The following is a 143,303-nucleotide window of genomic DNA, read 5'->3' as shown; positions in this document are numbered from 1 at the left end:
TACGGGCTTAACCTTTTGCTTTGATAACTGGTGTTAAAGAAGAACAACGGAGTCCCAGTTTGCCAGTCAAAAAAGGATAAATAAGAAGTGGATAACTGGAAAGAAAATTTTGCAAGTCTGCAGTAAATCTACATCACAACTAACCCCTGTTCATTCTGTTTCTTATCTGATTGCAATAGTTCAGTCATAGGCCGGCTGATTCAGTCAGTGCCATGCATATACATATATATATATATAATGCATATGTGTGTGTATATATATGTACACAGATAGATATGGGAGCAGGTGTATATGCACGTTCATGAACATGCATGTGTCCTTTCTAGGCCATCTTTGAATGGTTAGGTTCAGTCTTGCAATCTCAAAACAGTTTATATTCTGATTACAGCTGAGACAGGAGTGACATTTTTGAGCTAGAAACAGTTAATAGGTTTCCTTTCTAGATACAGCTGTGCACTTTCCGGGAAGAAGATGGTCGGCTGTTATATGTGCTAAAATAGCAGGATTCTAACTTCAAAAGCATTTATGTTGAGATATGTAGCCACTAAGCTTTTTTTTTCCTCCTTAGGTCAGGTCAGTTAAGCTTAGAATCAGGGTTGTGCACTCCTGATAAATGCAAGATTAAAAAAAGCCTTTAAATAAGAAGAAAACAAAGTAGCTGAAATAGCTATTAAAAGCTGACAGGTTTAAATGTGTTTTAGGAAGTAAGTAGAGTGAATATGTGTAGAATAACATAGCCAGTGAAGACAGATCACTTGTACTGACTCTGACAGTGACATTTCGTTTCTGTGATAGATATCGGTTAATGAATTTGTCTAGAGCATTTTGTCTTTATGTGATGTTGGTTGTACATGGAATGTGATCAGCGGCAGAGGAGGATTGTGACTGGATCGTCCTGGGCAGCTATCAGAACTGAATGGAAACAGGATGTGAAAGAATCAGACACGAAAATGGTAGTAAGATGTTTGTGCACATGAAATACCCTGTTTCTTTTTCTCTGCAGGAGGTTCCAGGCATCATAGAAAAAACTACTGGGATATAGGCCAAGGTTAGCAAGGTCCATGTTATCAGCAAGCAGATGTATTTTGAATGGCAATTTTACAAACAATCTAGTAGCTGCCGTTCATTTTCCTTACGTGTGACTTCATTAGCAAAGCATTACAGCCACCTCTGAGTAAAACACAGTAGGCAACTTCAATAGCCCCTTAGAGCAAGAATCAAAAAAAAAATTATTCTTCCAATTAAAACAATGCAAAGTCTATTGTGGAGGCAGATTCTAGTGAAGCCAATGTGAATTCGGTCAGGGCTGAGGCCCAAGTAAGTTATGTGGCTAAGTCCCATTTTCAAGAATGATTTATGCCATTGTTATCTGAATCTAATTGTCTTTTGAGAGATGTGGGCTTATTCCAACTGCCTTAGTCCTTTTTTTTTGGAGGGAATCTGCTATCTGCTCATGTAGGTAGTGACTCAGGCCTTGCAGTGCTGGGTAGAGCTATGCTGAGATGCCTTTAAAGATCTGCCAAATGTCCACATGGCTGTGGAGGTCTGGGGAAGCCACATTGCATGAGTGGACATGTGTGCTTGTAGCCACAGGAAAGTCTAAATAAACAACTGGTTACTTCTTTGTGTCCTCATTCTGCCATGAACGTTAATCCATTACTACTTTGCAAGCCCACAAATGAAACACAAATAGTAATGATAAGAAACCTTCCATCCATGGCAATACATTTTTCATAAGGTAGGAAGTGTGCAGTGAAGAGCAGAACAAATGATCTACTTTGTTTAGAAAGAGGTAAATATTGAAATGTTTAATAATACCTTTTTTTTCTTACTCCTTTTTTAATAACTGGTAGCGATCCATCTTTTGAAACAAGACTAGTTACTTTTTTAGGTAAAATTGTCTGAACTAAAATTTATTTCTATTAATTACAATGTTTGCATTCATATTAAAAAGTAAATGGTTTCATTTCTTATTTGGTAAATAGTCATATACTGGTCTGTTTGTTTTTTGATGTTGCTCTTTATTTGCCCTTAAAAGATACATTAATAAATTACAAGCCCCTAGAAATAGCAGAAATAGTAAGACGTAAACCCACAAATACAATGCAACACAATTCTAACAAGGTAAGAAAGTGTGTCCCCAGACAAAGCGGAAAGTGTTATAAATCAAGCTTTTTGAATCAACAAGCGACCAAGGAACAGTATATCTGGGACAGATCATTTGTCCTGTTGTTTTTAAGGAGATACTTCAGCCTCATGAATAATAGCATCTTGTCTTCATGTTTGTTATGTCCTGCTGACCAAGGCAAGAAAAGTTCCTATCTTGCAAAGTGCAGGACATGTTACTCTTTTTCAGTGCCTGTGAATTTAATGATCATACCCAGAGGAGTTTTGTAGGCCTGCCTAAACTGAGAAGTCACAAAGGAAACTGAATTGCTGTTTTCAGAAGTAACTTTGAGCACTTCCCATTGGATTTAGACTCTTGTGTCACATAAAGTTCTCTGAAAATGACGTGCTGAGAAACTGAAAGTAGCAGTCAGAAGCTGTCAGAAGTTGAGCAGGATTTCTGTTGCAAATGTAGCTACAGTTTGTGAGATGAGAATTGCTCGTATACTTCGATATCTCTGCTCAAAGCTATCACCTGGGGTAACTAAACTCACGGAAAATAAGATAGACATCAACTGTCTATCTTCCTGCCCCTCCCAAAAGTAGTAGGATTACTTAGGTTGATTCGTGCCTGCGCAGAAGTCATGACAAGATTATTAGACTAAAGAAAACTATTTCATTAAACTACAGAGATAGCCCAAAACCTCAAACACCTCAGTGGTTAATATGAGAGTAGTTGTATAGTAACTGTATAGTCTGATGAACAGCAGCAGCAGACCTATAATCAGAACCCTTGCAGAAAAATTAGTCAACAGCTGTAACTATTCACTCTGCAGTGGAAATATAATAAGTACTTTTCTTTTTATTCATGTACTTCACAAAACAAAAATTGTCTGACTGAATCTCCATTCAGTTATTGGATCAGGACCTCAGCTCTGTAGATCACTGTGGCATCAAGGTGTCATGACAGGTTACGTTAATGAAATGTCTGCTTTTATGCCTGTATATTAATTTTAGTGAAGGAAGATTAATAAATAGAATATTCAGAATTGATCATTTTGCATGTCAAAAGCATGCTATAGACATTATGAAATTCATTGACTGTTTCATTAATATGGGAATAACTGGTTTAAAAATTAATTGATTAGAATGTTTCCAGCTGGGATTTTCAAAAGAGCCTAAGGGAGTTCAATCTGCAAATCACACTGAGATTCAGGGAGAGACTTTGATATTCGGATTCCTGAGACTTCTTTGGAAATCCCAGCCTCAGGAGTTCATAGAGGCAAAAGGAGTCAGCAGCGGAAGAGGCCAATAATGAATATACGTTGATAGGAAAACTGTACGGTAAGTTTATCAGGAATGTAAGGGCAGCTGCCACTCCAAACTGACTTTACTTCTCAACTTTTAGCACTTGGCCTTGTGCTTCCAAGAACTTCTTTCTGCTAAGTGTGCAAGTGCAGGAGCCATAGGGAGTTTCCACTGGAACCAGAACCTGAGAAGAACAAGCAGGAACATGGATGTCATTCCTGAGGCAAGGATGTGCCAGCACCATCAGAGGAGCGTGGTACTACAGTAGCTGTCCAGCAGAAACTGCAGCTATTCACTTCCTCTGAAAATTATTCCCCTTTCCTTCCCTTAGGGACATTAATGGTAGGTTTTGCTTTTATCTCAAGTGAAAGTGCATCTGTAATGTCCACCCAAAAGAGAACAAGGAGCATTGTAGGAGAATCACAAGCATTAGGGAGGGAGACTAGAGAACAAACAAACTATAGACCATTGATCAATCAAAATCACAAATGCAAAACTGAATAACCCAGTTTCTGTCCGATATTCACGTGAGGATAACATTTGGACAGAGTTTCATTTTGGACCATCAGCTGGAGCAGCTGTGGAGGAAGGAGTAAATCTTCATGTTTTCTACATCTCTAACCCTCAAACCAAGGCTCATGCCTTGTCCGCTGTTGGGCCAATCTGCTTTGGCTCCTGATGGCTACAGGAACAGTTTGTCCCTTCACCACTCTAGGAGAGTGCTTGTCTTCTGTCACCTAGAGATTTAGCCTACGGACCTAGTTAACCTAGTTGTTACGCTGCTGCAGCAAGGAGAAATGACAGATCCTCACTGGCCTCGGTGGTACTGCCAAATAAGAATTATGTTAGAAAGAATAGCCATACTGGGGTAGCATTTCAAATTGTCTGGCTATGTGAATGGACAATCTGACATGTTCTGCTTGATTACAAGTGCACAGGTTGACGTTATCGCTAAAAGTCAAATTCAGTAGAGGAAACAGAAACGATTTCTCAGATGGCTTCTGTAACTGTAGTTACAGACCCTTTTGATCTCTAAAGCATTCTGCCCTGCTCCTTGAGCTTTTATCAATAACACAAGAAAGCAGTTAGCTTTCTCCTGTAATCAGTGTAAATTTCTTTTAGAATTAGTGTTCTCTTTGGCGGGGGTGGAAAGTTTGCTCCCTTTAACTCTGTTCTATGCAGAACTGCTGCTGTGGTTTAAAGCTGAGTATTTTTTCTAAAAAGCCCTGGCAAGTGTTTTGAATATTTACTTACTTCTTTGTCATTGGTCAAGCCTAGATTCTTCATGTCTACAACATTGTAAAAATTGTTGTTCAAGATGACTTCAATGACCTGTACCTGAAACCATGCAAATAGGTGGGACAATGAATTAGTGCACCTTCTTAGCCAATGCCCTGGCAATATTTGCACTCACTGGAAAGAAAAACAATTGAAATCCCCAAAGGAAAATCTGTAATGTTGATAAAATCCAATCTATTGAACATGTGAAAGATTTTTTTATATCATCCCTTTCATTTTAGTCTGGTCCTGCCAAGCATTGACTTTTTCTCTTGTTTCTTTCACAGCTAGTGTTCGACACCTCTCAGGTCTGAATTTCTGGGTGCATTCATGTTTGTTCAGACCATCGAGCTGTACCATCAAACAGTTTACAATCTGAGAACTGCCAGCAAAATAGGCTCGTTCTGGTCTGCTGAGTCCGATTAGTATTCAATATTGTTTAAGTAAAATGTCGACAGGAGGAAAGACGATACCTCTGGCACTTTAGAAAGGATGCACATCTGGATACAGTTGACAGTCTTCTGGTAAGAGGGCGAATACTCCCCACAGTCAGGTGGCCCAGAGAACGCCTCAAGGACACACTCCCGGACTTTGTTCCTAGAAGTAACACAGGCCATTACAAAATCTTGTATCACCTGTCTGTGTTCTATACCCATAATATTTTACTGTGTTGTTTTATTTTTTTAAATTTTCTGTGTCTTTTCATACCAATACATAGCACATGAGATTTCATGAAAGAACAATTTCTTTGTCCTGTCACCTCCAAATTACCCGCCAACTCTATAATTTGCAAACAAGTATTTTGTTTAAAGTATTTAACAAATTAGGTGTAAGTGCATTCTCCTGAAGTGTTGTGTACTGAACTACAAGCTGTCCATTTAAATACTGTCCATTGGTGCACCATCAGAGAGATAAGTTGATTTACCCCAGAGGTTTACTTTGGGCAGAGGATTGCCTTACACCCCCAGGCATCAAGTGGTTAGAACTTCCTCCAAGATCCATGAGAGTGGCTGGTGCTCAGCAGATCAGGCCCTTATGCCTGCTGTGTTGTTTAGAGGGACTTTGGGGTCATAAATTAGATGATAAATATATTCAATTTGACATATACCATATGCAATCAAAGTCAAAATCTCTGCATTCGCCATATGACCATTTGCAGAAGAGCTCTGCACATAAAATCCTGTCATTCCTTTCAGGAAGTGTGGTGTGTTCATTCTTATAGAAGCCTTCGAATCCGGACTGTGTTGTCTTCATAAGTTTCAGATCTTTAATTCCAGCAAAAACAACCAGAGGACCTGTGATCCAAAAATACAAGACAGTATGAGCTCCTTTTCAGTCAGAGTGAAGGGAACTCTCTGGATGTGTACGTTTGCAATAGCAGCTCCAGAACCATTAAGGATTCTCTCTGAGATACACTTGTGCTTCTGGTGCAAGCCTCATTACTTTTTAAAATTATTTTCTGGACTGATGCTAGTGGGAAGATGAGAAACAAGATAGAAACCTTTGAAATTAGAGTTCAATCTAGAGAGCAGAAAATCCCATCAAATGACCTGTAATGTCAGTCAATGAGAGTGGAGGACATCCTTTTTCTCACCTCCTTGGGACTGGACCGTACAGTGGGGTCGGCTGTCACATCAATTCAGGGACTCCTATTTACATTAAAGGGAAATGAAATAGGCTACTAGTGCTGTGGTGTAGAGGAGTGGTGACATGAACTTTCTACACTGATGTGGAAACACTGTACAAAGACTTAAAGCCTGAGTCAGAAATTCACTTTACACATCCATCCTGTTGTGAGTTTTGCATCCGTAAGAGCCAGAAGGTGAACAGCCAATGCAAATGCTTGCAGTTCAGCTCCCTCACAAGTCCTGGCACTGGTACTCACAGATGCCACCCACAGGTTTGAACTGACAGTGTTTCTGCTTTTAGCCACTATTTATAAAATGTGCTGTTGCAGATCACTGCTGCATGGGTGGATTATTGTTTTCTAAAGACCAAACAGTTGTGTCCTGAACTTTTTCTTCTAACAGACATGTTAGATCGAGGATGACTGCTAAAAAATTTCAGGTGGTCAGTCCTTTAGATCACACCAAACCGATAACTGAAAATTTCACTAACCAGAGCTGATTAAAAAAAAAAAAAGATTCAGAAAAGAAAACTACTGTGCCACACGTGTCTATCCAGAGCCTGAGTTAGTGATTGAAGTGCATGCTGCTGTTTCTGTGCTGCTCTTGGTGCTCACTCTAGCTAGTTCAAAACTAATCCTCAAATATGTCTGACACATGGTAATCATGCCTTTGACTTGACAAACTTTGTTATATTAAATCTGTCTTTACAGGAATGTATACTGGAACTAATTTTACCATGACGGCTATTTTTAAATGATGCAATTGCTTAGAATTTTTTAAATCCTCTGTCATTGGAAATGTTCAGAACTACATTTTACATAAGTATTTCTCTTCTTGTTTACATTCATCATTGTTTTTGAATTCGGTCCAAAGAGGCGTATCTCTTTGAACCTAATTCAAAAAACAGCAATGCTGCGCTTCTCCCTGTTATTTACTAGAGCTTTACAAAATCTAAAGAAGAGGCTGTCTTTGGGCAGGATATTCTGGGTTTCATTCAGATCTTGATGACTTCCTTGCTCAGGTATAAGACAGGAATATGCAGGTATTAATGTAGTGCAGATACTATCAATGATGCTTGAGGTCTATTTATCTCATATTCAAATGCATAGCCTTGTTTTAAGGAGTTCCTTGCAGCTAATGACTTACATAAATGCTGACTGCCTGGTTGGCTATGTAGCTGTCTACCTGAAACTCACACCAAAGTGTCTAGCATCTAGGCAGTCAGCCTTGTGTTTTCATTATGTTTTGTGGTTGTGCTGTCTTTTTGGTTTTCAAATTTTGACTCTGATAAATTACTTATGATGTTTTCAGTTCACAGAAAACTCTGAGCCTTTTATCACCTGATATAATGGCAAAATAATAAGCCTATAATTACTGTTAAGTCTCACCAAGTTCCTTTTAATGACAGAGTAAAGTGTTAAAACATAGGATTACTTAAGAAATAAATTTCAATGTCTGGTTGATAGATGCATAGGAGGATGCTAAAGGTGGAGAAGGTTCTTTTATAAGAAAAATAAAAGGGGGTTGAAAACCTTCTCTTTGATTATTGTTCACCCTAGCAGGGAATCCTCAAGAAACAACGAAAGGGCTACATGAAGGGAAGATTAAGAAGGAAAGGCAATTTCTTCAGTAAGCCTTGATAAAGGCCTTCTGTTTGCAGAGAACCTGAAGTTGCAAAATTTGATGGTGAATTTTCAGGATGATGAAAGATTTAGATCCTATCTGTACCTTAAGAGCAGCAGCTTTTCAAGAAAATGTACGGTCTTGTTTTTCTCTTTTCTTTTCTTTTCTTTTCTTTTCTTTTCTTTTCTTTTCTTTTCGATTTCTTTCTTAACACTTTCCAGAAACCAAAGTCAATAGTATGGAGGCTGCCAAAAATATGGCAGTAGTTAACATTACAAGGAACATTAAAAAAGAGTAGGCCAGGAGGCACTGGAAACTTGTACCGAATCTCTCTTTTCTTTCACTAGGAATATAGGGACAATGCTCAAATGAGTCTTTCAGAACTGTGTCCTATCTGCAAGTGAAACTGGTCCCACCACAGACTTGCATGTTAGGAAAATAGGGACAGAGGACAGGATGGGAAATATTTCTAAGTTACATAACTGATTTATCTTAGGATAGTAATAAATACTGAAGTAAAGCCTAAAACACTAAACCCATTGTATGAAACAATGTAGTGATTTCAGCTCAGTTCCCAGTAGTCTGATACACCAATACAGTGAGACTGAACTGACACTCTTGTTAAGAGTCATATCAACCAGAAAATTTTTACATTCGTATTGGAATGGCAGGTCATCTAACTGCCTAATTTACAGCTGGACATTTTAGCTTTAAAGCCTATGTCTTTTCAGGATCATGAAACTCTTAGTGAAGTCAAATGGAACTTTGTTTATGCGGGGCATGCAAAAATAGTAAGCACACTCTGAAATACTTATATGTGAAAAATCGTTTGCATATAGACTTCAGTGCTCACAGTGTTCAAGTTAGCCTGATTTGCAGCAATGAAATTGCATCTTAGAAATAAAACTAAGGCATGCTGACAGGTAACTGCAAACTAGGCAACTGGCCTATGGCAGTAAGGTTTTGTGGTATATTCTCTGTAGGGCAATGTTAATAGTGAAAATGTAGGCTATAGTATAATGCAAAACTGTAAGCAAACTGTTTACAGCAGGCTGTTAAATCCTGTGGCAATATGTAACAGTTATGTTGTATGTATAATTGTAACTAGTATGTGTTTAGGATACACACATAAATGTAAGGCTAGATTTCTTCTTCAGCCATGTCTAAGGGGTCAAGGACTACAAAATTCAACTTTAAATGTATTCTTTGTTTTAGACCTCTGGAGAAGCCCTTTAACACCTTTAGCTATCTCTAAAGCCATCTTCATCTGTCATCAGTGGAAATATTTATAGAGAAGTCGGGAAAGTTAAAAATTCTCACCGTTTCGACACTGCTCAGCTTCACAAAAGCGAATCCCATCAGGAACACATATAAATGAATGGATATGAGGAACGCCATTCTACAAATGTAGAGCAGACATGTAAGTAAAAGTGCAGTGAATTGTATCTGAACTTGAAAAGAAGAACTAAAAAAGCAACAAATGGCTCGAGCATGAACAAAATCAGTGTATTAGTATTTTAAATACCTCCTGTAGACGTTGCCATGGTACTTCTTGAACATAGGTTTTGACGTACGCCACTTGGCTAAAAGTTGTCATGAAGTGTTTGCAGATATCAACAGTAAATTGTTCTAAAGTTTGGATCTAAGACAACAAACAATACAGTTAGAACTCAGCAATTACCTCATGTGCAGGAGTAGATTGTTCTAATTGTTCTAAATGTTTGGGAAGGATCAGTTTGGTTAAAATACAGATTTTTTTTCAATTCTGGTTTTGCACACTGTATGCCTAGACATTTGATCAGCTCACAGCATAAGCTGCAAATAGCAGCTACAGATTCACATCAAAAATCTCCCATTCCATGGTGTAGTGAGCTGAAGTCTTTGGACTGAGAGAAACTGCTAAGCAAGCCTGATCCGTTGAGGATATAATGTTAAAAAAATCATAGTGATACTCTGGTTCAGCTGTACAGGCTAAAGATGAGATTTCATTACTGAGACTGAGAATTTGATCCACAGATTGTCATTATGATAGATGGAACTGAGGGAGTTAACACTGTGCATAGTTAACAGAACTAAGAGGAGTCTTATAATGCAGTATTGTGTGCTATTCCATTAAAAAAATTTTTTTTTTGATCTTATATTAGAAAGCTACCCCAAAATACTTCTACCTTTGTGAGAAAAAAGGCTTTGGAAAGCTAAGGAGGTGTCCATGTTTCTGTGCTCAGATACAGAGGTGGGCACATAACATTTTCAAAATTAAGGTTACTCAGATTTGAAAGGTTTGTCTGTTCAAATGCAAAATAAATTACGAGAGGGCAAGTTAACCAACTCTGAAATTGCCAGAATAGGAAAGAGTGCTTCAGTTACTCAGGATAATTACTGGGGGAAGAAAAATCTCTTCCAAATCTTTGAAGGTGACTTAGTGCCAATCTAACATGCAGATGCAGAAAAGAGAAGATTGTTTTGATGCATTTTGGAAAAAAAAAGTAACAAATACTTCCAAATAAAGTCATAAGTAACAGCAAGGCTAGTTAAAAAAAAATGAAGAATACCCCATCTTTTTTGGCCAGCACAAGGACGATATTCTTTATGGTGTCTGTGGGTATCACAGCAGAGTTGTCTCCCTCCAGGTACTCCTGGGCAGAAGTCAGCCGGAGATGTGTGCACACTTCCACTTCTTTAATGAAGTGCTTCTTCCCTTCTCTTCTAACACGAAGCAACTTAATGGTGTTCTTGCCATATTCGCAGTTGAGGACTTCTACATCCTTAATCTGCAATGAAAGCACATGATGGTGGTGGATGAACTGAATGGAAGAGTGAGTTTCCTGAACCAATCAAACATAAATGATGTTTATCATTTTATTTCTGTAGGTACCTGTGATAATGGAAATATTTCCATTATAAATCGCAAAGTCCTGATAGGAAGAAAAAATGCTTTAAGAAGATATTATTACTTTAGTAGCAGCTGTGATAGAATTTAAAACTTTGAGGGGGGGGCAGATGATTCAGCATGAGTAATAGTGAACAATTATGTCTGATTTCTCTTCTTTGGATTAATCCTGACTATATATACCTTTATTCAGTCTTCCCTCTACCATTTCTTTTTGAAGGGGGTCCCAGTCCAGTCAGTCACTTCAGTTACATCCTTGCAGAGGGTGGGCAGTATTTATCCCAGCACCCTCTGCAGTCACTTCATCAGTGCTAACTGTGCGTGGCTGGGCTGGGCTGGGCTGGGCTGGGCTTCTCTCGGTGCAATTTCTGACTTTGCTTGGCAACGAGAACAGAGTTTCACCACTTCCTACTCTTCCAGCTCCTAGCTTCCACAACTGCTGTAGAGTTTCACACGTGCAAGGCGCTGAGCGCTCTCCGTGCCCGCTCCGAAGCTGGCAAAGCCCGTTCGCGTGCTAGCAGACCGAGCGGCGCGCCGGCGCGCGGAGCGGGGCGAGCCCTGGCACGGCCGCGGGAGCTGCGGCCGCCGCGGGCCCCAGCGCTGGCGCTCTCCGCGCGCGCAGGGGCGGGCGCCGACTTACTGCTTGGAGGCCGAGTGGAAGCGGTGAGTACCAAAGCGATCCTTTAGAAAGGGGCGGGAAGGTTGTTTTGTAAGTGGGCAGAGCTTTCCAACAGAAAATGAAAATAGCTGTCGGGTTCTTGGCAGTTTTTGTGTTTTATTACCCCATTTATGTGTGTTGTGATTCCCAAGAGAGGGAAGAAATAAAGACCAAGCTGGACTGGTTGAAAATGTTTTGTCACAATTTTTTTGCAGTGCTGATCTCTCACAAAAGGAATTGAAGGTGAGTCTGAGCAGCAAAATTCAGGTCAGGATCTACACCGCCAAAATTCTGGATTTCTGGGATCGTTCGTTTGGTTTGCATTAAGCCCTGTTCGGTTTTACCCTGCTTCAGTCAAACACAGCCCGATTTATACATCTGTTACAGCATTGGGAAAGGAGACAAAAATACTGTGAAAGTTGTGAGGATTTCTATTATGCTAAAACACCCAGAGCTTATCGCACTAAACTTTCCCTGAGGTTGAAATATCCCATACTTGATATCAACATCTTTTAATTTAAGCATAATGGAGAAGGAGAAAGAATTTTTCAGCACTAAAAAATAAATTGAAGCTTTTTATTTGTATGCTGCTGAAACCATCAGATGTAAAATTGCTCAGTTCAGACATGTTTATTTCTAAGAGAAATGCTGCTGCATTTAAAAGTGAATTTTTAGAAATAGTTAAGTAATTGTAAGTAAATTACTGTGCTCAGAGAGTTTTCTCTTACTGTCTGTAGGCTCGGTCCCTGCAGACAAATTAAGGATCCCCTCATTGACAAAATCAGGATCTGGGAGAGTTCAACGCTTTGCAAGAAACCCTGTTCTCTTTGCAGGAATGGCACAAATGCTGTGCTCAGTACAAGGACTGGATGGAAAAGTGAGATCAAAATAAACTGCTTTTGTTTCACTTGTCTGAAAACTAAAGTTTTTTGGATAGTTGTAAAAAATTCATACTTCATTCATATAGCAGTAAAAAGAAAAACAAGGATTTCAGTATCTACAGCTTCTTTGAAAGCAGAATACATTAAATATTTTAAATATTCAAAATAATAACTTCTAAAATATAAAAGTACATTTCTCAGAAATATCATTTGTCAAATGTCATTTTGCCATTTTGTTGCCAAAAAAAAAACCATGCAAAGTTTCCAGCCATTCTGCAGAGCACCTCAGCCCCTTTGCCAAGTGATGTCATTCTAACAAGAGTATGTTTTCTCACATTTGCTCGGCAGTCTCAGGCAGCTGGCTGTGGCATGTTTACTACATCGTGGCAAGAGCTGACAGTTAATGAAACACGAATCAACTTCTCCTTTTAGAATCTGCCCTGTGCTCTCTCTGTGCAGTTGACAAACCAAAATGACTGCGGGAACTGTATGGTGTCACTTTGTTTTGCTATTACTTCTTTCCATCGCATCCCTGTGGGCAGCTGAAATTTCCTGCAGAAATGAAGATGGAGAGACAGTTGATTGGTGAGTAAATGAAAGAAATTTTGGAAGAGTAAAAAATGCTTAAGATTAAACTGCGTGAAGTTGGTGGATCACTGAGAAGTAATGCATAATAATTGCTGTTTTAATCCTGTCTGCCTGTGAGTAGTATTTGAATTTTGCGTTTGGAAAATCTAGGATAAGTTACTGAAAGCTGATTTCACTACACTACAACTAACCACACTATTGCATCGTGACTAACTGCAAAATAATCACTGGTTTACAAAGCGTTCATTTCTCATGATCAGCTGAGGGTGACCTGTGCTCTAATGCCTAAGCTCCACATCTCCTGTAGTAGTTCTCTCAGCACCCAGGTTTTGGCAAGGGCAAGGGCATGTGGCTTGTCTTGCTGAACAAACTGATCTGAGTGGGGAAAATTGTCACCATCTTAGCCATAACCTCATTGCTTGTACCCAAACAGCAGCTCGGTGTGGTTTGTCCCTTTCCTGCAGTTGTTGCAGTGGCCAAGAGCCGATGGAAAAATGAAGCTGAACCATCTCCTGGATAGATCAGGGTGAGGCACAAGGAATGCAGAGAGACGTGACAGTGTGGGAAAACACCCTTTGTGGTTTGTGACTAAGAAGGAGATGTCATTCTCCTGCCTCCAGAGCTGCCAGCACTTTAGAACTGCTAGCTGTCACACTGGCAGCAGTGAGCATGAATTTGGGCATTAAATGATTAATTAGATTAATGCACTTTGAAGATGAAAGATGCAAAGTGTAATTACTATATGTAATAACCAACCTGGGTTTAAAAAGTGAAACAAGTGCTCTTAAAAAAAAACCAGTTGCAGCCTCCCAAAGATAAGCATCGACTAATTTAAAAAGCAGAGAGTTTCTCTCACAGAAAGAAAGCCAAAAGAAAATACTTTACCATCCATTTCTTAAATAAACACAATTTTTATATCCAAATTCTCTGAGAAATTCTTTGAAAGCTGTAGCTAGGAGTAATTGACCTTTGCCTCTGTGTGAACACCACTGATGTCAGGCCAGTTCCAGATGGGAAATAGGGTTCTTCTGCACAGGGCTGTGTGTGAAACAGTGCTCCCATCTGACAAGTTTAGGGAGGAAGGGAGGAATTGTCTTTTAAATGTGCCATGAGCAAATGAAAGAGAAACTTATCTATTTCCAAGCCAATTATTACGAAATAGGCAACTTTTGCTGGATTCTGGATTCAGTTGCTGTGAAGCTGATAGGAGAAGCAGAAGTGAAACTGCTGAGAAAAGCTTCCTCTTACCCAGATGTTGATGCCCTTTCAAACAAATATAGCACTGCAGTTATTATATTCAGTTAGCAGGAGTAAGGACTCATTTATGTGAGTCCTTACTATTCAGTGGTTTCATCCTGCAATATTCCATAATTCATTATGCAAAATTCCATAATTGCTCATTATTAGTATTCATGCATCCTTGCATTTGACACTGAACTGAAGGAATCACTTGGCTTTATGTGATCTGATAACATCTGAGTTCCCAAAATTTGCTTGAAATTTCTACCTAAGGAAGTGTAGGGGCTATCAAAATTCTCCAGGTGTTTTCATGTCATTTAGGAGCTCATCTCACAATCTTTACTGCACCTCATATAGGTATTATCAGCACAAATGATCATAGGATCAGCTCTGTCCTAAGGAGGACAGAATGTCTTTATTCATCCGAAAGTCACTGTATTCAGTGAGAATCTTATCACACAAGTAAAAGCTAAAAATCTGCTCTCTGAGAAGTGCTGAGTCCATCATTAAAACCAGGGATACATTTTAATTCCACTTAGGGCAATGGAAGTTGTGTCCTTAGCGCACTGCATTTGGTAGTCTGGGAGCAAAATTAGATAACTACTTGATAATTTTGCAACAGAGCCACTGTCTGCATTTCATCTTCACTTCATAAGTTATTGGTTTTTAGTGAAAAAAGAGATGATTAGTTCTAGTAACTTAGTGTTCAGGCACAAGCAATACATGTGACAAGTCTAATCAGGCCATTTATGCCTTTGCTTTTCCTTGGTTCTCAGAATAATAACTGCTACTCTGCTCCCGCAAATACTTAAGCTCTTGAGAAACTTCCTGTGCACAAATAGCAGTGAAGATATTTATGTAACTTAAATTGCTTATGCGCTCAACTGACTTTCTGTAAAGGGCCAAAACATGTATCACCTGGGAATTGGCAAGCAATTTATTGATAGCTCAACTACTAACATTTCCAGAAGCCTATGTACAAACATTGTCATGCTTGCCTGGTGCAAGGCTGTAAACACCAGAACATAATATGTTCCAATATATTCCAAAGCAGCTTGGAAGGACTTCGTATACTAATTCTTGGATTAACTCTTACTATTGTAACTACTACTATTCATCTCCTTTCCAAATCTTGATTTCAAATAAAGGGATTTTCATGACTCCTCATGCATCTAATGCTCTCATCAAGCTTATTATACAAATCACTTCCTTGTTCTTCCTTGTTGTCTGTCATCATCAACAATTTCTCCTGAGATATTTAAAGAACATCACTTTGTGGCAATGCAGGTGGATTATCAAGATCGCTGAAATGGGTTTTATTTTTCTTCTGCCTGTACGTGTACCCTTCCCATGTATTAAATGTTCCTCTATCAAATGCTTTCCCATCACTTTTTATCTGCTTTTCTGTTTCTCTAGGATGTATTTTATCCCAACTTTAGACGGTATATTATCTGGGCAAGGCTTACTCCTTCTGATATACTCAAAGTATCAAGCACAGTCAGGATGCATTTTTGTTAGGTACTCTAGGATTGAAAATAATGCCACTCAGTTCTTATATTGACATAAGTAACAAATTGCTTAAATGAACACTCAAAGAAAGTGGCTCAGTTAATTATGGTGCAATTAATCCCATGGACTTGTGTACTGGCAAAACCTGTTTACTTCATCACATACATTAGTGTGCACTGAACCATTAACTGAGAAGACTGAGGACTCTAAATTTTTGAAAAAAATATCTGTTTCTGGCTAATGGCTTGTAAATATGAAGCTTACAATAGTTCAGCAGAGTGTATTTGTTATGAAGAGTGTAATAACATTATCACATAGCTTCATGTTTATTTACACACATAAATATATGTATACATATACAGATATAAATTTATTGGTAAAAGGTGTCCTTGTTGACCATGAGAATTTCAGACCGAGTTTGGGACCTGAGGTTCAGGCTCAATCTTTCATTCTCCTCCAGAAGTAGGAGTAATAGTGGTTTGGTGGCTAAATGTGATTCCAAAGGATGTCCCTGCAATCTCAGTCCCTGGGCAGGTTTCTATGGGTGTAACTCTCCGAAGCTTAGCTGGCAATTAGGGTGCTGAAGTACAAAGCAGAATAGATTGAACCTTGTTCTTTCAGCAGTGTTGGTTCCAAAGGTTTGAAAAACATAATCATGCAGCATAAAGGTCTGTGGAAAAAGGCACTTATCCACATTTTAACCCCAGCAAGGGCTTCAATACAGTGTGGCAAACCAGGACTAGGTCAAAACAAGCTCTTTTGGGATATCAACAGCAGCCTGGCTGCAGCAATGGGAGTTTGGTGCAGGATCAGCCTCCCTTGCCTGCTAACGAGCAGAACGAATTTGGCTGCAGCAAGTACCATGCCACTAAACTGCTACTGGTTCCTGAGCTAGGTCATCTGCTCAAAGCTGAGATGTCGACACCACATGCTGCTGACACTGGTACCCGTCCAACATAGACGTCCTTGGAGTCATCCTTGTCTTTAAATTCTCAGGTGGGAAGGAGGTACTGATTCATGCATCGAAACAGGACAGCTTGTAAAAAATATTACCCTTTGCCATTCCAGGTTTCTTCTTTACAAGTTACCAAAACATACAGAAGGAGAGAGTGCTGGGCTGGGACTGGAATACATGTACATGGATTCCCTGACTCACGCGTGGCAACTCAGTAAATATCTAGTCAATATGACACAGGGTGCCCTGGGGCAAACACTGAAACAACTTTATGAAACTTATGAACCCAAGGCAAGTGACATTTAATTATCATTTTGTTAGTATATTTACTTGATGCTACATGCAAATGAGATGAAATCGGCCAAAATAAGCATGCAGGAGCATGGCCAGACCTGACTGACTAGATCTGCTAAAATGCGCCAAGGGGAGTATGTTGACAACTAGGCAGATTGTTTGTTTTGTTTTATTATTTATTTATAATTTTATTTATTATTAATAATAATATTGTTTTTTATTATTTTTGTACTATTTGTTTTAGTTTTGGCTAGAATTAGAAATTATCCTAGAACTTCTGATTTCTAGTCAAGCCTTTCACAAACTTAAGGTGTTGCCCATTAAAAAAATGAACATTAATACATAATCCCTGTGGCTCCTTTTCTGCCATTAGTGCTGAGCAATGTCTGTAGCTGTGAACTGACTAGGCACTCGGACCAGGCCCAGTGGTCACTATTACAGAGATTCATCCTAAGTCCTCCCATGTGTATGTGTTTAAAGTGCCATCTCACATCAACTTTGAGTTTCACTGTTCCCCCTGAAATCACTGTGACTTTTCAGCAATAATACACTGCTTGTTAGGCCTGTTTTCCTCCCCTCCCCTCACTGTCTGGCACCTAATTTATATTTGTGCAAAGTGATTATAAAATACCACAAGATCTGCCTATAGTTATTTTTTACCATCTACATAATATTCTTAGGAGTCTGGGTGTGTCTTTGCATTTTTGCCATAGGTTAGTGGTAGGTTGTCATTAAATTTGTATGTAGGAAAGATTCTCAGAAGTCAGTCAAATGCCGGCAAGCCAGTCAACTCTCCTGTTCCATGACACACTGTAATTGTAATAGAGTTTACAAACTCGTATTGTTGAGCCCACGCTGGTGCCAGTCTTCCTACATTGTTAGCATTTGCAAACTCTATGTCTGGAGAGGAAATATGTCCCAACTCTTTTGAAGTTCTCTATTCAGGGAGAATAAGGTGTGACTGTATGCAAATATTTTGCAAAAAAGTATTAATTGCTCTTCCTTCATAAAAACAGTTGTCATGTCTACATTTCCTGAACAAACATTTTCACAGGATCTGGTTGCTAAATTAGAAACAGGCACCAAAAAAGGAGAAATTTCTTTGCAAGTGATTGCCCAATAAAACCTTTGTAAGTTGTCTTACTAAGCATATTTGACCTTGTTAGGGAAGGGCTCTCAAAATGCTCAAGAGAACTTCCACTTTATATTAACTGGGACCCTTGTGCTGAGTTCTTTTCAGGTTTATTTTACTGTAACTTCCATAGAGACTGTGTCAGATGAAGTGGGAGAAGTATTAGGCTCATGATATTCCTATGCTGAAGTTCTGAATTCTTTCTTCTGCTCCCAATAAAAGATGTTCTTTTAAATGCCTTTCTTTTATTGAATGTGATGTCTCATAATTATGTGTTTTCTTGCAGAATAACAGCATTGCCTATGCAATATATAATGATGAGATCCCTCATTCAAAGTCCTCCAACTGGAAAAAAGGACATACCAAAGGTAAAGTGGGAGTCCTGAGTTGTTTTCTCCTTTTTAAAGTTGTAGATAACATCTATTTGTCTGTTTGTCAGCCTGTCTATCTAAAATTCCTGCCCAAAGCAAAACTGGAGAATGATTTGCATGGTATGTTTTGATATAGTTACGCATGCTGTAGCTTCTGTTTTGGTTTTGCTATGCCTGTATTGTGTTGAAGAACTGTAAGGGTTTATGGACTTTTTATCTTGTATCAGCTGAAACTCATACATCTTCTAGCAAGTACAGACCACACTGTCCTGAGCCCAATGGCAACAGCAATACCAGATGTGAAGGGAAAGGCAACCTAAATGACAGAATTAAGCATTAACCTCCAAACTCCCTCTGTCTCTCTCTGGCAAGAAACTGCTGCCAAGATCATGTGCCCTTGAGGAAACAGATTGGGTTTGCCCAGCCTGACTCTGGAATCAACATTTTTTGCAGGCCTGTATTTTCAGGCTGCAGAAATGGGGACAGCTCAGGAGCTGTGCTCCTTCCTGGAGCACTTAGCTGCAGTGGGAGGCATATTCCATCTCTCTGCTGCTTTCCCCTGGAGAAGAATTTGCTCTGGGGAAAAAGACACAATGTTGACAGAGCCCATTTCCTCTTATGCAGTGAATCTAGAAGGGGGAAGGAAAAAGAGCAGCAGAGGGTCACAGCCATTAAATCATCAGATTTTTCAAAGACAATATTTGAGTACAGAAAGAAAAAAAGGTTTTTAAAAGGAATTTTTTAAAAAGAACAGAGGTGACAGTTTGAGTTAGGTTATGCAGTACAGAATTAATGCAATTTGAATAAAATATTACTGTTTAATATAATCTATTAATATGGTCTAGAACCAGTTTACTGTAGAGACTAATGCATTGAAGTGTGGCATCTGCAGTACTAAAACTAAAGTGAAACACTGCTGTATTGTCTCATAGCTTTTTTCCCCCCTTAATTCATCTACAGTAACTTTCCTTTGACAGGATTTCTGCTCTTGGACAAATCACAAGGCTTCTGGGGAATTCACAGTGTGCCTCTGTTCCCTCCCTTTCTTGAGGATGGTTATGCATATCCACCTAGTGGGAAGCCATATGGACAGGCAGCCATCTGTATAACCTTCAAGTATGACCAGTTTACAGAAATAGGTATGAAAATCTTTTTCCCAAGAAAGCCTTTGAACCACTGCACCTCTTTGACCCCTTTTCTTGATGCTGTGCCTCAAAAATGGCTTGTTCTTGTCCTTAAGTTTCATTGTCAAATCAGTAAACCAAATGGGGCCTGGAAACAGCATTCTTGGCTTTCAGTTATGTTTATGCAGTGATTTCCTGTGTGAATGTGGGAAACTCACTCTCCCACTCTATGTCTCCATCTCCCCATGAGGGCTATTGGGATAATAATAGTTGCAAGTGCGTTTTGAGGGTAGAGTCAGTCCATGCATACAGAGAGCTTTGGAAATATAAAGTAGGACAGTTTATCATTTTTAACAGTAATAGCTCATTCAGCTGCAGTAGTCTACAGCTCTAAAAATGTAATGCAATCACTGCTTGAGCTGGAGTAGTCACCCTGACACATCAGAACTATGAAATGTGGAATAAATATTCCCCAGAATTTTCCCAGATACTTTTTGCCTCATAAAATACCTATATTAAACATAAAAAAGTAAACCTATAGCCATAAGATTCAACTATCTGATACAGGAATCCTGGAAAGGGACCATCAAAAGGCATTGTAACAAGTCATACTGATATATTTGTTAAAAATTTTCATGCTGTATTTGCTCAGTTATGAGCCCATAATTATACTAATGAACTATGTAAGACTATAAAAATGGCCAGGTTGGGCCATACCACAAAACTATCTAAACAAGTTTCTTGTTTATGGAGGTGCATCCTAGCAGATGCTTAGGGAAAGAGGACAAGAAAATGAGAAGCATACAGTAATACTTCCTGCTCTGTCCTCCCAGCTTCTGGTAATCTGTGGTTTAGGGATTTCCTGAACTGGAAAGACTGGAAAATTCCTGATGGACTGGTCTTCCATGAATTCATCTAATCACTTTTGGAACCCATTTGTTCTTTTGCTCTTTACAGCATCCCACGGCAATGAGTTCCACAGTTAAACTGGCCCTATATAGAAAAGTACTCTTCCTCTGTAAATTCAGTCTAGACTCTGAAAGTCAAGCTTTGTTCTTCCTAAAACCAAACTAGACCCTTTGTCAGCTCTTTGGTTTGGATTTGGCTTGCCAAATCTAACCGACTGGTTATGGACGGGCTTGAATTTATACATGCTACCTGAGTGACATGTGACTGTTTAGAGGCTTGAAGATAAGCGTGGATGTGACAGTGGACTGAGACCATGGATTAACAGTTCTGCTAATAATAATAATGTGTAAATGGAAAAAATCCAGCATACTCTCCCAGCTAGTCTATATGATGCAGGGCCAATCAGAATACAAAGCAATTAAACTTAGTTTTTGTTGCTAAAATAATCTACTTTGACACTGAACTCCTCCAGGAGACAGGATGTGAAGGTTCAGGTTTCCTTTCCAAGACTACACTTAACCTTCTTGATTGCTTTGCTTAACTCATTTTAATTTTGCATGTATTCATTTCTTTGATTTTGTTCAGACCAGCAGTTGCTGAGTTATAATCCAAGCATCTACAACTGTTCCATCCCTAACATCTTCCAAGCTGACCTCCCAAATCTGCAAAAGCTCTGTGCGGGGTCTGAGCTGCCCTCAGTCACCCAGCGTCACCTCTCCAAACTCCAGTCAGCTCACGGGGAAACCTTTCTTCATTTTGCTAAGTCACACTTGTTTGTGGATGGTAAGAGAAACTGTTGTTATCTATCAACAAGCAATTAATAGGCAATTAATATATTATTGGGCAATGAACATTTTCTTTTTGAGAAAAGAGAAAGTTCAGCTTCAGAAAAAAATGTAACAGGGCAGGGAATGGTATTCCATCATAATATTCTCTCAGCTCACAAAGTGAAAAGCTGTCTGGTCCTTCAGATGTCCTAAGGTGTTTGATAATGGGGTTTTAAGACAATTTCTTTCCTAATATTCAAAAATGACAACATGGAATCATCTGCTTTTGTTATGAAGAAGCCTTGACATTTTTTTTTCTTTCCTTTTTTTCCCTGCTGATTATTTGTAACAGGCTTTCCAGGAAAAGAAGGAAAAGTAGAAATGCAATTCTGAAATAAAAGTCAAAATAAGGGGAGAAATCCCTTTTTCAAACATTTCTGGCCTCCTTTATGCATTGAGATGAAGCAAGCCCAGTTTATGTAATGCTTTTCAGTCCCCTCTTAAATGAAGTAAAATAAGAGACTAATTTCTCACATCTTCTGTTATTCCATAGATATCTATGTGGCATGGATAGCTCAAGAACTGAAAACAGATTTGTTGGTTGAATCCTGGCAGCATTCCGGTCACAGACTTCCCTCAAATTGCTCTCTCCAGTACCACGTCTACAACATAAACCTAATAGGGACACCGTTGAATTCAACTTTTTATTCCATTAATGATCATTCCAAATGGTGTGTTTCAAGGATCTATGAAGATCAGTGGACCTGCATCGGAGACCTTAACCGTGCTGCTGAGCAAGCTTGGAGAAGTGGTGGGTTCATTTGTACGCAGAACAAATACATTTACAAAGCTTTCAGACACTTGGTAATCCGCTATGAAAGTTGTCATGATTCTCCCACATGGATATGAATGAACCATTCCTCCTAAATAGCATAGCCCTTCATTACATAAAGAGTGCAGGAAATGTCTGCTTTAAACTAAGTTTTCACTCTGAAAAATGTCCCAGTGAGTTGCCAGATGGATTAGGCCTTTACCTTCTTAGCTACAAAAACAGTTGCTTTACAGGTGAAATACTGTTTTTCCCTCATTGCCAGATCAGCAAGCTCTGCCTGAGCTCTGAGTCATGCTCTGTTCTTTCCTTGTCTCCTCTCACCATCAGTAACTGAGATTGTGCTGCACAGACTGGGTCCGCAGTGACACTGTGACAAAGCGCATTGCTTTGAATGATTGTGCACAGATGTCCTCAAGTGGAACTTGGTAAATGGTGTTGGACATGGGATGTGAGGAAGAAAAAAAATCTGTCTTGTTAGCTAGGTTGTTTGGGGCGTTTGGGCAAAAAAATACCCCCAAATGCTTTCAGAATTGCTACGTGGCCCAGGTGCTACTGAGATCAGTCATTGCATTTCTACTGAGTTTGGGGGGAAACTGGACTGAATCTCTTAGAGAACAGACGTAACTGAATATCGACAGGAAAACAAGCAGGTCTGTGGACAGAATTAATTTTTATATGATTATTTTTTAGGGAAGAAATGAGCTTTAAATCATGTGTAACCAATAGCTTGGTGTATTTCTAGTGCTTTTATTCATGTATAGTAACCATATCAACAAATAAATATGTCCAAAATATGAATGACCAAAGTAAATTGAGAGGGAAATGGTCTGTTTACAGTCTCTCTCTTTTATCTTTAGTTATTTACGGTTGGTTAAAACGTCTTATAGCTGCCAAAGGAAAAAATTGAGAAAATTAGAAAAAAATTAAAAAGAAAAAAAAGAAAATATTTGAAAGAAGATACTATTTCACGTACAATTTCACAATACAACAAATGTGGCTGTTAATTTTCAGTACTTCTGATCTCAGGTTTAGGATTTGAAGTTTGGATGCACTTCCTATAAAGATAAAGTTGCAAAATGCTGATAACTTTTGAATTCAGATTTCAAAAGTGTATCTGTGCTTAAATATGTCCCTAAATATATTTATAGGTTTTTTTTTTCCTGTGTTGCTACTATAAATTCCTGTCTGAAGGGTCTGCTGCTCCTAATATTTCTGTTTTGCTATGTTTGTATTCCATACAACTGATTCTCTACCAGAATGTCTGAAAAGGAAGTTAGATATAAAGAAATGCCCCCCCAACCACAAGAAATTGTCAAAGATTTCCTTCCCTTTTCCTCCTCAAATATCAACCAAACAACAAAGCATATGAAGTATCAAACAAATCAGTTTTAGAAAAAACATTTGTGTGTACTTCTTCTTGAAGAAATAAAACTAACGTACCTAGCCTGCTTAATAAGGAGAATTGTGAAGGAATGGGTTTTATATTTAGTAAATTGATCTGGATCATAGGTAAACCTTAGGCAAAACTAACTCAGTGCAAATAATGTAGATAGGTTAGATATTCTTCATTAAATAGACCCTTTTTTTGGCCCTACACATGACTGAATAACATTTGACAAATAATTTGGTTGATAATGTTTTTCCTCTGATGATTGTCAAATTATTTTACATATATACTTTCCGTTCTTTTACTAGCATGGTCAAGCAACAACTATTTGTGACAGTGAAAACTGCCAGTGATACAGAATGATGAGTAGTGGGGTGTTATGACATGGCTCAGATAAGCCAAGATAAAATTCGTTTCTCTTGTCCACCTTTGCAAGGCAGACACTAACCTAACCTGTCTAAACTCTTATGTCTTGCCCACAGCTGTGCATATGCATGACCTTATGGTAGAGGAATGGCAAGAAATCCATTCTTAGAGACAGCTTTGCTGAAGTTCATGTTGGTATATCAAAGATCTGGGCTTGTGGATCTACATGCACAACCTGTATCTCTTACGTTAGGTGCTCATACATGGCATTTGGGTCACAGAGTTCAATAGCAAAGAAAGTCTCCATCCGCAGGTTATCGCAATAGTGTTGTCAGACAGTCCTGCTCCCCAAGCTAAAAGTCAGTTGTCTGTCACTTGACTTTCGAGTGCTAACTTTTATTCTTAATTATTTGATCATTAGATAGTTGCCATAAATCTTCACAAGAAAATTTACAACATTCCTCTTCCATTAAATTGAAGATAGGTAGCCTCCATTTTAGCTATGACTGTAGAGGCATAAACAGTAGTGAGAAGATGGAGAGACGCAGCTGTACTTTACAGCAATACAGTCACCTAAATAGTCAAGTTGTGCTCATTTCAGTGGTGTAGCAATAAAAAGGCTGCAGTTCTGGTTCTCTCTCTTTTTTTTTTTTTTACCGTAAACAGTTTTAATTCAGTTTTGCTTTCATTATGTAACCTCCATATTTGCATATCCCAAAATTTCTATTACAAACACTATGACACACAGGCAGTCTCTTTGTTTCCCAGAAGAGACTGATGATCAGCAAGATAAGCTTCTGGGTTTTTAAATGGTTTGTAACTCTCAGGCTATCTGTGTAAAGTCAAGACCATACGTCACTTACTCACCTGAATGTATGCCTTCGTACCATGCACTCTGATCAATCATCGGTGTGAAATATTAATTTTTACATATATATATATTTATATATATTCACACGAGTTTTTAATTTTACAATGTGCTGTTCTTTTGTCAAAATGTCAGACACTTGACAAATTGTACCAGTGACTCCCTGTGCTCTATTTGCTGCCCACTGCAACCCTTTTGACTGGACAGAGTTTCTCTTGCTGAAAGGGACATCCAGTAGCTGCCCCTCTCTGTGATCTCAGGGGCGAACCTGCTGAACAAAACTGATACTGCAAAAGAACAGGATCCTTGAACCATGGCATGGCGAGGGGAAAAAGCTGTTCTCTTTTGGGGAACTCGAGAGTCTTTGCTCCTCAGCGTGCAGGTATGGCTATTCTGACCCTTGGGCTCTGTTCCAGTTAAACAAAATGAGAACATTGTAATAAATGAAAATTGCTTGCCAAGGGAGTGGGAGAGGCCAAAAGTACACATTATTAATCCACTAAACATTATTGTAATGCAGCCAAGTTTGCAACAAACACAACAGGAGAGATTATTGTTTGGTGTAAATTACCTTGTGATAATTTACACAAGATGGGAATCTGTCCCAGCATGTCTAACAACTTACAAATGTCAGGAAATGCAAATATGAGCCCCTCAAAGCACCTAACTGCCACTCATTCACCCATCAGAACAGCTCCTACCCTAACCACAACTAATGTCATCCCAGAGCAAGCAGCATAACTCCATCTCCCTTTGACCTGTCAAAGAGAAACTTCATTCCTGATGATTTTTCCATAACGCTGGTAATTGTGGATGTTTGGGGCAGTGGTCTGCTGTGTTCAAAAGGGCCATTTTACACAGACTTATATGCAAGAGGCCATTTACAGGATTAGACACTAGCATCCTTAAGAGAAAAACTACAAAATATTTGAAAGCATGAAAATTTAAACCGTGAGATTTCACTCCACTTGGCCATCTACTATTATGGAAAACAGACACGTACATCACAGTCTGAGTCAATTTTACAAGGTAGCCTTTATGGTGGGATTGCTTGAGGTGTCTCCACAATGACTGAAAATATACTGACATTTAAGTATGAAAGTGATGAGCAATGTATTGGAGAATTTCTCAAGGACACCTGAGGCTCCATGCTAGCAGTCTGCTAGCAAGTGAAGGGAAGCTTTGGGAGAAATTTCTTTGCTTTAGCTGGGAAGCTTCCCTTCTTCAAGACGTGCTAACTTAGCCTGTCACTTAGACTCGTCACTGAGGTTCATAGAAGTATTTCTGAGATACAGAAAAGTCAGCTTTAAAGTGTGCTATACTGTACAAAAATCCTGAGAAACCTGGGAGGTCCTGATTGTTTAGCTGTCAGTAATGCCCATTCTTCAACTATCCTTGCAGATCTTGGCCCCTCTCTCTCTTCCCCAACTCAATTCACACAAGCTGCTCTACTATCAACACACTTCATGTAGTTTTCAGACCCCCAAATTAGAAATTACCAGTTAGTACATCTAATGTAAGTTTGTCTGTCAAACAGTACTTCCTCAGCTTGCCTATGGTGTGAAGAGAGAGGGTTATTTTTGAGAAGACATATGGGCCTCTTTTGTCTCTCTCCTCTATTTAAATATATACACCCTGACTCCTGAAGGTAATGAAAAGCTAAAGAACAACTTTGTGAGAGGTTTTTTTTTTTAATGTAGCAAGGCATCCTTTGAGTTATTAGCATAGTCACATAATTATCCCCAGAGAAACTTACACCCATATGTTAACACCCATAAATTACTGTGTGGATCTCTTTTATACCCTCATTTTCAGCTTCTGGGAAAGCTACATCACTGGGTACTTAGTATAGCAATTGTTTTAAAACACGTAAGCTCTCTATGCCCTGGGTAAAATGTCCAGGAGAGAGTATTGCTGGCAGCCTCTGAAAAGCTCAGTGTAAGCCAAAGCCTAACTGTGCTCAGAATATGATGCAAGAATATGATGCACCTCTTTTATTTCCCAAAGGATTTCTGAAAAAGACAGGGATATTCAATGTGATAGACAGAAAAGGAAAAGAATGGGAATGAAGAGAAATAGCAATAACAAATGTTAGGCAAAAGATGGAAAAAAATTAATAGCAGGTAGCAGGGAATAAATTCTTCACAGTACAAGGCACTAACAGCTGATCTATGATTTCAGGCTAGTGTTTTAGTGTTTTATAGCTACCCTGATACCCTGAGTAGACTAGTTATAGCTGACACTTTTCTATTTAGATTGGAGATACCAGATTAAAGGCCTATTCTGCTGAATTTTCTCAGAATTCTTCAGAAATTGGCATGAACATGTTATTAAAACATGCTATGCATTGACTCAGAAATCAGCTGTAGCTATTTCAGATTTTGACCTCAAACAGGAGCTACCTTGCGTATATACTTCTTTATATAACTTTTTTTTTAAAAGAGGTTCATCATATTCTTATCTTCATGGTTTTTAATTGATTTATCTCAATATAAAGTGTATGCTATCCTATAACTAATTTTTATATATATTTGATATGTTAATAATTTTACTCCAGCTGTTAAATACTAAACATAAAGATTTGAAATATACATTTTGCCTCTTATAGACAGCTGTGTCACATTTTTACTCAAGTGATTTTAGTAAATCCTCTTGATTTAATTTGATTTTTTTTTCAGTTGAGTTCATTTTAGATTTCTACAGAAGGTGTACAGTGACTATTCTGAATCTCCTGTAAGGTGGCTAAAAGTAGAGACTACTTTTCCATTCCATTAATTACTTTGTAGCTTGGGAACTGCAAACTAGTATTCAAGTACTCAAACTGGTCAGGTTTCCCAGAGCAGAGCACAATATTTAACATTGCCTGCTAGGGTGCTGGCTGTTCTGCAAGCGGTTCACTGCAGTACACTTGTACTAGCATTGCTCAATTTATTAACCATAGAAACTATGCATGCAAATTAGCCACACAATTATGCATCATAATACACTAACCCCCAAATCTGTCTTTACATGTAGTAGTGCTCTCAAATAAGCATGTCACATTATAGCAATACATGTTTTAGCCATTACATTACAAAAACTGCCAAAAGGTCACTAAAAGCCTTATCAAGTTATAAAATTAGTTCCTATATTTCTGACTCTTCAAAGTTTGGGATTATTTAGCTTCAGGGTCTTTTTGTGTCTGTCTCTTTTTAGGTTTCCTTTTTGGGCTAAGTTTCTGTCAGCCAGAAATCAGTTTTAGAAATGTGTTTCTGCACTGGTCTGATTATGCTTAGCATTGCTGACCTGTACTTCACGTTGATGGTTAAAAATGCCTAGCTTAGTACACGTTTCAAGAACTGCTTCCTTCCTCGCTCTGGAACCTGTTCCATTTGTCATACAAGCCTTGTGAATCCCAGGCATGCAAATGAAATCTGCATCTTCTCCTCTCTCACTTTCTAACTCTTCCAAATATTTGTCTTGTAAAAGTAAGATTTGCAAGGTAAAAATGAGGAAACCAACAATTTTGCAAGACATATTTTGCAGGGAACGAACATGGAAGAAATGCTGCACAGCAAACGGAGACAATTACTACAATTGTGTTCCTAGCTGCCCACCAACTTGACTTCCCCTTCACTGTCAAAAGAAGTGAAGGACTGGAGAAACAGGAGCAAAGAGGGCTGGCAGGAGAAACAAAGAAGAAAACTCAGAAGAGGGAACAAGAGAACTGGAGGTAAGCAGAAGAGAAAAAGCAAGGGAAAAGCAGAATGAATGCTAGGATGGAAGACAATAGGTGAGGTCAATGACCGTGAACCATTCAAAGTTAATCGTGCAGAAAATCAGTTAAATAGGCTGTTTCATTGACTATGATGGTTACTTAATATTTATCCATTTTACAGATATGGAGGCTATGCCACAGATAAATAAAAATGGGAGGCATAAACTGAAGTGACTTAGACAATTACAAAAAAAAAACAACAAAAAAACCTACCAGAAGGTCCCTACCTATCACCAAACCTACAAGAGGTGGGGCAAACCAAAATCAAAAGTATTAAGTATGGAGAAGTTGGAGGGAGAAATTTGTAAAGTAAACTAAACAGTTTGAACCATATATATTTGAACTACATGATATTTGAACCACATGCTAAATCTCTCTCTCTCTCTCTCTCTCTCTCTCTCTCTCTCAAAAAAAAAAAGAAGCTACTATTAAGATTAAAAGCCAGTACAAAAATATAATGAAAACAAGACATCTGAAATAAACTTTTACAAGAGTAACTGCAGATGATTTCAATATGGATCATTACACTAAAGCTAGCTTCATTCATTTTTGTGGCATTGAGACAACTGTAAAAACGAATGAAATATGAATTACAAATACAAAAGAATGCAAATAGTGTTAAGCAAAATTATGCCTTTGCCATTTTGCTCTTGGCATTATTATTAAAGATATCTCTACAACATATGGACTCTTATTCTTGAATAAAAATCAAAGTTAGTTCAGAAAACTCCTCAATTTTATATTTTCATTGCTTTCATCTCCTTCTACATTCCGCTTTATTCTTGGGTACTACATAAATCACCATCAGTCTGATACAGTTGTTTCACACTGCACTGAGTCAAAATCAACAAGCATTCCTGGATGTTACTTACTGTCACTTGGCTCATGGTGGCCCGTTGTTTTGTAACCTCCCAGTCTTGAATCTCACAGAGGAATAATGGCAGTGTAGAAGCTGTGGCTCTATAAAAAGTGTCACCTTAATTTCAGGGGAGGAGCTAAGCATAAGGGGTTGGCTTCACAAATGTAAATATTTCACAATTTATTTAGTAACATAGGTTTTTTGTTTTTTTTTTTGCCTTAGGCGAAAGCTTTAATAAAGGAATAGCTCCTCTGCAACAAAGGAAACAGCAGCAAAAAATGAGAGGAGGACACATCGTAACCCCATTAATGTCAGTGGGAGTTTACCTTCATCTTCAGTGGGACCAGAACTTCAAAGACACAGGAATCACTCATAAAAGCTGAAGGATAAAATCTGAACCTTCCGCGGTCTATGACACAAACTGTGTTCAGAGAGTGGTAGTGCAGTCCCAACATGGTAGAAATGTCCCCAGCAGGAGTTTCCCATCATGGCTTGACCACAGCCTCGTCCACAGCGCTGCTAAGGTGGCTGTTAGGAATGACGTCAGAGAGGCCACATGCACGGGCAGTTTCTTGGGCAGAGAAATCACCGGGCCTTGCAGGAGCTTGACAGAGATGCAACTCCTGTTGGTGAAGAGTGTATCTCTTGCTATTTATCTTTGATTAATTCAACCATAGTGCCCCAACCTGGAAGCAGTAATACCCCATTTTTAGAGATACTCTTTTTAAATCTTAATAATTTAAGGGCCTCATTCAAAGTCTGTCTGTGGCAGAACGAGGACCCAAACCCGTATCACCTCAATCCTACATTCTGTTGTTAGCACTGAGGAAGATGAGCAGTATGGATAGAGAGAAGATATCTTTTTCTTCTCTGGGGAGATTCAAAATCTCCCTCAAAGACCTAAGAACACATCTGGGATGCCCTCTGCATGCTACGTACTGTGAAACCCACCATGGTACAGCCAAGATAAGGGAACTCATGTTCCCAAGCATCTCTGTAGGTACTGTTGTGCTACTGGCATTGAACAGCAAAGTAGATATTAAAAGAACAGAGGTCTCATTCTTCTACTAACAGCAGAATTAAAGTTTCCCTCTCCTCCCTTTGGACTACTCCTTATTCTTTTCTTCTTGTCCCTGAATTGCATAAAAAGACACAGCCTCACTTTATTGTATGATAATGTGCAAAACGTACAACCTTGAGAGGTTGTTACACTCTTGATGGGTGAGTTTCCCCCCACCCCACAAGCACACAGTCCCATCTAGTCCAATTTTAACTCTAAGAAAAAGTTCCCCTCTGTCCTTCATTGCTGGGCACCAAAATATGCCTGACAACACAGCCATATCCCTTTCAAATAAACCAAACTCCACAAAATGGCAGATATTTCAAAGAAATGTTCCATAGGAGTATATACCCTAACTAAGTCCTCATCACTATGTTCAAATTATGTTTCATGCGGGATCGGCACTACCAGTCCACTGCAGAGCACATCAAAAAAAAGTTACAAACATTTTCAGAAAAGACCCCTTTAAAAGAGATATGTTTACCAAATGCTAAACCTCTGGATATCATCTATATGGCCATGATTTTCAGTCCATAGGGGCAGAGAAGTCTATGGGTCTTTAAGAGATCCACAAATATGACTACAGATTGCAAGTTCATGCCTGTTTTCTATACATGAAATATCTTAAGGAAGTCTGTACCTCATTGGAAAATTACAGGGAGCTATGAATTTCAAAACCTGTACTCGTTGCAAGTTGGACCTATATTCTATGTCAAAATATCCATTTTTTTTCTTTGAGAGAGAGCACTGCTAAAGATCCAGCAGGAACAGAGAACTTGTTTCAGTATTTTTTTCCAAGAAAGTGCAGTATTTCTTTAATGTTAAATTCTATTGGTTTCCAGTGCCCTCATTTTTAATGATCAGCATGTATAAAATCATTCTAAATGAAGAAGAAAGCATGTAGCTTTGGCTGCTTTGAACAGCATATAATAATGCTGTTTGAGTTTGTGGGATTAGTTTGATATTCCAACCAAAATGGCTGTCAAAGATATGGCAATAAAGGTGAAACACACAGTATTGCTGATAAGATACTAATCTTTATTTCATGGTCATAGTCTTCTCTGGATTACAGATATATGAGCCCAGCACTTTGCGGGATCAAGTGACACTCTCAAACATAATGCTACTGAGCACAACCAATCTGAATAGATTAGTTAAACCAATGTGGTAAAGGCAAAGTGAAACTCAGCCGCTTCATGGCCCTTACCAGATATAACATAAGCATTTAATCTTCCCTAAGAAGAATTTCAAGTGTGTTAGGAACTAACAGCATTTGAAGTAAATCCAGTGTTGTTTAAATGTAGTGTTTTATGAAACTTAACAAAGATTAGCTGAGTAAAAAACTAAAAGAAAGAGCTAAACTCTTCACAAATTTACAAATGCACTGCACAAATTAGTACGTATTTGTGCAATTCATTCACAAGAAGAGAAAAATGTTTCTTGTAAGAGAATATAGGTGTGGCTACTTCTATGTACTGAAGAGATTAGAAAAAAACCCTGTTGATGCTGTTTAGTTGTGTTTGAAGTAATAATTAGAGGAGTCTGGCATCAAGTTCGAATGATAACTATTGCTTTCTTCACACAGATTTTCTAGATTTTCTTCACATATTTCTCTATGAGAGACCAGTTTTCAAAAACTATCTAGCAAAACTATTATGTTACAAGTATTACTCCAGCAGAAGAAACTGTTAAAGGATAATCAGAAATACTGAGGGTGAGTTCTGGTTTTCCAGTATCTTCTCGGGACTGGGCTTCAAAAATGAGAGTCAGCTTTTCTGAAAATAATCTCTTATTGTAAAGGCCAGATTTTTTTGCCAACTCAGATGTTCGTAATTACATTTGAAAATGATGCAATTGGCAAATGCTCAACAGCCTTGGAAATTGGGCCCAACGCATTCAAAGTGAAAATACAGGCATAAGCCTTTTACATATTTCCCATATAGACACTTCTTGCTGATGCTCTCAATTAGAGCTCGTTTTTGTTCTTTAAAAAACCCACACTATTTCTTTCATCATTAATAGTTTTGTGTCTGTTACTGTTTTGAATTTTCTGTTTTGAACATTCTCAGAAGGTGGTTGTCACTTCACAGAGCCTGCACATGCCCCAGACTCTGCCCAATGATTAACCTCCTATGCAGTTCAGCCCTTTGCCTCCACTGCACGTTAGATGCCTCTGCTTACTTTATTTGAACTCCAATTTTTTTTTTTTCCCCCCCTCTTTAGGCTTATTAAAAACAGCTTTTGGACTAGAAGAAAAGCACTTATATTGGAACAGATAATTGGATTCCTTTCACTCTGAACACCCATAATACCACGTCCCAGATGGCTTAATACTGAAGAGCATTCTAATAAGTCCTAAATATGGATGTAAGAACATATCATATAAAAAAAGAACCTTACATCTGAAGAACTTTACTACTGTAAAGTAGTAAAAAAGTTCAAAAGTTAGTTACCGCTCAAAAGTTAGGTAATAAAGAATTAAATTTGCCTGTGCAACTTTGATTTGGCCTGGGTATGGCTATCTTTCACAAAAATCTTTAATCCCACCGGACCCTGTTTCATTTAGTGCGCAAAAATCTACAGCTTGCTCAGAGAATGGGTAGCTTTTTACTCTATTTTTAATCTTCTGTATTAAGTGTACAGGTATTATTTATTGCCCATTAGCCAGCTCCTTCCCAGAACCTAATTTTGTCATGGAGTTTTACAAGTTTAGCTCCCTGAAGTATTGTGGTGCTCACATTTGGTCTATGATACACAGTAGGGCTACAAGTAAGATGTACGTCTATGGGTGGAGGGATAAAAAATGCTTACTATTATCAGACTCAAACTTTTCATTTCCTTCCTTTTGTGGGTTCACATCCAGTATACCAATGCAAGTTCTTCTCCTAAACAGTTTTTCTTAGCTTAATATATTATTATTCACAGAATTATCCTGGAGTCATTCTAAATCTTTATCTACTAACACAGCTTTGCTTAAACATTGCTGAGATGCTTTTCACCCTATGTACGTAGTTTGGTTTCTGCCACATAGTACTCAGCTAGTCCTATATATATGTAATGTGTTTTTCAAAGCAGAATAGGTGGAAGCTTGGTTTGAGAATATGCTGGGATGTCTTGTGGCATTTAAGCATTAGGTAGCAACTGCTAAAAAATTTTGAAAATGTAAATATAAAAAGTATCTGAAGGCCAGATGGTTAAGAAGCTAACAGGAGATCGACTGGCACCACAAGGTAGGACAACAAAAAGAGCAAAGGAAGAGGGTTGCCTGCTGCAGCTTGCTTTCTGAAGACAGCGGCAAATGGGAATGATTAATGAATGCAGACATGAAGGACACAGCAGCTTCTGCAGAGTTTTGAACTGCAGAGTTGTGGAGTGCCTATCTCTTCCTAAGGCAGGATCATACCTAGAGAAACAGCTAGGGAGAAGAGGAAGGGTACCAGATTGATATCTCGCCCAAAACAACACAATTATTTTGTTTCATCTCTGCCAACAGGTATAATGGAATGAAAGATCCTGAGCCCAAAGCAAAGTAAATCACTGTCTCTTAAAAAAGATGGACTACTTCCTCATGAGGTGGTATTATGGACTGGCTGCTCTCTACGTGCAGCTGGAGGAGCACTCAGAGAAACAACCGAATGGCCAGTGGATGCAATGATATTCGTCCTTGTCAGAGGGCAGTCTGTTCCCAGGAGTACCAAGCAAAATGAAGAAGTGCTGAATGAAGAAGTGAGACAGAACTGTAAAAATCCACCTCAGCCTGGATAAAAGCACAGACTGGAAAATTATGCATTAAATTGTAAAAGCATCTAGGAGAATGATGTGATAAAAACCCTCAACAGAGATCTGCAAAGAGACTACAATCAACTGAGCGGTATATTCTAGGTAATTTTAAAAAAGGTAAACAGAATCTGGTCTTGATGAATGACTTGTGTGCAGGATCAAAAGCTGCTTTGTTAGGACCTCCGGCAACATCATCACTTCATCTTTCAACATCTCTTTGGTTGGCATCATATCAACAATATCAGCCCTGCAGGTTGTGTAACAACATAATGATGCAACCCTTAGGGATGAAGGTGGAGGTACTGGTAGGATGACAAAGTCCCACCACCCACATACAGGTAAGAAATAATTGGGAATAGGTGAGGCTTTAGCCAAGCATGAAACATTAAAAATGCTGTTTATTAACTATCAACAGAACCAATTAAACTAAATGTATATAAACTATTTAATTAACAGATTAGAAGGCCTAAAGTGACCTCTGTGATCTTCTAGTCTGACTTCCTGTATAATGGAGAGCAGATTTCCCTGAATTAGTTCCTGTCTGAACTAGATTGTATCATTTTAAGGGGGAAACATCTCATCTTGAGATATATATCCTCATCAGAAAGCTACCATAATTCTTGGTAACACTCTTAATACTTACTTAGGGTTAACTATAAATTTGTCTGTCTTAAGATTTCAGCTCTTGGATCTTAGCCTGATGATAGAATTAAGTCATCTGTTTTTAAATGGATGTTCCCTGCATAGAAAGATACTTAAAAGTTGCTCATTATCTTTCTCTTTGATAAGCTAAATAGAATGAACTCCTTGAGCCCCGTATTAGAAGAGGAGTATCCTAATCCTTTAATCGTCTCATGACTCTTCTACTAAACCACTATAATTTTTCATCATTCTTTCTGAATTTAGAACACAAAACCTGTGTACAACATTTCAATTTGCCACCAGTGCCAGATACAGAGGAAATACAAACCTCTCTATTCCATCTCAATATTTTCTTGCTTGGGCAAACAAGGGTTAAAATAAAAAGGGGTACTAAAATTCCCTCATTTTAGTTGCTGTGTCAGACAAGTAGCTATTGTGATCCATTACAGTCTCCAACTCCTTTTCAGTGACTGCTTCCCAGAAGAGCACTCTCCATAACATGTCCATTTGCTGGACACATGTTCTTCTTCCTAGAACATATGTTATGCTTATTAATCTCTACAAGGCAAAAATGTTTTCACACCCATTTTGTAGAAGAATAAGGCAAAACAGGATTTATCAGAGGCTACCCATGAAGCATTTGTGAGAAAGGGAACTGAGGACAGGACAGAACAACTGAATCCCATACTGACACTAGTATGCATAAACATCTGAAGTCGAACAGCAGAAGCCGTGCCCAGATGCACTGTAAGCTGATGGATATAATCCTGGTATCACACTGAATGCTGTCATTTCTTTTCAGATGCATTTAAAATTAATCATCTCGTTCTGTTGGTGAAATAAAAGAATAAGGATGAGCCATTTAGCCTAATCCTCTCCTGTTGAAGGTAACTATGTCATATCTTCTCTTTCATAAATAATCACACATTAACATAGGAAATAAAACTACAGACTTCCAATTTCCCCAAGCAGGAGTTGAGGAAAATAAAATAAAATTGGAAATACAGACAAAGGAAAATATTATCTTAGCTAATTCTTGTCATCTTATACAATGACTTTTATTGAAATAGTGCTTCTGAGTCTCTCCTCTGTTTCTTACTGCAGGGAATAGCCATGTTTTACTGAACCACTCTGTGAGTGTTGGGTTGACTGCCCAACTTGCTGAACCATGTAGACCAAGCAAAAGAGCAACTGTAATAGAAGGTCTAACCTAAGACCATATAACATGATAAGGTTCATTTCTTCATTTAGTGCACCCAGTTTATCCAGTGCATCAGACAGCATTAGATCTTACAAGCGTCTACTGTAAAATGCTATAAAACAGGCTGAATCTAGGCCAGAGCTAGGGATAGTTCTTGGGGAGCTATCTGGATTTCCTGGAGGGCAAGGTGTGGTTCCGTATGTGGGAGGTAAACGCCAGTGATTTTCTGTTAGTAGTAATTAGGTGCAGCTTGAATTTCATTAATAAGAACTACATATGCATACTGGAAAAAAAAAAGAGTTTATCTGACACTGGGATTATTACATGTTGCCAGCTAAATGTTTTACAGTGTTTATTACCTTTGTTATTTTGTGATTAGCATGTATAAATGTCCAAAAGTGTGTTCACATTTTACCAACATATATGAAAAAAGTTCCTGTCACTGAGAGTTTACAATCTAAAAGAGAAGAAAATCTTATGGTAAATCTCCAAATTAACTCACCAAGTTTGCTAATATTCTGGAACTACTTCTCTTTGCATTTTGATGGCCACTATAGATAAACTGATAAGAAAAGGAAACAGAATCTTATCATGGGAAAGGAGCTGGACAGCCTTAAATAAAATATATGCTGCAATTCATCAAAATCAAGTAATAAAAACAGAAAAAATGTGGTTAAAAATGACTGCTAACTTGAATTATTTAAAATCCATTCATTGCAGACTCTAACCAGGTGCTATTTGAATATTATAGCAGATATTCTAAAATTCCTATAAAACATTTTTAAGGTTTTTTGCTCCCTTTTGATGTTTCATAGCAGATAGCATTGTGACTCTCCAGCCTGACCTTTTGCACACTACAGGTGATAGAGTTACCTCCAGTGATTCCTACATAATTTCTGGTGGAGCTAGAAGACTTCTTTCAGAAAAAACATCCATCTTCTTGATTTAAAGATATCAGATGATAATGAATGCCTCACAAGCCTACCTAAGTTGTTCCAAGGTTTAATTTTTCTAACTGTAAATTTTGTACTTTTTTAAATCCAAAAACATCCCTGGCTTCAGCTTTCAAACACTACTTTTTTTTTTTTTAATTTGTCTGCTAAGCTGAAGATTTCTATGATCACAAACATTCTTTTTACTTATGTACTTCCTCTTACAAAATTCTTTGATGGACTAAAGAGATTAAGGTTTTAAAGTCTCTTCTGTAAGGAGTGATCCCCCCATTTATACACCCAAGGATAGCATTTGTGCTCTTAGTTCTTTTTCTGTGTCACTACTTTTCAAAATTTCCTATAAATATTAGCTTGCACTTAACTATATTAAAGTGCACTTTGTTCAAGCTAGCTTATCTTACCTAAGATTCTGGTAATACTGTAGAGTTTATCAATCCTTATTATGTATCATTTCAACAATTTCTGTTTCTTATGCAAATATTATCTTATGAGAGTTCTTAGACTCTTACAAACTTTGAAACTAACTAATGCAAGTTACTGGTCAGGTAGAAATACTTCTGATATATTAATAATGCCAAGTAAACAATGGTCCTGAATCTACTTTTTCCAATTTAAAATGTAAAGTATCTACCCAGAGCTAAGGAATAATATAGCCAGACACTGAAATGTAGTAAGATAGAATACAGAAGAATATTTAAGCAAGATTCTTCTTTATTTTACAAAGGATCAGGGCTTCTTTGCATTTAAATCTATGCAAACATTTATCTATTGTGGCAACATGTGTTGACACCCTGGAGTTCAGAGTGTTCTGCAAGGGGAAAAAACAGTTTGACTGGAGAATACCTTACCTTGTAACAAAATAGTTACATTATTTTTACAGTTAATTATGTCTACAAATTGTGTATTAATTTGCGTTAATTTTGAACAATGAGAAAATTCTTAGATACCTTTTGGCAATCTACAAGCAGAAAAAGAGGCAAAATTATTTGCTGTATCTAGTTTTATTTATTACAGAGAAATTATTCCACCAAAGCAGACATATACCTTAATATAAAATAACAGGGAGTAAATAAATAGGATGAAAACACAAGGTAGCAAATTCTGAAAAATATTTGGCTAGATATGAGTCATGCTCTAATGTTGGATAAACTCTTTCCTCTTCAATATATGAAGGAATGTTTTATTAAGGGTGCCCAAGTTATGTGTAATTACCACTAACAGAAAGATACTAATATTACTTCCTACAGAGAGGACCACACCCCCCAAGAAGCACACCTATTTCTGCATACCCACAACGTTGATGAAATGTTGCCAATGACTACTTTTTGGTTTACAGGACAATTCCTTAGAACAAGATACTAATCTCCAGAAGAAGCAAAGAAGTGATTTCAGCAAAATGCCAGGCTGAAGACAGCAGATGCTTCTTCAGTACTTTGTCATAGGTAGCTATTGGATAAAACTTCTCAAAAAGTGGTCAAGTCTAAATGTATCAAATTACAGTTTTCTGGTTTATATAATTTCTATTGGCGAAGTACTCCTGTCTTCTGCACTGGGCACTTGAAGTACCAGCAAGCTCCTTCTTTATCTTTTTCAGTTTACACAAAATTAAAGTGCTATCTAGTGGTTTTAATCTACTAACTAAGCAGAAGTGCTGACAGACTTGTAGGAGATTAAACACCCACTATTCATCAGGCTGATCTGCCCAGATTAAGATAATGGCAGCTCTGCCATCTTGATAGGTCTTGTGGGAAGGAGTCATTGTAATATCAGTTATAACTACATTTAAGGTTGTGTTGAAATCTATGCATAAAGCAGCATTAAAGTCTTTTTTTTAAAACTCTAGTGAGTTTTAACATTGGACACTAATACATATAGCAGGCAATGAAATTTCCATTAAATTTTAAATAATACAATTGCAAGTTTTTTGCAAGAATGCCAGTTAAAATGCCTTACCTTTGAAATGCTCATTTGCCTCATTTTTTTTTAGATTATTTAAGTTTTGCAATCTCAGTCTTCCAAATGCTTGACTTCTTTCTCCTGCACACATACATACACATGCTGAGATGCTAGACACAGACCACTTAAATGCATATGTAATCATTTTTCTTTGCACAGTAGAGCAAGAAAGTTGCACTAAATTTAATTGCTGCAACTTCAACAAGGGCAAGAATGAAGGTCCAGGAAACTACAGGTCTGTCAGCCTGAGGGTGTTTGTGGAGCAAATACTCCTGGAAGCCATTTCCAAGCTCCTGAGGGACACAAGTGACTGAGAGCAGCCAGTGTGGCTTTACCAAGGGCAAACCTTTGATGAGAAGACTAGCTCAACAAATGAGGGGAGAGCAATGGATGTTGTTTACTTCAATTTTAGCAAGGCCTTGAACAAGATCTCCCACAGTACCCTTAAAGACAAATTGGTGAAATACAGAGTGGATAAATGGGCCATAAGGTAATAAGGTAAGGATAATTGGCTGGGCTGGTGGGCACAAAGGGTGGTGATCAGCCATGCAAAGTCCAACTGGTGGCTGGTTACTAGTGGCGTTCCTCAGGGACTGATACAGAGGCCAAAACTGTTAATGTGTTTATTAATGACCAAGATGAGGGGACAGAGTGCGCTCTCAGCAAGCTGCTGTCTGATACCATATTGGGGGGGTGGGGGGGTTGTTAAATATTTTGGAAGGTAAAGCTGCTATTCAGAGGGATCTTGACAGGCTGGAGAAAAGGGTTGACAGGAATCTCATGAAGTTCAACAAAGGCAAATGCAGAGGCCTTGCATCTGAGCTGGAATAACCTCATGCAACATCACAGGTTGGGCAGAAAGTGGAGAGAAAGCAACTTTACAGAAAAGGGATGCTGGTAGACAACAAGTTGACCATAAGTCAGCTGTGTACCTTTGCAGTGAAGGAGGCCAATCTCACAGGGGCTGTATTAGCAAGAGGGTAGCCAGCAGGTTGAAGGAAGTGATTATTTCCCTCTATTCAGCACCTGTGAGACCACATCTGGAATACAGTGTCCAATTTGAGCTCCTCAGTACAAGACATTGACATATTGGACTGAGTTCAGCGGAGGGCCACCAAGATGATTAGGCACATGACACATGAAGAGCATCTGAGAGAACCGTGTTCAACCTTAAGAAGAGAGGCTAAAGACAGATCTTACTGATACCTTCAGTTACCTAATGGGAGGGTATAGAGACTCTTCTCACAGGCGCGCACAGTGATAGACAAGAGGCAATGGACCCACTGAAAGACAAGAAATTCTGATTATTTAGGACAATTTTTCACTGTGAGAGCAGACAAACATGGGAGGAAGTTGCCCAAAGCAGATGGAGAATTTCGATCCTTGGTGATATTCAAAACTCAGCTGAACAAGACCCTGAGCAACATAATGTAGTTGGACTTACTTTGAACAGCAGTTTGGACTAGACAATTTCTGGAGGTCCCTTCCAAACTAAATTGTTCTGACCCTAGGAACTATTAAGATGCTTGTTTTCCTTTCCTTCCAATGTGTATATGGAAGGACTGTTGCATGGGGCTGGCAATGACCCCTAAAGCTCAGTTTCCATAACTTTTCTTCTACAGGAAAAGCAGTCGGTACAGCTATCCTCTGTCCTGAACTTCTGCTCTACAGAGGCTTCTTTTGAATGGAGCCCATGAGCCTAAATATCTAAAATACACTGACAAAGCAGGTCAGCTTTAAATAACTGGCCCTCATTAAGAAGCACCCTGCTATTTTGTTTTTTGGAGCATGTCTAAACTGCACAATTGAGGATGAAGCAGAGATCCCTTAGCTAGTAAGTCTCCACAGACGAGTGCAGTGCAGTGTCATGAGAAGATGCTCGTGTCTAGATGTAGCAGCATGGCATTGTGCCTGAGTGAGTTACTTAGCTAAGAAGCAGGATTTACTGGCTCAAGTTCACCCCCACTGTTCTGAAGCAGGCTTGACCAGCCACACTGCTCGGTGGTTTCTCCACCACACTCTTTTGTATGGTGACAGTCCTAGCTCTTTTAACATCAGTTGCAAAGGCTGTAAAGGAGATTCATCCTGGGACAGCCCACCGGGAAGCTGGTATGTTTTCCCATGAGAATTGTTTTGGTTTTTTTTTCCCCTTGTTTGCTTTCTTAAACTAAGGACTTTTTACACAAAAGCTCCAAAAAAACCATGAAGCTTATAAAGAAACTCCCAAAAGCTAGAGCATTACAGATGAAAGTTGACAATGAAAATTTCATTTGGTCTTCTTATGTATCTGCAGTATAACACAGACTTTAATTTCATTTTTTCCAGGTCCTGTCCTCTTGGAAAGAACCAGGACTGATTTGTGTACACAGTGTGTGTCAATAATATCCTTTCTTTTTTGGAATTTGAAGACATTAGAATGGAAGAGGACTAGTTCCACTGTGCGAACAGTTGTAAGTTATCCTTGGAGTTCTCTGCCACAGATGCTGAACCTGTCGCTAAAGCTTCTCAGAGAGAGACACTAAGTCTGCATTCCTCATTTTCTGGGTGCTCAATTTAATATATCTAGAATCTGATACCTAAAATGGTATTAAGCATGGGGAAGTTAATTTTGAACCTAATTGAACATAGTTGCAGTTTGAACATATGATGCTGAGCATCCTCAAAATATGCAGCTTTGGGTGTCTCACACTGAACATTCTAAATTCATATATATATTTAATAAATTTTGCTTTGGCAAACTTTTTTTCATTTTCCACCTGTATAATGGAGTTAGTACCTTCTTTCCAATAAGCACCTTAATGTTTGTGTACCTCTCAGATTCTGTAAAGAACAGTAACCCACAAAAAGCCCAGGAAAATTACTGTCTGTTGAGTTATGGGATAGTACAGTCATTGGGAGTACATAATAAAATCTAATGTTCATCCTGAAATGTTAAATAATGCCCAACTTCATTCAGCATGATCCCCATTTTGTCCATTAAAGAGATCGCCCTAGGCGATAGAAAATATGGAAATTAAAGACTGTAAACAAGATCCACTAAGGAATGCAAGCCTGTAAGTCCCAAACAGATGATCCTGAAAACTACCCACGCTGTTCTTGAATTGGCACTTTGTAATTTTACTTTAGGTATTCCCCTAGAGAAGCAGCTCTGTGTATGCCCAGGTCTGGGCACAGTCTGGAAAGAGTTGAACAGCTTAGCATTTACTTCATGCTTACACCTAGCTGAATGAACAAAAGGCATTCCTGTAGCAGAGGTCCCAGACAGCCTGGTACGGTAGGTATTCTCAGAACATGCGTAGCAAACATCACCCAGGCTCTCCACAAAATACAGCAACAGGCTTTCTCTAAAATGTCACGGTACTTATGTGGGTGTCTCATATGGTAGCATACTGTGGTATGCTCATGTTTAACTCCTTCTTTAGTTAAAGAGATGTGGGTTCAGACCCAGATTCCCCTGCCACAGACAGTGTCTTGCACCACTCTGAATATTCTATGTTGAGTCAGATCACATTACACTTTTTTTACTGTGCAAAAGCCCAACATAACATCAGGCCAGAAGCAAAAACAAGAAACTAGACTCTTTAGCCTAGTGATTAGGGTATATACCTAGTGAGACAGAAGCTGGTAACGATCCATTCTCTAAAGGTTGTTTCTGCTTTACTGTGTAACACAGCCAGGAATCCAATATTTCTTCCTTCAAGCAAGTGTCCCAGCTACTAGCTATTTGTTCTCTTTAGTCCAGTATGTCTTACAACCTATTCTGCATGCAGCAATAGCTGCATGAATAGCTGGAAGAATGAGGAAACTCCTCTCACCTGAACAACCTACAGGCTTGTGGTTAGATTGTTCCATGGAAAAGACAGATGTGATTCTGAATCTCCAGATGCTGGAAAATCATTTGAACTCATGTCTTCTGTATCATATGTAAATACTTTAACTTCCAAACTACCACTTACAGAAAGCTACTGTCACTAACTTTGCTGCACAGTCAATTCTGCTAGACAGTTTCTGAGATGGCCTACCAGACAGATGCTGCAAGCAAGGCAGTTTGAAGAATGTCTAGTTTGAAGGGTCTGGTAAGATTTAGACATGATCAAAGCTCCTGTACTAGCTGCTCTGCAGTCTCAAGGCTGAGGTGGTTATAGGCATAACAAGAAACAGATCTTTGGGATACAACCACATTATTCCCACAGCACCACGAAGGGATAGCAGAACTAGCTTTGAATGAGCCAGAATGAGAGGAGTGTAGTTGTTTATAGTTGTTCAGTACTCTGTCCATGCTAATTAGCCTTCCTGGGTAGCTGAACAAAATACGTCTGCTGCTGTAATGCAACTATACTGTGTCTGAAGCTTGAATTAGTATTTCCACTCAGCATTGCTTCGTGCTGTTTAAATGCATTATCCTCTTTGACTTAGCTTGGCTACCACTTCAACAGTTTAGATATGTTCTTCACCACCAAAGGAAAGTTATGAGGGGCCTAGGGATTTTGCAGAAGTGCAGGGGTTTTTGAGGGCCATAACTGTGGACCTCAAAAAAGCTAGCCCTGAAGGAACCTTGAGCCACACCACTTTTTGATGTTTTGTTGTGACCTTATATTCTTACTGTTTCCCCTCTCAGAACCAGTTTTAGATCCATGACAATACTTTGTTTCCAACTACGTACCCTTAAGGGATTTTGTCCTAGAGAAAAATCAATTACTTCCTTATCCTCTACTCTACTAACACATGTCAAGAATCCTTAGAACTGAGACATTACAGAAATGGTGCTCATTGAATCTTATGATGTTCAAAATACTATTACCAATTAGTGGTTATCTGTTTTAAGAACAACCACCAAGAATTTTGGTTACTTGATTCCAGATGGGAATTGCTTTGCCATATTAATGAGGCAATGTAACTACAATCAGAGTGAAACACTTTTAAAAATATATACAGGAGCTTTCTACTTTATTTTCCAGGTAAAAATCATTGTACTGTAGGAAGAAACAAAGTCGTCTGTTGGCCATATCTTTCTTCCCAGGTAGGCACTGGTTTGTTTGATTTGCATCACCACATTTTCTGGGGAACTTTGTTCAACATGAATCTTGAAGACATGCAGTAAATCCTGTCTACCTTCAGGTAATGAAATTGAGAAAAAAAGAAAAATAGCAAATATTGGTTCTTTATTACAATAAAAAAAACAGTTCTCTTTCCAGTAAATTCTTGGAACCAGATACACCTTACCCTCTAGAAATCTTTTTTTTTCTTCTCCTTCCATAAGTATTTTATAACTTAATTTCCTTTCCCCAGCTGAATTGTTGTCCTTTCAACTTAATCATGAAATAGTTTTCAATTGTTTAAAATGATGGCAAAAATCCCAGAGCTCTATCGTAACAACTCCAAATGATGTTTCCATTACCGCAACTAAGTCAGTAGTAGCTTGCAGGAAGGTTTCCTCCAAAATTCCTTAGTGCTGACATGGAATAAATGTTTTTATTCATTACTGACTCTCTGGAGGAGAACTTACTTGTGAGTTTACACAAATCAAAGTTACTGGTGTGGTTTTTTGGTTTGGGTTTTTTTTTTTTTTTCTGACCAGGGCAGTTTCTCCCAAAAGGCAAAGTCAGTTTCCTGGCAATACTACATTAGTTGTAAAAAAGTTGTAAAAAAGGAATATCCTGGTTAAAGTGTTATTATTCATACAGTGTTCACAGCTAAGCTAAGCAAAGACTCTGGGACCCACAGCATTTCTATTAAGAAATTAAATTAATACTAAGCACGCATTTATTAGTTGGGCCTTCTATTAAAGTTATTTTATAATTGTGCCTTATTAGTGATCTTGTTTTTACTGGATCCACAATGTGTTTCTGGTGTCTTTTTATTGTCCCTCCTGTGCCCTAGGAAGTTCTTGTATTATTGTGTATCATTATGTTGTTCCTGTGACTCACTGGAAGAAAAGCTTATGCATAACATTAGGAGGCTGGCTTCCCCTTTGCTAGGAGAGAGAATGTGTTTTTTTCCCCATGTAAGCACTGAGCTTCACAAAATGATGCTGCACATCAGTTTGCAATGACAACAAAAACACTATTGCAAACTGGAAGTAGAAATAGCTCAGAATTCCCTAATATCTCTACTAATGGCACTGATTAGAATCTCTACTAATGACTTCTGGAGATACACTTGCAATCTCTCTATAACATTTGAGTTAGCTGGTTACTCAGTATAAGCATAAATAGGATTATTTGTATTAGCATGTCCTGTGGAGAATACAGTGTGTACTTCACCCCTTTGTAACAACTTTGTGTAACAAAGAAAAAAGGTACCTTTCCACTAATGATCAGGTGACAACGTTTAAGGCTGAATGTAATTTGTTCTTCCGTTATCCTTAATAGACTCTCACATTTCCTCTTTTGGTAGCAAAATTTAGAAATACTTTTACAGGATCTTGAGGCTTGAATTAGGATCTGAATTAATTAACACTGTTGGTCTAAGATCCAGTCTAGAGGAGGTGGAAAAAAAGCAAGCTCTATTTAAGATAAATACAGAAGTCTTCAGTCAACATATTCCAATCTAAATCCCCCAAATCTTAATTACCATGGAAACTGCTTATCCTTAAGGCACCAAGGATTGTTGAAATATTTTCTCTTGACAAAAATGGGAGTGGGGCCAGAAAACTATGGGGCTGTGCATAACGGGGACTTTGATCTTTCATTTACATCTCTATTAATTAGAAATAATCTCAGTGAAGCAAGCTGAGTTACACAGTTAAATTAGTTTATAGGACAGCAAAAGTGGGTTTGAGATGTTGTCTAGTTCAGGTTATTTCTATGTCTATTTCCATTATCTTCATGTGCTTATATTAACACATTTCTTTTTCTCTTTTCTAGTAAGAGAAACCTAGTAACACAAAATATTACTTGCATGTAAAATTAACAGACATAATCCAGTTTTGAGACACTTCTTGAGACAGAGAAATGGAACATATCAGTCCTGTTGAGGCTCAGAATTTTGCAATTTGAGATTAAAAAGACCTCTAATTCCTCCCAAGCCTCCAGTATCCTCAGTATTCAAGTTCTATAAAACAGAGTGTGCTATTTACTGTGCAGCAACACTTGTACATCTTTGAGCTGGAAAACCAGCTCAGGAAATAAATCCCTATTTCTAGCTTTACACAAATTAAAGCTATATAATTAGTTCTAGGGGTTTTCTATTTCATGTTAATAATAATTGTAACAATTTTTATCAGAATAAAAATAATTTGCAAGAAAGATTCCTTCAAAAAATTCTATGATTCTTTTATTTAAAGAAACACTCCTCTAAACTTATCTCACTGTTGCTGTGTGAGCAAGTACCTAAATGTGAAACGTGTGTGTAGGGGGAAAAACTAGGTGGTTGTGATGTTAACATCATTTGTGTATATCAATCAGCGTGCTACGTTTGTTCAAAGTTTTCCATTTTGATATTGTTAAGCCCAGTCGTAAATTACACTGCGGTAATACTTTGCCTTAAATACCCCTCATTTTATCTCAAGGCTGCTTGCATGCTGAGCGTCGGGTTTACCCGTTTTGCAGGTATCTAAAGGGAAGCCGCAGTCCATGCGACAGCTTCCAGTCAGTCCCCTTGCGGGGGAAGCTGCCGCCAGGGCCCGCCGCCACCTCCGCGAGGCGCCGAGCCGCCAGAAGGGGCCGCGGCCGTTGCCGTGGCAACGGGCGGCCGTTGGCCCCGCGCGCTGCCGCAGCGCGAGGCCACGCCCCGCCCAACGGCCGCTCGGAAGCGCCCTCCGCGCCTGCGCCCGCCGCGCTGCCTCGGCGGCGGGGCGCCCCCCCACCCGCGGCCGCCTTCCGGCCGGTCTCGGCGCAGGCGCAGAGCGCGGCCGCCCCGCCGGCGGGATGTGCCGGCGGGGGTAGAGGTCAGGGGTCAGGGGTGAGTTCCTGCGGCGCGGCGGCATGGCGGGCGGCGGCGGCGGGCCGGGGGGCTGCGCGGGGGGCGACGCGGCCCCGCCGGCCCCCGAGCGGGTGCTCTTCCCGCCCACCTTCAGCGTGTCCGAGATCAAGAACAAGCAGCGGCGGCACTTCATGTTCCTCCGCTGGAAGCAGCAGCAGCGGAAGGTGGGGCAGCGGCGCGGGGCCGCCGCGGCGTGCCCGGGCGCGGCGGCGGCGGCGGCGGCGGGCGAGGGCGAGGGCCGGGCTAACGGCGCGCCTCGTTGTCTCCGCTAGGAGAAGCTGGCCAGCAGGAAGAGACGGAGAAAGGAGCGAGAAGCCCTCGGAGACCAAGTAAGGGCTCGGGCCGCGGCGTGCCTCGGGGCGGCCCTGCCTCGGGGCGGCGGTACCCCCGTGGCTGAGCGGCAGCAGCGCTGCTCTGGCGGTAATTTTTCAGCTGGGCGCTGCGTTGGGCCTTCTTCAGCTCAGTGAGTGAAAGAACTTCCCACAGGCACTTCAGTGAAGAGCGAGCAGTGATCGCAGTGCTCTCCGCCGTGGCAGGCTGTAGAGACGCTGTGCTGGCTAGAGCATGTGTCAAACAGCTAAGCTTGTAAACGGTGTTTGTACTGGGTTAAATTACGGTGTGACAGGGAGGGTGATTCCTCACTCATTTTATCCCAGTGATGGCATAAAAGCAGGGCCTTCCTGAAAAATGTTAGCTGTCTGATGTAACTGCTACAGCATCATGTAGATATTGTGTGGGGTTATACTCTCATAACCCATTCCTGTATAAACTAAAATAGTCAGCTCTGACCAACTCCTGACCACACCAGTCACCTCCTTATTTCTTAGCCTATCCATGAGCAAGAGTTTTGTTTCTCCTTTTCCTGAACAACTTCAAATGCATATTGGCAATATGCATTTGACAGTAAGCTGTGAATTCCTGTATTCTTATAATATCACAAGGATACACTGTATCAGTGGGTTGAATATTATATGGTGTTAGTCATGAAATTGTAGGTGTCATGGGTAAAATGTGTTACAGCAGGGAGTAGCACTTTTTTTCTTCCACAGATAACAAAGCTCCACATCTTCTGTTTTGTTTTGGAATGACATTTCTTCATTAGATTGAAACTAAGCAGTTTCACTGTCCTAGCAATGTTTTTCTTCCATACAATGCTCTCTGGTGTCCCGCTATCTATGCATATTCTTAACCAAGGTGATGTTGTTACTGAAGCTTACGTGAGATGTTGTAACTTCCTTTTTGAAAACTGCCATAAAATAAACAATACCTTTAATTCCATGCAGAAATAAACACAGTATTGTGATAGTATGAACATTTTTCACAATATACTTAAAAATAACATGAATACGTTGTGTTAAAAAGCTTATATATGTTATTCTAGGCACCTCCAAAAGCCGTACCAAAGACAATCGAAAATCAGAGAATATATGATGAAACAACTGTAGATCCCAATGATGAAGAGGTAGCTTTAATTTCTGCTTTTTTTTCTACAAGAGGTGATTTAAAATGGATTGATGAAACTTAATGTTATTTACTCTCTTATTAAGGTGTTAATGGATTGTTTTTTACGTGTGATGAATCCACTAGCAGATGTCATTCTTTATTGTCTACCTTAGATAATTGCCCTTTGCGTTATTGTTGTTGATAGCAAAACTCGTCTACCATTTTTCATTATATTAGACTCATGAAAATAATTTTAAAAATGATGCCTTGGGATGATTAATTATAGGATAGATCTTGTGAATTGAAATTTTTCCTATTAACTTTAATTTCATCAGGATTTAGATCAAATTGAACAATTGTTCTGTAATTATTCAGTATTAATATGTGGTGGAGTAACAAGTTTTCTGTTCTTCCAGGTTGCTTTTGATGAAGCAACTGATGAATTTGCACCATATTTCAACAGACAGACGATTCCCAAGATTCTTATTACAACATCAGACAGACCTCGTGGGGTACGTATGCTTTACTTAGGGAGTGGTTATAGGATAGCCAAGATTCATACTATAATTAGTAAATTCAATTTTGCTGTAGGAATGACTTAAAAATACAACCTTGTGGTAGCCTCTACACAGAGGCAAAGTCAACTGGTTGGGCAAGAGATATCTTAATGCTAAATTGTTAGGTTCTTTTTGATCATGACAAACATACTTTGGGTTCTAGCAATGGTCAAGATGGTCTTAATTTGCCTGAGGGGATTAAATTTCTTACCTTTCAAATATAATACGACTTACAAGCCCGTAATCACTACATGCAATCTTAAATTGAAAAACTAGCAAACTGAAAATAATAGCTCCCATATGGATTTTTTCTGCTTGTTTTTTTAGTGACTGTTGATAACCTTGTGTGTATATAACCCGATTTTCTTTAGCTCTGTTCCTTCATAAAAAAATTCATGGACATGTCCTTTTATGTATTACCTAACTGGGGATATTTCTGACACTTCGTGAAAACCATAAAAGAAGTGGTTTTAAAAATAGAAAAACGTAAACCTCAAATCATCTGAAAACTCAGGTGCAGATAGAGTACCTGAAGCAATGTTTGTATTGTATTTTGAAATGCTAACAACATTTTGTAAACTGATGTCCTTAATAAATAATGATTTCTGGAGGAGTTGCTTTTGGAATTTCTCTACTTGACTATGATTGAGAAGAAAATATTCCTTCTAAAATAAGTCCCTGGTGTGCTGCAGCCTGGAGGGAGCTGCAGTCTTTACTATGAATACATCCCAAGTAAAAATGAAAAATACAGTTCTAACATGCAGTGCAGCAGAAATCAAGAGAAATTTTCCAGCAACTGAATAAAGTAATTTGGAAGCTTGTCTTCAAACGATATTATTACTCCTAACGTCTCTAAAAAACCCACCAAGACGGGCAGTCGGAATGAGCAGCCATCCATCCCTCTTTGAATTTGGCTGTATATTTAAGAGATTGCAACTTAGCCCACCTGTTTTGCAGAGAACAGTGAGATTCTGTGAACAATTGTCTACTGTTATACCTAACTCGCATGTCTACTATCGAAGAGGATTGGCTTTGAAAAGAATTATTCCACAGTGTATTGCAAGAGACTTCACAGATTTAATCGTCATTAATGAAGATCGCAAAATACCAAGTATCCTTTGTGTATTTATTAAAATAGATGTACTAGCTCTAGGCATATTAGGAAAAATTATTTTGAGTTTAGTAGGCATGAAAGATGTATGTTATTATTCTGGATTTTTTCTCTTCACTGTGCAGCTTACGTTGTAATTGCTAAGTTAAAAAAATCACTGTGCCAACTTAAGTACCTGATGGCTAATGGGACTTGAAATTATTAAAGAAACAGTGATTTTCTTCGTTTGCAGGGCATAGATAGCTAGTGTTACTGTTTCACTAAACTTTACAGTTGGATTAGTTAACAGTTTTTTTCTGACCAGAGAGTTTCATTTAGTTTTGCTGACTAGATGAACCATTACTAATTAGTAAGACAGAAAGTGCTAGAGTATACTTCTGTTCAGCTATTAAAGCAAACTTTTAATAGACATGCTTCAGAAAACTAGTTAATTAGCTTATGAATGTATTTGAGGAAAAAGAATAAAACCTCGTAAATCAGGCATAGATCATGAATGTAATATTCTAATGTAACATTACATTTCACAGAATGTGTCCCTCTGTAAATTACAGGTTGATTTTCATCAGCTTTTCTTTAACTCAATGAACAGATGGTCTTGTTTTAAGTCATTTGCCTGATGGCCCAACAGCTCACTTTAGAATGAGCAGTGTCCGTTTGCGTAAAGAAATAAAGGTGAGACTCCACCAACAAAATTATAGAATGTGCAGTCTATTGTTTAATGATAAATATATTCTAACTGTCAAAACTGGTTGCAGTTCTATGAGATTCAGTTGATTTTGTAAAGGTGTTTTTTGCATTTATAAACAATGTGTATGTATATGTGCATACATAATTATGCATATATGTATATAATTATATGTGTATGTATAATGCACACACATACACATAGTGTGTGTATTTGTACACACACTCTTAAAAAAGGCCAAGGACCAGTATGCTCCAGTTCATAAGCAGCGTATTTTCAATTTCATAGTTATTGCTGAATTTCTTTAACTGTCTGCCAAGGACTTTTGTAGTCATACCAATAAATACCAGCTGATACCCTAAAACACTAGGAAATACATATACGCAGTATATACTATACATACAATAGGGTATATGTACAGTCTGGTATACAAGATGTCAATTGATGCAGTTCCTGGCCTTGAATAAAACCTAGCTTTACTTACTCTTACAGCATTGTAGTATTACTTGCTTAGCCCTAAATAACTTGCAGTAAAATGCCTTTTTTCCCCTCTTCTTTTCTGAATTAGGTAATTCTTAAATTTCATCTGTTGTCATTAAAGGCTAGCTCAGATACTCTTAACTGGCAATAGTCCACAGAGATTTTCAGACTCCTGTGATAGCTAGACTGATTCTTTGTTGTAATGGGTGCTGCTAAGCCTGGAAATTGGTGCAGGAGATGGGGATTGTAAAATTATTCATTTGCACTTTTTCTTTAAATTTATGTTATTGAACCAAGCATTCTTATATTACCACCTGCTGCTTTACTTGTCTACAAACTTAAACTACCTTTTAAAAAATGATTAAGGCATGTTATCAGCCTTGTTAAAATAAGTTGGCCCTGGTTGTTTTTGCTCTAGTTTACTTCAAACTTCTCTTTCGTAACGTACTAAAATCATTCTGTATTCATTTCATTATCCATTAATGACTTTCATTCCAGCGAAAAGGTAAAGAGCCCACAGAACACGTACCTGAAGTAATCCTGAATAATTTTACAACACGACTTGGCCATTCTATTGGTCGCATGTTTGCTTCTCTCTTCCCACACGATCCTCAGTTCATTGGAAGACAAGTAGCTACATTTCACAATCAGCGAGACTACATCTTTTTCAGATTCCACAGGTGACTTTTTTTTCCCCCCCAAACTTGTAAATGAGAGATAACATTCTTGTAACTGCTTTCCTAATTTTTTTTCTTTTTCTTTTGAAGGTATATCTTCAAGAGTGAAAAGAAAGTGGGGATTCAAGAACTTGGGCCACGTTTTACCTTAAAGCTGAGGTCCCTTCAGAAAGGAACCTTTGATTCCAAATTTGGAGAATATGAATGGATTCATAAGGTATGTTTTAAAGTAACGATACTAGTTCTGTTTGGGAATGGAGAGTAAATCTGACATTATAAAATGTAACCACAAATGTGAGCCTAAACAGCAATATTAAATAAAGTTCTCAAGAGGAAGTGTTCAACTGAAACACCATTTAGAGGTGCATTTATACAAATATGTAAAGTAGAAACATTCTGATATACTGCAAGTGAAAAATAAAAATAGCAAGGATGATGGATATCAATATACCATGGCTACTTATTTGCAGAACGTAATTTAACATATACAGTTACAAGCACGTGTGAAAAAGGCTTCCCTAGTATAAGCTATTACTGACTGCCTAGTAAGCTTGACTAGAGCTATTTTTGTGCAAAATGAGTGCAAGAATCATAATGTAAAAATGGTTAAACTATTTGCATAAATGTCACTTCTTAATAGTGAATGGAAGGTAACACTAACTTATGCACAGTTCCAAGTGAAATGGAAGTATTACTATAGGCAATGATAAATGACTTTTGCAGTCATTTTACCATGCAATTGCATTAGTTGATTGGCAAAACTTAGAAGAGTATCCAAAGCTATAACAGAAAAAAAATTCTAATACTCCTGATGTAGTCCATGAGGTGGACTCATGGACTCATCACCATGAGGTGTTTGTATCCTCTTACATGAATTTGCTGGTTAATAACTTTTCTTTTGAATTTCAGCGCCGAGAAATGGACACAAGTAGAAGAAAATTTCACTTGTAAGTGACAGCTATCTGCTAACTGCTGACAATGACCATGGATTGTGTCATCTCAGACTCCTAAGCAGGGATAATGTTACTGAACAATTACTTGTCTGCAGAAGGAAAAACTGCCAACATTAAAACTTTCTACAGGAACAGATCAATTAGGATTGCATCTTCTTTCCTATGTTTGCAGCTAAACCAGATGTGACTAAGACAGTGACTCTTGTTCCAGTTTAGCAGGAAAAACTATGGCAATGTGAGAGCAGCCTATAATTTAGCTATTACTGAAGCTTCACCATGACTACTCCTGTGCTCTAGAGAGAAATTTCATTTTGCAACACCAAAGACAGTAAAAAATTTTGGTTAAAGATATTCTCAAATAAAGTATTTTGCAATTAGACTTTTTTTTCCATCTGTAAAGCAGCTCAACTCAGCTATCTTCCATTAATCAGGTAAGGTATAAATATTTTAAACCTCTAACTTACAGCATGCTATCCTCTGAGAGGAATGGTGTCAGTTTTCCAAAAACTCTCTCATCTAGAGAACATTAAGAAGGCTGTATGCAATTTAGGAAGTCTATGATATTTATTTTGGTTAACATCTTGCGTAAAATGGCTATGTTCCTGAAGTTACAAAAATAATATGTTAAATTCCTACGGGCATCTTTTCCCTAAATGATGTTATATTTAGGAGAGATATGTACCTGAAATAGTCAGTACTCTTGTATATAAGAAGAAATAGTATCAATCGGAAAGAATTCATGAGGCCAGCTTAAAGGAAGGATATAAAGCTACCTCATCTAAAAAAGCTGCTCAGATGAACAGGTAAGGTCTCTGAGCAGGATTTTTCCTATTAAAACTTAAAAATACTTCTTTAGCCTTTTGGTTTATGTGAGTTAATATTATGTGCAGAATGAACTACTGTTCTGCCTTAAAGTTCACACATGCACTGGCACCTAAAAAGCTGAGTGTTCTTTGAACTACTTTCTTTTTGAGTGCAGCCATTATAAGTGCTTTTTACTATTTATCTAAAGAGCTTACAGAGTAAGCTATCTACTCTTGTAGAATTGCTCTTTTAGGAAAAAATAAACTGTTTTATTACCTTTGCCTTTATTTAATAACTTTGATATGGGACAGCTATATAGTTGAGTTGTAAACTAAGAGCCAAAAAATTACTTTTTTTTCTATTCTATTTCTTTGACGTTTCTAAATATAGTCCTGATGAAGCCTCATTGTTCTGTAACAATATCAACCCAAGACAAACTTGCAGCACCATGGAGCATTTAAAGAGACAGACTCTGGTACATGTTCTCTTGCTGTTACGGAGTGATACAATAACTGGTGAGGAATGAACACTTCCGAAAATGAATCAACTTGTTCCAGTAATTCCAAAACCAGACTAAATCAAAACACTTTTATTTTTTGCTTGGTATATAAAACTGATTCCCTCATGAAACAGAAGTATTAATTAGCATACAGTTCATTTGGAGAGGTAGATGGTAAGAGGTTTGACAATAGTAGCAATTTTACAGTTAGATTTGGCACATTAAAGCTAAGCTTTTGTACAGACTTCAAACCAAGCTACTCCTTGAGGCACTCTGTCCCTACACACATCAGCAGCTAGGAAAAGATGCTAAAAGATCTGAAAGACAAAAACAAAAGAAAGTAGTTAGAGAAGTACCAATCCTAAATGAAGCAACCCATGTCTAAAAACATGCACTGTCAGAGTATGCCACAGAGAGCTAGTTAGAAAAATTGGTATTTTTCCCAGCTGTTTTATAGGGCTATTAGATTACAAAATAACTTTTTAAAACCATGAAGCTATCCCCAAGGGTACAGGAAAATAATCAAAGCTGTTGTGAGATAACTGAAGCACTTTGTCTGCTGGAAGCCAGATCTTCAGAAAAACTTGTTCACAGTCACTTGACACCTACAGAAATATCAGGCATCTATTCTGCCTTTGAAAAGCAGGGGGAGTCTGGGTAGCTAACAATGAGCCCATTAGACAGAATTATACTTCCTTTTCACTCTACAGAGGTGGTGCTCACTGTGCAAACATGAACTCTATTGGCTCATCGTCAAAACACCAGGATTACAAATAAGAAATTGCCTATTTTGAGGAAATGCTTGCAAGAGATACAGTGAAGGAAAACAATTCTCTATATAGGTAGTATGACTAAAATTGCTGTTCCAGTGACTTGCCTGTAGCATCAGCAGAAGCAAGTGCTTGATTACAAAATCAGAAATGGAAGATAAGGGCTGTAATTGAGAAATAAAATACTAAGCCTTTTTAAGCTCTGTATGTGCACACAATTGAGACACACAAACCAAACATACTTCCTGACATCCACACCCAGGAACTAGTAGTTATTGGCAAAGCTTAGTGGAGAATCATAGGTAGCACAGATTCAACTATAGCTAATTTAACTTCTTATAAATATTAAGGTCATCAGTCTATAATGCTGACAAGTTATTTGATTTCCTCCTTCTTGAACTGTTGCTCCCAGCTGAAGCCATAATAGTGTGATCATAAGTCAGTGTCCAAAATACTTATCTTTGAAATAAGAATAGTTAAGGCTCACAGTAGAAACAACTTTAAAAACTACAGGAACTCTAAAACACATTTCAGTTACACTACTATAATGCATTGCTCAAGATAGTCTAGGAAGTGTGTGTGTATGGGCGAGGGGGGGGCGTTAATACAATTAAGCATCAACCTCTGTACTCTGGGTTTTATTAGCATGAACTGCTTGTATTACACACAAACTTTCTGGAAGCTTTCTGCAGTCTGCTTGAAGGTAGTGAATGGTTAAGTTCTCAAATGAGAGAACAATTTTAACAAATCTGATTGTGGTCATCTTTCTTTAAAGCTATATAAATAACACAACTTACATCCAGCAAACTACAATTCTTTGGGTAATGCAGGTCTGCTACAAAAACAGAATCCCTCAAGGTTAAGACTCACTATGAGGTTTCTAAGGGTTATGAACTATTAAAGCACATCAGGTGATTTGAAATAATGTTGTATATGCTGTCACCCCCAAGAAATGCAAGGTGAGGGAGATGGTAAAATTTTTATGCATTTGTTATATGCGAAGCAGCAAATTACTGAGATTCAAACACTCTTGGTTAGAATACTGTGGATCTAAACCCCACCCAGCTTTCTATAGAGGTTAGTCTAAAACTTAATTACCAGAATTTTCAAGCAATACCAGACTAGTAATTTAGCTTCATAGTGATAGCAACAGTGTTAATCAACCTATAAAAGTTTTGGAATGTAAATCGAAATCAAGAGTGAGCTGTTTCTAGTTATTTATACTGCCTATCCATGTAGTAGCTTATTTAAGTGGAATACAGGCCTTGATACAATTCTTGGACTATATAGCCTTTCCTTTTGAGTTAGAGGAAATGTCCTATAGAGGACAGTGTTCTTACTTTAAGACCACCACTAGCCTACTCTTGGAAGTTCTCTTCAAAAGTTTTAGTTTAGGTAGCTTGTCAAGAAACTAGAAGAAAATCCTAAGAACCAAAGTCTGCTTTAAGTATCTGCTGCAATCTGAATTCACCAAGTACACTGTCAGGCAATAATTCTAAGTGAGAAAATGGAAACAATACCCTTAAAAGGAGGGAAGATACAGCACAATTAATGTCAAGCCAGGTTAGTCAAAATAACAGCTCACTAGTAGCCGGCCCTGCTACTTCTGCTGCTGCAGCAATAGAAAGTGGTTGAGGCTCTGCAACAGCTAAATGCCACTCACAGTGCTTATGAACAGCATTTGTACAGTCCAGTGCAGAGCTACCACCATGGTGTGGGAGGAGGGGCCCAAAATGGGGATCTAGACCGACAACAGCTGCAGAAGTCAGATGTCTCTTCTCAATGTTTTTAACACAGACAGCCTCATTTAAAGCTAGCTATTTTTAATGACAAAACAAGTTTATGAATCATAATTCAAGAACTTACCACTGAAAGATACCAATGTAGTTCACATAATTACAAAAATGAACAAACTTTCTGGGGTCTGAATGGATTTGTACTTGAAGATACTCCTGTCAGTAGGGGATCATGTTGTGCATTTTGCAGGCAGAACTGCTTCAAGTCTGCTGCAGCCTGAGAAACCTAGTCATAATAAAGTCTGCATTAGTATTCACTGACCGCACTCTTTACAGAGGATATAACCTACATCACAATGGATGAAGAATGCTGTTACATGATTCTGGGTTATAGCTAGGTTGAATTTATACAGCAGTTTCATCTCACTTTTTGGTTTCTGACTAACAAGAAATTGTACAATACTGGAACAAGAATTCATTTGGAAAAACTTTGACACTGAAAACTTCCAAGCATGAAACCGTATGAAAGAGGAGCCACATCTTGAAGATTGCTTTGTAACACACACAAAGATCATTGTTCCAGCATCAATTCTCTTTAAAAGGACAGCCTGTAGTTTAAGACTCTCTACCCCAATTAACTGGCATTTTATTTTCCCTTGGAAAACTATCCTTACAATGAGATAGCGTATTAATTTTATTTTTTGGTAGGCTGTACCTACCTAAGAACAGTGAAATAAATTCTTTGTCTTTCTCTTCCTTGCTGTAACCCTGAACTGCTCATAGAAAAGAATTATCAAACTGAAGGAAACTAGCATCTTTATTGATATTTTTTACTTGCAGTTTCCTCATAGTCTGCCTAATATGACACAGGGCCTATCGCGCACAGAAAAACGCACGCAACAAATGGATTTAATATGTCTTGCAGCTAAGTCTCCATTTTATAGTGCGATGTTCAGGCCAGGCGAGGCAACCTGTTGTCAGCCCCGACTCCGGCAGCCCTTTTCGACAGGGCTTTGAAGGAAAGAGACACTCCCCAGAAAAAGGAAATGAAAGGGGAGAGTAAGGCATGTCCATCCCATCCAGGGGAGCGTTTCGGCCGGGGAACGGCTCCCGCCTGCCCCCGCCTGCCGCGGGACACCCAAAGGCCGCGGGGAGCGAAGGGCGCGGCGGGGCCGCCCCGGCCCCGGCCCGGGGGGAGCGGGGAGGGGCGCGCGGCCGCCCGGGGCCCGGCTCGGCGGGGGAAGCCCGACGGCGTGGGGGAGCCCCGGGGCCGCCGCGGAGAGTCGGCGGGGCAGGCGGGAGGCGGCGCGGCCGCCCCGTTCCGGCCCGGCTGCTCCCTTGCCCCGCGGCTGGCGACGGGGAGCCCGGGGCCCCGGCGGCGCCGCGGGCGGTAATGGCGGCGCGGCCGCCCCGTCCCGCCCCGCCCCATCCCGTCCCGTCCCGTCCCGTCCCGGCTCCGCTGCTCACCTTCACGCGGCTCACGCTGGCCTCCAGGCGCAGCTGCTGCACCACCTTCTTCATGGCCGCCACGTTGGAGGAGCCCGACATGGTGGGCGCGGGCAGGAGCGGCGGGGGGCAGCGGCAGGCGGCGGGCACACCCAGCCCCAACTTTCCGGCGCGTCCCGAACTCTCCCGCCCGGCGGCGCCTGCGCAGCCGCCGCCCGCGCGCCTGGGGCCGCCAACGGCCGCCGCGGGGGGCGCTGCCGCCGGGTGCCGCCGCGGCGGTCCCGCAGGCGCGGAGAGGGGCGCGGAGCGGCGCGGCGCTCGGAGGCGGCCCGAGGGCGCCCGGCCCGGCCCTGTCCTGTCCCGTCCCCGCGGCTCCGCTCCGGGCGCTCCCCGCGGCGCCCCGCTGCCGGGCGGCGGCGGCCGAGGCCGATGGCAAGGCGTCGCTGTGAGGACTGCGCCGCCACACCTGGCAGAAACACGCCGCGGGGAGTTCTCGTTAGGGCTAGTGGGTTATGGCTCTTCCATTTCCGAGCCTGAATTTCCGGGGAAGGTTAAATTACTAGGAGAATGCAGTGCGTGGGCCTGGGGTCCGAAGTACTCCCACTGTGTGTCCGGGGGGGGGGGGGGGAGGGGGGAAGGGGGAATCCTACTTTGTTGGGGTAAGCTTCCAAGTGATTCCTGGGAAAAGGCCCCTGAAATCAAGGAAACACAAAAATGTGATTTTTTTTCATTGTCTACATTGGCAGATTAGATGAGAAAATAATATTCGGTCTAAGCTAGCAAATGTTGTTGATATTCTCAACTGAATTACTGGTTTGAAGGTTATTCTGAGACACAGTGAATGAAATTGTTAACTTTACTTTTGCCAGCATATTTGGTCCTTGACTGCAGCTTAGAAGGTGGTTAATATTTATTGCAGAAAGCATCCAAAAACGCAGATGAAGCCTGGAATAATGAAATGGAGTGAAAATTAGTAATACAAAATGCAAGAACTTGCATCTATATAGGCCTAATAAGAATAATCTCTTCTACAACCTGGGGTGTCTTTGGTGGTTGAGACTAGCTGAGGAGCAATGACGGGACGCGCTAGCCAGGTCGTTTGTGAATGCTCGTTGCAGTATAGTCATGAAAAGGACATAGAGCCTTTTAAGTAGATTTTTCCTACGGACGTGAAGAAATCTTAATTCCACTGTACAGAGCCAGGGAGAGACCTCATCTTGAAAGTCTGGTCACTTATGTCCAAGAAAATGTGAATTAGAACTAGAAGGGGTGCAAGGAAGAGCCATTAAGACGGTAAGAAGAGCAGAGAGCTTGTTTAGCAGAGTGTGGTGTTTTTAAACTAGCAAAGTGGAAGTGGAGAGGAGGTATGACTGCTCTCCAAATACAAGTATGATAAACCCAGGGAGGAGGAGCTGCTCGTGTGAAGGACGGCATTGGCACATGCACAGCGGGTGAGTTTATACCTGTGGAGGACATCCAGCTAGGCTGAAACTCGGAAGGTTTGTAAGTGATAGAATAGTGAGGTTCTGAAACAGCCTTCAAATGAGGGTGCTGAGAAGAATCCTAAAACACTAGGGTGGAGCCAGGGTAGCTTATGAAAGGATTTTTCCAACATGGTTGCCTGATACAGTCAGACTTCTTTGGAATACCGTATTTGGCCAGTCTAATATGAAATGTGAGGTATATGAATGACTTGGCTTCAGTTCATAGTAATTGCCCTCTTATTAAAGATAAATCCAGACCTTGCAAGAATCCCATTTTGTGTCTTTAGATACATGATGGAGTTGCATAGAAAATTATATGCGACTAAAGTATTTTTAGAAAAGGACAAAGAATGTTAGAGGAAGTATTCCAGGGTAGATCCCCGCAGAGCTGTATGGCTGCGATTATGTTGTTCACCGAGTTACTTAGGTGATCCTCGCTTCTGTAGGAGGTGTGGTGAGCCTGTTTGTCTACAGTTAGCTAGAAGCTTTCGGCCTCAGTCCATAAACAGCTTTTTTATTCTTATAAGTGGAAAAGAAGAAAAGTAAATTAAAATAAAGGAAATTAATGGAATAACCTCTCCCATAACAGATTTATCATGGAACTCATTCTTAAAGAATGCTTAGATCAAAAAGAAAATTAAAAAGTGCATCTGGCATTCACTGTGATCAAGTAGAGGGATCAATATGTTCAGTCGAATGAGGCCTCCAACATCACAGGTGAGAGTTCTTACACTTTTTAGAAAAAGTTTTTTGTTTCTTAAATAAAAATAAAAAAATACAAAATAAGCAACCTTGCAACATTTCTAGAAGACTTGAGAGAAAAAATTTTCTTTTAACATAGTAAACATAAAAAAATCATTTTTTTCCTTGTTTATATTTAGTAATTCAACAACTGCAGAAATATTTAATGTAGCTTATTTGCATGGCTTCTAGTTACAGGGAAGCCTTTTCAGAAATTTATGATCCTTGCTAATATAATTTTAGTTTCACCAAAAATGTTAAGACCCAGCTATTAGTAGTGCCATGACTATCAGAGGTTTGGGCACAGTCTAAGTGAACTTTCTCGGAGCAGGCTGAGTTATTCTTGTCACAGACATTACCGAGAGCACTTCTGTGCTTCCAAGATGGCTAATATTGTTAACAATGGTGAGAAATATTTTGAAAATTTTTTTGTGCTGGCAAGGTCTCATTATGCAGCTTTGTACTACCTTTGGATCAGGCTTTTAGGGCTTTGCAGTTTTTATGAGTTGAACAAGGTTGAAATTTTAGCGGAAGTATTCAAGTATCCGTGGTATACACTCTAGAGGATCAACTATTTTTGGTAAGCTCTATCCATTGCTGTCACAGTGACATGCAGCAGCAGCATAGGCTGTCTTTTCTCTCATTTTTATTGTTGAGCTTGTTCTAATGTGATTTTTTTTCGATGCTGAGCCTATTGTCAGTTGGAATGCAATCAAAATTTGTTCTGGTCATCATTTTCATCTAGAGCATCATTGTTCTAGTCCATGTACTAACAGCAAAGAAACAATACCTGCCTCTAGAAATTGAAAGTCCAACTAAGGAAAATAAAGCACAAAGGAAGAGGATTTAATAATATATCTATAGCTAGGATAATCTTTTCTTACTTGATTTAGTTGGTGGAGCTTCATGTTTTTTATGTCCCGGAAGAAGTGTGGAATTTCAAGCTGAATACAGTTTCTGCAGCTCTTTCTAATAAATTCATCTCAGCTGGATTTATAAGGTGAGTTTAGTCTTAGGCAAGAATCTATTGACAGCACCTATAAAACTTTTAACTTCACGTGCATGGTAGTTCCTCTACACTGTCCTTCAGTCATTTACTACCATCATTGCTCTACAGAGTAAAATTACATCTGTCGGAAGAGACCTGTTCTCTGATCATCTCCAGAGGGTAAGTGGTGCCTATGACTAGCATTATGCCTATTTGAACTACCTCAGGCTTAGCCCCATTGCAGCCCATGGTCTAGACCTCTGAAATGGGATTGCTGAAGAATAATTTATCTTGTAAAATCACAGTCTTAAATTCTTTCTCTTTCCTGGAGCCTGATTATCGGAATCTTGAATTTGTTTCTGCAGTAGGCCGGGTTCAAGAGGAGACTTGGAAAAGACTTGCTATCTCAGAAGAGCCAGTAACTTTCCAGGAATAGGTATATGAAGTTTTGAAGTCTGAAGAAAGAACTTAACCCATATTTCTAAAAGGGAAGCATTACAGCCCATTCAACCACCAGTGTATATCTTCTTTCTTTTTCAATAATATTTTTGAACAGTTGCCTGCAACCACATGTGCTATGTGTGCTCTCAGATAGCTGTTTGGGAGGACTTGCTACCTAATAATTCTCTAGGGTGCTATGCAATGCTACAGTAAATTAATATTAGCAATAACTAGCACAATGCTGGTATATCACTGTCTTAAAAAAAATTTTTTTTTAATCTTTTCTTATTATAATCTAGGAGAGGGAATAGCAATCATGCTGGTACTAACAATGTTTGAACATCGTTGATAGCACTGTCCAGTCATGTGCCTGATGAGTCTAGTATTGTGTGAGTCAGCTGAACAAAGGATTCTTAGATCTAAGCATAGTCCACTTCCATTAATCATAAAATTAGAGGAAAATATTAAGTGTGTAATCATCTATGGCCCCAAGTTCTCACTCCCATGGACTTGATTTCTCAGCCTCTGTGATCTTTTTATTTTTTCCTCATTCCTTACCACAGAACCCATACTTTTGTTATTTCTAGATGAGGTTGCTGCAATGAACTCTAGTTTGCATTACTTTTAGAGGAACACCCTGAAGCAAGTGATGTAGATGTGACTATTCTTCTGTTAGCTGGTGGCAGCAAAAGGGAAGAGTATTATACCTGGTTCCTAGCAGCTGCACTGGCAAGCTGACTATTTTCAGATATTTCTGCTGTATATCTCAGGAGCTATATAATCTAAGTAAATTTCTCCTATGCTACATCGTAGTTCCTTAAATCAGATGTATTCCCCTCTATTTATACAGCTCTTAGATTTCCATGCTGGTTTGGAAGGATGTTATCAGTGAAGGATGTTCAGTTCTAAAATTCCCTGTGAAAGAGCTTACATTTATTGGGTTTCAGGGGACAGTTCAAGGGGCATATCTTCTCCGAGCTTGAAAAAATAATGGTAAATGAGAGATGTTTGAATTATAGATCATCTGTTTTCTCATATCAGGTCGTGGAAGGATGTATATTGAATTATATGCTCCTCCTTCACATATTTCTTTATACATTTGAAATAAATGAATAAATTAGGGCTAACATCTGCAGCAGATATGGACAAAAAGAGGATGTGGAAGCAGTAAACAGAAGCTAAATGCGTGGTGCTAAGTGTATAGGGACCAAGCGGTGTGGCCTAGATGTGTCCACTCAGCAGAATGCTTGATCTTGGGTCTCCTTTGTCGTGTCCCATGCTCCAGGGCAGAAATATGATCTTGAGGAGGGTCCTCTAAGTCCAGGGTGATTGAAATAATGTAAGGGCAGCATTGTAGCCCACTGGAGTACTGGGTGAAACTTTTATAGGCTGAAACTGAGAGTATTTTTTGCATACTTTGGCTGTGAAATGAAGGCATATAGGACTCTCTGAGAGTGCAAACCCTGCTGGGGTAATATTGAAGGCCTGTCCAAGCAGAGGGAGCTGAACCTGCTGCGTTCTTGTCTGTACTGAGAATGGCATGTGCTGTCCCCAGACTATGTTTGTGCATTGCTTGAAGGGTGATAGCTGGCCTGGGCCAAAACCATGTTAGACAGTGTACTAAGCAGCATGGATGATCAGAAGTCCTAGGCTGCCTGAATTTGCTCTCTGGTTTATTTTATGTTGCAGCACAGAAATAATCAGGATTGCTTATGTTCTGCTGAAGAACTTGTGCATTTCTCGTGCGCATTTTGTTTTATTCTGTGGAGATGCTTTTTATTCTGTGGTGATTTCCATACTGAGCTCATACTTCAATATTTGCATGGTTTCCAGTAGTACATTAAATGATGTAATTCATATTTGCATCAGCTCTCTTTCATCCTCTAGCTATGGTAGAAATCTTTGCACTGAAGTGTTTGGTTGTGATTTAAAATACATTTACATATGTACATACATGCACACACCCTGCTCTAAATTTGTGTTGGAGAAGATAAAATCAAAGGAATGTGTCTGGCATTTAAAGTGGACAGTGATGAAGTCTCTTCTAGTGCATAGTGCCTGAAAGAGTATGTTCTACATTGTTGGACCAGCCCCCCCCAACTTTGCCACCTAGATGGAAATGTTTTACTGCGGTTTTGATTGCTTTTGTTATTCATCTGCAGACGAGCAAAAGCATTATAAAGGGGGTCCTTTTCAAGTTTCAGGTCTTTCGATATTCTCTTTTTGTATGGGTTCCTAAAACATGAACATTGTCAGCTAATGTTATGACAGCCTTTGTAATACAGTCTACCATAATTTGATGCAATATCCTGACTCTACCACACCAAGACTGTCTTACCTGTATGTAATTAGATTCAGTTCCAGGAGCATGGTTCCCATTTTTGGTCATTCTCTTCATGCAAGCCAATGTGTATATAGCATTATCTTCCCCCTCTTACTAACTAGCCATCGTTATTTGATCTTACAGATGTATTAATGAATAACAACATTCTAGGGTGTCTCCTTACATCACACTAAGAGTGCTGCGGGAGAAGCTTGGAGAGTACCTGGGTGGAGTTGCAGTTGCAGATAAATTTATATTTTTAAAATGCATTGGGAAAAAACTAGCAGTGGTAAGTTAATACTTTTTTTTTTTTCCTCTAGTGCTATTCTGCTTTTTGATGTAAACAAAGGGTTTAGTTCCTGCAGATTAAATACTATCACAAGAAAACAGGGATAACTTTAGGAGCACTGCTAGCATTTGTTCTTACACATGTTGGAGCACAAGCTCTTATCAGAACTACTTCCTCAAACACAGGCACAGCTGGCCAGGTATATTAGAAATATCTTTTAAAGCATCAGACGTAATTTTTTGCCATCCGGTGGAAGATACCAGTTTGATAAATCAGTAGATTGATTAAATATGACAAATCTAGTTGCATACAAGAAATTCCGCACTATGGTCATTATTACCAGTACATGGTTAAGAATATGGTGTTGGAAAGAATTTTCAATGAAAATTGCGTGTGTCAGAATTCCTCTAAAGGTTCCTGCTGTGACCTTCGCAGTGGCCTCTAAGATCAGTCTGTGGCTGGACACTCCTCTGTGTGTACATTTCTGGTTAGTCCAGTAATACAGCCTGAGATTTATGCCATCAAAAAGCTACATCTCTAAATCATAACTGTTCCTCACATTGATTCCCTGCGTAGTTAGTTATATTAAAAGTTATAGCTAAAGATTAAATAAAGTTGAAAATCAGTCTAAATGTTTATTATATAATACTTACGTCACTTAAATCTTTGCATAAGTACAGAATACTTTTTTCACCTCTTACTCACTTCTAATTCTCACAGATTAGGAAATTAATTACAAGCTGTAAATTTGGTGCTGTTCTTTATCTCATTTGTAGTCATCACTAAAATTACCCCATTGAAGACTAGAATAAATATTAGTAATGTGCAAAAGTTAGTTAGAAAAATATGAAGACAAACTGAAAGATTGTGACAGGATGTTAATCTAAAAATATGCAAATGTTTTCAAACAATTCAAGTGGTTTTAACTGGGTGATATTAAGTAAAATTGTATATTTGCTCCCCCACTGATAGTTCTGATGTAAATGGAGAAATTTTGCAGCTCCACTGAAAATGTCAGGAATATAATAAAAATTTTCTTTGTCAATTAGAGAATTAAAGATATTAGTAGAAACAAGTGAAGATTTTTAGCAACAAATTAAAGATATAGTTTTAATTTGGGGGATTTACTATTGCTTGATATTTAACTTTGTAAGGAAGGGTAAAGCAATAAACCAACAAAGTGGTTTATTTGTTGTTTAGGGTCATGGTAACCTCATGCAATTATATCTCCATGATCAAATATTTGTTGAGGTTTTTTTTACAGTCTTCTGTTTCACAATAGTAACAATGTAAGCAATACTAAGAGCTGCACCCTACTTGCAGAGTAAGGGCCTTTAAATGAAAAATAAACATAAACCAAAACCTTGTTCATTTTCTCTTCATTTTCTTTCATATAGTCTATGAATGTAACAATGAACCAGTGGCATTGCCTGGCCATAACTGAGAACAGAATGTGTCCCCAAACTTAGTTCAGTTTAATTATTTCATTATTTAAATGTAAGCTCAGATTTCTTTTTCTCTACTGAAGTGCATACATTGATTATCTTAGATTTTGTTTTTTAGGAGAACTATGTTGAAATCAGAAATTGTATCACACAATGGAAGTTGTATCACACAATGGAAATTAAGATAAATGATAAATTCAAGAAACAGAAGTGTTCAGGAGAGTTGTAGATTTTTTTTCTATATACATTAAATATTTTGCAATGTTATATAAGGTGAATAGAGCATACAAACTCATCATTTCTATTCAGATTCAACTTGAAGCAACTTCTGGTGAAGACAGTTGAAGACTTTCTTTTGCTGTGATAGTTGGATCAGGTCCTTTGAACCAAAGTGCAAAAGATAAAAATGTTTATTCAGATATCCATGTACTCTTGTGGATCTGATTTAGAGTTTGAAAACTAGACAAAATGTTTTTGTGCCATGTCAGAAAACAAAATAGTATTCTGTGTTGTTTCTCCCCGATCAGGCCATTCCAGAAGACAATATTGATTAAGAAAAATGTAACATGTAAAGATGATGACAGAATATATAAATTAAGTGATATTCAACATTACTGTTAAAAAAGTATTTTATTGGTTACACTTTCATTCTTCATCTTCCAAGGTGAAAGCAAAGCAAGAAGCAGAACTGGAGCTGAAGTCATTTGCTCCTCCTTATGTATGTATTGTATGGCTTTTAAACTACCATTTTCTAAAACTTTTTACATTGCACATTTCTTCTTTCATGTCTGATTAACATACTGCATATTTTAGGCACTTTATCCTGAATTATATTTATTACCTGGAGTGGAATACTTTGAAGATGTTTATCCATTATCATCATCAACTCAAGAAAGACATCACTTTAATGCAGAAGCTAGTAGGTTTGGTCATGGATCAAGATTATCCAGTCTTCCCCCCGCAAAAAATGAAAGAAGTAAACGATTTTTAGAAAGCAGACAAAACAGTCATCTGCTAGAAAATCAGGAAGCGCACAGTTCTGGGGAATGGGGTGAGAAAGAATCTGTTCTGGTTTTGCACACAAATCATGATCAAGGCCAGAACAACGGGATTCAAGAAAAACAGATTCAGCTTAGAGAGAAAGGTAAGTTTATCCAATGTAGTGAAGGAGAAGAAGAGAAGAATAACTACTATGGTTAACATTTGCAATAAAATAATATTTCTCTTTTTTGATGTCAATTATTATGCAGATCAAAATGGATCCAGTGGAGCTCTCTTTGTGCCAAGTAATTCAAATACTGCAGATGGGGAATCTGGGAAGAACTGTATGTTATTACAGAACTCTCAGCAAAATCGTCTCAGCCAGGATCAAAAAGGGCATAATGCTCCCGAATGGAATGACAAAGCCAAAGGAACTGCTCTTACTCTTCATGTAAACCACAGTGATGAACAAGGCCAAAATAACCCAACCCCTACAAATTACATTAAATATCAAAAGGGTACTGTTCCTTGTCATCTTTTTGTGAAAGCACGCTTTTTAGAAAGTGGGCACAGCAAATGTAAGATTAAAAAGAATCTTTAGTCAAAGCGTAATTTGGAAAATTGCTGTCAGAACAGTATTCTAATTTTTTATTAGAAAAATATCTTTCAAGGAGCTGTAGTTTTTACTTTCTATTAGCCATTCTTTATCACTATCTACTGGTATAGGAAACACTTTAATATAATTGATGCATTTGTCTAATCTTTTTTATATGAAAACAAATTACTAAGCTGCCGCTTGTTATTTGTAAAGCTAGGAAGATGATCCCATAATTATAATTCAAAATGAATTTTAAATGAATAAATCCTGTTATCAACATATCAGGGAAAGCAATTTACTCACTTCCACTTTCATTGTCATTTTATCCATGACTACATCAATACTGGAGGGAAAGTGTTTCCTCCCCTCCCTCTGATATAATGTTGATCTATTTTTATACTATTGAACAGTGTGATTCTTAAGACTGAGGTGAGAGGACTCTTTGACTGGACTGCATGGAAAATAGTACAAAAGTATGGGGGGGGAGGCTTAAAGCACATAAAAAGTAGCTAAGCTAACAGTTCTATGCCAAAACCAAAAATGTTTTTTGAAAGGGATCTATTAGCTACTACTTTCTTTAAATTAGGGTGTCTTATGGATACTAGAGGCCGTTAAGTCTCTGAACAGTTATCTAGTATTCTTAATATTCCTAAATTTTTAGTAATGGTGAAGAAAGAAATGGTGGAAATATTTAAATTGGATTTGAATGGCCATTGTTATAGTATTAGCAACAAAATTGTAACTTAAGTTGTTTTTGAAGAAATAGTTTTAAGAGACAAGTCTCAATATTTGAGTAGAATTTTACTGCTAATGTACAAAGGTGGCCCTTGTTCTATTATAAATTTCTAAAGAGCAGTTATTGGATGAGGCAATATTCAAATTTTCATAGGCATGGGCACCTTGTAGAGCTTAACTAAAACAATCCTCTGGATATCCAGCACTTTGAATTAGAAAACAAAATTTGGATATTGTGATTTTTGAGAGTTGTCTGGAGAGTGTATTAGACAAGGCTTTCTCAAATGACTTTTCAGTAATTTCAGTTTCCAATCATAATCTGTCAAAAATAGCTTTGTCCTTCCATCACCGTATTAACTGAAGTATGAGTTAGGTAAATACACACACACACACACACACACACACACACACACGTGTGTGTGTTTATGTGTATACATACATATATATATATATGATTGATAAGTTTTATATATATATATATATAAAATATATATGACAAGTTTTCTGAAATGTAATTTTGAATGATGAAGGCTGTAAGATTTTGTCAGATAAAGTAAAGGTAAAGTCATTCAGCACCTTTCTTTTGAAATATTTGTTTATTTTGTGGCTATTTTTAAGCAGGTAACGTTTATTCGTTAACATATTAAATGCAAAACATTTTGCTGTCCCTTTCTTTGCTGGCTACAGTTTGTAGGGAATCTTCAGTTGCTTAAAGGTAGAAAGTGTTAGATACGGAATTAATTTAGGGAAGGTGAAATAATTAAGTGGTTTCCTTATCTGTGTTATCATTCCCTGTACTAGTTACCAGAATTACTTAGATATAAACTCTCAAAAACAAAAAGACCATTTTTCACCTTTATTTCTTTCCTCTGTTATTCATACAACATTGCCATACCCCAGAGAAAAGTTTATTTATTGACTTGATTCACTGAATTTCTAATACAGGTTGGAAAGTCAAGGTATTGGCACTCAAGAGCTTGGGTTTTTTTGAGTGTAATCTAAACATTTTGATCATTTTCTTGTCAAAGAACTAATCCCCAAATTGCCAGTCACAAACATGGAAAATAACGACCATCAAGAAGATACCAAACCAAGAAGGAACAGAACACAGGATTCTGGAATTCCTAAAACGTGGGAAGAACAAACCATAGGACATATACATAATAACCAAAGGTTAGTAAATAATGATTCTGATCAAATAATGGTTAATATTAACTTGTAACTAGAAACTTATTTTAAAGACTTTAAATAAATGAAAGAAAATGGAAAAGAAAAGCATTTAATTGCATAAATTTTCACTTGCTTCTTTGTTTTATCTTCAGCTTGCAACAGTACAGAACTGGCAAGTCTGTAGCTGATCCTGGTGAAAAACAGGATAATCAGGTGTGTTTTCCCAGCTAACATGTATTAATAGTGTGAAGCAATAAACACAATCCTCCACATAGAAATAGTCTAATTTTATCAGACAGCTAACTCATTAGAAAGATGAAATATTCAAATACAGGCTTGAGAATAATTCAGAAAAGTTAATTCATACTCTGCTACTTTGCAGATTTGCTAATGAAAAACCAACTATTTATGAAACAACGAAATCCTCAAAAGATGTTATTGCTGTGATTATCATTTAATAGAAACTAGATATACAGTAATTATCTCAGTCTTATTAATGTTAGCTGGATTTTTTTATAGTTGCTTGACAATAATGTTGTATTGGTTTTATTAGTGACATTTTTATAAATTCATATTTGTTATGGGATAAATCTTAAAAGTCTTTACTCAAGCAAAACTTCTGATAAAAGACCTCTACAATTCTTTAAAACATATGTACAATACAGCATAAGTGGAACATATTTAGGAAGATAAAAAGCACCCACATGCAATCATATATACACCATTAAAACACTGATATTAGGGAATAAATAGATACAACTGTCACATATGGGCTCTTGCAAAGAAGTGATTTTTGTCTGGTAGTTAGAAGAGTGGAACGGTAGTGGAGTCTTATGAAAATAATAATGGAATTGAAAATCCGCTTTTATAAATTTTACTTTTGAAATGGGTGGTCCAGCCTTTGCTAAGCAATGAACCAGATGTCAGGCTTCAGGTCAGTTACTTCCAGTCTCTCATGGGAGTGTCAGTAATTCGTGGGTTGTGGACATGCACAAGAATATTTAGAGATAGCCTACATTTTTCTGGAGGAGAGAAGACAGGGAGAGTGGATGGAATCATCCTGTAGGCTGCTTTTCTGAAAGGAGAGGAGACTGAAAAGAAAGGACAGTTTGCAACATTTTCACATACCGTTCTGCAAAGCTTTTAAGCAAAGAGGGATTTCAGGCACGCTGACCTTTCTTCAGAGATGCCAAACTTGTCTGTTTTGCCTACTTCCATTTGGTCTAATAAAAATATTACTTCTCTCACCAAAAGCATATATTCTACTACTAAGTTTTTCATCTGTGGATTTGCCTTTGGAATTAATTATTGTTTCAATTTTCACCCTGCTTTGGTTATTGAAAAAATATTTTTAATGTACTGTTTGTGCTCAGAAGGAACCTCATACCAATTATGTAAAGTACAGTCTCCAGTAAGAATTCTTTCCTTACCACAGAGAATTGGATATGGCAAGTGTTAATGGATGTATCTGCATAGTTTATCTACTGCTGTAGAATGTAAAAATTAGCTGTAGATAAATGCCTTAATTTGTCAGTGAAAAGAAATTTATACAATACAAGATTATAGGAAATCTTGGAATTTGGTAATTTTTCAGGGGTACTGAAAGATTCACCACTTAATAAAGTGTCTCTCTCAAATATGTGTGAAATAGCCTGTTCTAGTTATAAAATATTGACATTCTGTTTAACTGATACATGGCAGTGTGGAGGTTCATATTTAACTATGTTTAACTCTTTCTGTATCATTTTTATTAGTTGCTAAATAAAATATTATTTTGTCAACTCTACAAGCCAATGTGAATTTCAAAAAGAAGTTTTTTCTTCTAAGTTCTTTCTTTCTCATTTACCATCCCCAAGGATTAAAGTGCTTTGGGCCAAATTTTGCCCACATGTTCCCCTCTGCAATTTTGTTTGCAGAGGTCTAGCTGTTTGGAATTTAGTAATCACCTCTACTGATGATACAGAATAAAAAAGCTTACATTCAGAATTCAAATCCAGCTCTCCCATTCATTCAGGTCACTTACAGGCAGGGCATAGGTGTGTGGGATGACTGATGATAGCTTATAGTTCATATTAACTCAGATAAAGGCTTTTCTCATGTGCAATGTAACTATTTAGGATTACAAATTATGTTCTTATTGTTGTTTCCTTTCACTCTCTAGGCAGATGAGAACAACCAAAATCATCTTACATGTCCAAAAGAATATCTTTCTCCTCCTAGCCCACCTTTTCTGGCACTTTCTGTGAATCCAGCTCAAGTTCCTGCAATTCAGGCAGAAAGTAAGTATATGCATCCAGAAAATCAAAGGGGAGTGAACTGAATCAAAACTGAACAGTTAATGAAGACAAAAATATTTATTTTATGAAAGAACTTGTATGTATGTACGTACATTTGTTCACAGTCTTGTTACAAAGGTTAATTTGTGGTTGGAAAATTCCAAGCAGTTATCATTACATAGCTCTTCATAGAACATGGCAGAGGTTCCCAGTGCTTGAAAACTCTCTTGTGGATAGGAGGAGGTAATAAGCGAGATTGGATAAAATACTGTTGGCTCAAGTGAGAATGTGGCTGACTGCTACTAGTATGGCTAAGGATCATCGCCCATGATCTAGAAGGAGGATAGTGAGAGGGTAGGTGATTGACCCATTGTTGCGGACTAGTAAAAGCTTGAAATACCTCATTCTGCCTATAATTGAGTTTAAGGAAAGATTTTGCTACAGCTTACATCACAAAATATTTTGAGCAGGAAATAGTACTCTAGAGGCTTTTCTGGCCTCATGGCAACAGTTTTCAACATATGCAATATATAGCTGAAAACGTTCTGAAGGTAGTTTTAGTGATACATAGTCTAGGCATTTAAAGGGGTATTTACTTGTTCGTGTGCATATGAATGGCTGGATGCATGCTGGATTTCTCTCATTTTTTGGCTGCATTATGAAAATCTTGATTGATCATTCTCACTTACAGTATCCAAACACTTGCTAAATGTAATTATATTTTTAGAAAACAAGATGGCAGAACAACTGCAGCAGATGAAGAAAGACAGAAGATGCATGGAAAAAACTAGAGAAGACCTGATCAAAAAAGCCAGGGGGCTACTGGAACAAAATAAGCTGAGGAGATACCACGGTACACTTTTCATTTCTGTTGGAACTTCGAATGACTGAGAAGTGACACTAAAACCAATGTGAAGATGTTTGTCTCTTTGTCAGTGAGCTTAATTATAGAGAGAGCAGTTGGCTAAGCAGTAGCTCTTAGAAGGCTTATTTGTATAACAGTACGGTAGAAAGATTCAAGGTGGAAATGTCTGCTTCCACTTCTTTGTGGCAGTCTTATATATCTAAAAAAAATCCTGGCTTTTATAAACCATTAAAGTTAAGTCACATATGGACATAGAGTATCCAGAGAGCTACTTCAGACTTCTTCATTGTTTGAGGCCCAAGGCAATTCACATATTCTAAAACTACCTTTAATAATGGTGCTTACTCAGGTTTTGTTAGGACTTCCATTCAATCCACCAGCATAATACTTTTTATATCTCCTATCAAATGGTATTCAGCATATGGCATGGAAATTATAAGCTGTCATGACAAGCTTGACAGACCTCATTTTTTAACAAGGGTAGAATCTCATTGAAATCCTTCCCAAAATTTCGTGTTAAAATTTTCAAGTTTACACTTAAACTAGTCTCCCTAAGTCACATTCCAGTTTGATACAGAGATGAAGTTTAATTACTTCAATGTTCTGAGAGCACTGTCTTTGTACTTAAGTACAGCTGAATCACTGGGAGTCACAGCTAGATCACCTGTAGCTTTATTGAAAGGACAAGCCATTTCTTCCAGCTATTCTCTAAGGGCATGGCTACACTGCACTCTGCAGCATAATGAAGTCATATTTTAAAAAAGCAAGCTTGGGTACTAGAAGCAGAGAATCTGTGGTAGCGTGGAGCTGCAGGCAAGCTAATTTACCCTGCTGAGATAAGTCCTAAATGCATTGTCTTAAATTATGTTATACAGTTAGGTAAATTAAAGGTTGTTTCACAAGGATTCAAACAGCTTCTGCAGGTTCTTACAGAAGTGCCTCTACCTCCCAATTATTTTAGTCAGACTTGTAGAGTTTCATAGGTGCTTTCACAAACATGTTTCTTCACAAGGTATGAAGGGCACACCATATACTGTAGGAACAGCAATATAGTCTATATTTAATTTCCTCCTAAGACTGTCACAGTGACAGTCACTCTAAGTTGTATGTTCTGTAGTCCTCCAACAGCTGGATTCTTTTTGGTAAGTAGCTGAGAAGAAGTTTCCTGCTTACCTAAAGTAAGCCTTGGAAGAAAGAAGCATTTAAGACACATTGCAGACTGGCAGATGTATCTTGGCCATACGACTGCCATATCAAATATGGGGGGTACATATGTGCCAGTCTTTGATAATATATTAACAGTGTAGCCCAAGGAATCATAGTTAAATGTAAAGGTAAATAACTGTTTCCCATAAATACTCAAATTCTACATAAAGCTCCTATTTCTGTTACTTTGAAGCTGGGGACTTCAGATGGTGTTGGGCGTACCAGTCTTCACAGGTCTGGAGCTCTTTTTCAGCCAAAAAATGCAGAACTACCAGGATGAATGAAATTTAGGTTCTGGAGCTTCTGTCATGTCTCAGAGGACAGATAGAGCTTTTTGTTTAGGTGATTACTTATTCAGAAAATTCTGTTGCAATTTGTAACAAATGTCACTTTAGCAAAGACTTTAACTAATGAAATCTACTGCTACATTTTATTATGCGTTTTGGCCAACTGAATCTTGTAAGATCAGTTGGTTGTTACTGTCTTCCAAACATCTTATGATAAGGTGAACAAGACTAAATAGTACTATGGTTTTCCTATGTAGTTCGTGAGGAATGGAAAAAGAAGTACTTTGAAACAAAGAAAGCTACAGTTTCACTGGAGGACATTTTAAACAAACTACGACAAGATTTAGAGCTTTACTACCAGAAATTGCTTTTGCAACTGGAAGCCAGAGATACCCGAAAACGACCAAATAACACAACAAATTCCAAGGTATTTGTGCATATTATTTAATCTTTTTACACGACCTGTTTTTATATAAAATATAAATGCCAAAAAACCAATTCATCATCAGCCAGTGTATAAACTAGCTCTAAAAACCAAATGTCTTTCAGTGAGCTGAGGTGGGGCCAATACAAAATTACTGCATCCCATTCTTAGTAAGACTAAAGAAATGCTTGAGTCTGACCATTTGAGTCTTTCTGCTTTGTGTTTGTATGATAGCCTCTGATGGCAAAAACCCCTTTGTTCAGTGCGATTAATGAATTGTTCAGTTCTACATGGGTCTCATCATCCCCAATTTCAAGTACAGAGATAATGAATTCTAGTTGTGTTTGGAGGAGAAAAAAAAAATCCCTGAGGCATTTGGAGTGGTTGCATCTGAACTGTTGTGCAACTATGAGTTCTGTGTTAATGGAAATACACTGTTGGTGTCAAATCATGGGCAGCTCAGAGAAATAAATAAAAAGATACAAGAAATGGGGAAAACACCCCTCCCAATAGTTAAATCTGCCAGTTTTCTAAATGTTTTCATAGAAGCAAGTCTGCCAGCAAACTGAAACTAGAGTAGGAAAAATAAACTGTAGGAAGCATATGTAATATCTTATGCTTGCATCTAAAAGCTGGGATACGATCTAAAATATATAATATATATTATTGGAACTGTCTTACTTTTATATTTTAGATATTTATATTATTAATAGGGTTGATACAATGTATTATTAGCTATGTTGGGGTTCAGATATGTTATTGCTTCTTTTTGGGGGGCCAGAATTTTGGGGCATGAGGGTTTTTTTGGGCATCTTTAGCTAGGCACAAAGAGATTATACAGGAAGGATATGCACAGCTTAAATGTATAAAGCAATTATTTATTGGCCAACACACAGAAGCTAGCTAGGATTTAACAAGCTGTTAGGCTAAGCTCTAAGTCTGCTCTCCACCCCGATAAGTCACCGAAGGAGTCTCTGCTGGCGAGGCAGGCATCTGTCAGACGGGGAAGGGATGGTGTCTGGGCTCTGGGGAACAGATCTTTGGTGCTGCTGGGCTGGCACCTTCCATCGGCTCTTTCAGCACTGGTGACACTGACCATTCCACCCAATGATCCAGTGATGCCTGAGCAGCCCCCCACGAGACTGATTGCCCTCCTGGTGTTCTCCTTTGCCATTGTGTATCTATCTTTCATGTTTTCTCAGCTGTCTGAGCCAAGGTTACACAGCTGTGCTGTGTCAGAGGTGGGCCTTGGACCCTTAAACACAGACAGCTAAACCCCTTGGGGGAGTGGGAAACAGGGGGAGCTTACAGCAGGAGTTAGCAGAGGGCTACAGTTACCACCTAATGACTCTTTGTAGGAGCAGCCTGATCGCATCATTTGCCTCAGCTGGCACTTTAGTAGTATTTTTAAAGGCTTGGAACATCAAGAGAAGATTACCACATGCGTACCCATTCCTCAGGGTTACAGACTCCAAGGGTGACTTACTTACACTAGCCGAGTATCAGAATGTCCATTTTGAAAATACGAGTTTTAGTTTTACAGGTTAATTCAAACAAAACTAGGACCACCCACAGCTACTGCTGAAACGATGGGTTTATCTGCACTAGACGTTCACATGGTGTAGCAGTCCCATCAATAAATGTGCTGCCTATGGGATAAAGTGATGATAAGCCTGAGAGGGGAAAAAAAAAGACTATTTATTTGAAGTGTGCTTTTTTATTATATGTGGGAAGTAGCCATAAAAACTGATGGCAAAGTGCTGTGTTATTACTCAAGAGATCTGATCTGGATCTTAACTTCCTAAAGCAATGGGGAAAGGAAGAACTTTCACACCTAGCTGAAGGGCTCATTGTTGAAGAGAGCTGCCCTCTGTGGAAGAGCAGAGTGTTTACAGACTAAGGCGTTTAAAACAAGATAGCCAAGCATGTATTAGAAACTAGAAGAAGGTAGAAGAGTTGGAAAAAAGAGTTTAGGGGAATTATTTCTCAGTGGGGAATTCACACCTATGACTGAAGAGATACATTATCTAATAATGCAGAAATACATTAAAGCTTTTATGTTGTTTCACATAGAATAACACAATCATCCGGATTATTACAGTACAGCATGATATTGATCAACTGAGGAGGCAGCTGGATGACACAAAAATGAAACTTGTAATAGAAATCAAGGTACTCTGCTTTTATCCTAGTGAGAATTTAATTAAAACAGTGGAAATGTTATTCTGTATAAAAGTGCAGATCCTCCCCAAACACTGGAAGACATAAATATTAGCTGAACAGTTCTTATTTTGAACATTTGTTTATGGTATTGGTTGTCATTGTAGCTTTATCACTTGAACCAAATTGCTCCAGAACTTCAGGTTATTAGATGATTTTGAATGCATAGCATTCAAGCACTTAAATTTTCAAGGTACTGTGTAAGCTGAGTTTTCACAGTCTCTCATTAAAATTCCCGTTTCACTGTAAAGGTAATTGAAGGAGCATATTAGGTCAGGTGCAGATCAGTGGCACACCATGGCTGGAAAAAAGAAATCCTAGTACAAGGAACAAAATGGAAATGGTGGTCTAGAGTGAAAGCAGCTGGCTTCACCTTCCAGCATGATCCTGCCTATGGCTTCCTCTGGAAGGTGGATCATGGTAGAGGCATTTGCAATAGATAGATAGCTTTTCAGCTTTGAATTCCTGAAATCTGTGTCTTCTATGTGGCAGAGAATACCCACACACCTTATTTAGTCTAGGGTGGCTGTATTCGTCATACCTCCTAAAGCTGGGCCATTGTATAACAAGAGTGGAAAGAAGACTGAATTCCAGGGTTGACTCTTGAAAACTCCAAGACGAAGTACAGAAGAAAGCAGTGCTAGAACTAGGCTATCTAGTTACATATGAAAGATTTTAAAGATGAAAAGATATAGTCTATATGCAGCCATCCCATATGAAATTCAATCTGAAACGCATATGCATGTCACCTCCAAAAATTTTTGTAAATTACAATTCCTTAAATTACTGGTTCTTCTGTAGATGAGAAAACAGGCAGCATCTGATTTACGAGCGCTGAGAGCAGAACTGACACAGAAGAAGATTCATTCGGCTTTTATTCTCCAGTTTGGAAAATCAGGAATTTAAGGGAATGACATAACTTTGCATCTGTAAGGTCTACTGAAGCTGTGTAATGCATATAGAAGCTCAGAATTTCAAAGCATTTGTTTTTATATTTTTAAAGTTCTGTTGTAAAAAGACATCAAATATGTAAATATTGTTGAATTTGTATACTAAGTTACTGAGGTACTACTGCAACTCACTTCTTTTTAAATCTCACTCTTATTGTAACACTACTCAGCTACGTAAACATGCAGTTTAACATAGTAATGTGTCTAAAACAAAACCAGATTACTTTATAAGTGCAAATTAGTGAACTGTGTAATATCACATAAGTATGTTGATAGTCTTTTGTAAACAAAATATTTGCTAAGCAAGTATTCCTATACAAAAGTCTCCTGTTCTGATTTTGGGGCATACATATTTAATTCTTGAATAAATTACATTTTCTATAGGAGTAGAACAACAGTAATTTTTATTTATCTATTGATTGACTAGTATTTTTCTGTCATCACAAATAAGATTATCCATGTGTTGTGCAGTATGAACAAAATCCCAGACAATCTTATTTCATATCTAGCAGTTTTTGTTCCTTTTACAGGAAAGCTGCATGGAGAATAGTCAAGTCTATAATTAGTGGAAGATGCAAGCTTTGTCTTGGACAATTGTAATGATGATCTTGATCCGATTTACTTACAGTATTGTATACTGTTTTCCTTCAAGTTTGTACATGTGCTCCAAGAACAAATCTCTGAAAGAGTAATCAGAAACCTTCTTGCTAGTCATTTTTTCCAGCCCTCCCATTTGCTTCTTTGCAGTTCAAGGTATTATTACATTAAGCAGAACAATAACATGCTAGCAGTTAATATCAGCTAAAAAGCTGACAGAGCTGTGTTTATTACTGCAAGTGAAACACCTCAGGAAATCAGTAATAGGATAAGAAAATTGTGCAACTCTCAAAAGGAGGAACTTGCAATGCCTTGAGCCAAGCCACCCTTTTTTAAATTTATTTTTTAAAGAAAAGATTTAACAAAAAGTTTTAAGTATTAAAGTATTAAAACAAGCACATTTGCGCAATTCAAGATTGAACCGTCCTATTTAAAAAACAGGCAGTTCTTCATGTTCTTGTTTTTACATATGAAAAACAGCTTAAGCCATCCCAATTCTGCTTCTTGAAGTAAGCATTACAGAAACTAGTATTAGCAGTAGCAGCAGAACTAAACTAGTAAACTAAAAAGCATAAGAGTAATCTTAAAAGCAAAGCAAAGGAATAGGAAATTCTCTCAAGTTTTAATACATGAAATCCACAGGTAGTTCCAGTTTTGTGTGATATAACTCTGTCACTACAGATTAGATTGTCCTATATGCTTTTAGAAACACATGGAATCCTGCTGCAGCTCCCCAAGGGCTGAAAACTCAGGTATGGTTCTACAACATCATCCTGTCTCATTCATGGGAATATGGTAGAACAGAAACAGGCCAATGCACCTTCAGAAGGTGCACCTCTATCCTCACCTGCATCAACTTTCTCCAGTGCTGCTGCTACTCTTAAAAAATAAAAATAAAAAAAAAATCGAGGTATGGATATAGGATTTTGAGATGGGCAATGAGCTAGAACCCACAAATCGTGGTTGGTTTTTGCCTTAGAGCAGGCAACTGACCACTTGATCACTTGAAAATCTGACTGCTTCTCCCCACCCCTACAAAAATCAACTCATGATCCTTGACTGCTACAGGAAGGAGAGTTTTGTAATACAGTCATCTTGCCTTCAGTCAGCATTTTGTAGTTGTGCTCTTCCGCTTCAGAAAACCTCTTAATGTGATCACAAATATCTCATGTTATTGTAGCATAGGAACATAAATGATTATCATAAAATACTTAAGAATTTATGTGTCAAATAAATTAATCTGTTTGTTTGTGCAAAGTTCTTGCATTCAGCTTTTAAAGCCAAAAGAACTAGAGGTCTATTGCAGAGTCCTCCCATCTGCCACCCAGGGGAAAAATTTTATGTGTGAGAGCAGCAGGCTTCACCTTCAGCACTCCGTTATCTGTAGAATCACAGCAGTCAGATGGTCATATAACAAAATCACCTTCCATAGTCATAGGGCTTTTGGTTCTGTGCTGTTCTATGATGGTTTCCCATTAAATATTTAGCCCTCCCTGCCCCATCCCCCAAAACAACCACACACACAAACCTTCCCCCTCCCCAACTGACTATACTATCTAATTTAATTGTTTAAGTAACAGAGTCACTTAAGCAGGGCACAGTTGCAGTTTAATCTGGTTGTGAAACAGTTTTGAAAAAGTGTGGGCTGTAAATGGTCGAGCAAGTAAAGCCTAAACTGAGAATACTATTCATCAACCTTAGTGAAGACAGCATTTTATTTAACAAAAAAATCATGTACACATCAGTCAATCTCTTCATAACTAGAGATAATTGTATAATTTGTTAAAATATCTTATGAAAAATATTATCTAGAATGAAAATATAATCCCCTATTCTCTTAGGAGCAACACTGGATAAAAAACAAACAAAAGGCTACTCAATGAAAATTAGAAAGTGTGGAAAAATATATTCACAGTTCATTAAGTAGCCTACTGTCTTCTAGTTTTCAGTAAATAGAGAACTTTGAAATGGAAAAAACGCCATCCAAGTCCTCTTCCTTCTTTAAGATAAATTCCTAGATTTTTGGAATTTGAAACAGAAATTCACATATGATGCATAAACACTGTGAAACAGAAGTTTACTGCATATTCTTTTCTAACAAAAAGCCTAATAAAATCTTAATGGGAACTACTTAGTGTTACATGATTTAATCAGTCTATAAAAATATTTTAATTTCTAGAGCAGTAATCAAGTTCAAGCACAAGTTTCACCAAGTTGCATGTAAGAAGCCATCTGTTTCTCCAATACTTTGCGCTTAATCTTATTCCAGGTTGACTTAGCTAAAATGTAGACTGGGGTGGGATGGCAGAAAGCAGATGGTGCAGCTCATGTGGCATCCTGTGACCCCAGAATGAATACCTCTGGCACCAGGCAGTGCTAGTGAACATCTTCCCCATTATTAGATTGTCCCTGTAAATTCACACCTCGTCCTACTTATTACTGCATACTCACTGGGTTCAGACTCTGACTGAACTTACAGTAGTTGTGAAAAATGAGAAAGATAAGCAGTCTTTCAAAAAGCAGTGATAAAGCAATACTGAAACTTTCTGAAGTACAAAAACATACGAAATAACAAAATAACTTTGGCTAGTTCTCAAAGCTTTGACTGCAATCATAGTATATTTATAGAAAGTCAAAATCTATTATATTAAATGCCATCATCAAAATTACCAATTTTCATCATTCTAGATCAAATGGTTCACAATTTCATATAGTTCTTACGGTGTCAAGGCTTTCCACATTGCTTCAGTTTGTTGTTCTGCTACAGATTCCCTCGAGTAGTCAAGACTATTTCCATTCCACATGCCAATGCCCCTTAAGCCTTGATTCTTTGCATATGCTGCTTTTAAAGAGATGCTGCGAGGGTCATCGTACCATACCTGGTGGAAGTGACCAAGAGAGTCCTGAAAAAAAAAGTTAAACATTAGTGTCAGCATCTACCTATCCAAATAAACATGATACGTTAGTTCACTGAGTTTTGATTGTACTTTTCACCGCATTCAGTAGAAAGCATAATTAAAAACTCAGATATACAAGCTATATAAATTTACATAACGATACTTTCCTGATTTACAATTATTTCTCACAATTAAAAATTTTAAGAGTCAAATACTTGGCAATTTTTTTATTTTTAGAATCTCAGTTTTTAAGTTATAAAAAGTGATACATTTTAACTGAAGTTAGATGAGAAGACTTAGCTAGTTTGTATTTTAGTTTAGGTTTTTTTTTTTTTTTTAAATACAGCCTAAAATCTCAGGCATGCTATCCAATCAACTGGCAAATTTAGTTAAGAGTTTAAGTGTTTTTTCAGCAATAAACAGTTTCAGAGAGAGTTATGAAATTTTGTCAAAGCTCTATTGCTTTGAGATGATCATTGCTTACTAAAGCTTTTAATCATTTACACGTGGAACTTAAAATTATATCTAAAGAAACAAGAAGTGGTGCATACACTGTGTTGTTTGTGTAAGCATAATCATTCATGGACTTGTTCACTATGTCTACATAGAAAGTGAATGTAGAAGAGAACACGCATGTAAGCCACAGTCGCAGTTTTGTGGTATTTGTTATCCTCCAGAAAAACTTAACAGAAGAGCCACTCAGAATTGCTTTAAAATCAGTTTAAATCAGTCATCAACATCATAAAAGTAACTATAATGGTGAAGGACAGAACTGTAGCATTTCTTTGTACCAAAACATCCTTTTTGATATGGTACATCTCCTCTAAAGAAAACTGAGGAGCAATAAAAACCCCCCAAAACTTATTACTCTTGGTATTACTCTTATTTTTAAAATTTTTATATTTTTAATTTTCCTTCTTTTAATTTTCATATTTTGTTTTTTATTTTCACATTTATTTTCATATTTTACTCTTATTACTCCTAGTAGTGTTCAGTCACTGAACCCCCTTTTCAGACTAAAAATTCAAGATATGCCATCCAGCCAACCTTTACTACATGAAAGAGCTAAGTAGAAAATACTATGGCAGAATCTAACCCTGAAAACTTTATAATCAAAAAACTATTGTTCATGAACATTTAGTCCACAACCTGCATGGTGTCTTATAAAGAGACATTTACCTTATATTCATAAAATGGAGACTTCTGCACCTCATCCCACAGGATCCCTGAAATAGAACTATTCACCTTCTTCATTATTGCTCCATAGGGGACCTGATGCCCTGCAGCATCGCTGCATGGAGCCCCTCGGAAAGGTACTTTGGAAAGGGAACAAACATGATCCTGAAAAACAAAACAAAAAGTGGGAGAGGTGAGTTTCATGTTACATAGATTTATTGAACTCCAGAACAGCAGTACAGCCAAGAAGAAAGTCACAAAATGCCACAAAAGGTGGGAGAGGGCACAAAACCACCAAATCTTCAAATATCCATGCCAGACATACTATTTCTACACAGAACTAAATTAAAACAGGCTTTTAAAATTTTCTTCAAGTGAATAGTTCTAGTTCCTCACACTAATTTAACATTGGGAACAAACGGCATTGCTACTGAATTTATTTTACCATTATCACCATAATTAACACAATACTCAGCCACCACACCAATTCAGGGCTTCAAAAACAGTAACATGCAGCAGAGACTAAAACTGAAGTAGAACTAGAATTGAAGTAACACTGAAACAATAAGGCTTGAAGAATACCCATCTGTGAAAGCTTTTGGGGAACCCTGCTGCCAGGTCTGGGCAGCAAATTACATGCTGGCCACAGTGATCCTGCATATAGCTCAGGCATGTGAAGTGAGCTTGGAAGAACCCAAGTGAGAGACAGTGCTGGATGTAAGAGAAAGAATAACCAAAAGGAAAATGGCCATTTTGACTCCTACCTTTGGAGGATGTGGGCAACTCCTTCTCTTTCATTCACAAGGGGAGAGACTGACCCCCAAGTTCCCCTTCCTAGCTGCAAGTGAGTAACAGGCTTCACAGAAAAGGAAACCAGCCCTTCGGATAATGCCCCAACTCTGTCACCACCAGAAGGACATTGGGGAAATTTAGGGAATGGGTCTTTCATTTTGTTTACTCTGTAATACTGGAGGATTCAATGGACCTTAATTAACTTACACGATCTCTTGTCTTTTCCCCTTCCACTTTTAAATCATGCCTACATTTTTTGTAAGTATAATGATGTTTGAGACTCCATGATTTATCCATAAACTGCAATACTTTAACAGTCATAGGTTTCTTATTTGTTGCACCTTGTCTTAAGCAGTGAGCCTAATATTGGTAAGACAGATACAAGTGTTATAGTTGCCCTTGGACATCATCGCTTTTCATACAGATAACATCTATATTTCCTTAATCAGATCCTTGATTTGACTAATCCTTGGGTATCATAGGCTTCAGGTTGCCTAGGAATAGATAAAAATGCTTTGTTTGGTAACACACTCCTATCAATTGTCAGCCAAGCAAAGGCTATCTCATGTCCCAGTTATTACCTACCCATCAAACTACTGTATTTTGTATTTTCTAATCTAAAAACAAGGTCACCAAAATCTAGCTGGCTCTTTCCAAGGAAAGAAAGATTAACAATACAATTGCAAATGAACATTCTTTACCTTACCTTAGATAAGTTTAGGCAGACATAATCATAGCCATACCAGGGAACACCCATCACAAGCTTCTTGGGATCAATGCCCATAGTAATGTACTTTTCATATCCTAGTTTTGAAGAAGATAAAAAATAAGATGCATTATTGTCCTTTCCCATGTTTTATATTCTTACAACTAATCTATAGCCAGAGCCCACATAAGAATTACATGATCCCTGGACAGAGGCTAAGGTACAGTCTTCTCTTTCCTCCCACCTGCACGCTCCTGGGCTTGCTCTCTTCAGTAGTAATTGTTCTAATTACTCACACTTAAAATGAGTTGCCTGTAGCAGCTTTCTCAACAGTGCTGATAAGCTGTAACATATTTCTGATTGTTTGAACTGTCATCACTAGGTATTTCTCAGCAATTTTTTTTTTTTTTTTTTTTTTAAAAGAGGTAGTGCTGGTTTGAGCAGCCTTCATTCTCATTTGTCTCATTCAGGTCACCTGATACAGTCCCTTGTGGGTCTGTGTGAGGAACCAAATCAGAGAACTGACCCGAATTTAAAATAACCACTTTCTCTTGTTGCATTATTTTTAAACCATATCAGTTCTCTAATCCAGTTCACAGTGCACCTGCATGAACAGTTGTACCAACAGAAGCAGAAAGAGATGGGAATACACAAAGGAGCGGAGACACTGTTTAAACCTGCACTGTTGCCAAAGGAAACATTTCTTAAACTAGAGCTTCAAAGGAACCAGCACATTTCACAAGTTTTAGAGACAAACATGTCAGGTTCTCTGCAAGTCCAGGCAGACACCATTGTTTGGCTGCTTTTTGTCATTCTAGAAGTGTTTTTCACAATAGTGAGAGCTAGACGCTTATCTGACAAGTAACAACACACAGCTGCTAAAGGCCTATTCATAGTGTCTTAAGAATTTGGGATACTATTTTCACTTTAGGACAACACACCTGCTTGAGTCTCCCAGAAAACACTAATACAATCAAAAATGTATTTAAGAAAAGGCAATCTAACTACTCGTGTGAACAAATGGAAATGCTCCAACTTTTGGGGAGGAGGTCCATGCTCACCAACTAAAGTCTGAAGGTAAGGAGCATTGGCTTTCGCAACACATTCTGTCCAGATCTGGCTCTGCTCATCATAGGACATCACAAATAAGAAATCACAGGCGTCTGCAATCCCAGTGTAGTTGTAGCACCTGTTATCTATGCATGCTGGAGACCAAGCCACATCGAATGTAACCTGGAGGAAAAATACTCAAATTAATACTGTATATGGTATTTAGGCATTCTTTTGTCTTCTGTTTAAAAAAGCTTAAACTTTTAAGGACATTATTTCCAAAATGTTGCACAGTGTCTAGCACTGCAATACACATTAATTGTAAGAGATAAAATAAACATCAGATCATAAACAGTGGCTGCCACTGTTAAAACAGCAAAGAAATTAAAATATGAGGTGAAAATTATATCAAAAATATGAGGGATGATGCAAATCTTTAATAATTTTGTAAATTGATCACTAAATTTTTATCAAGCTTTTTCACCAGAATGCTGGATTTGTCCTTATTTTCAAAGATTCATTAAGCCACACAAACAACTGGCAGCTCACACAGCAAGGGGATAATATAGTATCTACTAGTCTCAGTGAAACCGTACTTCCAGTTAAATTCATACAGGTTAAGAGAGTGGTTCTTATGAAAGAATATCGTAGCTAACATTCATAATTAACCATTCATGACAGTATCACGCTTTAGATCTGCATAAAGATGTTCATATTCCTATGTTAAACAGCATTCTCAAAACTTCTTGCACTTCATAAAGTTAAATTTATGTTTGTATAAAGTACATTTTTATTACCTGTGATCCTGGAATTTCTCTGTGAAAAGCATCTGTAGTTTCTCTAACAAGCTCTGTTAATGCGTAATACTCAGGGGAGGTTTCATTAACTTCCTGCTCTATATCTATATTAATTCCATCCATATACTGTTTTTTGGCAAGATCCACCTGTTGGGATATCCAGGCTGCTCTTTTAGCAGGATCAACAATTTCCTTAAGAGATACATCACCTAAACAAGAAGTCTTCAAGAGTTAAAATGCATTTGCATCATGGTAGTAATACCAAGGAAAGGTTTGCCTTTATTAAATCAACTAATATAACCAGAAAAGAAAAAAATCCCTACACCTGTACTGGCATCTACTTCATCCTTGTGCCTACGTGGAAAATACACAGAAGTTCCCCCCTCCCCAAACATAATTTTGAGAACCCATGTCAGAAGAGAATATTACACTTCTCTGAGACAGCGCTGTTTAAAATGAAGATCTTTTGGAATTTTTTTCCTACAATTTTGTTTCCCTATTTCTGCTTAATACTCTTTTAGCCATTGTAAACTCCCCTTCTTGAAGGCAATTTACCTCCAATATCCACAGAGCCACAGGGATTGTGTCTTACTGCCTTGATAACATACTTTTTCATTTAACCTTTATTGTTTTCCACATTGTGGTCTTTTATTCCTTTTTTGCCTCAACAGATTCAAAACAGTATAGACATACAATTACACAGACATATGATAACAGCGTAGGCAGTCACGATGGACTTTGTATTTCTAATCAATATCTGGAGCTACGCAGAGTTCCTAAGTATTCATGTTCTAAAACTCAAACATTTCCTAGTATACAGGAATTGATTTAAGTGAAAAATATTGAAAATCACTTATAATTCCTTTGGTATTTGTCTTTTGGGTACTGTGCATAACATCCAGACCACGGACCCAAATAAATGTCCTCTACAGGCTTTTGCTCTTCTCACTTCCTCCCTATTCTCCTGCAGCTGTAATATTCCCTGTTAGAGGAGGCCTTTTATTTAGGTACCAGAGGTTCTGGTACTACTGTGGCAGGAGCCACAGCAGGTATTCTTTTTAATACCCTGCACAGCAGCATATGTAAAATGTCAAGGTATTACAGTCCTATGTGCTTTGTCCTCTTATTAATCCTCTTACCGATTTTTAATACTTTGTATACCGTTGAATGTAAAATGTCAAGGTACTAAAGCCCTATGTACGTTATGCTCTTCTTAATTTATCACATAAATACCCACTTTTCCACAATATAGCCAACCTTTTAGTACTATCCTGGCGCCTTTAGAATGAGCGTAGCACATGAGCTCAGGGTCGTATCTCCCAAAGGCTGCCACGGTTGTGATTTTTGACCAGTCATAAGATTTCCAGGCTTTCTTTCCCACATCAAACACAAAGACCTAGAATGGCAGCAAAAAGCAAATCTGTTAGTTACAAACACGTCTCCACAGTACAAGTTTTAAGAAGTGTCCTTTTTCCACATTCTTCATAAAAAGGTACGGAGATTACTTGTGTTTCTGAAGACTGGTCTGCACCCTTGCCCCGCGAGCACCCTGGCGAGCGCGGGGGCCGCGGCCCGGCCCGGCCCGGCCTGCACCTCGCGCCCCAGCAGCGCCGCGGCCCCGCGCCGGCGGGGACCTCGAACGGTCAAAGCCACCAGAGCACTGGAAGAACGGAGCTTCCCAATAAATCACATTTACCTACTTTTTAGATTTGCTGAACCGTAACGCAGACAATTACAATAAGCCCAGAGCGCCTGGTGTGCTTTGACACGTCCTGAGCACTCACAACCTCTGCTGCCCACTGAGGGCAGCCGGGTTTCTCCTGACGAGAACTCCGAAACCAGTGACTCTAAACCCGCCGCCCGGGAAGCTGCTGACCGAGCGCTGCCACCCCGTGAGCCGCCCCGATTCGGAAGCTGTATGAAAACGAAAAACTGCCCCAAACGGGCCAAGCGCCAGCGCCTGCCGGAGACCCGCGCTGTGCCACCCAGCGGCCCCGCGGCGCGACGGCGAACCCGGCTCCTCCGGCCCAGCCCGCGGCGGGGGGCAGCGCGGCTCCCAAACGCGGCCTGGGGCGGCGCGGGGGGTCGCGGCGCGGCGGACGCGCACCTCGAAGCCGCCGGCGCCCGTGAGCGGGTCGCAGAGCCGCGGGTCCCGGCAGGGGCAGGCGCCGCCGCCGGCGCCGCCCAGCAGCGGCAGCAGCGCGAGCGGCAGCAGCAGCCGCCAGCGCCGCGCGCCGCCGCCCAACGGCCGCCTCATGGCGAGCTGCCGCCGCCGCCGCCGCCCCTCCGCAGCAGCGCCCGCCGCTTCCGCCCCGCCGCGGCCGCCCCCCGCGACAAGCCGCGGGCCGACGCGGGCGCTCGCGGCACCGCCCGCCCCTCGGGGCGAGCTCCGCCCCCGCGCCGCGCCGCGCCCGCGGGGGGAGGCGGCGGCCGCCGCTGCGTCGCCGCCGAGCGGGTGGGGCGAGGCCGGGCCGGGCGGCGGCGGCGGCGGCGGCGGTTCCGCGCGGGCCGGGGCGGGCGGCGGCTCCGCGCGGCCTCGTCGCGCCGCGGTGCCGGGTCGGGGCAGAGCCGCGGGCGCGGCGCTGCCACAAAAAACGGGTCTTGGTAGCCGCTTGTGAAGAGCAGTGCTTTATTAGGCGATCAGGCCTCTCGAGGGTGTCCAGAATTATTGTCAAGATCTCAGAGTAACTACAGAGAAAAATAATTTCACGAGCTGACTCGGCATTACCCTCGCTGTCCACAACAATTAACCCCCAAGGCCACAGCTGCCCAGAGGGAAACGCTGGTGCTGGAAACGGGACAAACACATGAATCCTGCGCGGCAGAGCATCATGCTGGGCACGACTGGTGTTCACAAGAACATGCTGTGTGAGCGTAAGCTGTGCTCACTAAATCCTCAGATTTCTGCTGTAACCTGGTCTGTTCTTCCACGTTGAGAGTGGAGTCTGTAAATAAGAAGAAAAAAGAAGTCATGGGAGGGTTTCTTTATACACTGAGGGACTCGTGTTAATATGAGCACCCTCATGGTCTTACAGTTTTTCACATCAGCGTGTGTGCCATGGTGTTACCCAAAGCCGTATAAAAATGGGTCATGAAACCAGTATGTATTGTTTTCCCACTGAAAACAATAGATACTCTGAGAGCAAGAGTACAAGGATCGTGCTTATAGTTTTAGTGTGTACAACTGCTGAAATTTTCTCATTTTTATGAAGTTAAATTCAGGTAAGACTGTGCTAATATTGGTTATGATGGTTGGTAATGAGACATTTTCTGGTGTGCAAAGATTTTAAAATATTCCCCAAACATTCTTTTGAACAGGGAAGGGGGAGATGTGGCATACTGCCCTGAGTTAGAGCATTTTTCCCCTACTAAAAATTCTTTAAATAGGAAGGTCACATGAGCCCTCAGTTGGACTGTAGCTCTCTGTCTCACCACGGAGAGGATGAGGAATAGGGAGCTGTATGGGAGTAAGAATCATACTCAGATATTCCAGTCGTGCTGTGCACAAATGCACATTTTACAGACTTACCAGCTGGTACACAGTGGAAACCAACAGACACAGGAACAATTTTGGTTGCTGAACAGCCTTCTACGCAGTGTAAAACTGCCTCAACAGAGTAGCATTTTGATGCCTTTTTTTCAAATGCAACGGGCTTCTCAATTTTCACAAGTTTGCGCTGCAGCTTGCAAGCTATAAAACATGAATTCTTTTAAAGCATCTATAGAATTTAAATAAGTTTTCTGTATCCAGTCTGTGAATTAGGAACAACTAAGAACAATGTATATATCAAGTGATAGAAGATATGTGAAATCTGATCTCGTTGAAGTGAGAGTTTCTATCAATGACTTAGGTTGTAAGAGAATCAGGGCAAAATCCCAAGGACAGAGGCATGTAAAGTAGGAGTTAGGTAAGACATAGGTGTCCAAATCTGAAAAGATACTTGTGAAAACCCATGATCAACTGATATGCAACTTCACCTAAACTCTGATGGAATTTCATTTTTGGTCAGTAGTGGCTCTTAGTCATCCATATTTCAGCTTCTGCAATGGGTCTAGCATCATACCTGTCTTGCCAGGGCTGAGCAGCTTCATCTTCAAGCCTCCATGATCCAGGTTTTCTTAGACCTATCTCCTCAAAGGAGCTTGATCTAAGAGTATATTCAAAAAAAGCCACTGTGTGCCCACGGGGTTGGGTTCCTCACAAAGTGCAATATGCCCTACTGCTGTCAGTTATGTTCATGTCATTTTTATACAGAAGCTAAGTGGTACAAACAGTCATTCCAGGGCTGAAGATTTTGGATTAAGTTCATCTTCAGCCTGAGATAATTAAAATAGCTATTTCCCACCTCAGATTTCCTTATATTTTGATAGCTAGGTCTAGAATATATTTTTTTTCTGCTGGGAAAGTGTAAGCCTGAAAATAACAGAATGGAAATAAGGAATGAAACTCTAAAGAATTAGATAAGATGTTTTTTGTTATCAGTTGAACTACCTACTTTTCATACTAATGTATCAGCTTTTACCTGCCTGGTATGGCTTAGGGAATTTTATGTTTATAATTTTATCTGGAACACACATACCTCAGGTAGTTACATAATGCAAAGTCAATTGATGTAAGAATGCAACAAAACCAGACCTTGCGGTGAACTAGACTTTTTAGCCTGTGGACCCTAATCACAAAGATAGTGAAAAATAGGTAATCATGCTACAATTAATATAAACTGACTACATAAATCTTATGGCTCTTCATGTGATTAATTAATTAGTCAAAGGCAGTGATATTAATATATGTTAGAATCTTAATACCTCCAGCACAAGGGTCTTCTGAGACAATCCAAGACTGAGCAAAACTCACTGCATCTTTAGCTAAATATCCACTAGGCATTTGATATTCCCTTTCCTTCTCACCATCATATTTTCCACAAATACCACATGTTTTTCCAGCCATCCAGAAAGCAACCTGAATCTTTGTGAAAATAAAGGAAAGATGCATTTAAATGTCAGTCTTATGAAAATAAAAGCATTGAAAATAAATAAAAAAATACCTCAAGTGTATGTCCATCATAATATAGTTTATCTATGCCATAGTCGGGGGCTTTTAATGACAGGCCTTTCTTTTCACTGCTGATCAGCATGCTTGCATCTGCAACAAAAAAGCATAATGAAATTTCTTTGAAAACGAAGTTATTGTTTGGAGTCTGCTCTGAACCTCCTGGTAACTTTATGGGGAATTAATGCAGGCTCTGATATGTCTTGAAAGAGATGGGGGAAGTGAAAAGGTGTATTCCCCATCCTACCCTGGAATAACCAAAAGCTCAGTGACTAGGTCAGCTGTGGCTGGAGTAGCTCTCAGTTGCCTGTTCTGTGAGAGTCTTAGTGGACAACCCAAGATACCAAAGCACTGCTTTATTTAGTTTGCACGTAGTGCAAAAAATTGACATTCTCTTTCTTTGCTCATCTTTCCTGTCACCCTCCATAAAAGCAATCATGAAGTTATGATCAGATCCCCTAATCTTCTCATATTAGGGTGAACTTTATCTTGAGAGAGTGTTGCAGGATCACATTCTTTCCTTCTTGGAGAAAGCAGGAAAGATTAAATGAAAAATAAAACTGTTTTCCTACCAGAATTAGACGTGTATGGAACATCCGTTGGAGCTTGAACACCATTTATCTTCAACTGGATGAGTCCATTGGAAACATACATGTCAATCTCACTTTAATTAAAGGAAATGAGTATAAACAAATGCTTCTCCTTCATGCTACTCAACTCACAATTTCTAATCGTGGTAGAACCAATACTCCAACATGTTCATATCATTCTGGCATGAATACCTGCTACCCTTTGGGATGAAAATAGAGGGAGCCCAGGAAAGCGTGCCAAGAAGAGTGCTCACGAAACACACTTCCCTAGTTCTACTCATCTCTGAGTGTCTGCTTGTGGCCGCAGTTCTGGAGGGGAGGTACCAGGCTAGACAGATCCTTGGTACAAAACAATATAACTGCTCTTACATTCGTATAAGCTGAAGGTGCTTTACATTTCAAAGGAAGACTGGATTCCCTACTGCAGTTATGATCTCTTACAGCCTGAATATTCTGTGCATCTTCTTGAGAGCAGTATTTGCTCTTATAAAGAAACATGAAGCAGAAGCACATAAAAAACAGTACAGTTGTATGAAGTGATCACAAATGACACAGTGACAAGGAATCTCTTTGTCACAAAAGTTACTGTTTATAAAAAGAGCATTCTTCTGTTTAGCCACAGAACAGGTCCAGGGAATACTAGTTGCTCTCTGTTCTCTAAGATTATGGCACAGTTAGGCACACAATATTTCAAAAAAATAAATAATTACTTATAATGAAAACGTGCAGATCAAAGCCTACTTACTGCCTTTGAAGAATACTCCCTACAATGATTCTGGTATGCATAATCTCGTAAAACTTAAGAGTAGCAGACTATAGGTTTATAGCAGAACCTATGATTGCGGAGGTGATTGTTCCAAGATGAAACAATGTGTGTCTTAAATTAATTTCCAATAGATTTAGAACATTATGCACCAACTAAGGGATAACCTAAGAGAGTGTCTCTAATATTGCAGAAGTAATTCCCTTTTTAGCTATGTCCACTTCTCACCTACTCTGCTGAGATGACTGTGTAGGTGCTAATTAGTCTAATTATTAGTTTAATATAAGAGGTCAGACCGAATTATTACAACAGTCCCTTTTGGCTTTATAGTTTATGTGTCTGCTTAATTACTAAGAACTAAAATGAGATGGTTAAATGCTAAGAAATTAATCAAGAATTTCAGGTGGTAAAGACTTCAGGTTCCTGTGAACCTCAGATGTATTTCAAAAACAAAGGACTTTTCAAAGAAAAAGCAAAGTCCTAAACCCCAGTGACATTACCAGAGCTCTTTCCATTGATGTCAATAATTTTTGCATGAGTCTTATGCTGGTTCCAGTCTGCTGGTCTTCACATTTATAGCATCATCAGCTTGACATCTATTTGTCATAAAGTTTGCAATTACTTACTGACTGGCAAGTCTGACATTTATTGCTATAAGGTCAGCAGACTCTTCAGGTGTCTTCATCGTCACCAGGAATTTCAGTTCTGGACTACAATCCTGAGCCAAGACATGGTAGCAATTTGCAGGCATTGAATAGTTAAATTCAACTCCATTGAAGGTTGTGATCATATTTTGGGAAACTGAACAACGAGCTGAAAAAAATCGATTAAAAGTAAGCCTTTTGTACTTTATATAAAGCAATTATTCTACTTTAGATTTTTGACAATGTTCTGGCCTTACTTATTCCCATGTAAAAAGTAAAATAATTCCTTCAGATGAAATTATTCTGGATTTGCAGCAATACAAAAGCAAAACTTTGCCAGTCCACAAACAACAAAGCACCCCATTCACAGTTCAATCATTGTGTGAGATAAATTTTCCTCACAGTTGTGCTAGTGCAACTCTCTGTGTGTGGCCTTTTGACTTTAGTAATTGTTGTAGTAAACAGAATTTCTTAATTAATATATTATTAACACCAGAGGAAATTCACTAAAAAGGGCTGCTATTTGGCAGCGTATTTGTCAGATAAATGGTTTTAACTATACTGAGTGATACCAGGATTAGAAATAGAAGATAGGGAGGAAAAAAACCTGCACTGTAGTAAAATTCTCCCATTTTCATTTTAGTACTCTTTTGCTGAAAATCTTACCAGTTCTGATTATTTGACAGCAATTTGAATTAACACAGGCTAGTTTTGGTATCTACCAAAGATGGATATGATATGAGCCCACTGATTTCAAGCAAATTGTGATCTCTTATCCCAGAGTTATGCAAAGCCTTTTCATTTAAATTTTAACCTGAGTAACACATGATTAGCTCTTAATAGAGCATTAATGAAATGATAATCCAGTCAAAATAAAATACAGCAGGTGAAATTAATGGGTAATTTTTTGAAGTTGTTTTGGCTTCTATGTAACAGGACTAATCAGGTGGAGTACCCCAAAATTGAAATCACTTGAATGTCCCTGTCATAAATTTTATGGCATATTTTCCCCAGGAAAAATTTTCACAATGAAGCTCAAACAGACACATTTGGGGAGAATGTATTTCTTGATCACTGAAGTCATCAATAAATGTCAATGAAATCCCAATTTGAATATTTCATCTTTAATATAATCTCCCTTTTCTTTACATCTTTGTAACCTTGCAGATCTTCATTACAAACGTGTTTATTTCTATCTGAAGTCCAACTGATTTTTTAAGTGAGCGTAAAATAATTTCAAGTTTCGTCAAAAGGTCAGAATCATATTTACAATGTCGACAAAGTAAATGCTTGTGTGTATAGTTAATTGCTGACCTTTAAGATTTTCAATGATTGAAAATGCTGCTTTGGAAAAGAGGTTCCCGTCAGAGGATGGTAGTGTTGAAGTTGGTGTACTTGGACCTGAAGGGAATGGCAGGGGAAGCCTTATGGCTCTGTCATAAATTGTGAGCTGCAAATCAGTCAGAAAACAAACATTAATGTAGATGTAAAATATAGTATAGTGATGAAACATTTTCCTATAACATTCAGAGAGAACTGTGTTATGTACTGACAGAAATCTAAATTAGAATCAAGATCTAGAGCAGAGCTAAATATAAATCAGGTCCTCTGTCTACAGTACAAAATGGCTCTACAGTTTGAAATCTATAGAATAACAGAGTTTTAAATGAAATTTGATATTCGCCAGCACAGCCTTGTGAGGAGCTGTGCATCAAACTTATCCACAGTCTAAGCAGTTTGCTTACCTGAGATGCACAACCTCTCCTCACCTATAGTTTGGGAGCTACTTTTTGGCCATCGTGACTCTCTAGAACTTTGTTTTATTGTTTTCCAAGACACAGCAAAACCTAGCATTTTCCTGAAAATTAGGGGAGGAGTGGTATTTTAATCAATTCTTTTTAATCCATTATCAATTACGATTGTTGTGTTATAACAGCTTTCTTATTTGATGTGTTTGCATGCTACATGAGAAAGAGAAATGTGTTACAAGATACTTTCATAATGGAACCAACTCTGTGAATGTAATACCATTGTAATGGGGGAGCCTCTTTATAGTATAACAAATTAAAAAAAATAAGTGTGTTAAACCAAAGCTATTAACCTTTGATTTCATAAGTACTAAATGCTCAGGGATAAAAGATTGTGGAAATAGTTACATCAGGCAGCTTAAGAACCACATCACAGGTTCTTGGAGACGTCAGAGCCATAACCATCGTTGCCTGTCGAGAGGGACTGCGTTGTTGCCTTTGGGAGTACCCAAGCATATATGCAGCTCCTGGAACAAATGTGTAGAACCTAGAAAAGGATGTGAGTGATTTAACTGATCCATCTTTGAAAACTTTGTTTACTATTTATTCAGACTAGAAACACTCATAAAGCAATGTGCATTCTATGTTAGACGTCATAGAGCAGGGTTTGGTATCACGTGGTGGTGTGTATGGGAAGAGGGACAGGCAGGTTGGAACAGTGTTAATGGGTAAAACAGTCTTGAAGAGACTGGATGGCAGCATGCTATGAGGAGGAAAGAATAGCCAACCTGTTTTAAAGACATTCAGTGTTGAAAAGTAGGTACCAAATACATTCAAATAACTAAAAAATAGATTAGATATAGTATCTTTTAGTGAGGATCCTTTGCTTACTTAGATTGTCAATGAGTAGACAGAGGGATTTGTATCATCAGGTTCCCTTACAAGCTTGGGACTCAAACAGAAAAATACAGAAAATATACCTTTAAAAAGGCTTAGTCTCAGAGCAGAACAAGGATGAGTTCTGTTGCTTTGCTCCAGGATATTCAATTGGATGGTTTCATCTACTATAGTAAGGACAGATAACAGCTCAAGGTAACCTCTAATATAAAAATTATTCTCTTCAGTAGAAATTTGTTAACCAAATCACCCTTGTCTTTTTAACATGTAAGTTTATTTTGCATGCATGTTTATGTAACTGAAGTTCTCATAAGTGTCTATATTTGGCGGCACTATTAAAAAAAAGATGGGGCTTGGATATGGATCTCTAAAAGTGATATTATGGGGAGGAAATGCATGTATGAATACAATGAATGAATAGTTTTTTTACACTCAGGGTCACATATCATTTGCTATTTACTGTGCAATTAGCCTTATGGGAAGTATTTACATCCCGTTCTTTAGAAACTGGGTGTAAGGTGCCTAGGTCAAGAAATTACTCTCTTAAGGCTCCCTCTACAGTTGAGACTGGCTCCCTCAAAGAACCAGGGTTAGGCTTCTGCTCTGAGTGGCCCTCTGAAGCTCCACTGATTAGGAAACATCAGGATACCAGGTTTTTCATTCAGGCACTTTAAATTAAAAGCCTACAATAGATTATGTGAAGCCCATCATCCCCTTTTGTTCCAAGTGGTTTTACTGCAAACAAAAATGCACTAAGTTTTGAGAGAATGAATACACAGAAAGACAGATGTGTTATCTGATCGTATAAAATCATACTGATTAAGGAATTTTTTCTGCTCAGAAATTGCAGAATTGAATCTGTAATTATGTAGAGCATTGTCATACATGGATTTTTCAGAAACTAAAGTAAAATCTCACCATCTCGCAGCTCTTCGGATTCCTGAAGGTACTTTTGGCCACTCTAGCTTCATCTGCACAGCTGGATGAGAAGCAAATTGCCCTGTTGCAATCTTAGTAGCAATCTTATATTCCTGGCAATCTTGACCCCATTTTAGAGACCCCTAGTAGAGGTAAATATATATTTTTTGTATAAAACATAGTAAGACCATTATTTTTCATTTACATTTGAGCTGATCAAATTTGACTCTTACCAGTGCTTTATGGGGATTTATTGCTGAAGCATCAGCACAGAGTTTCCATCTGCTTGATCCTGCGATGCTTGAAACAAACATCTGTATCCTAGACCTCATGGGCTGTATATCAGTGTATAGCACAAGCTGGAATCCTGCCTGGGGCTCATTTTTTTGGATGGCACGAAGAACTACAGCCAGTATTGGTGGTTTAGTGTCTCCCAAGAGTTTAGGCTTAAGTCAGAAGAGAGGAGACAGAGACCATATAGGTAAACAAAGCATTGAAATGGCTATATTGAAATCTTAAATAAAAACTATTTATAAAGGAAAAGTTTCATTTAAAAGTCTTTTATGACATCATCATAGATCACTGTTTGATCTATTCAATTCCAATGTACTTTTGTCTCAGTCTTTCAAGGGAGAGCTGTCAAGACCTATGTGAGGACAGTAATGTCCTGAATCTTAGGGTAGAGCAATTTCAGTGTAACAAAAGGATGTATGGAATAGGAACCTACTGTGATACTAATAAAGAACCAAGATTACCTAACTCAGGATTGCCCCTGCATTCTCTTTTCAGCCAAAACTCCTTCTAAAATTACTTTCATACTGACTTGTAGTTTAGCTAAGAGCCTTCTTGAATAAAATTCACTTAGCTGTCTGTTTAAAACCATGATAATTTGTGTTGATAGAGGGATCTGTTCAGCACAGTCCAAACTGTGGTACTTGCACATTTGTGGTATGTGAAGCGGTTCAAAGTTGGAGACTTGTGCCAGGTGACAGCAGTTGCTGCCAGCTGTGCCTGTGCCCAACCTGGGCAGTGGGTTGGGTACGTTCCTGGCCTGGTGAGTGCTGGAGATTCGCCGCCACGTGCGGCAGTGTTTCCCACACAGATCCTAGCTGGTGCTAGGACCTGCACTTCCAGGTCCAAGTGACAGGAAACTGAAGGAAGTAATTTAGGCAACATGGAGCTGGTGAGGGCTTAGACGGAAATGGGAAAAGAGAGAGGCTCTGGCAGGGAAGAAGGTGTACGTGGCAAGAACGTCGGGGCTCAGGACTGTGAGGAGCTCAGGGAAACAGTAAGTGTGGTAAAAGGTGGATGAGGGAGATGAATTCAAGATGCATGGAAACGGGTGGGGAGAAGGTAGAACAGGTAGATTTTTTTCTGCAAGCTGCTTAAACTTAAAACGGGGAGCTACTGGTGTGGTGCAGACGGGGTACCTGATTAAAGTAAAACTTAGTATTTTGTAAGTGTGTTCTCATTTTTATAATGAATTGTTTACTGAGCAATACCTATTCCAGCATATACAGCAGTATATTCCAATTTCATTAAAACATATAGTCTGTATTAAGCATATTCTAAAAAATATTCAGTGGTTATCCAAGGTTCTCATCTTTATAAAAGCAGGAAATAATTCTACATAGAGGCTTTTAGTTTTCTTTATATATATTATAGATAATATGCTAAATCACCATATTTCTATTCTGTTATTGTAAGGTTACATTAACCGGAAATCCAAAGTAAATGTTTTTACTTCTTGTACATTAAGGCGCTCACCTGAGATATGGCTCTAGAGATGCCTTCATCGCTAGCTGAAGAAGAAGAGGAGCTGGTGCTGCTGTTCAGGACTTTCCTTTCTGGATCCTGCAACAACAGAAAAATCACCCTGAAGCAAGCTGTTTACCACTGTAAATTGCTGCAGAAGTAATTTTTCACATTTTATTCTCAGTGATCTAAAGTCTAATTGCAGTAAAGCTAATGAAAGCAGTTGTAGGTCTTGCTCACAATATAAGCAGAAAATGTACCTGTTCATCAGTTGGCTTGAACCAAAACTGGTAAACAGCTAGATTTGCCTGTGAAAATAAACAGTACATAAGAAGAATTTCAAGAGAAGACAAGCAACTAACTTTTGACAGCTTCATTAAAAAGTTCAGTATCAAGTATGGAAAAGAGCAAAACAAGATCATATCTTAAAACATTTTATAATGAAACTTTCTGAAATGTGGCACTTCCGAACTGAAATGCTTCAGAGAACCGGTGGTTAAAAGTGGGAAACAGCTCTGCTACGTTACCTCATCCATGCTGCAGCAAACAGCCACCCTCAACAGTCTGTTTTCTCTTTCTCTGGTCCATGCCCTATGTGCACGTACACTTCTTTGCGAGTCTTCACATAACCAGCAGGGACGTACTAACCATATCATCACCACTGGGTTTTCTGGAACTACTGTGCTTTTAATTATTAAAGCACACTTTCCTGATTTCTGATACAAAAACATTCACTCCAAGAAATACACTAACAAAAGTCTAGCCTGGGTGAATTACCTGTCGGTTGGAATATGCACTGTCCTCGCTGCAGTGCTTGTCTCCAGAGTGATCCTCTCTGCTGCTGCTGCTGCTACTGCTGCAGATTTTACTGCTAGCAGGGCCAGAGGTGCTCCTGCTGCTACCATTGCCCTTGCTGCTGCTCCTGCTGCCACGTTTCCTTCCAGATTGCCTTACTGCATTTTTCTCCTGTTCATTTCTGGTCTCTTTACCATGAGCAGAGGAAGCAGTGGAAGAAGAGGATGAACTGAAGAAAGGGGCTGCACTGGCCTCTACCCAGAGGTGTGTAACTGCAGTCTTGTCTTTACTATGAATCCATTTCTTATGGTGCCATGTTTTATTTGCGACCGGCAAAAACAGTTCAAAGAGTGATAGAGTTATAGCTTGCTCTGTAAAATTTCTCTGGGTGCTCAGTGTAGCCTTGCTCAGACAAGCTGCTCAGTGCAGCCTTGCAAGGAAACACAACTTCCTTGCCCCACTCACTGCAGAAGCTGCACCAGAAATCTTTTAGGCCCACTCCTCCCAGCCAAAAGCCACCCCAGTGCAGAGGACCAGCCTCTGCTGGACGCATCTCATGGGTCCCCTCCAGGCCTGGCACTGGCTGACAGGCTTTTCACAGGCAGGTTTCTAACTAGCCCCGTCCTTGCTGTCCATTGCCAGTTCTCCACATTGGACTTCAAGCTCTTGGCTTCATTTGTTGGAAAATATTCCCCTCCCCCAGGCTCAAAGTCTCTTACCTTGAACACTTTTTCAATGCCTAGAATCTTCTTTAGTTTAGCTTGAATGTCCCCATATGGAGATGATACATCCTCTTCCTCAGACCCCGAGCTTACCACGTCAATTATTTTGGAAGCTGCTCTGGATCCTGCCTGAATCTCCAGCTGTATTTTGTCAATATCAGCATCTGTTTGAACTAGAGTCAAGACATTTATTTTCCAGAGTTACAGTACTTGAGCAGCATTCACAGAAATTGACAGACAAGCTTGTTTTCATTACCTGGTTTCAAAACTATTTTGGCTTCATGTTCTCCAATTAATTTGTGCAGGTACGTGTTTCTTAAGAAAGTAGAATCTCGTGATTTTAGGCTGAGACAAGCATAACATCCCAAACTAGCTAATTTGCTGCAGAAAGTTCGTGCATAAGATCTTCCTCCTACACTGTGGTGATGTTCCTCTTCTGAACCTTGCTGGTATCCCTTCGATATCACACTAGAAATATTTCTTTGCTGCATTAAACAAAAAACACAGTAAATAAAAATATTTTGTACAAAAAAAATTTGGTGCGGCTCCTAAATTCTTTCCTTTATTCCTGTTAATGACAAGAATGACAACGGTTTTGCCCATATAAGGAAGCACTGCCTAAAAACAGAGACCCAAGCACTGGAAGTAGTGGGGTTTCCTCCAAAGCGCTCTGTAGAAGAGGACAGTTCTCCTGCCCAGTGTTTCCCAGGCAGTTTCTCACAAACTTCCCATCAAGAACCTGAAAGGGCTCTGTGGAGGAGCTATTTCTCTGCACCAGTTTTGGGCTACTAGCCCTCCTGTTTCAATTCAATATATTCTTCCCATGTTAGCAGCAGGCCTCAGCAGCTGAAGAGCACATAAGAGAAGGGGCTTCTGCAGTCCACTGCAGGGATTCCCTCTGGACTTGGGAATAAAAATGTACAACCTGCCAGAAACTCATCCTTTCCACATTGCTCTGGCTTTGAGAACAGAGATATTGTACAAAGGACGCGGCCTCCACACCCTCTCCCCTTGACTGTAAAGAAACAGGAAGACATTCTATCAAAGCCATCCTATTTGCATAAGATGACACGAGTGAGCAGACCCTGAATTGAGTGGCTTGAACCCACTGGGACTTATATTAGGTCTGGTTTTGGATATGCCAGGCACCCATTGAATCTCACAGTTTAATGTTTGTGATTTTGTTAGCCAATTGCTGGGTTGTAGGTGCTCAACCTCTGTGAGAAGTTGTCTGTTCTCTATCTGCTTGCTATGGCAGTGGTCAGAGGCATTATTACCTTCTCACTTCGATCTCCTGAAGATATTCCTGATGACTGAAACTGCTGCTCAGGGATACTCAGTACTTCTCCTTTAGGGAGAATATGGGATCTCTTTTCTGAATCTACTTCTTCTATGTTTCTTGAAATAGCATAAACTTCGCTCCTGTTGAGACAATAAATGGTAATAAATGGCACATAAGTAACATTTGATTTTTCTCACCCCTGCTGTATTTAATTCTGAAGAGATACAGGCAATACTGTGCTCTTCTGTATTTTAATCAGCATTAAGCCACTGAGGCAGTACTGACCTCATCAACTGACTTCTTGTCCTCCTCACATGCTTCAGAGACACAGAACTTATCAGTACAGTTATATTTAAAAAAAAAAAAAATCTTTGCTGATGCACAAAAGAGAATATCATTATGTGGCTGCCAAAATACAGCAGGGCCTAACAAGGAGTTGTGTGTTCACGATTTTATAAAAAGGAACTGACAATCAGTTATACATAACAAGCAAAATGCAACAAATCCTTCTGTACCTTGCAGCTGCTAGCTCAACCTCCTGACGGCAGGGAGTGGTTTCAAGCTTAAAACTTTTCTCTTTCACGTTTATCCTGGCATCAAATTTCATTGTAGTGTTGGCACTGAACTCTGCATGAAATTCAAGACCATTCTGAAAGTATTGTGTATTAATCCCCATCACTGCAATCACATGAAAATATACTCTGAAAGAATGGAAATAATTACATATTAACATGCACATATTTAACTTTGAAATGCAAAATTGCATTTTCATGCTGTTCTTTTCATTGTAAGAACCATTATTGATAGATAAAGAGATGTATCATGTAAGGAGATAAAAACAAGTTGAAGTGTCACTGAAAAAAGTGAAGGATTTACCTGATAAACAAGGTTAACATGGACCTTTTCACTTTTCACTGATATATTGCCCAAGGACCATCTAATACCAGAATCTTTTATCAGCTTCAGACTGTACTTAGATTATTATTATTAATTATTACTATCATTATTGCAGTTGTTTTTGCTAACCCAGAAACACACCTTCCTTTTCCCTCTAAAATTCCCCCCTTGTGATGACAAGATGACATTGAACTTGTAAAACTTTTTCATACGTAAGCAAATATATCTTCACAGTTTAGTATCTGTAGTCACTAAACAGTACAAATGGAAGCCTTTTTAGCAATGGCAGAGCACTGCAGCAGGGTACAGTGCCCGCTGCCAGGCTCACAGGTTCGGGAGGTGACACATGACTGTGTTGCTTCCTCACAGCTTCACTACTCATGAATAATACAGCCATCCCAAATCTGTGACAAATAAAGTCCTTATATAACAACATGCTATCACATATATATTTCAAATATAAATGAATGTGCATGCATGTATGTGTGTGTATATGTGAAAATATATGTCATCGTTACTTTGGCTTGATATCAGCATGAACCTCCATATTGGCTTCCAGCAGCTGGGAAGGTCTAAAATTGCCAGATAATGGTGGTGACATCTGCATATCAACTGCAAGAGACAGAAAGGAATTATATGAACAGACTAGTAATTAATGCTGGTGATGAAATTTTTTTCAATAAACGTAGTAGTTAACACCTGGGTAGTGCTTTTACATTTTGAAATGCTCTACACAATTGTTTAAAGCTTGTTACTCTGAAACAGAGTTACACAAATACGTCCCAGGCAAAACACGCTAATTACTTCTCAAACCCTTTGGAGGTAGCTGAACACTAATATTTCCACATTACAAAAGTATTTGTCAGGATTAGAGAGGGATTTAATTTCAGTGGAGGGATGGGGCCACAATTATTCCAAGGTAGACTTGTAAGGAAAGTGCTCCATGAGGCGTTGCAAGCTCACCAGCAGCTGCAGTCTGGGCCAGGGCAACACCGCACAGGCTGAACTCCAGAGGCAGGCCCACGGCTGTGGGGACGATGTGCCGCAGCTCAGCCACCATCCCTGGGAGGATCCATCGTCCGGAAATTCCTCGTCGGGCCTCATCCATCACTTTTGCCACCACTGGCTGCCAGTTTGATGATCCAGTTAGGGTCTGAATACAGAGAAATAGGGTAGATAGATAGGTAGGTAAAAAGAGAGAGAGAGAAGGAGGTGAAATTATCCAGCACCTCAGACAAAAAAAGACAGTAGTAGTTGTCAGTACCGTTACAGCCTGCTGAATGACATCTTTACCAATGTCAACAAAGGCAATCTCCTGGCCAAGTACTTTCACATAAGCAGATATCAGAGGGTCTTCAGGAGGCAATTCTTTCCATCCCAGAAGCTGTGGTATTAAGAAGAGATGGGGGAGAAAGGGAAGAAGCAGATAATGTTATTTAAAATATAATGTTGCATTAACAAAGACTGGATCAAATCTAAAGGATGCTAACTACAGTTCCTTAGTCAGAAAACCAATAGACTTCACACAGCTCTGAACTAAAATGGCCTTTCTTATGTTACATAACTGACTTCAGTGCGACTTTCCCCAAATAAGGATAATTTTTTACTGCAGTAAGTAGTGGATGACACCTAAGAAAAAGCTCGTGAACAAAACTTTTATCCAATAATCACTGTAAAAGAGAAGAGCAATCCTTACTGCATTTTAATATACACTGCAAAACACATGAATTTTTGCTACCATCATCATCATCCTTTGTACTGTACACTAAGGGCACACTCGTGTGGTGTGCTGACATGTCGAATGAAAAGCTGGCATCCATTGATGCCATAAGTGCAATACAAGTACGTCTTCCTGCAACCAAACACAGCAACTCATTCTTTTCTCACTGAAATATCAAAGGTGTAAACTGCATATTTCAAACACATCAGAAGGATGAGTATATACATACCGTTTTACCAAGTTCTTTCAGTGTCTTGTATGTATCATATTCAGTAAAGGGAATATTACGTTTCCTCATAATATTGGATAGGCTTTGCGATCGGAGAGCCACCTGTAGGAAACAGAGTTAGGCATCACAGCCCAAGCACAAGAGAGCTCAGGAATACCTTTGTATGTAGCAATACTCTTACTGAGGCTACTCTAAATACATACTTCATGAAGCCATTACACTTATAAGGGTATGTCTACTTGGCAGATGACTGCAGGCTATGACTGCAGATGGTGAGGACGTGCTGAGGTAGCTCTGAATTAGTCAGTGGGGATAATGTTAGGGTAGCACAGAGCCCAGCGCAGGCTACAAAGCCTGCCCAAGAAGCTGAGTAAGTGGCTGCATGCTGTTACATGGAGCTTCATGATACCCTGGCTGCACTGCTAGCCGAAATGTAGTTTCAGCTGCTTATTGCATGTACTTAGGCAAAATGCCCAAAATGTCATGTGACTTTAGGTAGGTAGAAGAAAACTCAGCTGCCTAAGCTTTCCTTTGCTCTTCTAGATGTTCATGTCTATACCTAACATGTTTGTAGCTGAATCTATGTGTCAAGATGCCCAAATACATGTGAAATCATAACCGTGATCCATATTTTCCCTTCCACATAAGTCCTCACAGCCAAGGATGGAGTTAAATGCTATCACAGTCCAAATGGCTTAATAAGTAATATTATCCATAGCTGGGATGGTTGTTTTAATGAAATATTTACCTCAGCAATATCCGTTGCAGTACTTGCATAATATCCTCTTACTTTTGTGATTATATCAGATGGAAACATAGTGCCAGGACTGTTCATTAGATAGACCCTCCAAATTGCACCAGCCTTATATTCAGCTATAACAGAAATAAAACGCAGCAGAGATTTTTCATTAGGGTCTCCAAGATATCTAGTTCGTGTCAGACATTATGTACATGCTGTATTAGATGACAAATGATTCTGCCAGTATTCAGTCCCACAGGTCTTCAAGTCTGTAACCCCAAGAAAAGAACTTAGTTCTAGGGCAGAGTCAACACAACCACAGTGATTAAAGAAGGAGGTCTAAATCCATGTTCAGATATCTTTTTCCTCAGTAGATACCCAAAGAGTAGTAGAACACCTTTAGGGCATTCTGCATTTTAGGAGGTTGTACTTTTTCTATTTCAAGAATGCACTAAACCCATTGTCCATGGTAGGATTTTGGATGAAAATCATGCAACTTGATAGAGGCATTTCTACATAAGCCAAAGGAGTTCAACAGGGTGTCTAGTACTCACTGGAATAACCGCCGACATGAATGACCTTGCTGTAACGATAGCTCAGCCTGTCAAGTCTGGGGCTTAGTAGCTTAATGGCAATGTTGCAAGCAGCAGATCTAAGTAATAAAGAGTCAAAAGCATATGAAGGTTGTTGACTGTAACCAAATTCTTAGAAAACTATAAGAAAAATCACTATTTGCAACTGAAAAGTTCACTTTTTCCTCTACTTACAAATTATAGAGCTGTGGGATCCTGCCTACTGCCAAAGCCTTCATGTGTGAATATGTGAAACTGGCTACCTGTAAGCTGGTCTCCTTTAGTAGCAAGCTGGCCATAGCTGCTACAGTTGGAAGAGCAGGCTTAGTTTCTAAGAGGACAACACAAGCCACCATTCGAACATTAGGAGCAAGTGAATTGTCCATAAAGATCTGGAGCAAGGTTTGTCTTACCTAGAGAAAGAAGATACAGCCTGTGAGTACCTTGTAACTTCTTAGTAAGAAATTCTTCCTAAACAGCGCATGTTTGATCTGCACTGAATGGAGAACAAAACGCTGTGCAGAGACTCGAGCATAGAAACTGTCACTGAAAACGAAGTGTTGGGTGCACAGTGAACAGGACTGGAAGAAACAGCCATTAGTAATGGGCCCAACATGACAGTGACTAGAGCAACCTTGTTCCCAGAGACATCAACAAGGACAGGGGTGATGTCAGGAAGTTTGCAGCATGGGCAAGAGGAAAGTCACTAACTGAGGAATCTGTCCCAGGTTGCTAACATTACCAGATGTTTTTATTATCACTGCATCACTAAGTTAACCCAAATCACATCTGCTAACACATTTGTTAAATAGTAAATTCAATTACTTTTGCAAGGTCTTTTCTGGCAATTTTTCTCAAGGCCAACACAGCATCAGCATGAATTCTGTTTGGTAATGCAGCTGCAACAGGTGAAAATGTTGGCAAAAACTTCAGGATGTGTTTGATACTGGCTGGCTCTCCTGCATTGCCTATGGCTTTCAGAGCCAAGGCCATATCTTCAGCATGGCCCTTGCTGGCAGCTTCAGTAGCAAGGTCATGGAGCGGCTGAAAACAGAGCAAATGTGTTAAGCACTTCAAGTAACGATCTTACAATGATACATAAAAAAGCTCATTGCCATAGCAAAAATAACAACTACTGGTGCAGAACCTTGAGGGAAGCTGTTCTTATTTTTCTCCCAGGAAAAAATGTTAAAACTGATTTTAAATTGTGCCTGAGCCTGAGCTTTGGGGATGTTCCTAGCTAGATGTCTGCCCCAGGGAGTCTATTACAAGTTTGAGAGCAGCACCAGACTGATGCAGGGGTCCCCAAAGGACTTCCCAGGTGGGCCTGGGGCCACTTCATCAGCCCTGCGAGCCTGCATCCCTGCAGGGCCTGCCACAGCCTCAGAATTACACTTGCATAGTTTTCACTTCTTATGTCAATAGCTGGTTTACCTAAAGGTCTTTGCTGTTCTGAGAAGACAAATTACTTTTCTGGTGGATTGGCTTTGTTTCACTCTTTTGGGGAAGATTTTAATCACGTTCTAATGCCAGCAGGCCATCCCAGTGCTGTGGTCCGCCTGACAAAGGGACTAGAGCATCATAGTCCAAGGAAAACAATGCAAAAATTTCTGATGGTGATATGCAGTTATGAAGCTTTGGAAGTTCTAACTTATGATACATCTAGAGCTTTGCTTGTATTCACACTTCAGTGCCTTTTTAATAGATTTTTAATATAATCTGCTTACTGTAGAAGTAGGAAGAAGAATCATAATTATCTTGTTTAATCCTAAATGTTATAGATAAATTTAGTTTCAGTTGGTTTACAGAATCCATTATCCCCAAGGGCTTCTACCTTTGAAATTCTTAACTGTAAAGACCAGATTTTTAGAAAACATCAGCTTGCCATTTCATTCTGTCTTTGCAATTTTGCAGGCAATCACAGCTAAGAGTGAGGCATGTAAAAACTAGTTACCTAATTACCAACATTGTGAGAACTAAATTAGAGGCATTTTTAAAATGTCTTCACTCCTTATAAAACATGAAATGAGAGCCACCTACCTGAAGAAGTTCATTAGGCAAAAATGAAGCCTGAGCACTGTATCTATTTACCATGCAGCCATATCCCAGGTAAACAAGTATTCGAAGCATTGGTGCTTTCTGGATTTGGGGACATGTCAGAAAAGTCTGCAGAAGCAAGAAGTAGCATTCCTTAGTGTTCCTATTTACTAGAGCTAGAATTTAGTGAACATTTCCCTTGCATTTGAGAAATAAATAGATAAAATTATTTTGGATATTTCCTAGATTTTTTTTAAGTTAAATCAAATGCCAGTCTTTCAGATATAATAACAGTATTGTTGCTCCAATTATAAAGTATGTGCTTTTATTTTTGGTTCCATGATATCAGTTGCTTCAGTTTGTCTATTTTTTTCAAATTTATATTTTGGCAAAAAGAAATCAGTGGCAATTTTCCTAGGATTTGTGGGTTTTAACAGCATCAAATAACAAAGCCATTAAAACATTTTGGTAACAAGTATTTGGAAACATTTTCTAAAACACATCCTCAATTTTTCTTAATACCCTGCATTTTACAGTATTAGAATGTTGCATCTTCCACTTATAATCCTACGAATTCACCACTAAAAATGAATGACTGGGAGACAGAATGAAGAATAATTTGTACTCACTGATGCGATTTCTAGAGTTTGCTCGTTGGGTGTAACGAAATGGAAAGCAAGAGGGAGCGTCACAGCTGCTTCCCAGATGTTCAGCTTCTCAAGATGAATTTTTTGCTTAAGGAATTTGAATGTGTCAGTAGCTCCAGCAGCACAGATTGCACTCAGAAACCAGTGCCTGCCAAGAAGGGGAGGATTCATTATCTCCATTGCCCAGTATTTCTCTCATCAGAATTTCTGGCTGAAAGCAATGCAGTTACCTGTAAGGAGGTTCATTTGCAAATTGCACCCACAAAGGCTCAATTTGATCAAGGGTCACTAAGCGAAAAAGCTGGATCATCTGTAAGAATTTGGCTGAAGCTTCTTTACTGGATCCTTCTTCATTATACTGAACTAATTGTCGCAGTATTTCTGTTAACTATGGAAAAAAACCCAGAAAGTATAAAACACTATGTCTAAAATTATTTTCTGATAATCTGTTAAATTTATAAATAATGAAAGAGTATGAAAAATAAGCATCTAATACCTGCAATTCTGGATTTTTGATCTTTATTAGATGGATTGGCATCTGGAGTAGTTCTCCTGAGAAACGGTAATGGAGATTCCCATGGTTGTGCAGTTGAGTTTCTGGTGGACTTATGGGAGTGTTTTTAATGTCAACCAAAGCCAATTCTTGTCTTCAAGGGAAAGAAAGAAATGCATCACTAACATCTTACCGATCTGTGCGAGCGGTGAATGTATAAAGCTGTTGGAGCAGATTGAGTGGTGCCCAACAAGATAGTTATATTGACTGCAAATGGATCAGGCACTTCTCAAGTTTGTTCATTACTCAGGTTATCTGGAAATAGCATGGGAATGGTGGGAGCTTTCATTAAAGTTTGCAAAAGTCACTGAGAGATGGATAAATTGCCAGATTTAAAATAAAGGGAATATCTGACAGGAATACTTTTACAATAGGTTCAGGTTTAAATTTTGCAGCTTTTCCTTGCCGTGGCAGATGGACGACTGGATTTCACCAGCCAGTGCAGCTTTCCTGCCCAGGGAGGGTGGCTGTGCTCCCCTACACACCCTGAGCATGGTGCACAACACAGGACCAGAGCTGGGTGTGGGGAGCGCAGTCCTGCGGTGCCCCGGGTGCTTCGCACCAGCTCCTCTGGACTGAAGATGCAAAGGGCTGGATCCAACCTGTTGTAAAACACTACCAGTTTTCCCAGGAGAGGCTTGGCTTCAGGAAAATTGGCTGCTACCATGCAGCAACTTCATCTCTGCTAATTACAAAAGAGCCTTGTTTACAGGTGGTGCAGAGATCACTCACCTGACCCAAGAAACCAACCCCAAAGAGCCTAGGACTTAAAAAAGCCTTCCAGTTGCAGTGAAATAAGATACTTGTTTAACTCACGCATCCTGAGTAAATATGTTTTAGGCATCACATCCTGGCTCTGATAATTATAGATGCACTTACAGACACACACTGTAACTGATCCTACCTTGCTTCCATGACAGCAACACCGTCAGGTTCATTGAATGGAGCAATCTGATACATTTGTTCAGACACAGCAGATGTCATCAAGGCCCCGCTGTCATCGTACTTCATCTTGTAAGTGAACATCACTGTGCTTTCAATATTTCTGACTTTCTAAAAGTGCAGAGAAACTCACTTATTAAAAGGAACAGTCAATAGTTAATTTATCACAGATGAGCTAAATTCCTTATAAGCATCAGTGCAATGGATGTGTATTTAACAATTGCTTATGCCATTGATGAGTTTAGCAGCATATACTTGCACTGCTCATACCAAGGGGCAGGTAGGACAAGGGCGGATGTAAGCCATTCCTATGTTCTTCACTGCTTTATCCCGGCAGTTGGTTAGATCCTTGCTTTTGGATATGGTGGCACGATTATTCTTGCTGTTATCCTGGATAACATATCTGGTTGGGCAGACACCTTCAATCCCAGCCTGTGAGTATTGATTAAACACAATGAACTTGTGAACTTGAATGCTAGAAACAGGCCTTCATTACAGACACAAATAGATAAATGAAAACTGCCTGGGAAGCGTATGTACAGGCATGTTATTATGTAACAGTAAAATGAGAGTAACAATAAAGGAATGGAAAAAGCAAACCTCTTGTAATTCATAGACATTTTGCGACTTTTTGATGATTAGCTGCATCATGTTCAGAACTCCTCTCACTATGTTAGTACATATGATGGGACAGTCTTCAGGGGCATAAATATTTCCAGGCTTTCCTTCACTATATTCAAACTCAAAGGCTCGGGGGAAACATGAAGCAAGGGTCTCTGTGAGCTTTGAAGCTGGGGTGAATGGGTCCCTGGGCCAGGATCCATTGTATTCTTCCAGCTTCGGTGATTGAATCTGTAAACAAAATTAAGAAAACATAATCATCATTTTTGCCATCAGTTTAAAACAGTGCAATAACAAAGAAACTGAACACTTCAGTCCACGGCCAGACACAAGCCACTTGTCCAACACTGCAGGAAATGCTTTCCTTCTTAACTCCTTGTGCTGGTCCTAGGAAAAAGTCTTGAAAACACAATTTCCATAAAGGATTTTTGCTAGAAGAATAAGAACTTCAAAAGTTCTGCAAATCTGGTAGAGTTTACAGGGTATTCACATGAGTGAAACATTGGCTGTTAGCAGTCTGTATGGAATGGAATTTCTCTGCTTTTCCCAGATTTTCAGTGAGATTTTCCTTCAGTCTAAAAAGCACAGGCAAGCCATCACTCAAGCTGCCTACCTAAACACATGGTAACTATTACAGCTGCTGCTCACTGCCCAGCATGTCCCAAAGTGGCAAAACTGAAGCATCTCTGATGGGGAAGCTAAGCTGACCACAGGTCCTCAGGCGGGAGATGGCCCAGCAGGAGCTGACATCCTTTCATTTGGAAATGGTTTTGATAATTTCAGGCTTATAAAGCTATAGAGCTTGCTTGCAAGTCCTTGGCTGCTACCTAGTGGGAAATGTGTGCCTACATGCACCTGCACATACATATAAACTTAGAGGCACCTCCCACCCTCAAACATAAAAATACACGTTCCTGTTCAGAGGGAAATGGTGTGGTTTTAAGTGCTTTATTTTAGTCTAGGCACCTATAATCACTACTGACAAGTGCGGCTTGCTCCTTTGTCATGTTAAGTTCTCAAAGTTAAACCTACTCAAGAGTTTTGCCTGTAATTGCTAAAGTTATAGCAACTATAACTAAGTTATAGAGAGCCTGTAGTTGCAGAAGCGTGTTATATCCAATAATAGGAATTTCCTCGTGCTGTTTGAGTAATATATGCATGGACTTCAATAAACTATTAGGATAAATTTTAAGCGTTCTCTTACAACTTTCTCCCCACATGTTTTCTTCTAAACCCCTTTTTTATGGTCTTCCGTTCCATGCCAGTATTTTAAGATGTTCATTACAATTTTTTCGATCAGAAACAGCCCTCCCAGCTCTGGCCTCATTATCCCAGGTGCAAACATTACCACTATAGTTCTTCACATTTGAGTTAACGCCTTTGTGAACAACCCCAAAAGCAAGGTGATGGAGACGGAAGGGGACTTCTAATGCGATTAGGTTGCAGTTCCAGCCCTGGGCTCTTCTCAGCCTGTGGACCAGGCTGGCAAACACGGATAGCTCGTGCTCGAATCCTCATTCATTCCCACACGTGGGCATAGCAGTGCTTCCTCAGCAAAACTACGCTGGGGACACCTTTCCACGCCCTATTTTTGCCTGCCGCGTTTTTGCGTGGAGATGAGCCCAAGGCCTGTTCCCCACGCGGGAATGTTGAGCGGCCCGCGGGGGCTACGCGAGCCCGGTCGCCCGGCGCGGCTGCGGTTACCCTCAGCACGTGGTTGGCGCGGGCCGGGCGGCCGATCTCCAGCTGGCAGCGCAGCCGCACGCCGGCCGCCGCCGCGCCGCCGCGCCGCCCCAGCAGCACCAGGCCCTCGTAGACGTAGACGTAGGTCTGGCCAGCGCGGAAAACGGGCTCTGTTGAGAAAACAACCGAAACACCTCTGTGACCACGACTGTCTGAGAAACAGAAAAACAAGAGAAAGAAAAAGGGCGAGGCTGCCTGCTGCAGGCACACGGGTGCGGACAGGGAGACGCACGCGGCGGCAGGGGAGCCATGAGGGTGCACTTACCGAGGTCCCGCTTCTGCCCGCCTGTGTGGGAGGAAAGAGAGACGGACATGTGAGAAACCCCGAGTCTCCACGGCGGCTTTAGGCCTTTTCCGCGCCCCCTCGGCGCGGCCCTGGCGAGCGGGGCCGTGGGAGGCGGCGCAGGAGGTGCTGCGCGCCCGGGGTCCCGCCAGGCCCCGCGGCGCCTCCGCCGCCCCGGCCCCGCGCCCCCGCTGTGCCGAAAATTGCACAGGTTTCAGCCAAAGCCGTAAATGGGCTCCAGCAGCGGGGGCAGCAAATGCCCCGCCGGGCCCCGAGGCGGACGCGGTTTCCTTGGGACGGCGACAGCCGCCACAGCTTGGCTGCACAGGCGACGCTTCGACTTACCCGCCAGGGCGACCAGCAGCGCCAGCACCAGCCCCTTCATGCTGCGGGGGACTGAATGCCGCCGGGGACAGCGCAGCTTTTATAGAAGAATTATTAACAGGCGCGGTGAATTTTGTTGAGTTATCAACTTTTTATCAACGCCTCTGAGCCTCCGTGGCGGGGGGGGCTGGGGACGGGGTCGCCGGCTGCTGCTGCCGCTGCCCAAACTGCCACCAGCAGTTTCCTTCTCGCCTCAACACCTAAATGTGCTGAGAGGAACCACCGAAACAGAGGTGCCTGAAAGTATGAAAATATAAATATTAACTGTGCAAGAAAAACTGCTAATTACCTTTATCTGTTGAAAGCAGCCAGTGCTCTTACGGCCTGTGCTAACTTTGCCCAGGTTATTCTGACCTGACCAGACAGCACTGATCTTATCTAACTGATAGTGGTTCAGCAGGATTGTGCAAAGCCCCGATAGCCTTCGTGTGACACCAGATCGTTACCGTCCTGGTACCTGTGCGCTGCCACCCTCCGCACCGCCCGCGAGTTAGCCCCGTAACACAAGCCTCCCGCAATGTTACCAAGGCCATGGCTAAAAAGCACTAACTTTCTCATTTCACTCATCTGCCGTTTCTTTCAGGGATAACTAACATCAGCCCTTTTGGCCGGTATGATTAGCCCAAACCAGACATTAGGGAGGGTTGGTCCTGCGAGGTGGAAATGGGTGAGGCTACCAGGTGTTACGGTTGCAATCCTGTTTTATTTGCAAAGATGAACAAAGTCCTGTTTGCCCGAACTCGCTTCGCTTCAAGCAATACGGGGCAGCATCTTCACTCCGAGGTCCAGCCCCATCATCTCCCCGGCTCCCCGCAGCGCTGCCATGGCCGCTGCCAGCACCCGTTCCCGCTCAGCCCCAGGTTAATCCTATTCTGTTAGTAGAAAACTGAGGCGACTGCTTCACAGGAAGGACTAGGCCATTTGCTGACTAAATTCATTTAGTTTCTCATGAACAGCAGTGAATCTTACCCAAGATGGTTTAGTTTTCCTAGTGGTCTTTAGTTATTGCTTTTTTTATAATCGAGCACTTTTATAATGTCTGACAAACTGTGGATTTTGTGCCTACACCACAGATTGCATCTGTAAGGTAAAAGATTTGGTTTCTTACCTTTAAAATATTTTGAAGTATAGCAAATACTTCACCATATTTTTACTGGCATTATATTCTGGTCCTGTTTGTTTTAACCTCTTCCCCAATAAAATTGACAAAAAGTGATAGAAAAGCTAAGCCATTCATTCTATATAGAGCACTAATGAGTTGTATCATGTCTCTTGATTTGGTAAATGGTAAATGTAGCTAAGGGCTTTTTGAGTAGATAACTACTGGCAACCAGCAATTGAAGTTCAAAAGCTAGCATGTCATATCTATACGCAACTGCACAAGTTTTTAAAAAAACCTACATCTGCAAAATATCTACCTTCAGACTTTGCACTACTGAAATTTAAATTGCTATGCAGAATGAGTCTGTGACTCTCAAAATGTCTCCCAGCTCCAGATGCAATTTGCAGATCCTACACAGAAACCTGCCAGTGGCAAAGTGGCCCCCAGCCCTGCCTTGCTACTAGCTGAGTCCTTTCCTCACCAGGACAGCAGGGCTGTGCTCTCTGGGGAAACCCTGCTGGAAATCCTCTCGAAACCAGAGCTCGGGGCCGGGGCCAGAGCTGTACGGCTGTCCCCATGCTCCCGTGGCAGTGGCCTCACCTGCCCTCTGCGCTGGGAGGACCACAGGACGAGTAGCAATGCACAGCACTGACCTGCAGCACCTCCAGTGCGGGGTGGCCTCCATCAAACAGCTGCTCGAGGCATTGGAAATGCTTGTGCTGGTGCGCAGGGCATTGGCTTGGGCCTAGGAGAGCCAAGGGCCTTTCCTTGGGTGCACTGGAGTCATCCATAAAACTCCCGGTCTCTGATCTGCAAGATCAAATGTGAAATAATCTGGTGAGGTGGCTTTTCCTGCTGTCGGGCTTGAAGTACTTGAAAGACAAAGTTGTGGCCAGGCCTGCTGCCAGCCAATTAATTCCTGACATCATGACTTGCTCCTCACCGTTAAGCATGGGAGCATGCTTGTAGCTAACGAGTCTGATTACGGCAAAGGAGGGAGCTGAGAGCTCATAGCCTAGTCTCAGCTAGCAGGGTTTTACAGAGGCCTGTATGCATGTGAGAGAAATGGGGAGACGCAAGGCGGGTGTGTTGGTGTGTGTGCGGGGCTCTCGCTCTCTCTCCCTCCCCCTCTTTGCAGTGGGTTTTTGCAGCCAGACATCTCCCAATACCTGCCTCATTTAGGAGCTGAGGACAGACAGGATTCAGAGTCAGTAAAAGCAGAAGAGCACCACTGTGATGACATCTATGGGCTGATTAAACACAACAGCATTCAGTGTCTGTAACTCTGGACTATGTCACTACATCACTAAAACACTATAAACTATAATACTCCCCCCAAAATAAGGGGCTCCTCCCTAGGGGCTGTGCTGAGCACAGGCAGCAGCCATGCCATGCACCAGGCGTGCTGTACCCCCGTGCACAGGCTGCAAGGGCAGGGAGTCCCCAAAACCTCTGTCCCCTCAGCCATGGCCCCGGGGGGATCTCTCTCTCCCATCCCACCCCACGCTGCCACAGCTTTGAGCAGCAAAGGGTATGTGCGCTTGTCACCCCGGCCATCCTGCTGCCACAGGGCAGGATCATCTATGCTTCTGCTGCAAGCAGTGCCAAACCCTGTCTGTAAACCTGTTTTCACACCTGTTTCACATTCTCCCCAGGCAGCCATACAGGGTAGTCCAGTGCTCCACCATCCGTTCTGATAGCATCTTTGCTTTACTTTCATCTTCACCTTACTGTTGGGCTGTTCCAGATCTTAGTGGCCCTTGCTGTAATTTAAGCCCATTGCACTGTGATTTCCACACACACAGGATATGGGGAAGGGTTTATCTCTTTAGAGTCCTCTTTAGAGCTTCTTGTCGACACTTTAAGAACATTTTCACATTGCCTTCGGTCTCCCGCCCTCTAGATTAACCCAGTTCCTGCAGCCTTTCCTTGGTGCTCATGGGCAGCTGTGCTGCTTTCTTTGGGTCTCTCTCCAGGTGAGCCAGGCCACAGTGTCTACACAATGACACGAGACCCCAGCCAAGGGCTGAATAGAGCCGAACTGAGCAGAAGAGTAACTTCAGGCTGTCCTACAGGCAATTCTGTCTGACCTCAGACTATAAAAAAAAACCCAACATGGCATCATCCTTTATCTCAACAGTGAGAGGTGGTTGTTGCATGTTCAGCTTGTAACCCCAGATGCAGTAGCTATTCCTAGGCTGTGGAGTCCATTACATCTATCTCCATACACACCTTCGTATTTTTCTCTATTGAACTGAAGCCTTTTATTTTTCCAGACCATTTTTCCAATACCTCAAGAACAATTTAAACTCCCATCCTGTCCCCCAATATACTTGCAGCCCTTCACCGTTTGTATTTCTCCGGAGGAAATAGCCTGTATTAAAAAGAGAAAGAAAAACCTAAGAAAATTGTGAGGTAGTGATTAAATTTGCCAGGTCTGTGCTGATGGCTGGCCCTGGACTACATTTGTCTCTGTTGGAGCCTCTCTCTGTAATGGCAGAGGAGGGACTGAGCACCTGGGAGACACGTTCCCACAGTGCTGTTGCAAGGTGGGCACCAGCAGCCTCTTCCTCTCTGCAAGCCCATGGGTGCTTTGAGCAAGCAGGCTCAAGACATGGCCAACTGGTGTGCTGCTTCCACGGTCCTTAGGCGACACTCACCCACACGTCTTGCTCAGTTTGTCTGTCCCTACCCCCTCCAGAGCACTAGTAGCATGCTTATTAAATCCCGTATGTCTGAGCACAGAAGCTGGAAGACAAGAGTCTCCCCAAAGCTATGCTCCAGCCTTGTCAGACTGGACAGGGAGCAGCTCTGCGGGCCTGGCCACACTGAGGTAGTGGCTCTGGTAAGGGGGCTCTGAGGTGGGACCCAGGTCTGGGGTCCATGCGAAGCCCCAGGTTCTGCTGGGTCCTGCCTTGGGGGTTACCTGGGAGATCTCTGCTTCCTGCACTACTCCATTTGATTTCCAAACCAACAGCAAGCCCACCAGTTCAGACAGATGGTAGCTCACTACTTTACTCTTACTGCCAGGTAATGCTAAAGCACTGGCTACTGTTCATTACATATCGCTTTGTAATGCAAGGTACCATGACATAATTTAAGCTATATCCAATTTTTATGCCTTTCTTTCACATTACTTTTAGCCATAAGGATGTTGTTACCTTGCTAAACTGTGAAACTCAGATGCACGCATATATTGAAGGTACCAAAACCGTGGGGAAAGCAATAAGGCACAATTTTTATAGAACTTTCTGAAATGTTTTCAAAAATTAACTAATTATTACCTCTCCACTTCACATGGTCATAATTAAGTGCTATTTTGGCTTCACTGGTTTCTATTGATTTTAAGAGCCCAACCAGCTGTTTATCCTTCAAGTAATTTACTGAAGATCTACATTTTTAACAACTGCTTTGCACTAGCAGATTTCAGTATAAAATAAATGTGTGGTTAGTAATAAAAATGGCTGGATGTGCCTGTATTACCTGGGAGAATGCTGATGAATTAAGGCAGATGAAGGATAAAATGCTATTTCTATTGAATTTGTGCAAAACTCCTTATGACTTAATCTACCTAAACGGAAACAATCACGTTGGCAGTTCTCTTAAAAACAAACCCATTTGGTGTGCATACTTAGCCTGCAAGCATGGCTTTAGGGGCAGGCAGAAAGCATCTTCCAGAGCAGGTGGAATCCTATGGGCTCCAGCACCCACGGCAGACTAGCGCATCCCTCATCGCACCCATGCAGACCTGTGGTGGGTTGGCAGGAGGCAGAGCCCGCCTGCCTATGGATGCTGCAGAGAGGGCTCATTCTGGGCATGGAGGCTGGGGCATCACTAAAAGTACAACAGTCCTTGACTCTGCTTTGGACTCTTGTTCTGACAGGTCTTGTAGGTAGGTAACTCCACTACGTTATATTCAAATACCTCTGATTCACACTAACTTCTGTGAGAGCTTGGTATATGGTATATCAGGAATATGACATGATCTTGACTCCCTTAGAGCAGTCTTGTCCAGTTGCATGTTGGAAGTATGAGATTCAGATTTATATCCCTGACCTTACTGTTCCCTACAACAGCACTGGCATGTCATGTAGTGACTGCTCTGCTGCTCCAGAGCGTGCTGCATCACACACAAGTGATCAGTTCCCACTCCCAGTCCACAGGATCCCAGGACAAGAGAAAAAAGCACTGGGAGAAACATGCAGAAGCCTGTCACTGCAGCTTCTCCCACACTACATAACCCATATGCCCAGTGGGGCCCGACACAGACACTTCTCAGCCTGACGCATGTGTCTTCATGGCAGGCTGCCACAGACTTGAGAAGTCTACAAAATAGGGGGGGAGGAGAAGTAACACAGGCCTCCTTGTTTCTGTAACCACTGAAATAAGGAAGCCTTCATCAATTTTTCCATGCATGGATTTATTATGAAATCAGATACTTATGGGCAGAACTGTTTCTACAATAATAATGTTTAATATTTTAAATTACTTAGGAAATTTTAACAGGACTTTATGCACCTAATTTAGTATCTCTGTCATTGCTGAAGATGAGTCTTCTAATACCACACAATAAAAACAGTAAAATGTTTCTGTTTTCTCCTGGGCTGCAAGGTACAGCTTCATGTACTGCAGTCTTCATTCTCACAAGAACAATCTATGTGTGCGTCAATAGTGTCCTGCATATCCTCTGACTTCTGGTCAAACTTCATCTGTTTGTCAGTCACAGTGGTAGCTGAGTCTGAAGGTGAACAAAAAATGAAGGGTAAACAGTGTATTTCAGAAGTAGTTTTGCAAGGTACAGCATTTATCATGTACTAGTCATTAATTACACCAGGCTTGGCTTCTCATTGTCATATGTATTTATATCTGACTAAGTCAAGCAGAGATGTTCCAGGAAAACCTGTTAATTAAAAAGTCAGTTCTACACTGAAAACTACTACTTCCATGTAGAATTTTATTAATAATACATTTTGAAAAGGATATTGTGGCTTTAAAGGAAAAACAAACTTTGAAAACAGACACGAACCTATCATTTATATAATCTCTATCTATCTAATCTATCATAATCTACAGTGTACCTATAAAAAAGACTGCCCACTGGTGGGCAGGAATCCTGTCCACACCTGCCCTTCTATTGACTAAATCAGCTCAATGAAATAGGCTTGGGCCCAAAGGCACTGAGATACAAAAATACACATGATGGAGGTCCCCATTTCAGGTGCTGCACATGATTGAATGTGGCTGAACCACCACATGCTACAATACATTGTAATTCAGCTGAAAAACTAAGTTGTTACTCTGCCCTTACCCTGTTAGTTCAAAGCACCATGAAGGTGAGTTCAGTTTAGATTTTAAATGCCACTATCATGAAAAGCATAGTAAAATTACAACAGAAGAAAACATCTCTCTTCCACTAAAGAAAGATTTATATATTAATGAAAAGATAGAAAGGTCTTCAGTCAGTACAATAGTGAGTCCATGTCTGCCTGTGGATATGTCAGTTTATTCAAATGTTTCAAGTGGAATAACTGAGTCAAGGCACAAGCTGTTTAGACTTTTGTCAGCTCCTGTTCAGTAAGATTTCTGTTGACTTACCAGCTGGGAGACAGTGGAAACCAACAGTCACTGGAGTAGTCTTGGTGGCTGAACATCCTTTCATACAACGTAGCACAGGCTCAGTAGAATAGCATTTTGACTCTACACCTGCAAGCTGAACTGTCTTCTCAAGCTTCACAAATGAACGTTGCAGTTTACAAGCTGTAATAGAACCATTGATGATATTTTAAATTCTTTTGTACTATACTGTGATCATAAGTAAAATAGTATCACTGACTGATAAGCTTTTCAAATAAGCTAATTAGATATGGAGCTACAGGAAGTTGATTTCATATGCAACTGGTTTATTTCTAGATGAATATGTAGAAACATAGTCTGATAAACTTTCTAATAAACATTTTGCAAAGTAAACTGGCTCACTCAGTAGCTGCAAAATCACATTTAAAAGCTATTAATATTCAGTAGTGGAGTGAGTGTGTGTGTGGGATGGTTCTGAACAGACAAAAATAATCACTAAGGAATTACACCATTACCACTGTCATTCTGACTCAAAATTGCTGCAGAGATCTGGAGACCTAAAAGTCATTGCTGCCAGCCAGTAATACTGGTCTCATTTTGGATGCCAGGACTAGCAGCTACAGGTCTGTGAGAAGCTAAATGGACCCCAGTTCATTCCTGACTATAAGCTTTAATCCCTAACACTGTGTGTTAAATGGAAATACAATGTATGGTCACTGTCAATCATGTGAACTTTATTGTGCACTTGCACGTGTACTACACATCTAAATCAAGTTTGATGCCAAATATTCTTTACAATGACACATAAAAGAATTAAGGCTAATGTACAGCTAAACATGTGAAAGTTATCTCCAGGTAATGAGTATGTCCTTCCCATCAGGACAAGTCTTCTTTACAAAGGCAATGTGCTTGTTCTCCTCCTTCCAGTATGGTATGCTGTTGCATCATAGCCTCAGCTGGCAGAACTGAGTATACTGTAAGAAAGATCCCAATTTATTGAAACACTTAAAATACATCATTTTTACTCTGACCATGTAAGTATTTCCCCTAATAACCCTGGGACTGCTCATGTGCTTGAATGCTTTGCTTGACAGGTTGCACTGGTTCAAAAATCAGGTAATAATCATGTCATGGTAAAAATAATAGTCATGGTACTAATTACTTATCACCGTCTGATTTTTTGATGGATCAAATATTGGCTGGAAAATGCTGTTTTGCTTAAATCAGAACATTCCATGTGAATTTATTCACTTACATTTTTTTTCTGACCTTCTTCTGAAACACTTAAACTGAAACAAATCTTTGTTTCAGTTTACTTATTTCATTTTAACTGACTTGTTTTTTCTGGCTTGTTTTGTTTTACTTGTAATTCCTCATTCCATTCTAAAATGACAAATGATTTTTATAGTTAATATAATTTAATATTGAAGCTTCATTTTAAAATGTTTTTTTCAAAACTTTTACAGATTTTACATTTTCTAAGCAGATTCTACATTTTCTAAACAACTGTAGTAATAGTATTTCAGATTTATTAGAGCTTGTATACCTCCTGTACAAGGCTTTTCTTCCAAAATCCAAGAATGAGCAAAGCTCACTGCATCTTTAGCTAGATATCCGTTGGGCATCCGATATTCCTGTTCACGTTCTGCATCATACTTTCCACATATGCCGCATGTTTTCCCTGCCATCCATAAAGCAACTTGAATCTTTGAGACAAAAAGTCAAAGTCATTTCAAGTTAAAAAAAATAAGACCTATGGAGTGCATTTTTTGTATAGAGGAGTCTTCCAGTATAACAGACAAATTAATGCACATTTACCTTTATTTGCTTTCTTTGCTAAGAATTCAAAAGGGTCTCAGAGTCAGATGCCAAACTCCCATGGTGCTGCAGTGTTTTTAACTTGTTAGGGCCTTTAAAACCTACTGTGCCTGTCTAGTCTATTAAGTCATTGATGCTGAAGCTTTTGTCTGGCTGATGTCTTCACAGTAGGTGATGGAGAATTCATCACACAATGCGATTTCCTGATTTCTTACGTTTCTATTGCACATAATTTCTAGTACAGATTTTAAAACACTTGCTCATCTGAAAAGAAAGGCTCCATCTTTGCTGGTTTTTAGAATTATACAGCAATAAGAACAGGGGACAGGAACTGAGAACTCTGGTTCTGCTTGCAAACGTGCTGCTGATTCAGTCTGTGTGTGCTCACAGGCCCATTTTCCTATACACCTATATTGTAAGGCTGAGATATTATTGTCTGTGATGGATTCTAACATCTATTCAGAAATAGAGAGGACACTGCAATCCTGGCTGTAGTATCTTTGTCCTTTTTGTTTTTTGGGTCCAGGACAGACTTGACTTTGCCCCTGTATACTCTTGCACTCATCCATGCAGATTTAAGGGGATCCTATGGAAATTTCTCAACATACAAGCTTATGTATAGGAGGAACTATACCTGGAATGTGTTTCCATTGAAGTACAATTTATCAATGCCATAGTCTGGGGCGACAAGTACAAGCCCTTGTTTTTCACTGTGGATCCCCAGAGAAGCACCTAGAATGGAAACAAAAAGAAAAAGAAAACCAAACAAACAGACCCAAGCTAGCATTCTTCAGAAACAGAAAAGCAACTTTTATGTTTTTTTAGAATGCTCTTTTTTCTTAAATTCTTCATTTGTTCTACTGAAGAAGCAAAACATACTGCAAAACAATGTAAAAATATGTATATATAGAAAATAGGTGTTTGCAAAACTTGGAAAACAAAATTTCAATGATTACAGCTTTATTTATTTTTCTTCGGATTGTATCTCTAGAAATGGCTATAAAGCTGTCTATAACATCTGTACAGTTTTGCAGAACTACAAGGCCCTGACTACACTATATTGTAGTAAGAAAATACAAAGAACAATGTGATTGTCACTGCAGTCATTTCTACCACAGCTAACACTAACCAAGTACATTATAAATAGGACAAAGCTCAGCACTGGCAGATGCTAACCCAATTTCAGTAGGATTTAGCCTGATTTGTATACTACACAATCAGGAAACACCTGCATTATATATTGCCCTTGACTGGGTAGCACAGAATGAAACAAAGTCTGACTGTGCCCTTTTACAGAAAAAATATTCCTGTTCTGAGAGAACAAAGCAGGCTGATTTTACCTGTATGCATCCAGTTCTCCTTATTTATTCCTAGCAGATTTCAGAATGCTAACCAAATTTCAACCTATAAATCAATTTTTGACCAGGGAAAACTGTGATATATAGGTGTGGTGAATTTTGAAAAAGTTCTACTTGGAACTCATATTTGGAACTGCAGTGGGAACTGCAGTAATCTATGAAAATGAGGGAACTTTGTTAGCTGTATCTTGCCTAGTTTGGCCATTTCAAGAGCTTCACGCTCTAATCAATCTTTATAAATGCTTACACACAAATAAGTAAAATACATGTTCTTATATATTAACCTTACAACTAAAGGTAGAAATACCTATTGAATACAAACTGATGAAATCTCCTTGGTAGAATTTTTTTCTCTCTTTCTTTCTCCTAACCCATATATGAAAATGGAACGAAATAGATGCTGCATCACTTACCAGCAGGAGACGAGTAGGAGACATTTGTGGTGGGGCTCTCGACCCCATCTATGGCCAGCTTCACAAGCCCGCTGGCGGGATACATGTCTATTTCGCTGTGAAAGGAGAGGAGGGCTCGTTTGTAGCCAGGCTGCAGCACGCATAAGTACATGCTCACAAAGTGATTGTCCTGCTCACTAAGCATCACTGGCAGTAGCATAAGCTTGTTTCAGCTACTTAAAAGTACATCAGGGGCATTCCTGTCACCTAAGATGCAGAATAACATCATAGGCACCATATTCAATGTGTACGGAAAGTAAATAAGGGAAATGATGAAATTCCTTGGGTTGCTGAACCACTTTAGTAAAGCTTAAATCTAAGTTCCTCTCATGTTACATTGGGATGATGCAGTCCCTCACACTCCCAGCATCTGGCTAACAATTACTTACTGACTGCCAAGCTTGATGTTGATTGCTTTAAGGTTTGTAGCTTCTTCAGCATTCTTCATCATCACCAGGAATTTAAGGTCAGAGCTACAATCCTGAGCCAAGATGTGGTAGCAGTTCGCAGGCATTGTGTAGTTAAACTGAACTTCATTAAAGGTTGTGATCTTGTTGCGGGAAACTGAGCAGCAAGCTGGTTAAATAGAATGCCGATGAATATTTGCCTCTCCATAAAAGAAATTCATAAATGGCATATTTACTTTTAGTGCTACCTTATTTTTAGAGCTATATTTTTATCAGTATGTGATATTTTTGTACAGGATTACAGGGGCTTTTGGCTACCAAGCACCCATGATTTGTAAGAAAGGCATGAAAAACATACTCCTCTATCTAACCAAAAATGATTGTCAGAAAGTTTAAATGTTACCAACTGAGACTTGTTTTCCCTGAAATACTGACGATTTCTGTACTATCTGCTCAATATTCTCTCATTTGAACCATCTTAGCAGAACAGAATTGTTCTACAGAACAATTCTTTGTTAACTGGAGACAAATAATCCCAGACAAATTCAGAAGATACTCAAGTAATTCCAGAGACTGAGGATGTCAAGCTTTTGAATCAGATTAAATCCTGACCTTTCAAATTCTCGAGTACTGCAGAGGGGCCTTCTGCAAAGACATTCCAGATTGGAGGCTGCAGCTCTGAAGCTGATATCCTTGGACCTACAGGGAGCGACAGGGGAAGCCTCATGGCTTTTTCATAGAGGATCATCTGAAAAGGAATTCAAAATCACATTCAAAACACACTTTTGCCAGGTATTCTGAGCAAACAGCTCAGATCAGCCTTTTCTCCTATTTGGAAATTGATTTCAATTGATTGTTTGTTTGACAAAGAATTTATATCATTCAGAACAGAATTCCTCTGACTGTCCATGAGCTTTTTGCTCCTGCTTACAGTGCACTGTCATGGTGTGGGTCATCACTGAGATATTATTTGGGAGAGAATGAATTATTCCCTATCAAAGGTGGCTAGGTGAACATTTACAAAGCAACTACAAAGGAAAACACATGTCATTATGAGTACCCATGGCACTCTCTTCTCCCATGAACAAAATTACTCTATGAATATTCTTCGGTGGAATATAAAAAGGTTGAAAACAAACAAACATTGTTTTCATCATTTGCAGCCAAACTGATTTTTACTTAACTTTTCTTTCTCAGAATTGATCCAGTGTAATTAAAAAGCAACTGTCTGATTTTTGTAGCAGGAGAAAATAGGAGAGTGACAATAATATTTCATATTTACATCAGGAAGCTTGACAACAACATCACACGTCCTTGGAGAAGTTAGAGCCACGATCACCCTGGCTTGTCGAGAAGGATTCTTGCCCATTCTTTCAGAGAACCCCAGCATAAATGCAGCCCCAGGGACAAACTTGTAAATCCTTAAAAAATTCACAACAGAAGAATCTGGTGAAACAGAGAAGCAAAAAAAAGCGTACATCCAAAACAGGCTGTCTCACACCTATGCTTAAGCAGCACACAGTTTCTTCAGGATCACTGTTACCAAGTAAAAAGTTAGGGTACCATGCCCACTCTTTGCTTTACTGTTCAAGTGTTCAGTGAAAGGAAGAATCTGTTCCTCGGTTTTCAGTAGTTATGCCCAGTATAAAGAATTACTGTACATTACTGGTTATAATCTCCCACTCAGCTGTTATGTCCAAAGACAGTACTGAAACTTAAGCAGATCAGAGAATAAAAAATAACTGGTACTTTAATCACTAGAATCTCAGGGGCGGATGTGGATTTTCCCAGTTGACCAACACCACAAATGAGTGAAACTGAGGACTAAAATCTCACCATTTTGCTGTTGATGTGACACTTGAAGGAACTTTAGGCCATTCCAGTTTCACTTGTACAGCAGGGTGAGCAGCAAACCGCCCAGTTACCAGCTCAGTAGAAATTTTGTAGTCCTGGCAATTCCAACCCCATTTCAGATAAGCCTATAATGGAGAGAGAAGCGGTCCATTTTTAAACATGTAGAACATGAGTTTCCTGTGATGCATATAGCTGTATATAACTATTTCTGAGCCTTACCACTGCCTTGTGAGCATTGAGGACTGAAGCATCAGCACAGAGCTTCCAGTTGCTTGAATCTGTGAGGTTTGACACAAATACCTGCATCCGGGGTGTGATGGAGTAGACATCAGCGTATACCACAAGCTGGAGGCCCCCTATCTTCTTATTGCTCCGAATGCCATGAAGAAAAATGGCTAATACTGGTGTTTTAACATCTCCCAAAAACTTAGGCTAAGAACAAGGGGAGGGAAAGTATGGAAAGAATGTCAATATAAAGGAGTTACTATGGAACATTTTACATACAAAATCTGGGTGGATAAATGAAAAATAAGCAACTGAACTGCAAATATATACCAGCATGTGTACCACAAATATATACACCCACAAACTCTCATGCACATCTTACGTGCATGAGTTTGTGCACCCACATAAGGATTTTATATGTCTATCACCATGTTTGATATGATCAAAAGTTTGTGACATTTACTCAGCTACAGCTGATACCAAGGAAATATTCATATCATTAGGACAGAGCAAGGGTTATAGGATTTAGGTTACATTATTATTCTAATACATTTGCCTGGGAATGAAAGAAAGCGGTTATGTTTAACTTATATCAAAAGCTGTCAGTTATACTCATCACTCATTCTCACAACAATACCATCCCCCAACCAGTGTCCTTTTGTTTTTCTGTCTCTGTCTTAGTCTGTTGCCTGTCATTTCACTCTCCAGCTGTACAGCTCTGTGAGGCGGGCATGAGCTTTTGTTTTATGTCTGTTTGGCGCTCTAGCACAAAATATAATCCAGGACTATCTCTTCATAAGAACTTCCTCCTTTGACAGCAGGGCCCCAAGTGTGCTATAATTCACAATTTCTTCACTTCATTGTTACACCTCTCCCCAGAGAGCAAGTCCCCATGCACCAGGGTGTGTGCTGGTGAGGGGTCAAGGCGCTACATGTCATCTCTGGAGATGGAGTCTTCTGCTGAGGCTACTTTTAGCCTTGGCCTCCACTGCTGGTGTCCTTGCACTGGCCAGGCAACGCCTCAGCTTCCCTCTGGTTGCAGGGGTCACAAGATGAGTCTACACAGGCATCTGTCAGGCAGGGTGGTCCAGTGAGGGAAGGGTTGTGGTGCTGAACTCCAACTAAGAGAGATCTTTGCCTCACTGCAGGGGAAAGTGTACTGGGGACCCATAGTGTCTCACTCTCAATACCTAAGACATGACAGGTAGGTTTTTCTCTCTTCCCATTATCCTAGCTGTACAATCACTGCAAATGCACAGTCACGCTGCCATTCTTCTAAGCTGTCAGAAACCCCTAAAAATTATGCAACTAACCTGGGAAGCGGCTCGGGATGTGGCATAACTGGATCTTGTGGACGAGTACATGCTGCTAAGTCGGTCAGCTGGGACTTTCTTTTTTGGGAACTGCAAGAAGAAAACACATCATGCTCAAGATGGTAACTTAAAAGTTTGCTTGAAGAAATTGTTCTAGACAGCACTGCAGAATATTCTCTGTCATGGCGCTTATGGTTGATAAATATGCATTCCAGCACTGAGCTCTCAATGATTTGCAATACGATATGCTTTGTCCTGCTTACTACATGCAGTCTAGCTCTATAAAATCTCATTTACATATATATATATATATATATATATATATATATATATATGACTCCCCTGAACAGACAGTTAAGGAACAAACCTAGATGAGAATTCCCTCTTTGCAAAAACTCTGGAGCAGGGCAAGCCAAATAGCACCAGTCTCCTGGTTCAATATAAAAGAGCAGGCCTGATTCATTTTATTTCTGGAAGGGCCTGATCAACTGAAGGGATGGACACATGCAGCTGAGTGCTTTACTTTCTAAGAAGCACTGATCACAACTACTGATCACTGCTCCTGGCTGGATCAGACCAAGTAAGAATCTTCTGCTGAACTAAAGTAACATAAAATAAGGTATCCTCCCATATTTGTCAATATTCCAGTAATTCCAATGTATATCAACAGTGTTTCCAAAGAAAGACACCAAAGGACTCAAGCTCTTGATGGTAGGACCTTTGTTCCTTTGAAGTGTGCAACCCCAATTCCTTGTGCTGCTTTGGTAGAGCTTTGTATCTACTTTGCAGAGTCACAAATGGCATCATGAGTACAACACAAAAGAGTACATTGCTCTCTGTCTTTACGCATCTCAGAAGAACTGCCACAATCAAGTTGGTGTTCTAAATATTATCAGTGTTGTAATTTTCTTCAACAAAGACAGTAATAGGTCTTTAAGGTTTCCATTTAACTTATGGTAGATTCCAAACTTCATCTACTGAGGAAAGAAAACTCACCTCTTGCCTGTGTGCTGATCTAAAACGATACTGATAAATCTCATGATCTCCCTTTGGAAATAATAAAAACGAGAAGATGAAAAGCCTCAGAAGAAATGCCACAATTGCATTGAAATCTGAGAACTGGGAATTAAGCAGGGATTTCACTAATTATCATTCATACACAGTTCTGTATGTTCAGTCACAGACACACAGTGAAAGCCTTGAAATAGTTTCTATAGAAGCATTTATGTTCTTACCCCAAAATTAAGACAGAAACATGCAACATCTATTAAGAGAACGTATTAAGTCAGCAAAAATTGGCTGCTTTTCTATAACAAAAGTTTCAGCAAAGTTGTGGAAACTTTTGAGATGCTTTAAAGTAGACATCTGAGCCAAGTGATTGCAGGTGTGTTTGCAGACTAATTTTGCAATTTTATATTACTACAATTTACTGTGTCAACTCATAATTTCCTGATTTATGATGCAAAGCCAGCTGCCATCAGGAATGTGATTCACAAACATTAGCAGCGTCAATCAGTTTACTGACAAACATGAGTTACCCATATTTTGGAATACATGCTGCTGCTGCTGCTGCTGCTGCTGCTGCTGCTGCTGCTGTCTTTCAGATGTCCTGAATGATGCCCATGGCTACCGTGGCTCACTGACTTCCTGCTGCTGCTCCTACTACTGCTACCACTGCTACTACTTTTGCTGCTGCTACTCTTGCTGCTTGTATCTTTGTTTCCAGTTTGCTTTATTTCACCATTCTCATCTCCATCCACAGGCTTTTTATGATCAGGAGAGGAAGCAGATGATGAGGAAGAAGAGGAGACAGTAGAGGAGGCAGAAGATGAGTCAGAGGGGGTTTTTGCACTGGGGTCTGTCCTGAGATCTGTTAACACAGTGTTTTCTTTCTTAGAAGGCTTCTTCTGGTGTCGTGTTTTATTTGTGACCTGCAAAACAGTTCAAAGGGAAGAGCAAGAAAGGGGATACATTTGGTTCTATATTTACAAAGTACATTATCTCTGGGTATCACACAAGCTGCTCAGTGCAGCCTTGCAAGGAAACACAACTTCCTTGCCCCACTCACTGCAGAAGCTGCACCAGAAATCTTTTAGGCCCACTCCTCCCAGCCAAAAGTCACCCCAGTGCAGAGGACCAGCCTCTGCTGGACGCATCTCATGGGTCCCCTCCAGGCCTGGCACTGGTCAACAGGCCTCTCACTGGCAGGTGAAAGTACTTTTTTTGACGGGCCTTTCACTGTCAGCCTGGCCTTGCTGTCCATTGCCAGTTCTCCGCTTCAAGCCCTTGACTTCATTTGTTGGAAAATATTCCCCACTGTCCCCATCTCTTACCTTGAACACTTTTTCAATGCCTAGAATCTTCTTTAGTTTAGCTTGAATGTCCTCATATGGAGATGATGCATCCTCTTCCTCAGACCCCGAGCTTACCACATCAATTATTTTGGAAGCTGCTCTGGATCCTGCCTGAATCTCCAGCTGTATTTTGTCAATATCAGCATCTGTTTGAACTATACACCAATTACACACATTAGAAGGTTATACTGTTTCAAGCTGGATTGACAAACATAAGCAGAAAAGACTTGTGCTCAATATTGTACCTGGCATCAAAACTAATTTAGCTTCATGTTCTCCAATTAATCTGTGCAAATATGTATTTTTTATGAAACTGGCATCTCGTGACCTTCCATAAGAGCAGAGCTGACAACCAAGATGATGCAGTTTGATGCAAATGTCTCGTTTATGTGTTTTTCTTCCAGTGCCATGGTGAAGATCCTCCTGAGAGCTATAGGAATATTTCCTTGGCATGCTGTCAGCCCCTTGCTGCATTGAAGATAAGCATGTGAATAACATCGGGAGCATATCATAGGTAAAACTGCAGATGTGTGCAGCATGGAGGGGGTAAATATTACTAAAGAAGCAAAAAAAAGTTTACCATTGTGACATCTTCCCTGGAAGTTCTCTCTGATGGTTTGAAAGGTTCTTCCACAATATTTGATGAAACGTCTGCTGGGAGAATTGAGGTCCTCTTTTCTACACCTAGCTCTCCTATATTTCTTGATACAGCAAAAGCCTTATGTCTGTGGAGATAGGCACAAAAAAATGGTAAATGGTATCAATCCCATGTCTTTTGGTTAAATGAGTTATGTCCCTGTCAGTGGATCGTCACATCATAGAGTCACGTTGTCTGAATATAGGAAATGTATAGGTAACTATATTTATAAATACCTGCAAAAGACAAATAAGAGGTCATAAGGGACATCAGTTCCTTATATCACAGGAAGTTTTCAAAGTCTAGGTAAACTTAAACAAATCTCTGATATCTGAGAGGCATTTGTATAAAACAAAATTAAAATAAAAATTAAGCTAAATTAACCTAAAGGTTATGCTACATACCGGAAAAGTCACACTGCACATCTAGAAACCTCTGTAAGATATCAGTGAAGAGTGAACTTCATAAGGCTTCAGAAACAGAAAAGAGAAATAGGAAGTATTCTGGAGTAATACTACTGTACCTTCCAATCACTATCTCAGTTTCCTCACGGCATGGAGTTGTTTCAATCTTAACATTTTTCGATTTCATGTCTATCTTGGCATCAAACTTCATTGGAGCTCTTGTCTGGACCTTGCCTTGAATTTCAATAGCATGTTGAAAGTATTCTGTATTGATACCCATTGTTGCCACTGTATGTACATATAAGCTGAAACAGAGTGAAATGGTCATATGTAAGAATATGTATTTTGTATGTATATGTATTTGTGGATATTGTATATGTAAGAATATGTATTTTTTTTTTAATATGGAGTACTCTCTTTCCATGGAAGACCTCCACCAATATCTAAAGTCTTAGAAACTTGCCATACCTTGGATTTATATCAGACCGAATCTGCATGGTGGATTCAAGCAACTGGGAAGGTCTAAGATCGCCAGTTAAAGGGGGGCTCATCTTTCCATCAACTGCAAAAGACAGAACAACATTTAAAAATAGTAAAAGTGAAAGCAAAGACTTGAACACAAGGAAAGCACTGTTTTCAGGAAGAGGTTATATTTTTTATTGGTCCAAAGAATATGGCTATAAAATGAGACAAACTTTTGGGTACATGAGCTCTTCTTCAAGTATGAAGAATGCTGAATATAATATATGGAAAACATTTTCTGTAGGTAAAGGTTCTGGTGTAACATACTGAAAATGGGAATAAAAGTATGGTAAGAAAAGTAAAGTGTTGTCCCAAATTGAAAACTTGTTAATTAGTATAACACAAAAATTTTAGAAACACCTGGCACCAGAAGACAGAAGTGAATGGTGGGCAACCTCACTACTATATTCTAGAACTATGGGTAATAATTATCTTTCCTTATGACTTGGAAGAAAAATGATGAAAAAGCTGTTGGCATTGGGTAAATAGTTTCTTTTGTAGAAGTAATAATAGATAGTAAAAAATTACAAAAAGCCTGAAAATCTTCTAGGATTTCTGTGGAAACAGTGTGCCAACAAATGACATGCAATAGACCCAAAAAGCAGAGTTGGTGCATACTGGTAAAAAGCATTCTTGGCATGAACCTGGAAAACTGCTGCGTCCAGTGGCCTTGACAGCAAGTGAAGCAGACTCAGAATCAAAGTTGGAGTCTGAAGGTCTTACATGTATTGATGGACTCTGAACATCCAAGACTGTCAGAGTGAAAGGAGGGAGGAATGCAGCAAATAAGAAGATCAGTGAAACAGTCAGAGAAATAGACAACAAAAGGAGTACGTGGTAATTCTAAAAAGGATGACAACTGCAAAAGGCAACAGAATGACATTTTACTGAACAACAGTATGCTGTCTTTTGGGACTATACATTCTGTTCTGACAGCTTATTGAGAGAGACTGAAAATACTCAGAAAAAGGCAAAGAAGAATGCTAATGAGATAGCAGGACTTGTATAAAACAGAAGACCTAAAACAATTTTCAGCACCGGAAAGCAGGAAATTTAACAGCTCATTTACAGTGACTCAAGAATATGCTCTGTCCTTGCTAAGAACATAAGAATGGCCATCTAGGGTCAGTCCGAGGTCCTTCTCTCCCAGTGTCTTGTCTGCAAAAGTGGCCATGACAGCAAGATTGATCTGGCTTTGGAAAATGCAAAAGAGGAAAGTGTCATTGGAATATGAATATGAGAAGCCTGACCTGGAGAGCTGGAAAAATATCAGGGGACCTCATCCATGGGAAAAATCTGTCTGTTCAAAAGCAAGAGTGGGAGGTTCTCTGCTCTAATCCAGTGTGACCGGGCAAGCTCACTTCAGTGCCTCTGCCAAGTCACATCACAGACTAGTCTATCTTTCTTTTAATGGAGGAAGGAAGAAATCAGCACTGGACCATCCATATCAATGGGTATCTGATCAGTTCTGAGACTGATCAGATTGCTCTGTTTTGAATATCTCCAATGATGAAAATTTCACAACCTGCCTGGGTCCCTGTCCCAGTCCTTAGCCACCCTCATTGTGGCATTTTTTTTTCCTTATGCCAGCTGGAATTTCTCTTGTTGCAACTCGTGTCTATTGCCTCTTGTCCTTTCACTGTGTACCTCCAGGAAGAGTCTGACTCTGTCTTCCCTGTAGCCTCCCATTAGGTAGTTAAAGACAGCAAGTAGATCTCCCCATGCCTTTTCTTTTTGAGGCTAAACAAACCCTCCTCTCTCAGTCTTCCCTCATATGTCAAGTGCTTCAGCCCCCAACCATTTTGGTGATCTGCTGCTGGACTTGCTCCAGTCTGTCAACATCTTTCTCAAACTGGGGAGTCAAAACTGGACACAGTAGTCCCTTTCTTGAATTGAGGACCCAAAACTGGACACATTACTCTAGATGCAGCCTCAAATGTGTCAAATAGATGGGAATAATCACTTCCTTGCTGGCTCTGCTCTTGTTGTTGCAGCCCAGGATGCAGTTGGCCTTCATCACCACAAGGGTACACTGCTGCTTCACGATCAGCTTGTCCACTGGGAGACTCCAAGGTCCTTTTCTGCAAAGTTGCTTTCTGTCCAGGTGATGCCCAGCCTATACAGTTGCATGGGTTATCCCATCCCAGCTAAAGGACTTTGCATGTGCCTTTGTCGAATTTCATCATGTTTCTGTCAGGCCATTTCTCCATCTTGTCAAAGTCTCCTGAAATGGCAGCCCGGCCCTCCAGCTCATTGACTACTTCCACCAAATTGGTGTCATCCACAGATTTGCTGGGGGTGCCTTCTTTTCCAGATTTCAGATTATTAACAAAGACATTGCACAGTGTTGACAACAGAGTAATGTCACTCACAACAACTTATCAATTAGTCTTGACTGTTGACTACCCTGAGTTCAGCAGTCTAGCCAGCTTTTCATCCACTTCATAGCCTTTCTGCCTAGTCCCTACCTCCCCAATTTGGCTACAAAGAGGCTATTCCAAAAAAAAGAGGAAGGTGGGGGGGAGGAGGGCAGGTACAAATATGCTATTAAAATAAAATAACAACAACAAAAAAAGAGCACCCAACAGTGAATGCATGAAGAATTGTAAAAAGTGGGCAAGTATATATACTTCATCTTTATACTCTCCCAGTCTCCAACAATTTTTCAGCTCCAAGTTTTCCTGAGCCATATATGGTTTATTTAGTAACCCTCTCTCTCACGCTCCTCTTTCATGACATTTTTCAGTCTCATCTTTAACCCATATAAACTTTAACCTTCACAACTGCCTGTGGCAGGGAATTTCACCATCTGGAATAAAAATAGCCACTCAGTGAAGCTAACATGAAGCAAGCCAAAAGCAAAGAAAATTCCTTCTCACCTGTAGTACAGTCAGCTTGAGAAGCTCATTGTGTCTGAACATTGCTCAAGGCAAAAGTGTGCTGCACAACTGTACAATCACTGAAATAACCTCTTGCTAATTCATACTTGCATATTCATTCTATCTAAAGTAGAACTCTCTGTCTCTTCTCACAAGCCTTCTTCCTGCCTTCTCCAATGTTACTGATAGTTCTTCTAGACTGTCTTGCATTTTCTTCTCTGTCACCGTTGAATCGTGCTTAGTCTATGTGTACATTTTGCTTGGGAGCCACCCCCTCCTTCCTGTTTCTGTAGCCAACTCCCCATACAGCTTTCATTATTTCTGGCCTTGAATGCTGTAACCTTTCTCTCTTTGGTTTCCCAGATTCTCACCTCATGTCCTCTGTCTTCAGTCCATTCAAACATGATGCAGAAATCATTTGACACATCTGCTATTTCAGCTGTGTTCAGCTTCTCTTCAAATATCTTTACTACCTCCTCTCCTGTATTTTAAGGCACTACAAAAATTAGCTCTTCTTCTAACTTTTTATTTTCCCACTTCTTTCTCCAGCCTCTCTTAACCTGTCCTTCTCATCTGATGCTCAGAGCTAGTACAACAGATCTTGTACTTTCCAACTCACCATTCACTGCAACACGTGCCAGAGCAGTAGTGTATGATCCATATTCCAGTGGCAGACCAATGCAGCTAGGGACAATATATCGAAGCTCTCCAAGCCATACCGGCTGTGTCCACTGTCCTGCAATGCCATTGCGTAATTGACTGGCAATTCTCTTCATCACTGTGTTTCTATCAGCAGGTTCTACTATAGTCTACAGAAAAATAGAGATCCAAGAGGTTAGGAAGTTAGGTTAGATAATGGTGTCAAATCTTGCAAAGGAAAGTAGGGGTCCTTGGTACCTTCACAGCCTGTTGCAGCACTTCCTTGTTGATGTTGACATAGGCCAACTCTTGGCCAAATACTTTCAAGTAGGCTGATATCAAGGGGGTTTCTGTCGGCAGCTCTTTCCATCCTAACAGCTAGGAAGCAGATAAAGAAACAAAGTTCCTTAACAAGATGACAAAGACTGTTGCTGACCAAGCTGTAATTTTGCTTTGCCACTTGGGTTTCTTTGCTGCTTTGTTAATAACACAGTGTCACTATTTCAGACTTATTCCCTGTCACTGAGATTTTCACAAACGGCCTCCTATCCACTGTTCTGTATTCTGATGAAATACCACTTATTCCAATACAGAGGGTCTGGGCCATTTGTACCACTAAATCCAGTTTAAAAACACAGCAACAAGTCACTTTTTCTCTTGAAGATAAAGAGATCTGCTTGTAAACTAAGTTAGGTAAATGGAAGGGAGGAAGGGGGAAACCTGCCAGACATTAAAAACACATCCTGCACTGCAAAGTCTGGCTTCCCTGTCTCCTCCCTTGCTTCTTCTGTAGTCACGTATAAGGCGGTGAGGAAACAGGGCCAGAGTCAGAATTTGCAGGACCTATTGCAAACATTACATGAATAATGTCTCCTACAGCCCGCTGTCAATCCCTCTTTCACAGAGATATTCAGGCTGACTACCAGGTGGGTAATTTGCCTTCCGAACAGGGCTTAATTGATACCACAGGCCTCACTAAACACCCCTTCATATAACCCACACACTACATGACTGAAAACACCTACAGTTTTTCCAAGCTCCTTTATCTTTTTGTATGTGGGATATTCAGCAAACGGGATATTTCGTTTCATTATGGCATCTGTGAGGCCTTCCACTCGAACGCCAACCTACCAAAACAGCATGAGACAGAATAGTCTGAAACACACTTACAGGGAGGAAACTTAGTAGTCAAATTTCATTTTAATTTGCTCTATTATTGCTTTAAGTAAAATATTTACCTCCAACAAATCAGCCACTGAACCTGCATAGTTTGCCATCAACTTGGAAATCATTGTTGATGGGAGCATTGTTCCTGGGCTGTTCATAACAAAGACATCTCCAGCAATACCAACTTTATAGTTATCTAGGGTTGAAATAAACAAAAGACATTTTCTTCTAACCATTCTGCTTATCATCCAAGGTTTATTTCTGCAGCTTTTTACCATTACCATTACATCATTATAGAGGTTTTAACTGTCTAGGCCCAAATTAATAAATGGTTACTCACAGACTTTTTAACATATACTATCACATTTAACTCAATTTGTTACTTAAATGCAGAATCTTCTACAGGATTACAGAAGGTTGGGACAGCAAGGAAATGAAATCAGAAACCAGTGAATGCAAAGAGACCATTCAGCCAACCTGAAGTATGCTAAGTACACATTACTGTAGCAAAGGGATTTTTGGGAGACGTGAGTAAGCTTCTCAAGTAATTTGTAAAAAGAAATAGATTCATTTTTCAGAAAGAAGAAATAAACTAAACATTGCAGAAATCACTCTTAGCAAATGTCTTGTCTTATTAAAAAGAATCTCTTTTTACAACCAGCCAGTTGTTCTAAATGACCTTTCTAGACATAATCCAGGCTGGGATTCACAATGTCTTACATTATTTTTCCAAAGGACTTGTTATTTCTCTAGAATGTATTTCTGAAGTGAAAACTTCCCAGTCACTGAAGTGCTTTTACTCACCAAAGTAACCACCAACACGAATGACCTTGCTATATCGATAGCTTAGTCTGTCCAATTTGGGGGCCAGCAGCTTAAGGGCAATATTGCAAGCAGAAGATCTAAACAAAATAAGAATAGGTAACAGTATCCAGATATAAGATGAACCCCACAAGAATACAAACTGGATTCAGTTTGTCAGCATATGCAGTTCTTATTAACAAGAATGTAACAGAACTTATTATTTGCAGAAAATAACCCATTTCACTCCTGCCTCTACTTACATGTTGTACATGTATGGTAATCTACTCTTTGACAAAGCCTTCATGTGGGAATATACAAAACTGGCCACTTGCAAATTGCTCTCCTTCATTGCCACATTAGCTATGGTTGTTATTAAAGGAAGGGCAGGCCTCGTCTCAAAGATAACAGAACAAGCCATCATTCGTACTTCAGGGGGAAGTGACTGGTCTGCAAGGATCTGAATGAGATATCCCTGCACCTATGGAGAGAAAACAGTAGATGGCATTACCAGTAATTTAGAGCTTCTGTTTTGCAGGCTGGATCCACATGCAACCTGCAAGAAAAATGTGAGAGGGGGTCATTATCCCTGTGGAAAAAAAGTCCCCTGATCTTGCTTACTGCATGGTTCCACAATCTTTTATTAACACAACTGAAGGGCCATGCAAGAATAGGAGCAAGCAGCCAGTGAGAAGGGCTGGCACTGAATCTGAAAGAAATGTCCATGTATCAAAGGTATCAGCATAGCTTTTTGCATTACAGGAGCTGACATTCAAATGTCAGTGAATAATTTTCAAGGAAATAACTGTAGCTAACATGAGAGATTCATTCTTGAAGTAACCCCACTAACTTGGTGAGTGTGCTTTACCATTTTAGACCACTTTTGCAAGAGGATCTTCAGCTCACAAAAGATAGTCTGAGTGGGTGCTGTTGCACAGCAACACTGCTGTTGCACAGCACCTTTAGATATCTAAATCATCTGAAAGGCAGAAGTCGTGCCTGCCCTTGCCACACTGGCACCTTCAGTGGTCAACCGGGGTCAGTGGTGACTTATCTGACCTTAAGGAAAGGGCCTAAAAGAAACAGAAGCAGAACAATGTTGAGATTTTGCCTAGGAAAACAATAGAACGTATCTCTTTCCTCCTGACTACAGAGGCAGTTTAAAGTATATGTCTGACTTTTAGATAGCTAAATTTCCACCCTATATAACTAGCACAGGAATTAATTGATTACGCCAGATGACTAAAGAAACTCTGCTGATATGCTTCTGAAAGCTTCCTACAGACTAACAATTATTAGAGCTTAGCAGAAAACTTTAGCTGGAATCTAAGCTTGTATTGTGCTGTTCTTAAAAATAAACAAACATGTTGAATCTGCAAACATGGAGCCTTTAAAATCATTAGCCTTATATATTAGTATATATTCTCCACCTCTAATGCATTAAGTAAAGAAGTCCCTGGCATTTCCTACTTACTATTTTGGAGTCCTTCTGAGCTATTTTTCTCAAGGCCATTATGGCATCAATCTGAATATGTTTTGGGATATCAGAAGCACTCGATGAAAACATTGGAAGGAACTTCAGGATGCGCTTCATGCTGGCTGGTTCTCCCACATTACCAATGCACTTCAGAGCTAACTTCATTTTGTCTTCACGGCCCCTGCTGATTGCTTCATCTGCCAGGTCATGGAGGGGCTATAGACAAAGCACAGTTCAGTCTTTTCTGCCTGATGTACAAGTTGTCCATAGTGTTTCCCTTGCCCACTGAAAATCCTATCACTGTAAAGTAACTGGTTTTAATAAAATCATTTAGTGGTAGCTTTTTTTACTGGTAGCAGCAAGATTTTAGCTTAGGTGTTTTCAACAACAAAGGAAATATCTACATTAGTAAAATGATCCATTTCCTTTGTTCTGAAGGAGGCCTATGAAATATGTATTTGTAACTCCAATTACTATTTTTACACTGCATCTTATTAACATTTACTACATGGGCTTATTAAGAAGAATCAGGCCACCAACCTGAAGAGCTTCTTTAGGACAAGCTGAGGTCTGAGAACAATATCTATTAATGACAGAACTGTATCCCAAGCAGGCAACCTGCTGAAGCATGGGACTTTTCTGAATTCGAGAACTGGTCACTAAATCCTGTCAAAAGAAGAGGAAAAACATATTTAAATTGGTATGTAATACAATTCTTTACATAGCTTCTGGATCAGGAAAATTATTAGGGTTTATCTAGGGGGAGCAATTTCAGACTGAGTATTATTCACAGCCAAGCAAATTAGGTTGCCTTGTAGAACATTTTACATGCAAGCTTCATTTAGGAGCTTCATTCCCTATTAGTTACAACATAAAAAATCATATTTAAATTAGTTTATATAGCACAGTTTTGATTTTCCTCAATTGAACATCAGGCTGAAAATACAAAGATTATGGGCAAATGTCAATCTATAAATACAATATCGCTAGAACAATGTGTAACTCAGTTATATCAAATTATTTTTTTTCTATTTAAGAAGAGGAAAACTGACTAGAGATGGGAAAAACCCTGTTCACAATAAGTGTGAAAAGAGTTGATGTTTAATACTTCTACTTGCAGCACTTTATTCCAGTTTACAGGAATATTTTTCAATTAAAAGAGGTATTCAAATGAGAGAACACAAAAATCACCCTTTATGTTTAAGAAGTAAGATATAAAAGTGGACCAAGATTTGTGTGCAGAAGCCATGACATATAGTCCCAGCAAACTAAAATGGGAATAACTATCAGAAGATGTTATAGGAGAGAGGTTTTTATATCAATATAGCAAAATGAAGACACAGGACTGAACTCTCCTCTCACACAAGTAATGCCAAAATAAATTCATGGAGTAGCATTTATACAAAATTAGTATATATGAGAGGAGAATCTATGCTCTAAAATACTTTATAATTGAAAATTATCATCAGTTATCACTTCTATTGTTATCTGATAGGAAAGATTCACACGGATTTACTCACTGCTGCTATTGGAAGAGTGTCTTCATCAGCTTTCATTAAATGGAGAGCAAAAGAAACAGTCAGAAGAGTCTGAATATAGTTCAGGTCATCATTGCGAATTCTGTTCTTGATGAATTTGAGTGCTTCTGTTGTGCCTGTTGCAGAAATTGCACTCAGCAGCCATCGCCTGCAATCAGGGTAAAAAAAACAACCTTAATTTTAGCTCTCATTCCTCCAAAAATGAGAAGTTTCTTCACAGGCTATACAACCAAATACCTGTAACGAGGTTTATCTGAAAATTGTTTCCAGAAAGACTCAAGAGTATCAGTGCTCACTATTCGGCAGAGCTGGACAAGCTCTAAGAATTTGTATGGGACATCATCATGGAAATCTTGCTGGTTATTCAGGACTATGTGTTGCAGTGTTTCTGCTATCTGTTACAAAACACCGAGAGAGATAATCCATAATTAAATCATTTAGTATTTATGATTATACATTGCTTTTTATTAAATTTTTGATTAGGAAAGCAATTTGAAGACTTAAGAATTCTATACCCGTTGCTCGGGGTTTTTTGTCTTGATTAGCTGAAGTGGCATCTGTGGCAATACTGATGGGAAATGGTAATGAAGGTTTCCGTGGCTCTGCATGGAAATATCTGGGGGGCTTCCTCGTTCACTTCTCACTTCAAGCAAGATAAGCTGTTGTCTGTCAGCAGTCAGAGAGAAATCAGCAAGTGTTATGTAAGGAATAAAAGTTATCTTTCTCCATCTGCCTTGGCTATTTATTGATTCAGGAATACTGTGAAGCTAATGTTTTTGGCCTTTACTCATTTTTCTTATCACAGTAAAATTATACAGTTTGTGAATAGGTAGAATCTTATTATTGGAACAAAACAATATTTGAGTTACCCACAGTGAAATCAATCCTGAGGATGAGCTAAACTGCCGTCTCCTGACGACGAGCTACTGATTCTGTGTAATCAATGATTTTATTTCTATGTGCACAATCTTCCTCCTGACAGCATAAATTAGCCCTTTTGCAGGACAGCCATGGTAGAAAAATTGCATTCTGATAGTGTAAGGGAGCAAAAGAGTTTTCTTTCTTTTCTTGCACACAATTGTGCAAAGTTCAGTGGGACACAAATAAAGAATGGTTCACTCCATTTTTAAGGGTGGGGAAACCCTGTAATGAGTACATGCAGCTTTACCCAACCACTGCTGAGCTTATTTCTCACTTCATTTCAACTGGGGGTGAAAAATACTGCCAGAATTTATAATTATTCTCATCTTTTGATGCAATCTCATCCCAGGCTTACCTTGCTTCCATGACAGCAACACCAGTAGGTTCACTGAATGGTGAGATCTGATACACCTGCTGCGATGCAACTTCTGTTATGAGGGTACCGCTGTCTGAGTGTTTTAGTTTGTAGGAGAAAGCTGCAGTCCCTTTTATGGGTCTTCTTTTCTAAACAAGGACAAAGAAATCCACAGAATGAATGGGAATATAACGGCTGTGCTTGATATTAGGCAGATCTGTTCAGGTCTTACATACCATCATGTCCACAGGACAAGGACGGATGTAAGCCATTCCAATACTTGTCATCACATTTTCCTGGCAATTGTTTTGGTCTATGGTTTTGGTAACATACATTCGGCTATTCTTCCTGTCTTCCTGGATAACATACCTTGTAGGGCAAACACCTCCAATTCCAACCTGCATAGGTCAATAGAGATAATTAGACTTCCTAATTACATCCGGATTTCATTGCATGAGAAGATTTACTGAATGGAGATTCTGACAGCACGGTATGATGGTAAGGATATTCTGAGCAGTCTTAATTATGTATTGAAATCTGCTACCATTACGCATGCTTAATTCTATTGAACTGAAAAATAAACATGTGAACAAAAGTCAACTGAGTTTCAAATGAAAAAGTAATCAATTAATTAACATGAGCAGTAAACAGATAAAATAGATGAAGCAGCTGTACCAGGGAAGTTATATAACAAATAATTAATAGCTAATAATTCTTTTTTCTTGAAAGTATTGCATTTTAAGTAAAGCAATTATATAGACATATTAAAAAAATTCCAACAGAAGCAATTACTTCAACACATATGTATACATTTTCTCTTCTGTGAATGAAAATGGACTTTCTGTTTGATGATGGATGTTTGAAAGTAGATGCAGATAAACATGAACTTGAATGAAGAACACCCAAAAAGAATATATCCTTTCAGTAAAATAGTTTTAGAAAAGAAAAAACGAACCTCTTGCAATTCGTACACATTCTGTGATTTTTTAATGGTCAACTGCATCATGTTCAGCACTCCCTTCACTATGTTAGTACACATATCAGGGCAGTCTTCTGGGGCATACGTGTTTCCAACCCGTCCACTAGTGTAGTCAAAGCTGAAGGTTTTGTTAAGACACGAAGACAACATCTGGGTCATTTTGGAAGATCGAGTAAATGGATCCTTGGGCCAGATTCCATTGTATTCTTCCAGTTGCGGAGAGCGGATCTGAGAGGAAAAGTTAGAAAATACATTTATTTCTATTTGTGAATAACATTACTTTGGTACTAAATATGCAAACAGATTGGAAGAAATTAACATCATCATTAGTTATATACTCTTTCTTCCAAATATTGGCTTAGGTATGCATACAGCAGTTCATTCTTTCCTCTCTTGCTTACACTATTATTTTAAAACCAGGATAAACTCTGTAGGCTCAGTAGTGTTATGTTACAAAACAGTTAACACATCATTATTATCTTGTAGTGAGATTTTAAACATCATACTTGCATTAACTATATAGGAGAAAAGGCTGATTCAAAAAATAATAAAAAAGATTAAAACAAAATTCTTCATATTTTTAGCCTTAAACTAAATATTATTCTGCTTTAGGTGAAAGTTAACATTTAAAAAGTGTACATCATTCTAAATTTCAAAAAGATATAGTTTAAAATGTTGCATTTTAATTCTTCTCCTCCCAAAATGTTTACTGGCAGTTTGTTTTGACTAAAAAAAAGTTGCCAAATTTCACCCATAGTTGTGAATTGCTTAAATCAACTTTATTTTTTAATTACCTTGTAGTGAATAATGTATTTATATTAAAAAAAATTCCCCATACAGAGGCACAATGTATATCAGAAGCAATGTTACTCTGGTGAAGTAACTGCTAGTTTACACTGGTGTCTCTGAGAGCACGGTCAGGTGGATTACACACAATATAACAATTTCAGGATGAAAACTATCACAATCTCTAGCTCATAATTTTGAATTCTTGCCTTCATTAATGAAAGAAGATCTACAGTTCTACTAAAATCACTGAGAGCTCTGTCACTGAACTCAGGGTACAAAAAGGTCTCATTTGTAAATAAATTACATAGATGAATAAAAATACTTGCCTGAAATGTATTTATTTAGGATGGGTCAGGCCCTATCCCTACCAATGTCAATGGAGGTATGATTTCTTACATACAGACCTTCTACTGCATTATTCAAATATTAAACTTTGTTACACACTCCTTTTTGATGATTTTTCACTTTTTTCAAGTGTGCAAATACAACCTACATTTATTAATTGCCTGCATGACAATGATTTTACACACCTAAGTCTTGGCTTCCCACAGGAGTTGGAAACGTGATGAGAATAAAATCAAATCTTAAAATCAGAGCAGGCTTGAGTCCCTTGTGTTGACAATCAAAATTTTCTAAAATGACTCCTCATTTTGGCACCTCCAATGCTGATACGAAATTTTGAGAAGCACAAGCTACCAATGATTTGCAAAACAAATGTCCATAAATGTCTGGATGCCAAATCACTACTCACTTTTGAAACCTCAGCTTGCAGATCATTTTTTAAAATCTACAGAGCTCTTTAAGTCTTCAGGATTGTTTCCTACAGGTTTCTTACAACACAGATTAGTTATTTAAATGTGATTTATAACTCAGGATTGTTTGGTGTGTTTTCTTTGGAACAAGACACTCTACCTTGAGGAGATAGGTATTCTCTGATAGCCCGCTGATCTCTAGTTTGCTGCTCAAGCGCAAGCCAGCTCTGGCTAAACTTCTTTCTTGAAGCCCATTCAACATAAAGCCTTCATAGCTGTAAATGTAAGTCTTTCTGCTACTAAATCCAGGGTCTGTGGGGAATAATAGCCATTTTCACGATAGTTGTAAGCATATTCTAATAATTAATAGTCATCAAAACAAAGTCACTGAAGAAGCTTATAAAAGTAAATTTACTTACCAATGTCAAACTTCTGGCTACCTGCAGAAAGAGATGAGAAAGACCCATGAGTAACGTTCAGTCCAAATCTAATTGTTTTCACCAAACTCCAGGAAATTCCAGGAAAGGCAAATGAAGAAGGGAAAAGTAAGCTTACCCACAAGCGTAAACACAAGGGTTAATATGATTCCCCGCATAGTGAAGGTGAATGAGGACCTGCTAGATATGGTGAGACTTTTATGGAAGAATGCTCAGGAACACGTGGCTGTATTCTGCTGAATTCTCAAGTTTTTTATCAGTTTATGTAAACATCTCCCTTTTTGCAATCATACATTCTCTTCACATAGAATGAAGGAAATCAAGTCAAACCTTGGCATCCAAGTGATTTTGTTATTTAAAACCTTTGCTGGGTTGTCTAAGAGTTTCCACTTTTCCTAGTAAAACATTTTTACTAGGCTGTTTACAATAAATTTACAATAAACACATTACTTAATTTCCTAGATTAAGTCATGGCTGGCTGCTGGTATTTGGTTCTGCCACAGATTGGGTTGATTTTGCCCAGGTTATGTTGACCTGGCATCTGACCCTAACTGTTATCTAACTGATAGTGGCCC

The 143,303-nt window shown here is 39.4% G+C and overlaps 7 protein-coding genes and 1 long non-coding RNA gene across 11 annotated transcripts; 3 read left to right on the top strand and 5 right to left on the bottom strand.

The window, feature by feature from the left end:
• Positions 1-3,274: 3,274 nt before the first annotated feature.
• On the bottom strand, positions 3,275-11,815 carry LOC106499688 (uricase-like). The gene is given in 8 exon segments (XM_067300765.1): positions 3,275-3,598; positions 4,669-4,752; positions 5,166-5,289; positions 5,801-5,987; positions 9,264-9,342; positions 9,469-9,585; positions 10,496-10,768; positions 11,771-11,815. Coding segments are annotated over 8 exon segments (1,233 nt in total).
• Positions 11,225-22,996, top strand: DNASE2B (deoxyribonuclease 2 beta). Of its 2 annotated transcripts, XM_067300461.1 has the most exons (8): positions 11,225-11,496; positions 12,229-12,368; positions 12,721-12,957; positions 16,777-16,954; positions 18,376-18,457; positions 19,438-19,599; positions 21,079-21,276; positions 21,814-22,996. In XM_067300461.1, exons 3-8 carry the CDS (start codon positions 12,845-12,847, stop codon positions 22,167-22,169), a joined length of 1,089 nt encoding a protein of 362 aa, XP_067156562.1. In that variant the 5' UTR covers positions 11,225-11,496; positions 12,229-12,368; positions 12,721-12,844; the 3' UTR covers positions 22,170-22,996. The 2 variants fall into 2 exon arrangements, with proteins under 2 accessions (XP_067156562.1, XP_067156563.1); XM_067300462.1 differs by lacking the exon at positions 12,229-12,368.
• Positions 22,997-46,829: 23,833 nt separating this feature from the next.
• RPF1 (ribosome production factor 1 homolog) lies at positions 46,830-53,129 on the top strand. The gene is made up of 9 exons (XM_067301000.1): positions 46,830-47,008; positions 47,117-47,173; positions 48,226-48,306; positions 48,704-48,799; positions 49,802-49,955; positions 50,545-50,627; positions 51,619-51,800; positions 51,888-52,014; positions 52,707-53,129. Exons 1-9 carry the CDS (start codon positions 46,847-46,849, stop codon positions 52,746-52,748), a joined length of 984 nt encoding a protein of 327 aa, XP_067157101.1. The 5' UTR covers positions 46,830-46,846; the 3' UTR covers positions 52,749-53,129.
• Positions 53,130-54,128: 999 nt separating this feature from the next.
• LOC136992556 (uncharacterized) lies at positions 54,129-58,112 on the bottom strand. Its single transcript, XR_010884899.1, has 2 exons — positions 58,027-58,112; positions 54,129-54,370 (listed from the first exon to the last, which is right to left on the bottom strand). It is a non-coding gene; the product is annotated as an uncharacterized lncRNA (long non-coding RNA).
• Positions 58,113-58,720: 608 nt separating this feature from the next.
• Positions 58,721-77,395, top strand: SPATA1 (spermatogenesis associated 1). Of its 3 annotated transcripts, none has more exons than XM_013961182.2 (13): positions 60,182-60,206; positions 61,124-61,230; positions 64,154-64,271; positions 66,381-66,434; positions 66,530-66,860; positions 66,967-67,215; positions 69,059-69,203; positions 69,353-69,413; positions 71,362-71,479; positions 72,204-72,329; positions 74,092-74,261; positions 76,332-76,430; positions 77,280-77,395. In XM_013961182.2, the coding sequence occupies exons 1-13, from the start codon at positions 60,186-60,188 to the stop codon at positions 77,382-77,384; spliced, it is 1,704 nt and encodes a 567-aa protein (XP_013816636.2). In that variant the 5' UTR covers positions 60,182-60,185; the 3' UTR covers positions 77,385-77,395. The 3 variants fall into 3 exon arrangements, with proteins under 3 accessions (XP_067157099.1, XP_013816636.2, XP_067157098.1); XM_067300997.1 differs by having other exon boundaries at positions 76,360-76,430; positions 77,280-77,358; XM_067300998.1 differs by lacking the exons at positions 61,124-61,230; positions 64,154-64,271 and adding an exon at positions 58,721-59,456 and having other exon boundaries at positions 60,079-60,206.
• A 2,323-nt stretch (positions 77,396-79,718) lies between these two features.
• On the bottom strand, positions 79,719-88,168 carry CTBS (chitobiase). The gene is made up of 8 exons (XM_067300763.1): positions 88,162-88,168; positions 87,551-87,690; positions 86,701-86,839; positions 85,444-85,652; positions 84,658-84,829; positions 83,597-83,694; positions 82,102-82,263; positions 79,719-80,928 (listed from the first exon to the last, which is right to left on the bottom strand). Exons 1-8 carry the CDS (start codon positions 88,166-88,168, stop codon positions 80,743-80,745), a joined length of 1,113 nt encoding a protein of 370 aa, XP_067156864.1. The 3' UTR covers positions 79,719-80,742.
• Positions 88,169-88,232: 64 nt separating this feature from the next.
• LOC106499646 (vitellogenin-2-like) lies at positions 88,233-111,975 on the bottom strand. Its single transcript, XM_067300460.1, has 35 exons — positions 111,936-111,975; positions 111,573-111,593; positions 111,269-111,417; positions 109,544-109,795; positions 109,214-109,375; positions 108,906-109,054; positions 107,945-108,095; positions 107,679-107,836; positions 107,431-107,596; positions 106,805-106,930; positions 105,590-105,808; positions 104,960-105,177; positions 104,747-104,844; positions 104,202-104,326; positions 103,454-103,555; positions 102,769-102,888; positions 102,468-102,657; positions 102,023-102,116; positions 101,123-101,308; positions 100,603-100,747; positions 99,582-99,810; positions 99,324-99,498; positions 98,586-98,934; positions 98,069-98,116; positions 97,821-97,907; positions 96,287-96,499; positions 96,054-96,196; positions 94,647-94,785; positions 93,805-93,940; positions 92,473-92,659; positions 91,066-91,157; positions 90,489-90,586; positions 90,250-90,409; positions 88,973-89,134; positions 88,233-88,388 (listed from the first exon to the last, which is right to left on the bottom strand). The coding sequence occupies exons 1-35, from the start codon at positions 111,973-111,975 to the stop codon at positions 88,273-88,275; spliced, it is 5,205 nt and encodes a 1,734-aa protein (XP_067156561.1). The 3' UTR covers positions 88,233-88,272.
• Positions 111,976-117,614: 5,639 nt separating this feature from the next.
• On the bottom strand, positions 117,615-142,910 carry LOC106499686 (vitellogenin-2-like). Its single transcript, XM_013961217.2, has 35 exons — positions 142,847-142,910; positions 142,711-142,731; positions 142,452-142,603; positions 140,727-140,978; positions 140,008-140,169; positions 139,772-139,920; positions 139,011-139,161; positions 138,733-138,890; positions 138,478-138,643; positions 137,498-137,623; positions 136,955-137,173; positions 135,744-135,961; positions 135,484-135,581; positions 134,751-134,875; positions 134,538-134,639; positions 133,771-133,890; positions 133,493-133,682; positions 129,941-130,034; positions 129,592-129,777; positions 129,012-129,156; positions 128,677-128,899; positions 128,411-128,586; positions 127,616-128,008; positions 127,074-127,124; positions 126,078-126,167; positions 124,759-124,971; positions 124,522-124,664; positions 123,968-124,106; positions 123,298-123,433; positions 122,668-122,854; positions 122,240-122,334; positions 121,103-121,200; positions 120,197-120,356; positions 118,672-118,833; positions 117,615-117,814 (listed from the first exon to the last, which is right to left on the bottom strand). The coding sequence occupies exons 1-35, from the start codon at positions 142,884-142,886 to the stop codon at positions 117,696-117,698; spliced, it is 5,259 nt and encodes a 1,752-aa protein (XP_013816671.2). The 5' UTR covers positions 142,887-142,910; the 3' UTR covers positions 117,615-117,695.
• Between the last annotated feature and the right edge of the window lie 393 nt (positions 142,911-143,303).

Source organism: Apteryx mantelli, chromosome 8 (genome assembly GCF_036417845.1).
Source record: "Apteryx mantelli isolate bAptMan1 chromosome 8, bAptMan1.hap1, whole genome shotgun sequence".
Lineage (NCBI taxonomy): Eukaryota > Metazoa > Chordata > Aves > Apterygiformes > Apterygidae > Apteryx > Apteryx mantelli.
This window is presented reverse-complemented; position numbering and strand designations above follow the sequence as displayed.

Coding starts and splice junctions, on each gene's coding strand:
- DNASE2B (XM_067300462.1), top strand. CDS start 12,845: ATGACTGCGGGAACTGTATGGTGTCACTTTGTTTTGCTATTACTTCTT. Junction 16,955..18,375: donor ATGAAACTTATGAACCCAAG/GCAAGTGACATT, acceptor GTTTTCTTGCAG/AATAACAGCATTGCCTATGC. Junction 21,277..21,813: donor GTCACACTTGTTTGTGGATG/GTAAGAGAAACT, acceptor GTTATTCCATAG/ATATCTATGTGGCATGGATA.
- RPF1 (XM_067301000.1), top strand. CDS start 46,847: ATGGCGGGCGGCGGCGGCGGGCCGGGGGGCTGCGCGGGGGGCGACGCG. Junction 49,956..50,544: donor TGAAGATCGCAAAATACCAA/GTATCCTTTGTG, acceptor CTCAATGAACAG/ATGGTCTTGTTTTAAGTCAT. Junction 50,628..51,618: donor GTTTGCGTAAAGAAATAAAG/GTGAGACTCCAC, acceptor CTTTCATTCCAG/CGAAAAGGTAAAGAGCCCAC.
- SPATA1 (XM_013961182.2), top strand. CDS start 60,186: ATGAGGCCTCCAACATCACAG. Junction 60,207..61,123: donor TGAGGCCTCCAACATCACAG/GTGAGAGTTCTT, acceptor TACTTGATTTAG/TTGGTGGAGCTTCATGTTTT. Junction 71,480..72,203: donor TCCTGCAATTCAGGCAGAAA/GTAAGTATATGC, acceptor TTATATTTTTAG/AAAACAAGATGGCAGAACAA.
- CTBS (XM_067300763.1), bottom strand. Junction 85,653..86,700: donor CGCCAGGATAGTACTAAAAG/GTTGGCTATATT, acceptor CTTCTTGTTTAG/GTGATGTATCTCTTAAGGAA. Junction 82,264..83,596: donor TCTGCCTAAACTTATCTAAG/GTAAGGTAAAGA, acceptor TTTGTTTTTCAG/GATCATGTTTGTTCCCTTTC.
- LOC106499646 (XM_067300460.1), bottom strand. CDS start 111,975: ATGAAGGGGCTGGTGCTGGCGCTGCTGGTCGCCCTGGCGG. Junction 93,941..94,646: donor TGGTTCTTAAGCTGCCTGAT/GTAACTATTTCC, acceptor ACTGATTTGCAG/CTCACAATTTATGACAGAGC. Junction 90,587..91,065: donor TCCATACACGTCTAATTCTG/GTAGGAAAACAG, acceptor TTTTTGTTGCAG/ATGCAAGCATGCTGATCAGC.
- LOC106499686 (XM_013961217.2), bottom strand. CDS start 142,886: ATGCGGGGAATCATATTAACCCTTGTGTTTACGCTTGTGG. Junction 139,162..139,771: donor GTTGCTGTCATGGAAGCAAG/GTAAGCCTGGGA, acceptor GACTGCTGACAG/ACAACAGCTTATCTTGCTTG. Junction 124,107..124,521: donor GTCACATCAACAGCAAAATG/GTGAGATTTTAG, acceptor GAATTTTTTAAG/GATTTACAAGTTTGTCCCTG.